General features: G+C 45.5%; 3 protein-coding genes across 3 annotated transcripts in view; all 3 read left to right on the forward strand.

Moving 5' to 3' along the window:
* Nucleotides 1-15,600: 15,600 nt before the first annotated feature.
* Nucleotides 15,601-27,922, forward strand: tunar (TCL1 upstream neural differentiation-associated RNA). Its single transcript, XM_080201929.1, has 2 exons — nt 15,601-15,801; nt 27,733-27,922. The coding sequence occupies exon 2, from the start codon at nt 27,773-27,775 to the stop codon at nt 27,920-27,922; it is 150 nt and encodes a 49-aa protein (XP_080058055.1). The 5' UTR covers nt 15,601-15,801; nt 27,733-27,772.
* Nucleotides 27,923-56,171: 28,249 nt separating this feature from the next.
* On the forward strand, nt 56,172-97,361 carry LOC145352202 (uncharacterized protein C14orf132). The gene is made up of 2 exons (XM_080201933.1): nt 56,172-56,465; nt 94,890-97,361. The coding sequence occupies exons 1-2, from the start codon at nt 56,439-56,441 to the stop codon at nt 95,112-95,114; spliced, it is 252 nt and encodes an 83-aa protein (XP_080058059.1). The 5' UTR covers nt 56,172-56,438; the 3' UTR covers nt 95,115-97,361.
* A 40,754-nt stretch (nt 97,362-138,115) lies between these two features.
* Nucleotides 138,116-144,179, forward strand: part of LOC145352200 (B2 bradykinin receptor-like) — a 6,666-nt gene continuing 602 nt past the window's right edge. Inside the window, exons 1-2 of the mRNA XM_080201930.1 lie at nt 138,116-138,177; nt 143,689-144,179. The exon at nt 143,689-144,179 is cut by the window's right edge and continues 602 nt beyond it. Of these exons, the coding sequence (XP_080058056.1) occupies nt 138,173-138,177; nt 143,689-144,179 (496 nt within the window). The 5' untranslated portion in view covers nt 138,116-138,172. The remainder of the gene's footprint in view (nt 138,178-143,688) is intronic.

Here is a 144,179-nt window from a genome sequence, read left to right on the forward strand (position 1 = left end):
GGATCAAGGAATTGGGGGATTGAGGGTTGGTAAGCGGGAGGGTCGGGGAGGGAAGTGGCAGGCAGGAGGGTCAGTCGGCAGGAGGTTTGGTGGACGGGAGGGTCAGTGGGCAGGAGGTTTGGCAGATGGGAGGGTCCACGGGCAGGAGGGTTGGTGGGTGGCAAGGAAATGGCGAGCAGAAGAGTTGGCGACTGAGTCTCAGGAAAGACAACAGCTGATATAGCTTCAGAGTCTAGAAATGGACATGAGTGAATTTTGAGCTGTTAATTAAATGAGATGGGTTTTGTACTGGACTGTTGTGGGTAGTCTGTCAGTTTATGGGCTGGAAGGTGGCAGTAAACCTCATTTAACCATCAGGATGTGCATGACCCTTGATGGAATGTTGCACAGTGATGGGGGATAGTATAGAATTCTTAGTATGAGAACCTTCATTGTAGTTTTACAATAATAAATAGACTAGGTTAAGGGAATTAGAAAGTGCCTTATATATATAGTGAGAATTCACAATGTGCCTGGAACATAAAAAGCAATGGTATTATAAACTGGATAACCACAAATTGACCAAGAATTGTAAGCTTTTAAACTGTATTTTCAATATATGTATTGTGCACCTTGGTCAGCTTTGTTCTGAATGCAGCATGATGGGAAACAGTGGTAGACAGGCTGAAATCTTTTAAAACAATGGAGTATCAAAAGGCAGCTTCTGTTCTCTGTTTTTGGATATGCGAATGGCAAGTTTAATAGGCCTGTTATTTAAGGGAGTAAATTTGTTCATGGGTAGCAAGGCTGGAGCACTTTCGCAACTGATGGAGGCGGCCCTGGTTCCAGCGAAAGAGTGACTCCTTTCACCAGTTAAAAATCATAGGTATTAACTATGGCCATGGGCACTGCTAATGATGTGGGCTAGGTTTCCGAGGCAAAGGAGAAGCAACCTAAATGGGCAGTAAGCTAATAATCTCTATTCCTGTTGACAGATGGAACTTTATTGGCTGAGGTAATATTGTGATTGGGCCCTCCAGTCTGATTGACAAGACTGGGTGGGATATTGAAATGTTCAGAATAATATAATAATTTTACCTTGCAATATTAGCTCAGAGAGAACAGTCAACCCTCATTGACTGTGTCTCTCTCCTGATGCATATATTAGCAAATAAATTCCTTTTCGTTCTTTAACGATATATTGTCTTTTGCAGTCTATGTATTGGTTGAGTGAGGTTCAAAAAGTACAGAGCCCCCCTGGGGATACCTGAGAAAATTCATTTTACACATGGCCACATCGGCAAAAATTGGATTTTAAAGTGTATCTTAAAGGAGAAATGCATTGTAGTGAGGTGGTGAAGTTTGGTAGAATTTTAAACTTAAGACTTGGAATGGTTCAAATCAGGATTGCTCACGCAGACAGCACTGTAGCAGTGTTGATTCCTTGGCGGGTTGTGGGGCTAGAGCCGATTACAGAGACTGCGAGGGACAAGGCCTGGAAAGGATAAGAATTTTAAAATCAAGGGGCAGGATTTTCCGGCCATTCCTGTCAGTGGGATTCTCTTGCGCAAACTGGAAGGCTGGACAGGACGACATCGGAATAGGGCTGGAATAAACACATGGGAATAACATCAACTCCAGGTTCCCCTCTGCATCATATTGACCGGGAATGGTGCTGCCATTCTCTCATTGTCTCTGTTTCAAAATGTCAGAACTCTCTCCCTAACAGCACGGTGGGAGCACCTTCACCAGGAGGGCTACAGCTCACCACCTCCTGCTGAGCAGCATCGGTAAAATTTGGTTTTGATAGCAGTATCCACATCTCGAGAATGAATCAGACAAAGGAATGCGATGTGTTCTCACTCCCATAATGAGTCGTCCACAAGGCTTTGACAGCCATTCCCCAATGACATGGTCAGATTCTATTTGAGGATCTCATTACATTTGCTGGTGGGTGGATGGAAGTGAGGGGATTGGGGTGGGCAAATTGGGCTGGGCGATCGGGTGGATGATGCGGGGTGGGTGATGGCAGGGGAGATAGGGTGGATGATGGGGTGGATGATGGGGGATTGGGGTGGCATGGAGGGAGGATTCGGGGGATTGGGGGGGGAGCTCAGGGGGAACTGGCCAGTGGTTATCATTTAATTGGTTTTTCTGAAGCATTTGATGAAATGCTGGATGAGGGATTGTTAAAGAAGGGGAAGGATCAGTTGAAAATTGATTGGGTTAATTTCTGGAGTAGGAGGCAGTGGCAAATGGAATAAAAAAGCCACTGTGTAGGATGGAATCAGTGTTGAGTAGAGTTCTGGACAGCCTGCTATTAAAATAAAATTGCTCACAGGAGAATAGTGTAATATTCAGTTTTACTAAATCAGATGGATCAGTGCCAGGAATATGAGAACATCACTTTAATAAGTCATGGCTGGTGAAATAAAGCACTGAGATATTAGTGTACAAGGGCTTAATGTGTTCTCATGCAATACATTTGCCTGATATTTTAGTGGTTGTTTTAAGTGGGTTACCTCTGTTAAAATGATACATGAGGTAATTTCTCTAAGGTATGTAAATATCCATATTCTTTAACATCTCACAGGGGTGGCACAGTGGTTAGCACTGTTGCCTCACAGTGCCAGGGACCCAGGTTCAATTCCAGCCTTGGGTGACAGTCTGCACGTTCTCCCTGTGTCTATAAGGAGACAAAGGTCATCTGAACTGGCTTTGACAAAGGGTCATCTAGACTCGAAACGTCAGCTGTTTTCTCTCCTTACAGATGCTGCCAGACCTGCTAAGATTTTTCGACATTTTCTCTTTCAGTTTCAGATTCTAGCATCTGCAGTAATTTGCTTTTCTCCCTGTGTGTGTGTGGGTTTTCTCGGGGTGCTCCGGTTTCCTCCCACAGTCTGAAAGACGAGCTGGTTAGGTGAATTGGTCATGCTAAATTCTCCCTCAGTGCATCCAAACAGGCACCAGAGTGTAGCCACAGGGAATCTTCCACAGTAACTTCATTGCAGTATTAATGTAAGCCTTCTTATGACACTAATGAATAAACTTTAACTTTAAACTTTATCTGTGTGGCCCAGGACATCATGAGGTTAGTCCAACAACCAAAGTAGTACGCTGTATTCTAAAAAGCCTAACATGGTGAGACAACATATTATAAAAAACATAATTTAAAAAAGTATTGATGAACAGATAACCATTGGCATTCATATACAACATTCCTTAAAACTGGGAGTGAAAAATGATCACTGGAGAAAATGTTCCCATATGTTTTAGAATTTGAATTTGATTTGATTTGATTTAATATTGTCACATGTATTAGCATATTGTGAAAAGTATTGCTTCTTGCACACTATACAGACAAAGCGTACCTTTCATAAAGGAGAGAGTGCAGAATGTAGTGTTACAGTCATAGCTAGGGTGTAGAGAAAGATCAACTTAATCCAAGCTAAGTCCATTCAAAAGTACTGTGTTTGAGTTCTCCAACAGGGTTTCACTATACAGAAACAACTCTTATTAAAGTCAGAAATTAACTCCTATGTGACTCTGACAAAGGTAAACCTCTGCTTTTCCATACAAACATACAAACAAGAAGCAGGAGTAGGCCATTCGGCCCCTCAACCCTGTTCCACCACTTAATAAGATCAGAGCTGATCTGACAATAGCCTCAAATCTGTTTTTTGTCTACCCCTGATGTCCCAGCATCGATCTGCTCACCAAGAATCTATCTGCCTCTGCTTTAAAAATACTCAGAGAATCTGCTTCCACCACATTTTCAGGAAAAGAATTCCAAAGACCCACGACTGTCTGGGAGAAAAATTCTTTTTAAAGATGAGGATTTTAAACAGTGAGCCCTATAAGTTCTAGATTCTCCCACAAGTAGAAACATCCTCTCCACATCCACCCTGTCAGGATCTCATATGTTTCAGTCAAATCACACATTGACCTTCTCAACTCCAGTGGATACAAGGTGTATCCAGCCTGTCCAACCTTTCCTTATTAGACAACCCACCTGTTGCAGGTATTAATCTGATAAACCTTCTCTGAACTGCTTCCAATGCATTTACATCTTTCCTTAAATAAGGTTACTGATACTGTACACTCCAGACGTGATTTCAATAGTGCTCTGTACCTGTAGCATAGCCTCCATACTTTTGTACTCGCCTCTCCATTCAGTGAATTCTATTAGCTTTCCTAATTACTTGCTGTACCTACGTATTCGCCTTTTGTGACTAATACATTAAGCTACCACGATCCCTCAGCACAATCTCTTATTTTTATTTTTCCTGCCAAAATGGACAATTTCACATCTTCCCACATTATACGCCATTTGCCAGATCTTTGCCAACTCACTTAACCCATCTAAATCTTCTTGTAGCCTCCTTACTTATTATATCTTGCCAACCTGAAAAAGAGGCAAATATGCCTATTCTCTGCTTCCTGTTAGCCAGCCAGTCTTCTATCCCACGTCAATACACCCTGTAACATGAACTTTTATGTTTGTTAGGGATCTGGACCAGAATTCCAAATGACTTTAAGAAATCAGACTAGATACTAATTTTTTTTCTATTTTGGCATAACTATGAGGAAAGGATGCTTTATTCCAAGAATAATCCCACTGATAAATCAGGAATCCTTTATTGTAAGACAACTTTATTCACAATTACACAGTTTAAATATAACTCTAACAAATGAAGCAGCTTAACTATTACCTGTTGAACAATCTTAAAATTAAAATATTTAACATTGAAACAAAGCAACTTTACTTTCTAGCTTGTGACAGTTTCAGTTCCAAATAAGCACATTCCTCTTTGAGACATAAACGCTACTTTAAATACAGTTAGTGATCATAATATACTTGCTATAAATTGTATTAACAGTCTTGAAGCTTTCAGAGAGAAACTAAGTTTTAGGGTAGTTCTCGACCTTTGTCTTCAGCAGACACCTAATAAAACTGCAACTCTGAAACTACAAAGGCTCCTTTCTCTCTGCCACGGACCCAGTTTATTACATGATCCTGTCAATCAAATTTAATCAGAAATCCCAGGGGAATCTCTTGTACACAAAAATGTCAAGTAGTTCTATCCAAATAACAAATTCCTAGCTGAAAATGAGTTATTAACTTGTTTTCACACTTTGAACTAAATATTTTCCAGACACACCAGCTGCCACCCGAATAAATCTGCAATTTTAAACATTGCCCTTAAATGAGAAAAAAACATATATATACATAACAGTATCATCCCATTTTCCTTAATAACCTTTGATATGGCATTTTATTAAATGCCATCTGGAATTCTAAATACAGTACATCCACTGGTTCTCCTTTATCCACAGCAACTTCCTCTAAGAACTCCAATAAGTTGGTTAAACATGACTTCCCTTTCACAAAATCATTTTGAATCTGCCTGATTACCTTAAATTTATTCAAGTGTCCACTATACTTGTTAAATAGCTGCTACCATTTTCCCTATGACAGATGTTAAGCTAACTGATAATGCTGTAGTTTCCTGCTTTCCATCTCCCAAACTTGTTTTGAATAATAGAGTTACATTCGCTATCTTCCAATCTAATGGGACCTTCCCCAATCCAGGAAGTTTTGGAAAGTTAAGACCAATGCACCAATTCACGAGACATTGTTAAGATTCAGGCCAAACTCTCTGTAGTGTTTGGTGAAGTTAGCCTTGACCCAAAGTTTTACATTTGAATTTGGCATTGGTGAGCATAAGGTGTTTAACTCCAGGTATGATTCAAGTGACCCATTAGGAAGCTTTTATCAAACAAAGTTTATTTAAGAATACAATTAGAATATAACAAAAAGAATTAGCAGAGCTTTTACCAATTACAAGACTTAAACATGACACATTATAACTCCTAACAGCTAGCTGTTTCTGTTGTTCCGAGTTAAACACCATCCCACAGACATTCTCCCTTCTTCAGAGTTAGTACAAATATAAGTATGCTCACATGATGCTGAATTTTCAGCTTTATAACACTTATGGACAGAAATCCAAGCTGGCAGTTTTCAGAGAAGGAAATACCCTCCAAACAACCAAACTTGGCTGAAAGGTAAGCCTAGTCTCTGGGAGCTTCCTACATAGCAACACGTAAAAAACAAAAGCTCCAACTCCAAACAGAGGGAAAAACCACTGTTGCTTCTCTCAGCTTCAAGCTGCTTCTGAAAACAAAACTAAAACTGGAATGCTGTATGAAAAATAGTTGTCTGCAGTCATATCACTTGACCTGTCAATTATCCCAAATCAAGCTCTACTAAGAATCCCAAAGGACCATTAAACCACAGAACACTGCATTAGCTCAGATTAAATTCACTGTGATATCAATTACACTACTTCAGTAACACTAAAGGACACTGACTACGGACAAAACATCCTGCAGAGAAACATGATTAAAATACATTTCTTAAAGGCACAGTATCATCACAACATTTATTTTCTGAACTTAGAATGAAGTGCTTCTCAATTTTTCTGCACCCTCTGACATAGTTGACCACACCTCTTTCCTCCAATATCTCTCCCCTTCGGGTCTCGTCACTTGCCTCCCCCACCCCTGCTCCTGACCTCTACCTCAAGGGACTGACCTCCCCACTTCTAGATACCCGAGCCTTCCTTAGTTCTTCCATCCCAGCCAACCCCTGCCTTGACTCCTGCCACCTACCTTTCCTTCAGTTTCAGGCTCTTGGCTCCAGGCAGCTAGATGGAATACTTCTTCTGGCCACTGCAGCACTATTCCTGGAATGACTACCGACCAATCTGATTGGCTGTTAGCTCTACAAGGTGGGACTCGCTCCCGGTACAGGTGGAAGTGCCACCTAACCCCGGTCAGAGCTTGAAGTGGCATTGGACCTGCAGAGATGGTGGGGTATGTTCCCTGTCAACTCTCAGGAGCCAACCAGAAAGTTCTGGCCGTGGGGTGGTTGGGATCAAGAACATTCTAATGGTGATTGAAGCTAATTCTATAAATAATTTGAAAGGTGACTTGGACAAGTACTACAGGAAGAGGAACTCACTGCGTTCCAGACAATAGTGGGGATGTGGGACTGAGCACAGAGTGGAGGGAATGGCTATTCTTGTACAGTAAGGTTCTGTGAACCTATCACAGCTTGTTTAACTATTGCATGAAGTTGGCCCAATGGTATTGGTATCGAAGGCGCTCAGCTTCACCTATCACTATCACTGCCAAAATATAATAACTTTGTCTTATATAAACAAAACCAATATGGTTGAATGCCAAAGTCCTCCATAAATCTGATTACAGTAGGGATCACTGGGCAAGTGAACTAATAAACTAAAATGAGATTTGCCCTGTTACATGGGAGAATTGGGCATAATTTTTCTGCTTTCAGCAACAGTTGCATTCATGCATATAATTGATTTTAGAAATTACCAAAATACATGAGCATACTGTTCTGCTGTGTGATTAGAGGATTCAGTTCAGATATTTAATAATCCAATCCCTTTGCCAGCAATTAATCTGGAAGTTCAGAGAAATGTACATTCTGGCTTCAGACAACTGAAGGGGAATATAATTTGTGGAATTCTCTCTTTTTCTCGCACACATTATGGCTGGAAGCGTTCTGTTAAATTGGAATGTCTATGCCTTGGGGGGGCCTTGGTGTGCAGTAAGCTAGATATTGGCCTTTCACTCCTAGGGCTTGGATTCATGTCCAGCTCGACAGCACAGTGTCACAGCTGGCAACCCTAACGCAGTTCATTCTAAACTTACTCAATAATGGGAATTCCCTTACAGCACGTAACCCTTAGCTTGCTGAATACATAGTGCCTCTGTACAGTTATACAATGAGTAACCCAGATTGTGAAGAAACAGTAACACAGTGAGTGATCAAGGCTCTGTTTAACCCTTACCCTGTTGAATAAACAGTGGATGGGATTTACAGCTTACTGACATCTACTGGGTTTAGCATGCCCTGCACCTCCGCCCCCCCCCCCCACCACCACTGGGGAATGTGCCACCACAGCGGGGGGCTGGAAGATCCCACTGGTGGGGTCTTCCAATCCCTTCAGTGAGTGATCAGATCACCAGCACCCTCCTGGGTGCCAATTACAGCAGGGGAATTGGAGAAGATTCAGGCAACCTAGATAAATGTAACTTTGGACTGGGAGTTTAGTCTCCGCATGGTGGGGGGTGGCCGTGGGGGTTGGGGGGGGGGGGGGGGGAACGCAGCGGGGTGGTGGGGGGGGGTGGTGCGGGTGGGGAATGTTCACATGCCCTAGCAGCCATTCTTGGCTGTGAGTTCTGGTGGCTGGTTTGCAGAATTGCTTCCCCTGTCCTCCTTACTGGGCTTGTGGTGATATCACTGCTGAGTGATTGCCCCACCAGAGTGGCAGCTGGAAAGTGGGTGAATCCACATGATGTCAGCATAGGGGAGTGAATTGAGGTCCCATGGTGGGGTCCCGTGAGATGCCAGGCTGCATGGACAGAATGGGGAGTTCTGACAGGGGATGGATCCCAGCCTCTAGAGAGCTGAAGAGCCTGTGGGGATGGGGTGGTTGGGTGTTGGGAGTGGGGGAACGATCAGTGAAGTCAGAATGAACACGAATTCTCAGCCTGAACCTTGAAGCTGGAGGGTATGGGCTGCCTGGAAGTTCAAGGCCGTTGGTTATGGAGACCAGGCTGTCGGGAATTAGTGTCTGGGTAGCTGGTGTTCAAATTAGAAGAATTGTTTAATCCACAGCCCGGAAGAGCTGGGAATGAGGGTGCCATGTGAGGATAAATCTAACTATAAGTTGCAGTTTTCACATGCAGCAGGGATGTCTTGCCTGCCAAAGGGGGATGCCAATGGCCTAATTAGCTCCCTGACCTTCTTTGATGAGTCAATTTAATCAGCATTGCAATCCTGATTAGCACCCAATAGTTAAGTCTTTGGAAGCCTAGCCCCACAAGCATTGAACAGCAAGATTAATATCACATCTCCAGTACAGAGAGGTGATACAAGTATGGCCTGTAATGCAACGCGTTGTGGTGAATGCACTCATCAATCACCCTGCTTAGGGGATGATGGATGGCAGTATCTTATTCTGCCATGAAGTTAGAACATTGATCTATTGGATGCACTCAGTTGCCCTCACTCTTGGGGGCTGTTACACTCTCAAGGATCAAAGCATTTCATTCAGGTGGAATTGAGGGGCAACTGTGGGAATCGGCTATTGTGTGACAGGAGAGGGAGACAGGCTCATTGAAAAGGAGCTGACGGAGAGCGAATTGCCCGGGTGGATGTTCCAGAGGCTGAGGAAGGTGAGTGAGGGCTTTGTCAGGAATCCTTATCATTCCCTTTTATGTTCCCTTCCTTTCAGAGTTTGATCAGGGAGAATGATGGAGCCAGTCACGCTGACAGTTCTACCCATCCTGTGGAGTGACAGTGGTGATATTGACATGTGGCTACAAGCAGTCAGACCAGTACCCTGCAGAGGAGGGTGAGGCAGAGCCTGCTGGTCTCCCAGGAGCTGGGCCAAAGGCAGCAGAGCTTTGGAGGACACATCACCAGCTACAGGTCTGCCGCCATAGAACTTCTTACCTCCAATTGTCCAGTGCCATACATCTGTCCCGGGGAACGGTGGACCACCCGTGCCAGGTGATAGAAGAGTTGGCATCACATAGACTGGGAGGTCACTCATTGCCTGTGGCCCTGAAAGTCATTGCCATTCTGAATATCTATGCCCGCAGTTCATTTCAGGGTTGTACGGGTGACCTATGCAGCATCTCCCAGACTGTCACGGACAAGTACAGACAGGAGGTCACAGCTACCCTATTGTGAAGGCCCAAATGTGCCTCAACTTGGACTGGGACCGGGTGAGCCAGGATGCCAGACTATGGGCATTGCTGGAATGTTGGGATGCCCCTGGTGCAGGATATCATCGACTGCACCCATGTGGCTCTACAGTCTTCATGGCAGCGTGGTGCACTGTGTATAAAATTCAAGGGATCGCACTCTCTCACTGACCAGATCACCTATGCCCTCGCGATGCACATTATGCAGATATGTGCCTGTTTCCCAGTGAGTGCCCATGACAGTTACATCTTGCGGTGCTCCCAGATCCCAGCCATTTTTATGGGAGAACAGTGGCTGGAGGGATGGCTCCATGGGGACAAAGGGTTACCCAGACAGGAGGTGGCTGATGATTCCAGTGCAGAGGCTGCTGAGACACGTGACAGTGAGGCTCATGTGTCAACATGCACACTGGTTGGGCAGATGATTGGCCTGCTCAAGGTGAAGGTCTGGTGTCTGGAGGGGAGGCCTCCAGTTCAGCCCCCAGAGGATACTCCACATCATAATGGTCTGTTGTGCTCTGTAGAGAGAGAGGACAGCAGCTAGACCAGGGAGAGATGAAGGAGCGCCACATCTCCTCAAATATCAAGGAGAGCAGTGAGGAGCAATCTGCTGAGGAGGAGAAGGAGGAAGGACCTCAGGCTTTGACCAGGGCCTACATGGGGCTCACGACTAGCGATGCCCTCAGAATCTCTCAGTTTGATGATGACCTAGACAAGACTGTGAAGAGCTCTCTTACTGACTTAAACCCCTCTTCAAAATCAGTTAGCAAACTATACAGATTTACATGTTTTTACTTGCTATCAGTCTGAGAGCTTTTGAAGATTTTTGGACAGAGAGACACCTGTCTTCTGACACTCATGCAGTAGCCTCCAGAGAGAGAGGCAGAAAGACACCTCTTGCTTTCTTAAAAACTGGGCAGAAACTGCTTGCTTTTCTCTGTAAGAACAAAGAAAATTACAGCATAGGAACAGGTCTTTCGGCCCTCCAAGCCTGCACCGACCATGCTATCTGACTGAACTAAAGCCCCCTACCCTTCCGGGGACCATATCTCTTTATTCCTATCCAATTCATGTATTTCTCAAGACACCCCTTAAAAGTCCCTAAGCTTAGCTCCTCTCATTAGCACATGGCTCTGTTTCTTGTCAGTCAACCTAATCAAACTCTACTCTGAAACACTGGAGAAAAAAATCAAAAATTAATAAAAATACATTAACTCAGATTAAAACAAGATTGATTATTACCCTGTATTCTGAGCATGTGAGCTACCTGGTGCAGACAAATTATAACCATGTAAACAGAGCTGAATTCTAAATGTACCTCTTTCTTAAAGGCACAGTGTCATCACACAATTATCTGGGGGTTCTGAGGAGGAATCTGCAAAAACAGTGTATGTTAATGAGACCATTGTAGGTTCAAATGGACTTTGTCATCCGTGTTAATTTAAAAACCTGTGTATATGGATTATGATAAAGGAAGAATAAAGGAATATTGTATTATAATCCATTTCTCATGTTAAATAAATGTATTTTTTCTTGTTGTTAAAACTAATTAGCGGTCCTGTGACTCTGTTCCTCCATGTTTGATAAAATATATGTTATGTTTGCTTGAGCCCACGTTTCAATCAGGGATTTCCTGTACAGTTTTAATATCATCTAGGATTATACAACACCATTTAAGACATACTAGCATGTGTTACACATGAGTAACACTTACCCGGCTGAATAAACACTTAGGGGCGATCTCCCTATTCGTCCTGCCGGTTGATGTGAAGGGTGAGCAGTAAAATCATGAGATAAGCAAAAAATTTGGTTCGCGCTGGATTTCTCACCTATCACAATCTTACTGGCTCCGATATCCAGGGATGGAGGTGACTGGCAGATCCCTCTGTTCTTTTGCACAGAACAGAGAGATCTGCACATGCACAATTGCACCCTCTATTGTGAACTGCTAGGCAATGCCCCCTCCCCTACTGGCAGGAAACACATTTAGCATTATATTTTGAACAGAGTGGCGTGAGATTTATTTGTGGCCTTGCCAAAAAAAAGGGATCTGAAATTTTCCCATTTTCATGCTTGTTTAGGACTTAGAATCTTTTTGGTAAGATCGCCCACCCCCCCCAACTCTGTACAGTTACACCGTGGCTAATTCTTGCACAGTTGTGCATTCTTTCTTCCTAGTTGGAATAAGGTCATTTTTACAGTCCAGTCATGTGACATTGATGACATCACCAGCCGTTTGCACAGGCAATGGGCAGTCTACCCTAACAGCTTGTAGATTAATCACTTTTCTAATAAAGCTCTTGTTTCTTTGCACGTTGGTGGTCTGCAAGCCTTTCCTTTAAAAACACAAAGAAAACTGGAGACAAGAAGGTCGCAGCCACACTAGCAAATTCCTGTAGAAATAATAAAACAAAGGACAATCGACATCCAAAAAGGATGAAGTAGATAAAACCATTGCCTGACCAAAGCTGGAGATGGAGGCCTTCCAAATATCAGCAACAGCCATTGAAGGAACTGAAATTTAAATAAATATCTTGGAGAAAACAAACAGAAGAAAGCTCATCACACACTCAGCTCAGATTCAGGACAGTACACGGAACATTGTGAGTAAAAAAATACACGGCAACAATAATTTAGAACTAGGGTTTGGCAAAAGGTAAAAGGAAACGAGGTGAATTCAGGATGACCTTGGTTAAACATAAAAGAAGCCCTTCCAATGGTTAAAATAGCGTGAGTCTTTGGCAGCGTGGGACTTGATGAGAACATCAAATGATGAAGCACCTACCCTGAAAGACTCAAATACTTTATCCAAGTGAACAAAATTGCAGCCGGCATTGTATTCCGAACTTTCCTGAGCATCATGGGGGTGAGGGTGGGAGATAGTCAACCTCTTGTAAAGTCCAGTTCAGCCCCAGAAAACCCAGGGCTTGGAAACCTATGATGAGATTGTGGAGATATTACAGGGCCATTTCTCACCTAAACTTTTGGTCATTGTGGAGAGGTTCAGGTTCCATAAATGTAACTGAAAAGAAGGTAAATCAATCAGACAGTTCAAGGCTATTTTAACAAATACTGTGAATTTGGAAATGTCTTAAACAGCACTTGAGACATACTAGTGTGTGGTTTAAGAAGCGAAGGTATCCAGAAAAGGCTGTTAACAGAAGGCAACTTAAACCTACAGAAGGCTTTCGAAATCACAATCTCTATGGGAATTAGCAACTCAAGAAGCCCAACCATTAAGCTGGCACACTGAGGCCTATAAGGTATTGGCTGAGACCTGAACACAGGAACATTATTTTCCATTCACTAGCGGATTTTATTCTCTGCACTTTATGGAGTACTATTTTTTCTGTTGGTTTTCTTTCTCTTCTCTCTATTCACTCACCCACTTTGTCTGTCTGTCCTCCCCTTCAGAATTGGCTTCTCTCAATTATTCTTTACCCTTTCCTTTCTTCCTCCCTCTTCCTTTCCCTACTTGTTTTTACTTTCATTCGCTTCCCTTCTCTTTCCTTCTTTCCTCTTATGAGTTTTTTTGCTATCTCTCTCCCTCCTCCCTTTCTCTGTCATAGACATAGAACATAGAATTCCTACAGTGCAGAAGGAGGCCATCGGTCCATCGAATCTGCATTGACCACCCAGGCCCTAGCCCCATAACCCCATGCATTTACCCTAGCTAGCCACACCACCCTGCCGACACTAAGGGGCAATTTATCATGGCCCATCCACCTAACCCGCATATCTTTGGACTGTGTGAGGAAACTGGAGCACCTGAAGGAAACCCATGCAGACACAGGGGGAACGTGCAGACTCCACACAGTGACCCAAAGTGGGAATCAAACCCAGGTCCCTGGCGCTGTGAGGCAGCAGTGCTAACCACTGTGCCACTGTGCTGCCCACAGGAGGGAGTCATGCTCCCACAGTCCAACTACAGAGGAGCTAAAGGACCCTCCTGTTCACTGGAGACATTATTAAGTAGACAGTTCAGGTGCCCTTCAGACTTACCACATCTCCCACTGGTGCTGCTACAGGCCAGCACTGTGAGAATGTCCTCATCCATCCTGACATCTGTCAGACACTTACTTTCACCAGGCTTCTCCTGCCTTCAGCAACTCACTCGCCAAACAACCTGACTAGGCAGAAATGAGAGTATGGAAGAGAAAGAGATAGGGAGGAGAGAGTGTGAGAGGGAGAGAAGGAAAAATTGAGTCAGAACGAAAGTGAGTCAGGGAGAGGAAGTGAGTCAGAGAGAAATAGAGTCAGAGAGAAATAGAGTCAGAGAGAAGTTGAGTCAGAGAGAGGTGAGTGAGTCAGAGAGAGGTGAGTCAGAGAGAGAGATAGTGAGTCAAAGAGGGAGAGAAATAGAGTCAGAGAGAAAGTGAGTCAAAGAAGCTAAGTCAGAGAGAGGGAAATTGGGTCAGAGAGAAGGAAAGTGGGTCGGACAGGTTAAAAAGTAAAAGGGAGATGGGAGTAAGAGACAAATACAATAAGGCAATATAATAAGGAGGGAGTGAAGGAGAGGGAATGAGAAAGGAAATGAAAGAGAGGGAGGGAGAGAGAAAAGTAGAAAGGGTGAAGAGAGGAGGGTGAAAGAGAGGGGGAAAATGAAAAGGGAGAGAAATTGAGAGGAGAGACAGAAGCAGGGAGAGGTAAAGTGAAAGGGAGGCAGTGAAAGAATGAAAGAGTAAGGGAGGAGAGAGAGTGAGAAAGAGTGAATGCGAGAGCGTGAATTAGAGAAAATGGGCTAGAGGAAAAGTGAAATAGGGAGAGAGAGTGGATGGGAGAGAGAGAGGGATGGCGTGGATTTGAGAGAGGGAGGGTGTGGATGGGAGAGAGAGAGGGATGGTGTGGATTTGAGAGAGGGAGGGTGTGGATGGGAGAGAGGGAGGGATGGTGTGGATGGGAGAGAGAGAGGGATGGTGTGGATTTGAGAGAGGGAGGGTGTGGATGGGAGAGAGAGAGGGATGGCGTGGATTTGAGAGAGGGAGGGATGGTGTGGATGGGAGAGAGAGAGGGATGGTGTGGATTTGAGAGAGGGAGGGTGTGGATGGGAGAGAGGGAGGGATGGTGTGGATGGGAGAGAGAGAGGGATGGTGTGGATTTGAGAGAGGGAGGGTGTGGATGGGAGAGAGGGAGGGAAGGTGTGGATTTGAGAGAGGGAGGGTGTGGATGGGAGAGAGAGAGGGATGGTGTGGATGGAGGGCGGGAGAGGGAGGGAAGTCTCCGGGTGCAGCGGAATTCCGGGAGAAGAATCCGTGCTGAAGTCTCTCTGAAAGGGGCAGGCTCTAACTCCTTATGGCAATGTTCCAGCACTGAGAGATTCAGGGGGGGCTTCCTACAGCAACAGCACATCTCTCTCCTTCCCTTCTCTCTCATTCCCCTCTCTCTCCTCACAGACTCTGCAATGTGTTTGCATTCGGCGGTGTGGAGCTTTCTGGTCCGCGATTGGAGTGGAGACAAATGAAATGTGGAATCGATGAGTTGGCAATAAGGTGAAGGGAGCTGGCAGAGAGACAGACAGTGACAGAGGGACAGACAGAGAGACAGAGACAGAGGGACAGACAGAGAGTGAGGCAGAGACAGAGGGACAGACAGAGAGTGAGACAGAGACAGAGGGACAGACAGAGACAGAGGGATAGAGAGAGAGACAGTCAGGGAGCTGGCAGAGACAGACGCAGCCAGACAGACAGAGATAGACTGACAGAGACAGCAGCTCCACCGGCTCAGGAAGCGCCTATACAATCTGGATACATTACAAACACAACTTTTGTATCCTCAGCCCGCCTCTCCCTAACTTCTCCGCTCTCCAGAAGGCGGGTTTGAGACTGAAGGAGGGAAAATGGAAGCGGAATCTTCACGAAGAGAAAGCTGAACTCCCAGAGAAATGCCTTTCAAAGGATCGCTAACTTCCCGCAGCTGATGAGAGGTGACAGCATCCCCGGAGCATGATGTGAGCACAGTGCAACTCTACAACTCCTGGAGAGAGGCAACTGGAGCAGCAAGGTCTACAACCCTGTGGTAACTGATACTTTCTCAGCATGCATCAATGCACTGTCTTGTTTGAGTTGTAATTTCTCTCTGGCTCTGCCACTGTGTACGCTTCCCAATGCCACTGTGTACACTCCCCAGTGCCACTGTGTACACTCCCCAGTGCCACTGTGTACGCTTCCCAATGTCACTGTGTACGCTTCCCAATGTCACTGTGTACACTCCCCAGTGCCACTCTGTACACTCCCCAGTGCCACTGTGTACACGCTCCCCAGTGCCACTGTATACGCTCCCCAGTGCCACTGTGTACACGCTCCCCAGTGCCACTGTGTACACACTCCCCAGTGCCACTGTGTACACTCCCCAGTGCCACTGCGTACACTCCCCAGTGCCACTGTATACGCTTCCCAGTGCCACTGTATACGCTCCCCAGTGCCACTGTGTACACTTCCCAATGTCACTGTGTACACTCCCCAGTGCCACTGCGTACACTCCCCAGTGCCACTGTATACGCTCCCCAGTGCCACTGTATACGCTCCCCAGTGCCACTGTATACGCTCCCCAGTGCCACTGTATACGCTCCCCAGTGCCACTGTGCTGTTGTGTTCACCAAACCCTTGTCAGACCCTCCTATTGAAGATGACTTCCTGCCCTCCCCCAAACTCAGCCAGATGCCTCCCTCATGGGGATGGGTACTGCCCACTATGAGGACTGGGTCCTGTTGGGTGGGTTGAAGCAAGAAACTGGTTGGCTCCTGGCCCCCATGTTGACTTTACTGGCTCCAGGTTCCTGACACCTCAAAGCAGAGGCAGTGAGGGAGGGAGGATGGGAAGGGGTGGAAGGGAGAGATGGGGAGAGTGGTAATGAGGGAGTTTGGTTGGTAAGGGCAGTGATACCTCTCCCTAGCCTCTCAGTCGCAAAAAGATTTCATTGGTTGGGAGAATGCTGATGTATAGCATAGACACCAACAAGGACAACTGGCGGTTTGAGGCTGAAGGGACGACATGATAGAGGTCTACGAGAGGGCAGCACAGTGGTTAGCACCAGGGACCCAGGTTCAATTCCAGCCTCTGATCACTGTCTCTGTGGATCTTGCGCATTCTTCCTGTGTCTGCGTGTGTTTCCTCCAAATGCTCCAGTTTCCTCCCGCAGTCCAAAGATGTGCGGGTTAGGTGAATTGGCCGTGCTAAATTGTCCCTTGTGTCAGGGATTAGCGGGGTAAATACGTAGGGTAACGAGAATGGGGCCTGGATGGGATTGTGGCCAGTACAAACTCGAGGCCGTATAGCCTCCTTCTGCACTGTGAAGATTATGAGGGGCATGGACAGAGTGGATAGTCAGATGCTCTTTCCTAGGGTAGAAAAGTCAAGTACTGGGACATAGATTTAAGGTGTGTGGGGAAAAGTTTAGAGGAGATGTGTGAGGCAAGTTCTTTTTTTTACACAGAGGGTGATGAATGTCTGGAACGCACTGCCTAGGGAGATGGTGGGAGCAGGTACGATAGCAGCATTTAAGGGGCAGCTAGGATGGGAATGAAAGGATACGGACTCTGTAAGTGCATATGATTTTAGTTTAGGCAGGCATCATGATCGGTGCAGGTCTGGCGGGTTGAAGGACCTGTTCCTGTGCTGTAGTTCTTTGTTCTTTGGGCTGTGCATTCTATATAAACTCACCCCTCAAGAACCCTTTGCCCAGATCACCACCTGATTCTAGTCAAGGTGAGATAATCCTGGGACTCTAACCTGATAACCTGACTCGGAGGTTCTGCTGCACTCGCTCAGCACAGAAAACCTGGTCCCTGCTGCATATCACCCTGGCCACAGCAATGGCAGCAATATCCCTTACTAACCATTTTCACCATCGTCCTGCCAGAGTGAAGGGTTGGAAACGCAGCCCAGTCTCGGCCCATTCCCAGCTCCCATGCCCCACACAATCACTCTAGGACCTTCTCCTCTGCCTCGACCAAACTGATTTAGTACCTGCCATTAGGAGGCGGACAAGAATAGTGGGAAAGGGTGAATTCACTGACTGATCCCAAGCTGGATAGTCAGGATGCCCAAAACCACCGGCAGTCTTCCATAGTCTGTCATCCCCACAGCCTCTCAGCACATCAGTGTCTCAAGAGTTAATACTTGAGTTTAGTCTTCAGAAGTAACACAGACTCTGGAGGGAGCTCTCATCCAAATCACCGACTGTATTAGCATCAAACTCTGTGAGGCACACTTACTTCTCGAGGGACACTGATAATAGATAGAGGGATCCGCGACAGAGGGGTTGGAGACAGAGGGGCCATGACAGAGGGGCTGGTGATAGAGGGGCCATGACAGAGGGGCTGGAGACAGAGGGGCTGGAGACAGGGGGGTCAGCAACAGAAGGGTTAAACATAAAAACATGGAAAATAAGTGGAGTAGGCCATTCGGCCCTTCGATCCTGCACTATCATTCAATGTAGTCATGGCTGATCATGCATTTTCAGCATCCCACTCCCACTTTCTCTCTATACCCCTTGATCTCTTTAGCCATAGGACCATGTCCAGCTCCCTCTTGAACATATCTAACAAACTGAGCCCATCAGATTTCTGTGATAGAGAATTCCACAGGTTCACAACTCTGAGTGAAGAAGTTCTTCTTCATCTCGGTCATGGAAACATAGAAATGTAGAAGATCGGAGCAGGAGGAGGCCATTTGGCCCTTAGAGGCTGCTGCGCCATTCATCACCATCATGGCTGATCATCCACTCATAGCCTAATCCTGCTTTCTCCCCATAACCTTTGATCCCATTCAGCCCAAGTGCTATATCCAGCCACCCCTTGAATGCATTCAATGTTTTGGCATCAACTACTTCCTATGGAAATGAATTCCACAGGCTCACCACTGTTTGGGTGAAGAAATGTCTCCTCATCTCCGTCCCAAATGGTCTACCCTGTATCCTCAGACTATGACCCTAGTTCTGGACACCCCCACCATCGGGAACATCCTTTCTGCGTCTATCCTGTCTAGTCCTGTTAGAATGTTATAAGTCTCTATGAGATCTCCCCTCATTCCTCTGAACTCTAGTGAAAACAATCCTAACCTGGTCAATCTCCCCTCATATATCAGTCCCGCCATCCCTGGAATCAGCCTGGTAAACCTTCTCTACACTCCCTCGAGAGCAAGAACGACCTTCCTCAGGAAAGGAGACCAAATCTGCACACAATACTCTAGGTGCGGCCTCACCAAGGCCCTGTATAGTTGCAACAACACATCCCTGCTCCTGTACTCAAAACCTCTCCCAGTGAAGGCTGACATACCATTTGCCTTCTTTACCGTCTGTTGCACCTGCATGCTTACCTTCAGTGACTGGTGCACAAGGACACCCAGGTCCCGCTGCACACTCCCCTCTCCCAATTTACAGCCATTCAGATAGTAATCTGCCTTGTGTGTTTGCTTCCAAAGTGAATAACCTCACACTTATCCAAATTGTACTGCATCTGCCGTTGATTTACCCACTCACCCAATCTGTCCAGATCATTCTGAAGGATCTCTGTTCACCCTCCCACCCAACTTGGTATTATCTGCAAACTTTGAGTTGTTACATTTTGTTCCCTCACCCAAATCATTAGTATATATTGTGAATAGCTGGGGTCCAGCACCAATCCCTGTGGCACCTCCCCTAGTTAATTCCTGCTAATTTGAAAAGCACCCATTAATTCCTACTCTTTGTTTCCTCTCTGCCAACCAGTTTTCTATCCATCTCAACAACTTCCCCCAATCCCATGCACTTTAATTTTGCACAATAATCTCTTATGCAGGACTTTTGTCAAACGCTTTCTGAAAGTCCAAATATACCACATCTACTGGTTCCCCCTTGTCAAGTCTACAAGTTACATCTTCAAAGAATTCCAACAGATTTGTCAAGCATGATTTCCCCTTCATAAATCCATGGTGACTCTGTCTGATCCTGCCACTGCTTTCTAAATGCTCTGGTATAAAGTCCTAAATAATGGATTCGAGAATTTTCCCCATTACCGATGTTAAACTTACTGGTCTGTAATTCCCTGTTTTCTCTCTAGCTCCCTGTCTGAATATTGCAGTGACATTTGTGACCCTCTAATCTGCAGGGACTGTTCCAGTGTCTATAGAATCCTGTAAGATGGCCACCAATACATCCACTATTTCTCGAGCCACTTCCTGAAATACTCTGGGATGCAGATTATCAGGCCCTGGGGATTTATCCACCTTCAATCCCATCAATTTTCCCAGCACTATTTCTCTACTAATATTGATCTCCCTCAGCTCTTCCCTCTCACTAAATCTTGCATTCTCCAACATTTCTGGCTTCTGATTTGTGTCCTCTTTTGTGAAGACAGAACCAAAGTATGTTTCAGTTGCATGGTCATTTCTTTGTCCCCTATTATACATTCCCCCATTTCTCACAATATACATTCATGATTTGGATGAAGGAATTGAATGCAATATTGCCAAATTTGCGGACGACATTAAGCCAGGTGGCGGTGTGTGCTGAGGGACGATGCCAAGAGGCTGCAGGGTGACTTGGACAAACTGGCTGAATGGGCAAATACTTGGCAAATGCAATATAATGTGGATAAATGAGAGGTTATCCACTTTGGTGGCAAAAACAGGAAAATTATGATCTGAATGGTGGCCATTTGGGAAAAGGGGAAGTGCAACATGACCTGGATGTCACAGTGGAACAGTCACTGAAGGTTGGCATGCAAGTGCAGCAGGCGGTGAGGAAAGGGCACCTACATCTGTCTTCAACGACCTCTTTCTCTTCACATATCTGTAGAAACTCAGCGTCAGGCCTTATTTCCCCTGCAAGCTAACTTTTGTATTGTATTTTCCCCTTCTCAGTTAATCTCTTGGTCCTTCTTTGCTGAATTCTAAACTGCTCCCAATTCTCAGACCTTTTATTTTTCTTGGCCAATCTACATGTTCTTCCTTAGATCAGATAGTATCTAATTTCTAATTACTAATTTCCTTTGTAAGCCATGGATTGGCCCTATTACCCATTTTGCTTTTTGTGCCTGACAGGAGTAAACAGTTGTGCAGTTCCCAAATGCATTCCTTGAATGTTTGCCATTGTCTATCCACTGTCATCCTTCTGTCACTGATGCCTCTATCACTGACTCTTCTATCACTGCCCCTTTTGTCACTGCTCCCTCTGAGTGACTCTCCCCAGTCTATCAAGGCCAACCCATGCCTCATATCCTCATAGTTTCTTTTATTTAGATTCAGCACACCAGTGTCTGAATCAACTACTTCACTCTCCATCTTGATAAAAAACTCTATCATGTTATGGTCACTCATCCCCAAAGGGTCTCACACAACTAGATTTGCAATGATTCCCTTCTCATTACACAGTAAACAGTCTAAGATGGCCTTCTGTCTAGTTGGTTCCTCCACATATTGGCCAAGAAAACCATCCTGTATGCATTCCAGGAATTCCTCCTCATCACAAGCATCACTCATTTTATGTTTAATGCCATTCCCAACATCATCACTGCAGTTTGGGGTCTATATATGACACCCACTAATGTTTTCTGCCCCTAGGTATTTCTCAACTCTACCCATACACACTCCATGTTGTCGGAGCTAATTTCCTTTCTCACTATTATGCAAATTTCCCGTTTAACCAGCAATGCCACTCCGTTACCTTGTCCTTTATGCCCATCCTTCCTAAATATTGAATAACCTGGGACATTCAATTCCCACCCCTGGTCACCCTACAGCCATGTCTCCGTAATCTCAATTACATCGTACTTGCTTATATCTATCTGCGCAATTAGTCAATTTACTTTATTGCAAATGCTTTGCACATTAAGGCACAGAGACTTTAAGTTTATCTTTTTAATATTGTTTGCCTTGCTGCCAGTATTTTTCTCTGTAGCGCTGTTTGAACTTTGTCCTGAATGGCTTACCCCTCATTCTTAGACTGTGACCCCAGCTCTGGACTTCTCCAACATTGGGAACATTCTTCCTGCATCTAGTCTGTCCAGTCCCATCAGGATTTTATATGTTTCTATGAGGTCCCCTCTCATTCTTATAAATTCCAGTGAGTGCAAGCCCAGTCGATCCAGTCTCTCTTCATATGTCAGTCCTGCCATTCCAGGAATCAGTCTGCTGAACCTCCGCTGTACTCCCTCAATAGCAAGAACGTCAGAATAGGAGACCAAAACTGCACACACTTCTCAAGGTGTGGCCTCACCAAGACCCTGTTTAACTGCAGAAAGGCATCTTTATTCCTCTACTCAAATCCTCTTGCTATGAAGGCCAGCATGCCATTCCTCACCGCTTGCTGCACCTGCATGTCAACCTTCAGCGACTGTTCCACCATGACACCCAGGTCATGTTGCACTTCCCCTTTTCCTAAACTTCTACTATTTGGATAATAATTTTCCTGTTTTTGCCACCAACCTCATATTTATCCACATTATTTTGCATTTGCCAAGTATTTGCCCACTCAGCCAGCCTGTCCAAGTCACCCTCTTGGTATCCTCCTCACAGCACACACTGACACCTGGTTTTGTGTCACCTGCAAATTTGGAGATATTGCATTCAATTCCTTCATTGAAATCATGAGTGTATATTGTGAATAGTTGGGGTCCCAGCATGGAACCCTGCGTTCCCCACTAGTCACTGCCTGTCTCTCTGAACAGGATCTGTTTATTCCCACTCTCTGCTTCCTGTCTGCCAACCAGTTCTCTATCCATGTCAGTACATTACCCCCAACACACGAGCTTTGATTTTGCTCTCTAATGATAAAGGATTTTGTGGCAGCGGGAGCAGTGACAGCGGGAGCAGTGACAGCGGGAGCAGTGACAGCGGGAGCAGTGACAGCGGGAGCAGAGGGGCTTTGATTTGACAGATGGGTCAGCGACAGAATGGTCAGCGACAGAGGGGTCAGAATGAAAGAAGTCGTATTGGACAAGAAACATTAACTCTTTGTCTCTCCAGTGGTGCAGCCAGATTTGTTGAGTTCTTCCAGCACATCAGTTTTAAGAAGTTTTTTTAAAGAAGGAAAGTGAGATGGAGAGGCAGACAGGGAGAAAGGGAGAGGAGATAGTCAGAGCGAGAGATAGAGAGGGAAAGATAGAGAGCGAGGGAGAAATATATAGAGAGAAAGAGGGAGAGATAGACCGAGTGAGAGAGAGATAGAACGAGGTAGGGATAGATAGAGTGACGGACAGATAGAGCGAGGGAGAGATAGAGTAGAGTGGGATAGAATAGAGCGAGGGACAGAGAGCAAGGGAAAGATAGAATACAGTGAGGGAGTGAGAGATTGAGCAAGGGGGGAGAGAGCAAGAGAGGAATATAATGTGGGATGGAAAGATAGAGCGAAGGAGTGAAAGATAGAAGCGATATAGAGAGAAGGGGAAGAGGAGTGGGAGAAAGGGAGAGGTGAAGAGAGGAAGGGGATGAAGAGGAAGGGAGGGGAAAATAGAAAGATGGGGAGTGGGAGACAGGGGGAAAGGGTGGGGAGTTGTGGAGATAAACAGGTGATGAGGTACAGGAAGGGTGGCCACTAGTGGTGGAATAAGTAAAAGTGGAGATGTTCAGGAGGCCAGAGCTGAATGGGGATAGACGTCTCGGACGGTTGTGGGGTCAGGGGAAGTTGCAGAGATGGGGAGGCAGTACAACATGGAGGGTTAGAAAATAAAAACGAACATTTTAAAACTCAGTTGTTTCTGGATCAGTAGCTGATGTGGGGCAACCAGCTGCGTGGATGGATGAACTGGACTGGCCGTTGGATAAGACATGAGCCACTGAGGTTTGGATGATCTGAAGTTTATGGGGTGAACTGTGGGTGTGAGCCAGGAGCGTGTATGAATATCAGATCTGGAGTTAATTGAGACACGAGGAGTGCAGCAGCTGAGGTAGGGTTACAGTCAAACAATAATCTGGAGGCAGAAACAGGCATCTTAGTGACGGTGGAAACACGTCTGGGAATTGGATTGACACCAAGTCTGTGCAGTCGAGTTCTGCTTTAGACTGTTGTCATGGAGAAGGATGAACTCAGTTGCTAGGGAAAAGAGTTCGGAGCAGCAACTAAAAGCTTTATGCAAATATACAGACGCACAGACTAGGAGCAGGAGTCAGCCACTCAGCCCCACAAACCTGCTCAGTCATTCAATAAGATCAAGACTAATCTGACTGTAACCTCAACCCCACATTCTCCCTCCACCGATAACCTTTGACTCTCTTGTTAACCAAGAATCTGTTAATCCTGGCTCCACCGCTCTCGGAAAGAGTGCCAAAGATTCACCACCTTCAGGGAGAAAATAATTCTTCTCATCTCCATCTTAATGGGAGAGCTCTTATTTTCAAGTTGTGTCCCTAGTTCTTTATTGGAATTCTACCATCCGGCTCACCATGGGAAATGGAGCGGGCGAGGGGCAGGCAATGGGAAGGTCCATTGATCTTGGGTGGGGATTTCTGGTCTAGGGTTGAGCAATGCCATAAAATCCTGCCCCTAGTCTCTCCCATAAGAGGAAACATCCTCTCAGCATTCACCCTGTCAAGTCCCCTCAGGATCCTATATGTTTCAGTGAGATCACCTCTCAATCTTCTGAACTCCAGTGGATACAGGTCCAGCCTCTCCAACCTTTCCTCATAGGATAACCCCTCACTCCAGAAATCAGAGTGAATCTCCTCTGAACTTCTTCTCACACATTTATATTATTTCTTAAATGTGTGGGTTAGGTGGATTGGCCAGATTAAATTGCCCCTTAGTATGCAAAGATGTATAGTTAGGGGGATTAGTGGGGTGAATATGTGGGGTTACCGAGATAGGGCTTGAGTAAGATGCTCTGTTGGAGAGTTGGTTTTGAGTGGATTTGATTGAGTTAACTAAAATGGTGAAAAGAATCTAGAGAATAGCCACAGAGAAACTACTTCAGACAAGAGGTATGGGCCAGAATTCTCTGGCAGTTCATCCCCCACTCCTCTACTGGGGGAATGGAGAATTTGGCACTCATCCAAAACTCCACTTACTGCAGCAGGACTGGAGAATCCCGGCTCCGGCAGAGGGCGGAGAATCCTAATCCATAATCTGAAAAGTATAACCAAGCCCATTTAGGAGTGAAATCAGGACGTACTTTTTTTACATGGAGGGAAATCCAGAGTATGCTCTCCACAGAAGGTGTGGATGCTGCAGCCATTTGTAGCCTTTATACGGAGATCAATAGATACTTGGTGGGTGAGAGAATTATGGAATATGAGGCAAAGATGATTAAGATGGAATATAAACAGGAAGTGCTGGAAAAAAGTCAGCAGATTTGGCAGCCTCTCTGGAGAGAGAAAAACAAAGCTAATGTTTCAAGCCTGATATGATTCTTCTCCAGAATTGAGGAAGGAGAAATATGATGGATTTTTTCCATTGATAGGAGGGAGGATGAGCAACGACACAAGGAAAGCTCTGGGGCAGGTTAGACTGCAGGAGATATTAAATGCCAAAGATGTCATGGAACAAAAGGCAAAGAGAGTGGGAATGATGTTGTGAAGAGACAAGGATTTGTCCAGAGTCAGTGTGAATGGGAGAATAATAGACAGCGCCAGCTGTCTGAGAGCAAACAGGAGAATCAGCAATCAGATCGGCACATGGCAAAACAAAAATTAAAAAGAGTGAATAGAATGAACTCGGAAAGGTTGGACTTGCTGCTGGGGGCTGTGATTGGACTCGCTGCTGGGGGCCCAGCGCTGTGATTGGACTCGCTGCTGGGGGCCCAGCGCTGTGATTGGACTCGCTGCTGGGGGCCCAGCGCTGTGATTGGACTCGCTGCTGGGGGCCCAGCGCTGTGATTGGACTCGCTGCTGGGGGCCGAGGGCTGTGATTGGACTCGCTGCTGGGGGCCCAGCGCTGTGATTGGACTCGCTGCTGGGGGCCCAGCGCTGTGATTGGACTCGCTGCTGGGGGCCCAGGGCTGCGATTGGACTCGCTGCTGGGGGCTGTAATTGGACTCGCTGCTGGGGGCCCAGCGCTGTGATTGGACTCGCTGCTGGGGGCCGAGGGCTGTGATTGGACTCGCTGCTGGGGGCCGAGGGCTGTGATTGGACTCGCTGCTGGGGGCCCAGCGCTGTGATTGGACTCGCTGCTGGGGGCCCAGCGCTGTGATTGGACTCGCTGCTGAGGGCCGAGGGCTGTGATTGGACTCGCTGCTGGGGGCCCAGGGCTGTGATTGGACTCGCTGCTGGGGGCCCAGGGCTGCGATTGGACTCGCTGCTGGGGGCCCAGCGCTGTGATTGGACTCGCTGCTGGGGGCCGAGGGCTGTGATTGGACTCGCTGCTGGGGGCTGAGGGCTGTGATTGGACTCGCTGCTGGGGGCCCAGGGCTGCGATTGGACTCGCTGCTGGGGGCCGAGGGCTGTGATTGGACTCGCTGCTGGGGGCCCAGCGCTGTGATTGGACTCGCTGCTGGGGGCCGAGGGCTGTGATTGGACTCGCTGCTGGGGGCCGAGGGCTGTGATTGGACTCGCTGCTGGGGGCCCAGGGCTGTGATTGGACTCGCTGCTGGGGGCCGAGGGCTGCGATTGGACTCGCTGCTGGGGGCCGAGGGCTGTGATTGGACTCGCTGCTGGGGGCCGAGGGCTGTGATTGGACTCGCTGCTGGGGGCCGAGGGCTGTGATTGGACTCGCTGCTGGGGGCCAAGGGCTGTGATTGGACTCGCTGCTGGGGGCCCAGCGCTGTGATTGGACTCGCTGCTGGGGGCTGTGATTGGACTCGCTGCTGGGGGCCGAGGGCTGTGATTGGACTCGCTGCCGGGGGCTGTGATTGGACTCGCTGCTGGGGGCCGAGGGCTGTGATTGGACTCGCTGCTGGGGGCTGAGGGCTGTGATTGGACTCGCTGCCGGGGGCTGTGATTGGACTCGCTGCTGGGGGCCGAGGGCTGTGATTGGACTCGCTGCTGGGGGCTGAGGGCTGTGATTGGACTCGCTGCCGGGGGCTGTGATTGGACTCGCTGCTGGGGGCTGAGGGCTGTGATTGGACTCGCTGCCGGGGGCTGTGATTGGACTCGCTGCTGGGGGCCGAGGGCTGTGATTGGACTCGCTGCCGGGGGCTGTGATTGGACTCGCTGCTGGGGGTTGAGGGCTGTGATTGGACTCGCTGCTGGGGGCCGAGGGCTGTGATTGGACTCGCTGCTGGGGGCCGAGGGCTGTGATTGGACTCGCTGCTGGGGGCTGAGGGCTGTGATTGGACTCGCTGCTGGGGGCCGAGGGCTGTGATTGGACTCGCTGCTGGGGGCCGAGGGCTGTGATTGGACTCGCTGCTGGGGGCTGAGGGCTGTGATTGGACTCGCTGCTGGGGGCTGAGGGCTGTGATTGGACTCGCTGCTGGGGGCTGAGGGCTGTGATTGGACTCGCTGCTGGGGGCTGAGGGCTGTGATTGGACTCGCTGCTGGGGGCCGAGGGCTGTGAAGTGCTGAGATCCCCCAGCATTTGAACATTCACCAAGAGCAGAAATTAAAACACTACAGGAAAGTTCCTCATTGGCTGTAAAATTCTTTGGATCATAGCGAGGTTGCGAAAGGCGCTATAGAAATGCAAGTTTGTTTTCCTGTTTGGAGCCGAATCCCGCCCAAATACAGAGTTGGAGGAATTTTCAAATCAGTGCTTTTAAGGAGAAGGGGGAGAGATACTGGAGTGTGAGGGTGATTATTCTCACTGACTGGTGACTGAGATAAGGCGAAAATAAGGTTAATAGTTGACTAAAAACTAACAGTTCTGAACCTTTTCCTATAGAAAGATTTAGAAAGAGACCATTCAGCCCAACGTGCCTGTGCCAGCTCTTTAAAAGAATGATCCAGTTAGTTCTATTCCTCCTGTTCCTTTGCCACATCCCTGCAATTAGTTCCCTTTTGGAAGTTATTATTGAATCTTCTCCCACCATCCTGTCAGACAGATTACAATATATATTCCTCACCTCTGGTTCACCTGTTGATGATTTTTCCTGTTTCCTACTAGGTAGACCCATCTCCCAGCTTCAGAGAAATCCACAACAAAAATGGTCATCACTGCAGCCAATGAAGAGGACAACTCATCGAATCAGGAAAGGGAGAGTAAGGAGGAGACCATTCTGGCCATTCTGGGCATCATCGGCACAATCCTCAACCTCCTAGTCATCATCTTTGTGTATGTTTATACAACATTGTAATCAAGGCTTACCCTCCAGTCAATGGAGACAAACTTTGATTGCAAGAGATGCACAATGATGCTGTTAATGGAACATCCGTGTACCATGGGGAAGACCCGATGTCTGACTAATAAAAGTGACCAAATTGAATAATTATTCTGTATGATACAATCTGAATGCTTGGACTGATGTAGGCAGAGACCCTCCATGCAGGAGACTCCATTCAGTGCCAGCAACAAGGCAGAAGCACAGCCTGGCATCATTCCAAAGGGGCAGAATAACCAGCAGTAGGCTGGTGCTGTAATGAAGGAAGATGGCATCCAGGCATTTGACTCCCCGAAACACAACACAGCTCTGAAAATCTAACCAGATGCACTAGAGTCATAGAGGTTTACAGCATGGAAACAGGCCCTTCGGCCCAACTTGTCCATGTCGCCCTTTTTTTTTAAACCCCTAAGACTAGTGCTGACTTCCTAACATCACCCTGTGGATACATCCTGAGCCAGGAGGGACTGATTCCCATACAACCCTCTGATTGTCTCTTCAAACCTGCATCGATCCTCGGTAAATAACCTTGAAAGTTTTGCATAAAAGAATAACATCAAGGAACGGATTAAGGAAATGGCCAATTTGAATACAAACAGTGTGTCCATCAAACAAGATGGAGTTATTGCCGACCCTGAGCTTCACAGTGAGTGATCCCACTTGATTTCCTGTTCTAGTCCCATTGGATTGATTCACCTCTGAGCACAAACAGTTTCTCTGCTTTCACCCAAAGTGATCTTCAGGAACTCCCATCTTGATTCTCCTAGTTTGGGAACTTTGACCTGGCTGATGGTGCCTTAGCGGATCCACTGGGAATGGACCAGCCTTTCCTTGGCTAACTTTATCAATTGTCTCTGAATTCAGTAAATGTCTGGGATATGCTCGAGGCCCCCGATACTGAACCTTCTCCCCTGGTGAACATTGTAAAAAGCTCTGCCTCCTGTCCCATGACTGGACTTGGTCATGTGACCCCATACAGACCAGTCACATGATTGAATTCCATCATGTGATCTTCCACCGAAACAAAGGAATGGTCACGTGACTCCCATTCGTGACATCAATATGAGATAGAATGGAAGCATCTTTTATAAAGAAGTTGATTTTCCCACTTGTACAGCTTGGATTATACATCAAAACGTATATTTGCATTATGCAAGGATTTTGTAAACTTGAGAAAGGAATACTGTTTAAATTTTGAGCATTCACTTGATAGCTACTGGGATGAGAAGAACCTTTAATATTAAACTATCTTCCTAACATTTTTGGAGGTATTTGATCCTTCTCTGAGAGTGACCTTTACTCTCTCTTCTTCACCTCTGAGGTAAAGGTGATTTAATATTGATTCACCCTGTCCAGGGGAAACATCACTCTCACCTGGCTTTGTAGCTCTGAAATAGGAAAGTAATTACCCAGTGCCTTAATCTTGGTTAAAAAGCCCCAGTGTTCTTCAAGAGGTAGACAAAGATGGGAGGTGACACGCTCAGATAGAGGAGGGGGGTTGGGCGGAGGGTCTCTGATGACCCTTCACAGGTGAGGAGAAATGAAATGAGAGCTAGTGTTAGATGGTAAGCACACACGTTTTCATTTGTCTGTTTAACAGATCGATCAACATCGCACACACCAGAGAGTGAATCCTGGACTAATAACTCCAAACCACATGGGACCATTCACATTTACTTTAGAGGACAGGTAGAAACTCTGTTTAACATCTCACCATGTGGAGATGCCGGCATTGGACTGGGGTATACACAGTAAGAAGTCTCACAGCACCAGGTTAAAGTCCAACCTGGACTTTAACCTGGCGTTGTGAGACTTCTTGCTGTGTTAACATCTCATCAAACAGACAGCATCCCTGACAGTGCAGCACTCAACAGCAGCATTTCACATTTCTATCACACCCATCAGGAGGAATGCGCGTCACAGTATAGGGCTAACGGGAGGACTTTGAATAGTGTGGATGAACAGAGGGATCTAGGTGTATGTGTACATAGATCCCTGAAAGTTGGGAATCAAGTAGATAGGGTTGTTAGGAAGGCATACGGTGTCTTGGCGTTTATTGGTAGGGGGATTGAATTTAGGAGTCGCAGCGTCATGTTGCAACTGTACACAACGCTGGTGCGGCCGCACTTGGAGTACTGTGTGCAGTTCTGGTCCCCACATTACAGGAAGGATGTGGAGGCTTTGGAGAGGGTGCAGAGGAGGTTTACCAGGATGTTGCCTGGTATGGAGGGGAGGTCCTATGAGGAGAGACTGAGGGATTTGGGGTTGTTTTCGCTGGAAAGAAGGCGGCTAAGAGGGGATCTTATTGTAACATATAAGATGATTAGAGGTTTAGATAGGGTGGACAGTGATAGCCTTTTTCCTCGGATGGAGAAAGCTAGCACGAGGGGGCATGGCTTTAAGTTAAGGGGGGGTAGTTATAGGACGGATGTCAGGGGTAGGTTCTTTACCCAGAGGGTGGTGAGGGATTGGAATGCCCTGCCTGCTGCGGTTGTAAATGCGCCTAGTTTGGGGGCGTTTAAGAGATCCGTGGATAGGTTTATGGACGAAAAGGGATTGGTTTAGGTTAGACGGTCATTGTTTTTTTTAACTGGTCGGCGCAACATCGTGGGCCGAAGGGCCTGTTCTGCGCTGTAATGTTCTATGTTCTATGTTCTATGTTCACAGGAATGGAATTAGACAAAAACTAACACTGAGCCAGAGAAACAGATGATCAAAGTAGGAGCCTATAAGGCACATTAAAGGAGACATAGAGAGGAGGGGAGGTTTATGGAGGGAAGTTCAAAGCTCGGGGTCCAGGCAGTTACAGACACTAATGGTGGGGTGAAGGTGCCTCCCTCATCCACATATTCATAAAGCTCTCCAAACCTGAAGATAAATTGAGAAAGCAACTCTTTTGGACAGTTTCCAGAGGGATTTAACCCAGGTTAGTTAAACAGCACACTAAACAAAACAGCACTGCAGATGAGTACTGTTAATATATATCCTGGACCACCATCATTTACATTAGTGATTGTCACTTTACAGACAGCTGGGGTGCTCAGAGACTTTCTAGGAGGTCTGCAGAGTACTGGACAGGGCTGGGAAGCGTAAGCCTTGAAGAGGAAGGAATGTGCAGCCACTACAGGTGAATTGCCCTGGGGGTGGGGGTGGGTCTGACTGTTTTACTCTGGGTGCATGGAAGAGCATTGAGTGTAACACAGAGATCGCTAAAGCTGGGAGTGATTTCCAAGTAAACATCCAAATTATATAGATGATCTGGAGGAGGGAACCGAGTGTAGGGTGTCGAAATTTGCTGATGACACCAAGATTGGGGGAACGGCAAATTGTGCGGAGGGTGTGGAGAGTCTACAGAAGGATCTAGATAGGCTGGGCGAATGGGCCAGGAAATGGCAAATGGAATTTAATGTTGGCAAGTGTGAGGTGGTCCACTTTGGTAGGAAGAATGGTAGGAAGGATTATTACTTACGTGGCGAAAAACTGCAGCAGGCGACGGTGCAGAGGGACCTCGGGGTCCTTGTGCATGAGTCACAAAATCCCAGCTTGCAGGTGCAGCAGGTGGTCAGGAAGGCAAATGGGATGCTGGCCTTCATAGTGAGGGGGATTGAATATAAAAGTAGGGAGGTCTTGCTGCAGCTGTATAGGGCATTGGTGAGGCCGCAGCTGGAGTACTGTGTGCAGTTTTGGTCGCTGTACTTACGCAAGGATATTTTGGCCTTGGAGGGAGTGCAGAGGAGGTTTACTAGGCTGATGCCGGAGTTGAGGGGGTTGAGCTATGAGGAGAGGCTGAATAAATTGGGCTTGTACTCGTTGGAGTTTAGAAGAATGAGGGGAGATCTCATTGAGACGTATAAGATGATGAATGGTATGGATAGGATAGAGGTGGAGAGACTCTTCCCGCTCAGAAAGGATAGTAGGACTAGGGGGCACAGCCTCAAGATAAAGGGGGGGCGGTTTAGAACGGAGTTGAGGAGGAACTTCTTCACTCAAAGGGTGGTGAATCTCTGGAATTCTCTGCCCGTTGAAGTGGTGGAGGCTGCCTCGCTAAATATTTTTAAGACGCGGGTTGATGGGTTTTTGATAAGTGAGGGGATTAAGGGTTATGGGGAGAGGGCGGGAATGTGGAACTGAGCAGCGACAGATCAGCCATGATCTTATTGAATGGCGGGGCAGGCTCGAAGGGCTAGATGGCCTACTCCTGCTCCTATTTCTTATGTTCTCATGTTCTTACCTAAAAACATTATAACACTTGTTACATGCAGTACTTTCTTGCAAAGCTGTCCATGAATTTCAGTGCTGGTACAATGTAGGTGTACGTCCCTGCCTGAAGCATGTTCCTGTGGTTGTTTATCAAAGACAGAGTACAGAGCGTACTCTACCACAGTCACTAAGCACAACACAAAATGCCCAGAGCTCAGGGAGCCTATCGTTCTCCATTGTTTTCTCCATGGCAATGACACAACCAATCAGAGTTGACTCACCAACCAATCAGCATCTGTTTCTCCCAGAATATAAATTGTGATTGTTTGAAATTTGGTATTCTTGTGTTTGTCTTGATGAGTGCAAAATGAAAAACTTCAACAGCATGTCTCTGCCTTCAGTAATACTGATTTCCATCTCAGACTTACACTAGCAGGTGAGGCAATTGAAGAAATGTGGAAAATTTAGGTCACAAGAAATGTAAACAGCACAGCAAAAACTCAGAGTTCAGATGTGTGAAGACACAAACACGGACTGGGACATTACTGAGTGCAAGCTAGAAAAATAAATGCAAATGAAATATAATCTTTCTGAAACATGGACTCTGACTGGTTGACTATTCCTCAGCTGCCTTAGAGGATTTATTGTAACATACACAGTAAGTGATGACTTTGTCCTCCCAACTGCAAATCCAGGGGCCCCCAACAGAGCTGAGACAATTATCAAGCTGACTGCGTTCTCAAATACTGACATAATAATCACCCCATCATTAAACAGGAGCGAGTTTCCAGCAACTTCCTCTGTCAGCTAATTATTACAAACAGCAGGGATCCGGCACTCGAACCAAGTTCGCAACTGATGTTGAAATTGGGAGACAATATTCCTAAAGATCTGGCATTACAATAGCACCTTTCACATCTTTTAAAATTTCTCAAAGTATTTCCCAGCCGAGGGAATGGGCTCCTGACAGCAAAATTCTGCAGATGCAGTGAACCTGAAGTGAAAGGAATGTTCTGGAAATTCTCAGTGGGTCTGGCAGCATCTGTGGAGAGAGAAAAAGTGGACTTCTGTCCAGTCCATTTCACAGCAGGGAAAGTGAGACTGGGTCCACTTCAGCAAGGGAAGGTCACTTGTTGGTTTCCTAGTGGTGGGAAAATCTCCCACGATGAAGTTGGAAGCCAGAAGGAGGCTGGTGTAAGAAACATCTCTGCTCACAGAGCAATGTCATTAATGAGCCAATTAACATAAATTATCCTGGGAATGAAATGGGATTGACACTGTTTTCCCATTGCCCAGAAAACCCTATCAGGTTAGCCTGGATGGAGGTCCCTACCTGTGAGGCACTATGTCCTCGATTCAGGGACCCATCATTGGGAAGAGGGCTGGGGGTTGGGTCAGCTGGAAACAACCCTCCTGCCCCTCTCTGTCCCCCCCCAATCCCCTCCTGCAACACTTTTCTCGCATCCAATCCCTCCCGCATCCCTCTGCCCACCTCCAATCCCTCCCGCATCCCTCTGCCCACCTCCAACCCCCTCCCATGTTCCCCTCCCCACTTCCAACCCCCTCCCGCGTCCCTCTTCCCATCTCCAACCCCCTCCCGCGTCCCTCTTCCCATCTCCAACCCCCCCCGCGTCCCTCTCCCCATCTCCAACCCTCTCCCGCGTCCCTCTCCCCATCTCCAACCCCCTCCCGCGTCCCTCTTCCCATCTCCAACCCCCTCCCGCGTCCCTCTTCCCATCTCCAACCCCCTCCCGCGTCCCTCTGCCCATCTCCAACCCCCTCCCGCGTCCCTCTCCCCATCTCCAACCCCCTCCCACGTCCCTCTCCCCATCTCCAACCCCCTTCCGCGTCCCTCTCCCCATCTCCAACCCCCTCCCGCGTCCCTCTCCCCATCTCCAACCCCCTCCCGCGTCCCTCTTCCCATCTCCAACCCCCTCCCGCGTCCCTCTCCCCATCTCCAACCCCCTCCCGCGTCCCTCTTCCCATCTCCAACCCCCTCCCGCGTCCCTCTTCCCATCTCCAACCCCCTCCCGCGTCCCTCTGCCCATCTCCAACCCCCTCCTGTGTCCCTCTCCCCATCTCCAACCCCCTCCCGCGTCCCTCTTCCCATCTCCAACCCCCTCCCGCGTCCCTCTTCCCATCTCCAACCCCCTCCCACGTCCCTCTCCCCATCTCCAATCCCCTCCCCGCTGTGTTCCCTCATCCCACTCCACCCGCCCCCCCCTCGCTCTCCTGCGACAAGGAATCCAATTGTGATCCTTAATGAATTATTACCAGCAGCAGCCACCAATCCCAGTGCCCGATGAGGAAGCAGGTGGCTTGTGATTGGCTGGCAGCTCTTGGGAGTGGGGGTGGAGGGGGAGGGTGGGGAAGGGGGTGAAACGCCAGGGAGACAAGTAATTTATTCAGGTTTCTCCCAGTGAAACAATGTGGATTTCTCAGTGGGAGGTGTGATCCTGTCACCAGATCCAGCCTCATGTTTTTGCTGGATAATCTTTCACCAGAATATATTATTGAATAGTCCTCAGGAAATTCTGTATTCCTCTAATTCTGCCCACTTGGATATCTCCAACTCCCTTCACGCTCTGATTGGTATCTGGGGGCAATCTTACCAGATCAATCGATCAGTGTGGTGAGCCGGTAAGATTGCAGGAGAAGTGAAAAATCAAGTCCGATCTTTCCGGCCCTGGATTGTCAGCAATCAGTCTCGTGCCCTTCCCGGGCATGAGGCTTGTTTCAATAATTAAATATTCACTTAAATATTACTATTGAGTCCTGGGAGGAATATTCCTTGGGCAATTCCCTCTGGACTCACAAATAATATTTAAATGAATGATATTTGAGCCTAACAGATTGCCTTACGCCATCCACAGGGCGTTGGGCAGTGCCAAGAGGTGGAGCCTCAGGGGAAGGGTGGGGCCATGATGGGGCAGGGCCTAGGGGAGGGGTGGGGCTATAGTGGAGTTGGGTGTAAGGGGAGATGGGTGGGTAACTGCACAATTGGGGATCAGCCAGTGGTGGGGCATGGGAGGATTGATCAGCTGGTAAGGCCAGGTGGAGAGGTATCAGTGCGGCAATTGTTCAGGGATGGGAAGTATTGGGGTGATATCCAGGGCATGGTTGTGTGGGGGACGATCAACCAGGGAGGGCAGTGATTGGAGGCAGTGATGATATCCAGAGGGGTGATAGAGTGACATCTACACTGAAAGATCTGCGCATATGTAATAGCATCCTCTTGTGAGCAGTGAGAATAAACTCTATCCACTCCCCAACTGGCGTGAATCACATTTTGCCTCCTTTTTTGCACTAAGTGGCATAAGATTGTGCCTGAAAGCGCGCTGAAAAATGGGCGTGATTCTCTCCAGTTGACACATTCATTCGGCATTTTGGAATTTTTGGTAAGATCACCCCCTTCTCATCATCCTTAATGTCATAGTCTTCCTCTGGCTCTGCCTCTGGTTTCTCTGGTCTATTGATAATTCCAGTTTTGATAGATTCAAACATTATCACCTCTTTGGCATAGTGTCTCATGGATCTTATCCCACTAAGTCATGTCAGCGTAGATTGATCGCTGACCTATAGGATTGATGTGACTAGACTGGGGCCATTTTAGAATGAGAATGAGGTCTGATTGGATTTATTTATAATGACCATTCAAAACTGTCCTGGTTAACAAGCTACAGATGATCTGCTGTAGACGTGTCAGGTTAGGGCCTGGTTGTGAACTGAGATGCTTGATGCACTGTCAATGTATGGAGCATGGAGGAGTCCAGTTGAGGCATTGTGTGGAGCTTACCCCACTCTGTGGCCTCTGTTCCATGCCACTGTCATCCTGCACACCCAGAGTCACAGTCACTGCTGACCCTGCTTTGTACAAAGTGTGACACAGTGACTAGCGCTGCTGCCTCACAGCGCCAGGGACCCAGGTTCAATTCTGGCCTTGGATCACTGACTGTGTGGCATTTGCATGTTCTCCTGTGTCTGCATGGGTTTCCTCTGGGTGCTCCAGTTTCCTCCCACACTCCAAAGACGTGCAGGTTAGGCGGATTGGCCAAGCTACATTGCCCCTTAGCATCAGAGGGATTAGTAGGGTAAATATGTGGGATTAAGGGGATAGGGCCTGGGTGGGATTGTTGTCGGTGTGGGCTCGATGGGCTGAATGGCCTCCTTCTGTACAGTAGAGATTCTATGGTTCTGTAACATTGCAGCCTTTGTGTGGACAGGTCACTGAATCCTCTGGCCTCCCTCTGAAGATACAGCTGGCAGTTCCAGAAGGTTAGTACTGCTGCTCCAGTGTAATTTCAGACACTTTAAGTAGCAGGAGTCTTTAAGAATGACCTCATTTGTAATGCGGTTGGCTGGTCCTTTAAGAGACGGATTGTTTACAGGGTGGTGGAGCAATGTGTTATCTGTTATCCTCAGGGCTGTTTAATGTCAAGTTGTCCAGCTCCACAACTCCTGACCTTTACTGGGTGTGTCTACAAGCGGGCACACTGACTGACTGTCCCAGTGTGGTACGGTAGCACAGTGGTTAGCGCTGCTGTCGATTTCAGCCTTGGGTCACTGTGTGGAGTTTGCACGTTCTCCCCGTGTCTGCACAGGTTTCCTCCGGGTGCTCTGATTTCCTCCCACACTCTAAAGATGTGCAGGTTAGGTTGATTGGCCATGCTAAGTTGCTGCTTAGTCTCAGGGGGAATTAGCAGGGTAAATATGTGAATAGGGTCTGGGTGGGATTGTGGTCAGTACAGACTTGATTGGCTGAATGGCTTCGTTCTGTAGGATTTCTATGCTTCTAGGTAGCTGGTGCTAAACCTCTGTAACGCCACAGCACAGATGAGTTTCTTAAACAGTTATTCCAAGAGCCAACATTTATATTAAAATGTGAAATGAACAATTTCTCATCAAGTTTATTTGGTCATTCAGATTTGCATTGGATAATACAGCTGAAAGATTTCAGAGGGACCAATTAGAGGCAGAATAAAAGTCCATTATCTTTTAATGGAAACAGAATGAGTCAGGGATCTCCCAAGGTAGATGCTGTCCAAGACTGAAGATCAGCATGTGAACCGTTCTGAATGTACTGATTTTGATTTGATTTGATTTGATTTATTATTGTTACATGTATTATTTTACAGTGAAAAGTATTGTTTCTTGTGCACTTTACAGACAAAGCATACTGTTCACAAAGAAGAAAACAAGAGTGTAGTGTTACAGTCATAGCAAGGCTGTAGAGAAAGATCAACTTAATGTGAGATAAGTCCATTCAAAAGTCTGACAGCAGCAGGGAAGAAGCTGTTCTTGAGTCAGCTAGTATGTGACCCCATCTTTTTCCTGACAGAAGAAGGTGGAAGAGAGAATGTCCAGGGTGCGTGGGGTCCTTAATTATGCTGGCCGCTTTGCCAAGGCAGTGGAAAGTGTAGACAGATTCAATGGGTGGGAGGCTGGTTTGTGTGATGGATTGGGCTACGTTCACAACCTTTTATAGTTCCTTGCAATCTTGGGCAGAGCAGGAGCCATACCAAGCTGTGATACAACCAGAAAGAATGCGTTCTATGGTACATCTGTAAAAGTTGATGAGAGTCGTAGCTAACGCCAGATTTCCTTAGTCTTCTGAAAAAGTAGAAGCATTGGTGGGCTTTCTTAACTACAGTGTTGAATTGTATGAATTGGTAAGATTGAGTGAGAGGCTGGAGAAGGAGTTGAATTGGGTGGGTTGATCCTACAATAGGGGAAAGTGTACATGGGGCACTACAGAGGGAGAGTTATTCTGCATTCATGGGTGACGGGGAGTGATACTAGCTAAATTATTCTTGTGCAGGCTTACTGGGCTGAACAGCCACTGGAACATGTCTTGTGTCTGTGGAACTCTTCTCCATAGAGTGGTAGAAGTGAGTCACTGAATATCTGTACGGTAGAAGTTGATAGATCCTTGACTAACAAGGGAATTGAAAGCATTCGGGGAATTTAAAAGCCATGATCTAATTAAATATCAGAGCAGGTTTGAGGGGCTGAATGGCCGACTCCTGCTCCAACTTATATGTTTGTATGATTGTATTTAACCAATTTTAGATTCTGTTTGCTGATTGCAGAGAAATTGATTTCACCAACGCCAATCCAAAAAACATTCAGAAGAACACTCTCCTGGTTTTGGGGAGTCAGAGAATGATGCCTATTAACAGAGTGATGTGAAATACAAGGCAGTTTGTTGGCTTGTTTTACATGTTGTTTGGTATCGGTGTGGTTTTAGCACTGATTGTCACCTTAGAACCCTCTGCAAAGTGTCACGTGAGTGTACCTGAGGTTTTTTAAAAATCATATAGCTTCAGCGATGTCATGGCGGGGAGGGGAGCTAAGCTGTGGCAGTCAGGGATAGGGTTTTTTTCCCTTAGGCTTTCAGTTTGGTTTTGGGGAGTGTGTAAGAAGCAGTCTCTCCCTCTCTCTGTGTTCTTCTATTGGTTTGGTTCTGAAACAATTTCGTTCGTCCATCGTCATTGATGAGGACCTCGACACCATTAGTCATTTTGAGGCTGGATGCGGTGTGCCCGAAGATGATCTGATCAGGTCAATTCGGGCACGGAAATGTCCTGGCACATATTGGACAGACTTGTGTAGACACTGTAGTTGTTGCGCTGGTGGCTCTGGACTTGCGCAGCTCGTGCTTAAGTGGTGCTTCAGCAATGCACCTTGCTTTGTGAGCTTGACAACCTTTGTGGATGAAGCAGCTCCAGGAAGGGCAGTTTTGTGCCAGCATTTCCCAGGTGGCCGTGTCTATGTCAAGCGACTTCAGGGAGGCTTTGAGTGTGTCTCTGTAATGTTTCTTCTGCCCTCCATGCGAACGTCTTCCAGCAGAGAGTTCCCCAGAAAGGGGCTGCTTGGGTATGCACTCATCTGGCACACGGATGACCTGCCCTGCCCACCAGGTCTGTGCTCTCATCAGCAGTGTGTGGACTGATGGTAGACTTGCTCTAGCGAGAACTTCAGTGGCTGATACTTTGTCTTGCCATTTGATGCATAATATTCTGTGAAGACAAGTCATGTGGAAATGATTGAGCTGTCTTGAATGCCTTCGATACACAGTCCACGTTTCACAGGCAGACAGGAGGTTAGTGAGTACCGCGGTGCTGTAGACCTTCAGTTTTGTTGCTGGGCTGATTCCTCGATGTTCCCAAACAGTGAAGTGCAGTTTACCGAAAGCAGAACTTGCCTTTTCTATTCTGCAGTTAACTTCTGTATCAATAGTCACTGCTTGGGAGAGGATGCTGCCAAGATAAGTGAGCTGATCTACTGCCTGTAGTTTCTGCCCTTTGATTGTGATTATGGGTTCTGTGTACGGTGCATGAGGAGCAGGCTGGTGCATGATTTCGGTCTTTTTAATGTTGATGGTGAGACAAAGTTGTCACAAGCCGTGGAAAATTTGTCCATACTGACTTGCATCTCTGGCTCTGAGCCAGCATGCAGGGCGCAGTCATCGGCAAAGAGGAAGTCTCTCAGAACAGTCTCCTTCACTTTGGTAATAGCTTGAAGTCTCCTCAGGTTGAAGAGCTTCCCATCCACTCTGTACTTGAGGCTGATTCCAGCAACACTGTCCTGGAAGGCATCATTCAGCATGGCAGTAAACATCATGCTGAACAGTGTGGTGTTTGACGCCATTGGTGACTGGGAATGCCTCAGAGGATTCTCCGCCATCCAGTACTCTGGCCATCATGCCATCATGGAACTGGTGTACCATCTGAATGAATTTGGGGGAGCATTCGAACTTTGACATGATCCTCCACAGGCCTTGTCGGCTGATAGCATCAAAGGCTTTTGCGAGGTCAAGATTGTATAGAGCTTCACAAGAATCCTGCTAAATTGTCTGGTCACTCATCTGGAGCTGGGCCTACTTCCAGAGTCACAGTGTGGCTTCCGCAAAGGTCGTGGGACTACTGACATGATTTTTGCTGCGCGCCAACTTCAGGAGAAGTGTCAGGAGCAGAATCACGAACTCTACACAACCTTTGTTGACCTCTCTGAAGCAATTATTAGTTAGCTGAAGGAAAGGCTTATAGCCATCCTGCCTTAAAGAACTGTGTTTTGGGAAACAGATTCGATTACAACTTCTTCTGAGTTTCTTTACAAAGGATTTTCAGCATTCAACCTAGGAGGTGGGATTCCTGTAACAAGTGGCACATCAGTCTTAATCTATGGGGTAATGTGCTTTTTTGGAGGGATTTGTATATTGAATATTGGCTTTGGTTGGAACATATTAGAGTTTTTCCTTAAGAGTTATACATTATCGTGGTTGTTGTGTTTCTTGTTTGTAATTGTTAAAAGCTCTTATTATTTGTCGTAACCCCCCACCCCTGCACCTGCCAACAACGCCCCTGCCCCCAACACACCCCCTGCCCCCCGAACACTCCCCCTGCCCCTAACACTCACCATGCCCCCAACACTCCCCCACTCCAACACTCACCCACCCACAACCCCCAATCTTCAACAATCCCCCCGCCCCCAACACTCCCCCCGCCCCCAACACTCCCCCACCCACAACCCCCCACGTTCAACACTCCCCCTGCCCCCAACACTCACCCACCCACAAACCCCCCACCTACAACACTCCCCCTGCCCCCAACACTCCCCCCGCCCCAACACTCACCTCTCCTCCAATACTCCCTCCACCCCCAACACTCCCTCCATCCCCAACATTCCCCTTGCCCCAACATTCCCCCACCCCCAACACTCACCCACCCACAACCCCCTCACCTCCAACACTGCCCCCGCCCCAACACTCCCCCCTTACAAAATAAAAGGGAAATAGCAAATATACTTTGTCAAATCTATCAGAGTGACAGATTCCGAAGGCAGACGTTTCCAGTGAACTCCACTGCGATTTCCTACTTTACTCAGGGTGATATAATACGATAGGATAAGTCCAAAATAATGTTTAAAAATATCGTTAAAAATGACAAGGGAATTTGACAAAAAAAATGGTCTTTTTACCTTTTACTTTCGAGGATTCTATCTTTGAGATGTTGACAGTCAGAGAATAATAATTAAACAGAAATCAAATCTAATTCCTTCTTTAATGCATTGAGAGTGATTAAAGCCCCTGTGTCCCTATTGTTCTGTGTCATCAGTGGGATTAGATTTGTGTTTAGCTGTCAAGGTGTTTTCAAAGAGTCTACGTTTTAATTTTAGGCTGACAGATTTCCCAGGATGATTGCAATATGTTATTTTGTGGGGTGACCTTGCAGGGTGGAAGTAAGCAACAACTGACAACCTGGATCAGACAGAGCCGACAGGACAGAAGTGAGAGGAGTTCAAGAAATGGTGCCAGCGAGTCGCAACTGCATTGAGGGGAGGTAGAATGGGTCACCCAGGCCCAACAGTGAGGGCTTTCTTGCTGCCATGTTGAACTCTGGGAAGCAGAGTAACTACTCAGTGGGTGTCTAATCTGCAGATAGTGTGGGGTAGATGAGCGAAGAATTAATCAGAGCATTGCTGGAAAAGAGACACATTGTCAAAACTTTTGATTTTGCACTCATCAGGTCAGATTCATCTGGGCTCATCACCAAGAGTACCAAACCTCAAAACAAACAACAATTTATACTGCATGAGGAGAGGGTGCTGATTGGTTGGCAAGTGTACTCTGGTTGGTAGAAAGGTTGCCACGGAGAATATGCCAGCCATCCACAGAGTATCAGTGCTTGTCCCAATAACTTCCCTCCTCCATATTTTCCTACTTGTCTGTTGATGAAAAGCCCTTCCTCAAATCCCCATTAAACCTCCTGCCCGTTACCTTAAATCTGTGCTCCCTGGTTATTGACCTCTGGTTATAGAAGAACAGATATCCGGGAGTGAGTTACAGGCTGGAATCTAATCGAGGGGTTCGGGGTGGTTTATATACAGAATAACAGATACCCGGGAGTGAGTTACAGACTGGAATCTAATCGAGGGGTTCGGGGTGGTTTATATATAGAATAACAGATACCCGGGAGTGAGTTACAGACTGGAATCTAATCGAGGGGTTCGGGGTGGTTTATATATAGAATAACAGATACCCGGGAGTGAGTTACAGACTGGAATCTAATCGAGGGGTTCGGGGTGGTTTATATACAGAATAACAGATACCCGGGAGTGAGTTACAGACTGGTATCTAATCTAAAGACATCCTGTGTATGGACTAAGGTTTCTTCCTCTCTGCATCAGCCTAACAGGCACCACCATCTCGGGGCAGGTTGAGTAATAAATACCAACAATGCCCACATGATGAGAATCAATAAGAAAATCCTTGTGATATACGGCACCCTGCGGATCCACCCAGATCCATTGCAGATCATCACCAGAGAAAATACAATGAAAAGAAAATAATAAAATGGGACTGAGGAGAATTTGTGAAGGCTGGCTTCAGAGCTTTGGAATAAAAGGGAATTTGATGAATCTCAGATGAGTTTAATTATCAGGATTTGTTTCACAATGCAACAATTGGAACCATCATTTTAAAATGTCCAATGTGTGGGAGTTTCCAATAAGGATAGGGATTGTATATATATACTTATTCTGCCTTCGCAACAGGAAGCGGAGTAATTAATGTTATGAGGAGAATGGTAACTGGAATTCAAAGTAGACTGGGAGCCGGAGCAGCTGGGAATGCTCCAACTACAGGACAATATAATCGAATCCTGGCACTGAGCCTCCAAACTAGAAAGGCTGTTAAGAGCGAGAGAAATGGTGTTTCTGTTGCACCTTTCATAATCTCAGGATGTCCTGAAGTGTTTGCAACCGGTGGGAGGTTATTGTAACCACAGACACCATGATATGACGTAGGTGGCAACCACACAGCAAGATCCCACCAATAGAATTGTGATATCGACTAGACAATCTGCTTGGAACTGAGAGTCAGTGAACTTATCAAGTGATAAGGTAGATGTGGATAAATTGTTTTCACTTATAGATAAATTTAGAATAAAGAAGTGTCAACTTTACCAGAATCAGACTGTCCCCTTTATCAGAACCCAGACTGTCCCCTTTACCAGAACCCAGCTTGTCCCCTTTACCAGAACCCAGCTTGTCCCCTTTACCAGAACCCAGCTTGTCCCCTTTACCAGAATCAGACTGTCCCCTTTACCAGAACCCAGACTGTCCCCTTTACCAGAACCCAGCTTGTCCCCTTTACCAGAACCCAGACTGTCCCCTTTATCAGAATCAGACTGTCCCCTTTACCAGAACCCAGCCTGTCCCCTTTACCAGAACCCAGACTGTCCCCTTTATCGGAATCAGTCTAAACTTTTTATAGTTTATTTATTATTGTCACAAGTAGGTTTACATTAACACTGCAATAAGGTTACTGTGAAACACCCCTCATTGCCACACTCCAGCACCTGTTCAGGTACACTGAGGGAGAATTTAGCACAGCCAATGCACCCTAACCCAAACATCTTTGGACTGTGGGAGGAAACTGGAGCACCCGGAGGAAACCCATGCTGACACAAGGAGAATGTGCGAACTCCACACAGACAGCGACCCAAGCCGGGAATCAAATCCATGTTCCTGGCGCTGTGAGAAGTCTCACAACACCAGGTTAAAGTCCAGCCAGTTCATTTGATAGTAATCCCACAAGCTTTCACACACCTTCCACACACCTGACGAAGGAACACTGTTTCCGAAAGCTTGTGGGTTTACTATCAAATAAACTGGTTGGACTTTAACCTGGTGTTGTGAGACTTCTTACTGCGTTTACCCCAGCCCAATGCCGGCATCTCTACATCTTGGCACTATGAGGCAGCAGTGCTAACCACTGCACCACCGTGCCACCTGTCCCTTTACCTTTGCAGACTGAGCACCGAGTTAATCTCAGTGTCAGTCTTTAGTTACTGGCAATCTGTGGGACTTTGAGTCTCTCACAAACATCTCCAAACTTTTGCTTTTGAAGTCTAATTATTGATGTTCATCCAATTGATTCAGTGAATGTCCTTTAGCAACCGTCCTATGGAAGTAAGATGGAGAGGAAAGACAGTGGAAGTTGTGACAGAGTTAATAGCAGGAAACCCTGCTGCCCAATCCAGTGGGAACTTTGTGAATTGTTCTGTTCTGATGGGGAGATGCTAGAATGTGAGTCTTTCTGGTTTGTGGTCAGTGATGTTTCAGCTCCCTCTGCTGAGCACAATAAGTATGAACATTCAGCAATGTTTGAACAGGTTATGATGGAGCCCTCCCTATCTCGACAACCTCCTCCAGCCTAACAAGTCTCCTCTGGCCTCTTGAACAGCACGATTTTAATAACACCAAATCCCACACATTGGACATTTTAAAATGATGGTTCCAATTGTTGCATTGTGAAACAAATCCTGATAATTAAACTCATCCGAGATTCATCAAATTCCCTTTTATTCCAAAGCTCTGAAGCCAGCCTTCACAAATTCTCCTCAGTCCCATTTTATCATTTCCCTTTCATTGTATTTTCTCTGGTGATGATCTGCAATGGATCTGGGTGGATCTGCAGGGTGCCGTATATCACAAGGATCTTCTTATTGATTCTCATCATGTGGGCATTGTTGGTATTTATTACTCAACCTGCCCCGAGATGGTGGTGTTATGTCCCCAGCTGCTGGAATTCATTACTTGAAGCTCTCTGCCTCCTCCCTCACCTTCTGTCTTTAAAACATTTCTTGAAGTCTCTTTATCTTTGAACTTCCTCCTAATATCTGTTTCTGTGCGAGGGATAATTTTTATAGTCTGATAATGTTTCTGTGAGACATCGTGAAATATTTCTGCCATTAAAGGCAATTTATGAATGGAAATTGCTATTGCTATGACTCTATATCGAATGCCTAACCACCTTCACTTTACTGGGATCTTGCTGTGCAAAAATGGGGTCCCATTTTCCTGCAGTAAAACAGAGGCTGCGCTTCAATGAAATTTAGTGACTGTAAAGAGCTTTGGGATATCCTGAAATATACTTATTATAAATTCTTAATTTTCAAATGTGATGAAAGGGTGTTAAATTTTTTTCTAACGCTTACCCGAAGATCAGAGGCCGAATGCCCGTGACCGCTGAAGTGTTCGCCAACAGGAAGGGAATAGTCTTGCCTGGTGATTGTCGAGTGATGTTCATTGTTGTTGTAGCTTCTGCATGGTCTCCCCAATGTACCATGCTTCGGGACATCCTTTCCTGCAGCGTATCACATAGACAATGTTGGCCGAGTTGCAAGAGTATGTACCATGTACCTGGTGGATGGTATTCTCACATGTGATGATGACATCCATGTTGATGATCTGGCATGTCTTGCAGAGGTTGCTGTGGCAGGGTTGTGTGGTATTGTGGTCACTGTTCTCCTGAAGGCTGGGTAGTTTGCTGCGAATAATGGTCTGTTTGAGGTTGATATAGAGTAAATAGTGGTCACGGGCATTCGGCCTCTGATCTTCGGGTAAATGTTCTCCAAGGTGGCCTTCACAACACGTCAGCACAGAGTCGCTGAGCAGAGACTGATAGCCAAGTTCTGCACGCATGAGGATGGTCTCAACAGGGATCTAGGGTTCATGTCACACTATCTGTAACCCCCACGACTTGCCTGGGTTTGCAAAACCTCACTTACTGTCCTGTCTGGAGACAATACACACCTCTTTAACCTATGCCTAATGCTCTCTCCACTCACATTTTCTGCATCTTTAAGACTTGAATAGCAGGTTAGCTGTAAAGACTTGCATTCTAATCAGTATTCTGTAAACTGTGTGTGCTGTTATACGCCCTTCTCTGATCAGAACCTTCCACACACCTGACGAAGGGGCAACCCCGAAAGCTTGTGGGTTTACTATCAAATAAACTGGTTGGACTTTAACCTGGTGTTGTGAGACTTCTTACTGTGTTTACCCCTTCAAACACTCCCAGGACAGGTAAAGCATGGGGTTAGATACAGAGGAGAGTTTGTTTGTATATCCCCATTAAATATTCAGAATAATGAAAAGGAAGTCACTGATTTACTGGTGATGTTAGTTTGGAGCTCAGAATATATCTGTGATCCACACTGTGAGTTCAGTGACTGAACATCTGCAGTTATTCAGCCAGTGCCTTGCTATCCATTGCTCTGTGTCTGATGTGAGAATCAATGAGACCATTTACAAAGAAAGATCAGCAGCTCAGATTCACAAAACGGCCACAGGAAGACAGAAGAGATTGATGCTGATGATATTGATAAAGAACAACGAAGTGTTATGTAAATAGGAATGAGTAAATAGTGTCTTATAGTCACTTACAGCACAGAGGAGGCCATTCAGCCCATTGAGTCCACACAACAATCCATTAGGCCCACTTCTCTGCCCAATCTCCATTACCCCAACAAGCTTTGTCCTTTCATTGCCTTTCGATTGTGAGGAGGATTCTGAGCTGGCTATGGAACGTGTGATATTGTTCCTTGGGGGTTCTTGTGGGCTAGCAGGTATTGAAGTGAAGGAATTTCATCCTTTAGCCGTACTGGGCTGCTCCCTGAATAACGTCCCAACTCCCTGGAGCCCCGCTGTCTGATCTATTCAGTTACGTCCTGTCCTCTGTCACAGTATGGCTGTGATCTTTTCCAATCAGATCAGCTATGATCTTACTGAATGTAGCAGCAGTTTTGAAGGGATGAATGGCCTACTCCTAATCCGAATCCATATATTTGCATCTGGCTGGGAGGATACTGACAAAGGATGAGATGTGGAGCAGTAACGTCCAGAGGGATTTCTTTACCCAGAATGTTGTTGGAGACTACTTACTGCAGGGAATTGTTGATATAAAGATTGTTCCATCTATGGAGGGAAAATTAAATTTACAGAGTTTTTGAGTTTTGTAGGCAGTTTGTAAGCGATTCTATAGCTGAGATTCAGAAATCCAATGAGAATTGGCCAGACCAGCAGCTGATATGGAGAGATTGGAAAGCTGGCATTATTCTCTTTAGAGCACAGATGTGTCCGGGGGGATTAAATTCTGGTGTGAAAGATCAAGGTGAAAGACTTGAGAAACCTGGGCTGCTGAGTTTGCGTCGCAGAGGGGAGCTTAGGGAGGGACCGAAAGTTTATTTCCATTTTATTCAAGCACTCAGTGCAAGCGATCTGAAAATAATCTCTCCCTAACAGCACCATGGGTGTACCTACACCACATGGACTGCGGTGGTTCAAGAAAGCAGCTCACCTCTGCCTTCTCAAGGGGCAATTAGGGATGGACAGTGAAAGTGCTGGCCTAGTGATGCCCACATCCCATCAAAAAATGTTTTAAATCCTCAGAAAAACCATCCTAATTTCTTCCTTGATTCTGACGATGCTAAATGTTCATCTGAGGAAATGAGCTGCTGTCCGAGTGTTATTGTGAGTGAAGTCTCAGATGATTGATGGGTGTAGTGCTGTTAGCTGTGCAGTACTGATCCTACAACATTAAAATTCACAGATTGCTTCAGGCAAAGCATGGGAAAGCTAAGCTGTGGCTCTGGGCTCACTTCCCTGTCCCCTCGTCACAAGTTTGTGGATTCAAATCCCACTCTGCAGACTTGAGATGAAAATACACAGAATGATTCGCCGTGACGTATGAAGGGAATTCAGGCAAAATCCGGAATGAGTTTCATCATCACAAAACCAGAATCCATCGTGGGTTTTGGCAACCACCCCTCGGTGCAGAGTTTAAATTTCTCCCAAATTCCATCACTCCATTTGGGAAGTTTGGGATACAAAAGATTGTTTTAAATAAGGATCACGAGCCTCAGCACATCCCTGGGAATCAACAGATTCCTGTGGACCATCCAACATATTTTATCGCTCACCTGTCTTACATTTGGGTATTCCGTGAATGTCTGTATAAGCTGTGCATGTTTATTGATGCTTTTTTTTCACATCCACAGGAGATTCAGTCCGCCTTGTTGTCCAACAAGGGGCATACACGCGCTGGGTTGTGCGAGGGCTGCTCTTGGATGTTGCTTCGAGAGTTGCCTAGTGTTTCACGTCGTTAGTGTACGTTTAAACTGGACCAACTGATGGGCACCACGACAGCTCAGTGACTATCACTGTTTGCTGTGCAGATACATGGATTTGGGCCAGTGTCTGTGGGAGTTTGCACATTCTCCCCGTGCTTGCGTGGGTTTTCTCCGTGTGCTCTGGTTTCCTCCCACACCCCAAAAACGTGCTCTTAGGCTGATTGGTGTAACAAATTGTCCATAAGTTAGGCGTCCCTCAATCTGGTTATAATTCTCTAAATTTGCACACCTTTATTGTGGAGTCCAATAGGTGTAGACAAAGGTGATAGGTAGAAGAGGGCACTCACAATGTTAAAATGGCAGCGCGGGCTTGTTGGGCTGAAGGCCCTGTTTCCTGTACTGTGTTGTTCTTTGTTTGGTTTCAACAGATTACACTTTGGCATCTCATCAGTGGCAGCAATCTCCCAGCTATCCTAGCAGGACGAGATGGAGCTCCTGTCACATGAATGATGTCCTGATCAATGGATCCACTCAGATGAGAGACGACACTTCAATGTGAGCTGTGCTGCTGTGACACTGAGAGGCAGCAGGACTTACACTCAACAACACAAGTGCACTCTTGGAGTTGATTGTCAAATCCTTGCGCACATTATGGATGTATCCGGTGTCAGCTCTGATCGAAAGAAGACAAGAACATTCCAACAATCTACAGAACCTCAGGAGTTGAGGAGGAACTTCTTCACACAAAGGGTTGTGAATCTGTGGAATTCGCTGCCCAGTAAAGCAGTTGAGGCTTCCTCATTGAATGTTTTTAAGGCAAGGATAGATAGATTTTTGAACAGTAAAGGAATTAAGGGTTATGGTGACGGACGGGTAAATGGAGCTGAGTCCGCAAAAAGATCAGCCATGACCTTATTGAATGGCAGAGCAGGCTGGAGGGGCCAGATGGCCTACTGATGGAGAAGATCCTGAGAGACAGGATTTATGAACATTTGGAGAAGTATAGTATGATCAAAAGTAGTCACCACGGCTTTGTCAAAAGCAGATCGTGCCTTACGAGCCTGGTTGAGTTTTTTGAAGATGTGATGAAACACATTGACGAAGGAAGAACGGTAGATGTGGTTTATATGGACTTCAGCAAGGTGTTTGATAAGGTCCCCCACGCAAGGCTTATAGAGAAAGTGAGGGGGCATGGGATCCAAGGAGCATTGCTTTGTGGATCCAGAACTGGCTTGCCACAGAAGGCAGAGAGTGGTTGTAGATGGGTCTTTTTCTGCATGGAGGCCGGTCACCAGTGGAATGCCCCAGGGATCTATTCTGGAACCCTTGCTGTTTGTGATTTTTATAAGTCACCTGGATGAGGAAGTGGAGGGATAGGTTGGTAAGTTTGCCAATGACACGAAGGTTGAAGGTGTTGTGGATAGTTTGGAGGAATGTCAGCAGTTGCAGCGTGATATAGATAGGATGCAAGACTGGGCGGAGAAGTGGCAGATGGAGTTCAACCCAGATAAGTGTGTGGTGGTTCATTCTGGCAGGTCAAATGGGATGAAGGAGTATAATATTAAGGGTAAGACTCTTAGCAGTGTGGAAGATCAGAAGGATTTTGGGGTCCAGCTTCATAGGACTCTCAAATTGGCTTCACAGGTAGAGGATGTGGTTAAGAAGGCATATGGTGTACTGGCCTTCATCAATCGAGGAATTGAGTTTAGGAGTCAGGAGATAATGCTGCAGCTGTACAAGACCCCGGTCAGACCCCACGTGGAGTACTGTGCTCAGTTCTGGTCACCTCATTACAGGGGAAGCCATTGAAAGGGTGCAGAGGAGATTTACAAGGAGGTTGCCTGGATTGGGTGGCATGCCTAATGAGGATAGATTGAGACAGCTTGGCCTATTCTCCTTGGAGAGATGAAGGATGAGAGGTGACCTGATGGAGGTGTATAAGATGTTGATGAGGTGGATTCTCAGAGGCTATTTCCCAGGGCTGAAACGGCTGCCACAAAAGGACACAGGTTTAGGGTGCTGGGGAGTAGGTACAGAGGAGATGTCAGGGGTAAGTTTTTCACTCAGAGGGTGGTGGGCGAGTGGAATCGGCTGCCGGCGGTGGTGGTAGCGGCGGATTCGATCGGGTCTTTTAAGAGTCTTCTGGATAAGTACGTGGGACTTAGTAGGATTGAGGGTTATAGGTAATCCTAGTAGGTAGAGATATGATCGGCACAACTTGTGGGCTGAAGAGCCTGTTTGTGCTGTAGTTTTTCTATGTTCTTCTCCTGGTTATTTTCTTATGTTAAGGTGACTGAGTTCCAGAGATTCATGAGTGAACTGTTCTACCCTGCCTGGCTGTGGTCAAGGAGCCACTGCCTCAGCTGCTGGTGCTCAGAGCAACCACAACAGAGGACCTTTGAGAAAATCAAAGAGAGGCTGACACCACCTATCTTATGGCTGACTGACCCTGAGTTACCCACTGTCAATGCTGCAGATATATCTTCTACACAACTGGGAGCTGCACTTGTTCACATACAGATGGATGGAAAGTGTAGACCAGTTTACAATGCATTCTCCCCCACTGAGAGACTGAACAGAGATAGGCAACGATAAAGACAGCATTAGCTGCTACGTCAACCTGTGGAAAGTTTGTAGATGATGTTCTTGACCTTTACTTCAAGATAGAGACAGAGTTTGCACCCTCAGTGAGAAACCCTGAGGAGTTCTCTAAAATGCCAATGATTCAGTACGATGAGTCAGCCTAAGAATAGTCTGGTTGAATGTAAACTGAGAGTTAGTTCTGGGAATACAGAGAGTGCTTTGTCTGTAGTAAGGCCTGAAGGCGGAGGTATAGCCCTCGCTGAAGAGGTGGAAATCTCCACATCAAAACAACCACAACTTCGTCACAACTCAAAAACTGAATGAAACCAGAGATGTGGAGGAATCTGATGAAGGTTCCCAGGGTCAGAGAGCACAGTGTCAAAGTACTAGTCACCCAGTTCCATTCTCAGACTGAATCATCAACAGAGGGGACACCGTGGTGTAGTCAATGATTTACTCACCTGTGAAGAGAAATTTGTCACTTCGCACGTTCTGAGTTATGCCACAGTTACTGCATCAATGACATTACAGCATTGAAAACATTGAACCAGAGCATGGCAGCATGGAATCATAGAATCCTACAGTACAGAAAGAGGCCATTCGGCCCTTTGAGTCTGTACCAACCACAATCCCACCCAGCCCTATCCCCATAACCCCATGCTTTCATCCTAGCTAGGGGCAATTTAACACGGCCAATCCACCTAACCCACACATCTTTGGGCTGTGGGAGGAAACTGAAGCACCCGGAGGAAACCCACACAGACACGAGGAGAAAGTGCAAACTCCACACAGACAGTGACCCAAGCTGGGAATTGGCACTGTGAGGCAGCAGTGCTGTAACCACTGTGTCACCGTGCCCTCTGTCTGGTGGATGGATCTCTCAAACTGATGTGAGGAGATGGGGTCAAACTATACTGTCAATGTTGTTCATCATCTGGAAAGAAAAATCACAGAATGGTCGAGGTGGGTGGGACCCCAGTGAGGAGGGGGAGTCCCGGTGAGGAGGGGGAGTCCTGGTGAGGAGGGGGAGTCCCAGTGAGGAGGGGGAGTCCCGGTGAGGAGGGGGAGTCCCGGTGAGGAGGGGGAGTCCCGGTGATAAGGGGCAGTCCCGGTGAGGAGGGGGAGTCCCAGTGAGGAGGGGGAGTCCCAGTGAGGAGGGGGAGTCCCAGTGAGGAGGGGGAGTCCCGGTGAGGAGGGGGAGTCCCAGTGAGGAGGGGGAGTCCCAGTGAGGAGGGGGAGTCCCAGTGAGGAGGGGGAGTCCCAGTGAGGAGGGGGAGTCCCGGTGAGGAGGGGGAGTCCCGGTGATAAGGGGCAGTCCCGGTGAGGAGGGGGTATCCCGGTGAGGAGGGGGAGTCCCGGTGAGGAGGGGGAATCCCGGTGAGGAGGGGGAGTCCCGGTGAGGAGGGGGAATCCCGGTGAGGAGGGGGAGTCCCGGTGAGGAGGGGGAGTCCCGGTGATAAGGGGCAGTTCTGGTGAGGAGGGGGAGTCCCGGTGAGGAGGGGGAGTCCCGGTGAGGAGGGGGAGTCCCGGTGATAAGGGGCAGTCCCGGTGAGGAGGGGGAGTCCCGGTGAGGAGGGGGAGTCCCGGTGAGGAGGGGGAGTCCCGGTGATAAGGGGCAGTCCCGGTGAGGAGGGGGAGTCCCGGTGAGGAGGGGGAGTCCCGGTGATAAGGGGCAGTCCCGGTGAGGAGGGACACTCCTCCAATCTAAAAGGCGCCAGTGGTGGGGGCTGGGGGGGTGGTGCGGATATGGAAGTCGAGGAACGTTGCTGATGAGGACGTTTGCAGCACATGGAATTCCAGGCAGTGAATCCTGCACTCGAAAAAGTTCACAACATTGTGTGAATTTGTCCATCCAAACAGCTCAGCAAGGTTCCCTCAGTCTGAAAGAGGAATGAGCAGAGTAACAGCATTGAACAAAGAACAAAGAAAATTACAGCACAGGAACAGGCCCTTCGGCCCTCCAAGCCTGCACCGACCATGCTGCCCGTCTTAACTAAAACCCCCTACGCTTCCGGGGGCCATTTTCCTCTATTCCCATCTCATTCATGTACTTGTCAAGATGCTCTTTAAAAGTCACTACCATATCCGCTTCCACTACCTCCCCCAGCAACGAGTTCCAGGGACCCACTACTCTCTGTGTAAAAAATCTGCCTTGTACATCTCCTTTAAACCTTGCCCCTCACACCTTAAACCTGTGCCCCCTAGTGATTGACTCTTTCACCCTGGGAAAAAGCTTCTGACTATCCACTCTGTCCATGCCTCTCAATCTTGTAGACTTCGATCAGATCTCCCCGCTACCTCCGTCACTCCAGTGAGAACAAACCAAGTTTCTCCAACCTCTCCTCATAGCTAATGCCCTCCATACCAGGCAACATCCTGGTAAATCTTTTCTGTACCCTCTCCAAAGCCTCCACATCCTTCTGGTAGTGTGGCGACCCAGAATTGAACACTGTATTCTAAGTGCAGCCTAACTAAGGATCTATAAAGCTGCAACATGACTTGCCAATTTTTAAACTCAATCCCTGGCTGATAAGGCAAGCATGCCGTATGCCTTCTTGAACTACCTTCTCCACCTGCATTGCCACTTTTAGTGACCTGTGTACCTGTACACCCAGATCCCTTTGCCTATCAATACTCTTAAGGGTTCTGCCATTTACTGTATTTCCTATCTGTATTAGATCTTCCAAAATGTATTGCCTCACATTTGTCCATATTAAGCTCCATCTGCCATCTCTCTGCCCAAATCTCCAGCTGATCTCATTGCTATCCGCAAATCCACCAACCTTTGTGTCATCCACAAATCAATCGAGTTACATTTTCCTCCAGATCATTTATATATATTACAAACAGCAAAGGTCCCAGCACTGATCCCTGAGGAACGCCGCTTGTCACAGCCCTGCATTCAGAAATGCACCCTTCCACTGTTACCCTCTGTCTTCTTTGACCGAGCCAGTTTTGTATCTTGCCAGCTCACCTCTGATCCGATGCGACTTGACCCTCCGCACCAGTCTGCCATGAGGGATCTTGTCAAAGGCCTTACTTAAGTCCATGTAGACAACATCCACTGCCCTTCCTTCATCTTTGTCACTTCCTTGAAAAATTCGATCAATTTCGCGAGACACGACCTCCCCTTCACAAAACCAAAATTGCTGCTTCTTGGGGGTGGTCTCTTTGCATTTCAGAGCTACTGTTCTCCTGTCCAAAATGAGCTTGTTTCATATGAATTCCTGATGGGAAAAGACTGAGAACTGACCTTGCTGTCTCTCTGACCTGGGAAAAGTGAGCGAGGAAAAGGGTAAATGTCGTTGCTGCCAGATGTGGAAGTGTCACAAACATCACAAAACAAGAAACTTACCAGTGCTCAGACCAGGACAGCTGGTTTGGATCTGGGACCAAGCTTGTTGTGGACAAGCCAGACATCACACCCATGATGCTACCTCACCCAATCAGATAATGGTATAGTGAGACAAACAGGGCGTGATCTTACCAGCCGTTCACGCCACACTCTCGCTGCAGCGAGGGCGGAGAACTTGGCACCCAGACTGGTGAGATGGGAAACTCCCTCGATGTGAAATGTGCTCAGACTCCGGCTGTGGTCGATGAAGTCAGCAACTTGCCCGAGCAGAGCAGAGACGCTGTGTTCCTCGAGAGACCCGAATGACAACCCGACTGGAGAACTGAAACATTTATAAATTCTGCTTCTGCCCAGCTGGTTCTGAGTTATCAGCTGCAGGAATCCAATCCCTGATCTCCCCCAGAGCAGACACAGAGCTGTTTGGGTAAACTTTCAAAAACACCATGGCAGCTGTCTGGAAACAAAATCAAATAGAAATCAGAGAGTCAGATGTCAAATAACAGATTCCTTAAATGTGCCATATGCTAATGAGACACACTGCACAGGAAGGGATGCAATGTCCCAGAGTCTGGCTTCCTCTTGTAGACCATGTGCTGAAGATTTCTTAGTAAAGCCTCTGGATGTTGGCACAACACGCTCAGGAGTATTAGACAGTGAGGCTCTCAGCAAAAACAACTTGCATTTATATGGCATCTTTTCTCTAGTACAGCATCCCACAGAGCATCAGCAGACAAAATCTGACACATGTGGGGATATTAGAAAATAGAGAGGTTGTTTTAAGAAATGTCTTAGAGAAGGAGACAGAGGTACAGAGGTTTGGGGAGGGAATTCCAGAGCTTAGGGTCCAGGCAGCTGAAGCACAGCCACTGACAGTGGGGTGATTAAAACAGGGACTGCTCAGAGGCCACAATTAGAGGGACGCGGAGAGCTCAGGGTTGTGAGGCTGGAGATGGAGCGGGTGGGGTGAGGCCTTGGAGGGATCTGAACACATAGATGTGAAGCTGTCACTTTACTTCATAAACAGTCCAATTGCTGTTTATCCAAACGTCTCACTGAAGGAGAAACGGATGAAGTGATGATGTCAGATGTGCTGCAAATCCATGTTACTCACTGCTGAACTCAGATAAACAGAATGTTTCCAGTTTGAGGAGGGAGTCAAGGAAAATTCCATTGCCTCCACTTCACGTAAAATACAAAAACTCCGGCCTTGCCAACCATTAAGAATTGACTTTATTTTGCGATTGTACAAAAAAGATCTGAGAAACAGCAAAAACTGCTGGAAACAATGATCAAGTCAGGTAGCATCTGTGTGTGAGAGAGAGAGACCGAGTTGATGATCTTTCTTATTCTGAGATATCTAATTCCGGTTGCAGTGTTCCTGATTTCCATCGCTCCATCATTGGTGGCCGTGCTTTTAGCTGCCTGGACCCTAAGCCCCGGAATTCCCTTCCCAAAGCTCTTGGCTTCCCTATCTCTCTCTCCTCCTGAGAACCAACACTTCGAACAAACCATTTGGTCGCCTGTCCCAATATCTCCTCGTATCATTGGCTGGGATTCTCCAGTCTTGCCTGTGGCTGGGATTCTCCAGTCCCGCTGCAGTGAATGGAGTTTTGGCTGAGTGCCAAATTCTCCATTCTCCAGGGATGGGGTTTGAATGCGATCCCAGGTGTTACATTTTGGGGAATAATACTCCTGTGATGTTTTGCTCTGTTAAAGGTGCTATATAGATGCAAAGTGTTGTTATTGAGGACTGAGAAAAGTTGGAACAGTGTAAAATGGACAAATAGAAATGGGTCAGAGAGGACAATAAAGCATGAAGCAACAACACCTGAGATCTGAAACTAACCCACGGAGTATTTACAGTATTTAACTCAGATTTTGTTCAATCTGCAGTGGTTTTTTTTTGTGCCAGGTGTTTATCAGCCTCTGTTCCTCAATGAGCACAAATATCCTCTCCGAAGGCGATCGTCACAGGGCTCCCTTTAAGAAATAAAGACTAGTCTCTGCCCTGGTTTAGGCCCTGTGTTGCTAGGGGAGTGTTGCCCTAGTAACGAAGTGACAAGACACATGAAGGTCTGTGAGGATGAAAACAGCACCACATGACGGTGAGATGTAATGGTCTCTCTCTCTCTCCCCCGAAGGGTTATTTCGATTTCCATATACGTGGAGCAGCTGTTTCCAAAGCCCTGTCCAGCCGCACTGACGAGCTTCCTGACAGAAGAGTCAAAAATCCCCTCTTTGCCTGTCGCTGCGATTGAGGCGAGACCGGAGACTGGGATTTGAGGAGCAACAATTGTGAGAGAGAGAGAGAGAGACAAAGAGATGTGTTTGGTGAAAGGTTTCTGCTGAGAAGCTACTGGAGAAGAAGATTTAACGGGACCCAGAACTGTCAACTTTCAGAGACGAGGAGAGCTCTCCAGACACCCACCATTCCAGCATGGATCTCTCGTTCATGGCCGCACAGGTACAGAAACATTGAAGTTACCTGGCGGAAGAAAAGATTTGAGTGCTATAACTCGGTCGCTTTTATTGTAAAAAATGTAAATCAGTATTAAGCAGCAAAAGAAAAGATTTATTCTCTTGTGAGAAAGATTGAAAGGAAAGGATTTTATAACCCGGCAATGTTAGGATTCAGGGATTGTTGTAATTTTCAGTGAAATACAAAGGGTTTCTCCTACTTGCTGACTGGTAAATATTAAAGACACTTTCTATATCTGGCCAGTGATGCTGGGCACTGTTGAACATGAAAACCCCCTCTATTATTTACTGGCTCAACATTAATGAGTCTGGGCATTTCTGAATTCTTCCATTTGCAATTCCCAAACCTCCCTCTCCCCCACTCTCTGCCTGATTATGTGCTCATGTAGGATTCTTCAATTCCCTCCCTCTCTCCCTCCCACTCTCTCCACTCCCTCCCTCCCTCTCTCCCTCCCTCCCTCTCTTCCTCCCTCCCTCCCTCCCTTCCTCCCTCCCTCCCTCCCTTCCTCCCTCCCTTCCTCTCTCTCTCTCTCCTATCCTCTCCTTCCCTCCCAATCCCTCCCTCCCTCTTTCCTTCCCTCCCTCCCTCCCTCCCTCTCCCTTCCTCCCTCCCACTCTCCCTCCCTCCCACTCCTGCGCCAACATTCAGAGTCTCTGCTGCTGGGTTGACAACCCATTCTCCACTTCCTGTCCCCTCCCCCTGCTATTGAGGGTGTGAAGGATTTTTCAGAAAGAGCGTTCCCTTTGTCACAGCATGGCTGGCATTAGAACTTATGGATAAAGGGGAAAGAATGAGGGAGGAGAATGAGGGAGGAGAGGAATGAGGGTGGGATTGAGGGATGGGAGTGAGAGAGGGAGGAAAGGGAGTGAGGGGGTGAAAGAGGAAGTGAGGGAGAGGAGTGTAGGAGGGGAATGAGGGCAGGGAGTGAGGGATGGAGGAGAGAGAGAGGCCGGAATGTGGCCTGGTGAGGAAGGGGAGTCTCGGTTTGATCTCCTATTTCCTTTGAGTATTTGAATGGTCAAGATGGTGGTTGGCGTTGTGTTTTTTATCATTCGTTCATGGGACATGGGCATCGCTGGCTGGCCAGCATTTATTGCCCATCCCTAGTTGCCCTTGTTCAGAGGATAATTGAGAGTCAACCACATTGCTGTGGCTCTGGAGTCACATGTAGGCCAGACCAGGCAGAAGGCAGATTTCCTTCCCTAAAGGACATTAGTGAACCCAGATGGGTTTTTCCAATAATCGACAATGGTTATCAGATTCTTAATTCCAGATTTTTAAAAATTACTTTTCAATCTGCTGTGGTGGGATTTGAACCCCGGTCACCAGAACATTAGCTGACTTTCTGGATTAATAGCCCAGCGATAATATCATTGGGCCATCGCCTCTCCCTGGTGAGCAGGGTGATTCTCCGAGAATGTGAGTGGAGGCAGCAATATAAATTAGTGACAGCTCCAGCGAGGGGGGATTGTGGCTACAAGAGAGAGTTGGAATGAGGCAGGACTATCAGGAAGAGGGAGACATAACAGCAGAATCCAGAGCTGAGGGGGCTGCTTTGAGCCCTGTATTGACTGGTTATTGATTGGTTACTGTCACTTTGCCCCCTGCTCCTTCTGAGACCAACCTTCTCATTATTCATCCTTTGCCTCAACCAATGTGACACCATTGATATGATCGGTTTGTGATGTGTCGCTCTGTCAATTATTGGAACACTCGAGGGAAAATCAGGATGTGCTGACCTTTCACCTTTCTGGTTTCGGGAACAGGCCCCAGCCTCAGGATCGGTTACCATGGAGACTGAATATAGGTCAGATTGGAAAGATCAGCCATTTCCCCGAGGAGGCTGGGAGCTGACTAACTGCAGATCTCCACTGTTCATATACAGAGCTGTTTGGCTTGTCACAGGGGGTTGGGTGGTGGGGGAGAGGGGTGGGGGTGACCAAGGACCACCTCACTGTTATAACTTGAAAGACGGCTTGTTGTGGCTTCTAGTTATAAAGAGTTTCTTACCATCAGTCGGCCAGACCATCCCCCCTCCACCCCCCCCCACACACCCACCTCGGCTCCAACTGAGCTATCTCCCCAGAGTGTGCGGCCTTGCATCTGATGCTTGATCATGTGACCATCAGGGATCTCCCCCTTAAAGGGGCAATGCCACCACATCAGCCAACTCGTGTGAGCCTTGAGACCAAGGTGGAGGAGACCTGCCTTGGGAGATGGCACAAAATGGGTGCTAGTCCACCCACTCTCCCCCAGACATTCCATTCCATCTGAATCAATAGAAAATAGAGCTGGCGGGTTGCCCAATTTAGTTTCCACCTGCTCTGTGCTATCGTCCAAGCATGCTGTTCCTTTCTGACTGTTTGGAATTAGCTGCCCCTTCCCCACATTCCTCCACCCTGTACCAGTCTTACCAACGCTGGCTGCCGAATCCCTGGAGGATTCATCACATGACCAGCAATTGCCCCATTCCTGATCCTATCCGTGCTGAGGCCACATCCTCCTGATCCACTCTCCCAACGATGATTTCTTATCTGATTGGCTGAATTTTGACTGGCAGCCCGATGTCCTTTGCTGCCACAATGACTCAATGCCATTGGGCAGAATTCCTGTCACTTCCGCCAGTGCTGATTCCCAAGGCAGGTCTCATCCACCTTGGTCTCAAGGCTCACACGAGTTGGCTGATGTGGTGGCATGGCCCCTTTAAGGGGGAGATCCCTGAGGGTCACATGACCGAGCATGTGGGATCCACCGGTGCTGATTCCCTGGATTGGTTCGGGAAGGTCCCTGCAGCCACAGGCTGTTCCAAACGGAAAATTCCTCTTCATCTGGGGGATATGGACGTCACTGGCAAGGCCAGCGATTGTTGCCCATCCTTAATTGCCCTTCAGGAGGCTAACTGGTTCTTCAGGAGATAACTGGTTACGAGGCTTGGGCACTTCACAAGGTAGTGAAGAGCCCTAGACCGGAATTCTCCAGCTGTTTGCACTAATTCTGGACCCCTTCCAGCGTGGAGTGACAGAATTCCCATTGACAGCAGCGGGACCAGAGAATCCCGCCGCTAGCAAACAACATGCCATCTCCCACCATGGAAAACACACGGCTAGGAGGCCGGAGAATCTCACCCCATCACTTTGCTGTGGGTCTGGAGTCACGTGTAGGCCAGACTGGGGAAGGACAACAGATTTCCTTCCCTAAAGGATATGGGTTTTAATGGCGATCTGAAAGGTCACCATTAACAATACTCTGGCTTTCCAGAATGATTACATTTGTGTCTAGATTTGAGTTCATGTTTCCAGCATATTTGGCCAGCCCTCTGAATTATTAGCAGATCATAAACACTGCACTGCTCTATCCTGAAAACTCTGCCAACCTCGAGCACCTAAAATCTCACTGCTTTTGGGACTGTATCCAGATAGCTTCACGCCCAGGACAAATTCCTGTTCCAGATTTACCCCCTTTTCCTGCTGGCATTATCCCAGAAAATGTGGTCTTTCTGAACCATGCTGGTGTTTAAGCTTCACCTGAGTGTCCGCCCACCCTATTTCACCTCACCCTATCAGATTAGCCTTTTCTCATGTCCCCTGGAGTGAGTGGTTGGAACATTGGCACCTCTGGCATCTGCTGGTATCACGACCCCACAGCCATTGCTGAATCTCTGCCACCAAAGAACCATCAACAAACTGAGAAATAAAGTTTATTCGTGTCACAAATAGGCTTACATTAACACTGCAATGAAGTTACTGTGAAAATTCCTTAGTTGCCATACTCCAGCGCCTGCTCGGGTACACTGAAGGAGAATTTAGCTTGGCCAATGCACCCAACCAGCGCATCTTTCAGACTGTGGGAGGAAACCGGAGTACTTGGAGGAAACCCAGATACACATGGGGAGAATGTCTGTACGGAGTCTGCACAATGACCCAATCCAGGAATCAAATCTGTGTCCCTGGAGCTGTGAGACAGCAGTGCCAACCACTGTGCCACCATGCTGTCCAATGGAACCATTTTCTCACCAATCTACCATGTCATTGACTGTGAGAGAGGTGGGAAGGGATAGGGTGGTTATTTGTCTTTACATTTTAGGCAATATCGCTTAGATTGGGACTGCTTGGTTTTTCTGGGAATTTAATGTATCATTCAAACTTGCAAAGAGTCAATGGACAATTGGAACTGTCCACCCGCCTGCCAAGGATGTGCATTTAACAGTCATAAACTACCCAACCATTCTCACTGCTGATGGGATCTTCTGTCCTGCCAATGGTGAACCCCCACAGTGGGTACCCCAGGGGTGAGGGGTGCATTCAACAGGAAATCCCATTGACAATGGTGGGACCAGAGCATCCCACAGCCAGCCAATGCCAGGCCACCCCTGCAAAACACAGGATTGATTGCACGGAAGATCTTGCTCTTGATCTCGATGGAAACGGCGTCTATCAAACGCTGTCTAGGTCGTAAAGACCTCTATCAGGTCATCCCCTCAATATCTCTCCTCGAGAGAGAAGCACCCTGCCCTGCTTCATTTTCTTCTTAAAGATCGAAACCTCTCAGTTCTACCTTCGATATTGTAAGTATTTCTTCCATTTTTTTTGGTGTCTCTCCTTTTTTAAGAAATGGCAGCCAGAACTGTGCCAGTGTAGCGACAGACAGAGGCGGTGGGGAGGCGGGAAGGGGGGTGTTCGGTGTGGGGGCGATGGGTAAATGGGAATTACAGTTGAGGATATGGGCAGCACCGTTTTCAGCTGAGCTCACACTTGCTGCAGGGTGGGAGATGGGAGGCCAATCAGAAATGTGTTGGAACATTTGAGTCCTGAGCCTGGGATAAGAATTTCGGGAGGAGCGCAGAGGGGCAGGGCAGTCACCTTGGGATATCTGTCTACAAGAAGTGATCATTGTTATTTACATCACTGTCAGCCCATGTCCTGCAAGAGTGAAGCAAACACTAATAACCCAGCAATAAATTTACTTAAACATGGGTGACAAATTTATCTCTGAACTATTTATTGTTCAACAAAACACTGAAAACTTAATCTATAATTAATGCAATAAGATATTCTGTAAACATTTCCTCTTAATCTGTTTCATTCTAAATGGGGATTTCCTGAGTTGTCTTTTCACGCTCTTATTTACACTCTCTCAGTCATCACGATAGCATCATTTCGGGGATATGTTTACATCGGAGTTTCCCTGGTAAAGACAGAGTTATGATGTGTACGTTGTCAGCAGGCATTTGTAGGCTGTAATCTCAAACTGCTGCAGTCCATTTGGTGTAGATACACCCACAGTGCTGTTAGGGAAGGAGTTCCAGGATTTTACGCCAGAGGCAGTGAAGGAATGGCTGATATATTTCCAAGAGTTTGGAGGGGAACTTCCAGGTAGTGGGATTCCCAGGTAACTGCTGCCCTTCTGGATAGTAGCAGTTGTGGGTTTGGAAGGTGCTGTCTAAGGAGCCTTGGTGAGTTCCTGCAGAGCTCCTTGTAGATGATACACACTGCTGCCAGTGTATCTCAGTGATGGAGGGAATGGATGTTTGTAGATATTGTGCCAATCAAACTGCTTTGTCCTGGATGGTGTTGTTGGAGCTGCACCCATCCAGGCAAGTGGGGAGTATTCCATCACACTCCTGACTTGTGTCTTGTTGATATTGGACAGGCTTTGGGGTTCAGGAGGTGAGTTACTCACCTCAGGAGTCCCAGCCTCTGACCTGCTCTTGTGCCCTCCGTATTTATATGGCTGGCTCTAATTCAGTTTGTACGACAGGAAGTGTAGCAAGATGGATACAGAATTGGTCAATGGGAAGGAAACAAGGAATGAAAGGAAATGAATGACACTAAGTTTGGAAGTGGTGACTGCAGGAATACACAGATCTCGCTAACAATGTACAGATTGGGTGCATAGATTGAGGGAAACTGCTACTGAGATCTAGAGAGCAGATAGCGATGTTGCAGATTGTCACTTCTGGTTATGAGCTCACTGATGTTTGTAACAGCTCCCTGGTTGCTGTTAAATGGTGAGTGGACTTTGAAGGAAAAATGCTTCATTCGCATTGATGTTCTTTGGAACGTGGTGTTTTGACAATGTTGATGGAGTGATTAAAGTTGGAGAGGAGAAGTTGGAGAATTCTGTTCTTTTCCTTTGAAGAATGTCCTTGGATCTTTTCTGAACACTCGGAAGGCCAGAGTTTTCCTTAATAGCTGCAGGAAAGAGTCTGATTAGATTGTAGGCTCCATCTTGCAGGTTTTTAACAACCGTCTGACCTTGTGGCGAGAGTGAAATGCATTGTCATCAAACACGTCAGACAACAAATGAATGATGTTGCAGTGACCTGGACTGTGCTGTCAGGAGAGGGAAGGGATGCTGCTCTATTTTAAATTCACTCACAGGATGTGGTGTCACTGGCTGGCCAGCATTTACTGCTCATCCCTAAATGCCCTCGAGAAGGTGGGGGTGAGCTGCCTTTTTGAACCAGTTGCAGTCTGTTTAGTGTAGGTACACCCACAGTGCTGTTAGTGAGGGAGTTCCAAGACTTTGACTCAATGACAGTGAAGGAACAATGATATATTTCCAAGTCAGGATGGTGAGTGGTTTGGAGGGGAACTTGCAGGTGGTGGTGTTCCAGTGTATCTGCTGCCCTTGTCCTTCTAGATGGTAACAGTCATGGTGTTTGGGAGGTGCTGTCGAAGGAACCTGAGTGAGTTGCTGCAGTGCAGCTTGTAGACTGTGCACACTGCTGGACTGTTTGAGGAAGCAATTGGTGCAGGATGTCACGTGTAGTCCATGGCAAGTATGGATGGCAGGTTTAGTGACCAGGTGGGCTTTTGACAACAGTCAAGAATGGTTTCATTATCATCTTGAATTATTGCCCATTTTTGCTTCATCCAGAAGATCACATGACTGCAGGAGTGGATGGTGAGGGGGGTCGGGGGGAGGGAGGGGTGAATGGCGTGTGATGAGGTGATTAGGCAGAGTCTAATCCCGCAAATAGTTGCCATGCTGCAGGGAAGGGTATAATTCAGCAAATAATGAGAACATGTAAAATGAATAGAGCAATAATTTTGGTCATGTTGATTGGATTAATCAAGTTGGAAATAGCTATGACAACAAATTCACGGAGTACATTAGGGATTGTCTCCGAGAGCAATGAGTCTTGGAACCAAGCAGGGGACAGACTAAAGGCAGAATACTGCAGATGCTGGAATCTAAAACAGAAAACGCTGGAAAATCTCAGCAGATCTGACGGCATCTGTGGAGAGTGAATAGAGCCAACATTTTGAGTCTGTATGACCCTTTGTAAGAGGTGAAGACAAAGAAAATAGAGCAAGATTTAAACTGTAAGGGTGGCTTGGGGGAGGGGGGGGTGAGTTTGGGGGGGGGGGGCGGGGAGGTGGTGTGTAATTGACCAAGATGTCATAGACACAATAACAAAAATATTAATGGTGATGACAAAGGCTGAGAATGGTGCTAATAGCGTCTGTTAAGAGATCAGAATGCATTGATGGCAGGGCAAACAAGCAGAGTGATAAGGATAAACTGAGGCATGTGGCAGATTGCCCTGGGATGGGGAGGGGGGGCGGAGGGAGGGGATGGAAAGCAAATTTTGAAGGAAGTCCCAACCAGAGTGGATAGAGGGGAACCAGTCGATATTTAGACTTCCAGAAGGCATTCAGCAAGATACCTCACAAAAGATTAAGTCATAGGATAAGAGCCCATGGTGTTGGAGATAGTACACTGGCAGGGATAGAGAGTTGGTGAATAGGCAGGAAACAGCGATTGGGAATAAGGGGTTCTTTATCGGAGTGATGAACAATGGGGTTCCACAGGGATCAGCGCTGGGTCCACAAGCGTTTATAAAATATATTAGTGACTCGGAGGAAGGTAGCCAAATTTGCAGATAACATAAAAATAGGTGGAAAGGCAAGTTACGAGAAGGATACAAACAGTTTACAAAAAGATATTGAGCGGTTAGGTAAGTGAGAAAAATGCTGGCAAATGGAGGATAATGTGGGAAAATGTGAAGCTGCTCATTTTGGAAGGGAGAACAAAAGAGTATTGTTTAAATGGAGAGAAACAGCAGCAAGCTGCAACACAAAGGGACTTGGGGGGAACTTGTGCATGGAACACAGAAAGCTAGCACACAGGTACAGCAGATAATTAGTAAGATACTGAAGGAACTTCATTGGAAATGTTTGCACTTATTGTCTAAATGCTCCCAAGATATGGAAAGTTGTCCAAAGCCTCATTGTGGATCTTGCTACCCAGGAGTGTTGCTGTGTGGTGGGAGAGGATGTTCAGTGTAAGGCCCATGCTCTCACATGTTTCTGTTAAGGTATTGACAAAAGCTTGGAGCTCAGCCTCCGAGAGCGTACCGACATAAACATCGCCTGCATACAACAGAGGAAGCCCTACAACATGGGTTTTCAGTCCACAGGCCTCTGGGATGGAGACCTCATTTGATTCTGGACTCTAAAACCCACATTAACCAAGATACATTTCCCATGGTCTCTGCAATGTAAATCCTTTCTTTCTCTATCCCTCTCTTTACTGTCTGATTGTGGAGACGATGTTGCGAACCCTCCTCTCCCAATTTGAATGTGTGCAAATAAACTAACCCTTCGAGTTCATGCTATCTCAGGTTTGCTGTGGGGTTTTTCAAAGAAAATTGGATCACAGCAAAGTGGAGACATTAGGAAATACGTCACTGCTTATAAAGAGAGAAACAGATCAAAAACTGTCTTTTTACGGATGAATGGTGAGAGGAGAAATTAATGCTAGTTAATTTAACCCCCTTCCAGTCTGTAACAACTTGATTTCTTAATGACTATAGCTTTTCATGGCATTTTGTTATGGAAACCCTACTGTGCACAAGGCCATTGAGCCCACCGAGTCTGCATCAACCGCAATCCCATCCAGGCCCTAGCCCCATAACCTCATGCAATTACCCTAGCTAGTCCCCCGACACTAAGGGGCAATTTAGTATGGCCAATCCATCTAATCAGCACATCTTTGGACTGTGGGAGGAAACTGGAGCATCTGGAGGAAACCCACATAGACATGGGGAGAATGTGCAGAATCCACACAGACTGTGTGGATTTGTCCTTAAATTAGCTAGAGAAATTATGCTTCAATAAAATTCTCAAATAGAATCTCTACAGTGCCAAAGGAGGCCATTCAGCCCATCCAGTCTGCACTGACAACAATCCCATCTAGGCGCTATTCCCATCACCCCATTTAATTACCCTGTTAGTCCCCCTGACACTAAGGAGCAATTTAGCACGGCCAGTCAAACTAACCCGCACACCTTTCAACTGTGGGAGATAACCGGAACACCCGGAGGAAACCCACACAGACATGGGTAGAACATGCAAACTTCACACAGAGTGACCCAAGCTGGGAATCTAACCCAGGTGCCTGGCACTGTGAGGCAGCAGTGTTAACCACTGTACCACTGTGCCGCCCTCCTATGTTCTTCCATAGGAGAGGAAATATTTACTGTGTGACTTCTGTGCGAAAGGCATCAAAACCTTTCGTAATTTTATAGACGTCCATTAGAACCCACTTAGTCTTCTCTTTTCAAGATAATAGGGGTCCACCTGTCCAAACTCTCCAGTGCCTCGATAGCCTTTCTATAACATGGGGACAGAAGTGTATGCAGCAAGATCTAACACGTTTAACAACTTCTCCACTTCTCAACTTTATGCCTCGAGAAATAAACTCTCTTTTTTTTATGGCCTTAGTAACTTTAAGGTCATTAAAAAACAAACAAATCCATGTGTTCACCAGCTGGAAACCATGGGTGAACAGGGATATCCACTGCTTGCTGAAGTTCAGGTCTGAAGCATTCAAGTCAGGCGATCCTGACCTATACAAGAAATCCAGATATGATCTAATGAGATCTATCAAAGATGCCAAAAGACAGAACCAGACCAAGCTAGAGTCCCAGGCTCGCCACACTGACCCCTGCCGACTATGGCAAGATCTGCAAGACAGAACAGGCTACAAGATGAAGGCATGTAAAATCGTCAGCTCCAACGCACCCCTCCCTGATGAGCTCATTACATTCTATGCCTGTTTTGAGCAAGAGGTCAGCAAGAGCATGCCCTCCCACCCTGGAAGCCCTGGATGAACCTGTATCTGAGGTCACCACTGCAGATATCAGAGCAGCTTTCTCAAAGGTCAACCCATGGAAAGTGACTGGCCCGGATGGGGTACCTGGACGTGTACTCAGATCCTGCTCGGATCAGCTGGCGGGAGTATTCACAGACATCTTCAACCTCTCGTTACAACAATCTGAGATCCCTATCTGCTTCAAAAAGACGACCGTCATCCCAGTACCTAAGAAAAACTAGGCAGCGTGCCTTAATGACTACTGGTCGGTGGCTCTGAAATCCATCATTATGAAGTGCTTTGGAAGGTTAGTCATGGCACGAATCAATTCCAGCTTCCCAGACTGCCTGGATCCACTACAGCTTGCCTACTGCCACAACAGGGATCCACAGAAGCCATCTCCCTGGCCCTGCATTCGACCCTGGAACACCTAGATAATAAGGGGACTGTGCCAGACTCCTATTTATTGACTGCAGCTCAGCCTTCAACACCATTATTCCTACAAGACTCATCTCCAAACTCCGCGTCTGGGCCTCGGCACCTCCCTCTGTGACTGCATCCTGAATTTCCTAACTCACGCACCACAATCAGTAAGGATAGGCAACAACATCTCCTCCACGATCATCCTCAACACCAGTGTCCCACAAGGCTGTGTTCTCAGCCCCTTACTATACTCCTTATACGCCTATAACTGCACGGCCAGATTTCCCTTCTACTCAATTTCAAGTTTGCTGATGACACCACTATAGTGAGTCAGATCTCAAACAATGACGAGACAGAATACAGGAACGAGATAGAGAATCTGGTGAACTGGTGCGGCAACAATAACCTCTCCCTCAATGTCAACAAAACAAAGGAGATTGTCATCGACTTCAGGAAGCGTAAAGGAGAATATGACCCTGCCTACATCAACAAAGTAGAAATGGTCAAAAACTTCAAGTATTTAATTGTCCAGATCACCAATAACTTGTCCTGATCCCCCTATGCCGACGCTATAGTTAAGAAAGCCCACCAATGCCTCCACTTTCTCAGAAGGCTAAGGAAATTTGGTATGTCAGCTACGAATCTCACCTACTTCTACACATGCACCGTAGAAAGCATTCTTTCTAGTTGTATCATAATGGCTCCTGCTCTGCCCAAGACCACAAGAAACTACAAAGGGTTGGGAATGATGCACAGCCTCCCATCCATTGACTCTGTCTACACTTCTCATTGCCTCGGCAAAGCAGCCAGCATAACTCAGGACCCCACGCACCCCGGACATTCTCTCTTCTAACTTGTTCCATCGGGAAAAAGATACTGGAGTCTGAGGTCACGTACCAACCGACTCAAGAACAACTTCTTCCCTGCTGCTGTCAGACTTTTGAATGGACTTACCTTGCATTAGGTTGATCTTTCTCTGCACCCTAGCTATGACTGTAACACTACATTCTGCACTGTTCTTTCCTTCTCTATGAACGGTATACTTTGTTTATATAGCACGCAAGAAACAATACTTTTCACTGTACACTAATACATGTGACAATAATAAATCAAATCAAATCAGAATCGCTGCTTTGAGTGGTTCCTGTGTTTGGACTCTTACTGCATCCCATTTAGTGACAAGCGGGGGTACCACAGGGATCAGTTCTGGGACCTCAACTATTCACTCTTTAGATTAATGATTTAGATGAGGGAACTAAAAATGTATTATTCCCAAATTTGCAGACGGCACAAAATTTGGTGGGAGGGTGAGGAGGATGCAGAGTGGGGAAATGCAGGCTAGATGCAGTATAATGTGGATAAATGTGAGGTTATTATCTAAATGCCTATAGATTGAGAGATGGTAATGTACAACGAGGCCTGGGTGTCCTCGTAAACCAGTTTCTGAAGATAAGCATGCAGGCACAGCAGGCAGGGTAGAAGGCAAACAGTATATTGGTCTGATTCAAGTATAGGAGCAGGGTCTTGCTGCAATTATACAGGGCCTTGGAGAGGCCACACCCGGAATACTGTGTGCCGTTTTGGTCAGTTTCTCTGAGGAAGGATGCTCTTTCTCTGGACAGAGTGCAAAGGAGGTTTACCAGACTGATTACCAGAATGACAAGACTGACATATGAGGAGAGATTGACTTGGTTAAGATTGCATTCGCTGGAGTTCAGAAGAATGAGAGAGGGTCTCTTGGAAACCTGTAAAATTTTAATGGGATCAGACAGAGTAAATGCAGGAAGGATGCTCCTGATGGTGGGAGAATCCAGGACCAGGAATCACAATCTGAGGATACATTCAGGGCTGAGATGAGGAGAGACTTCTTCATCCAGGGAGTGATGAATGACTCTGTGGAATTCCTGACCACAGGAAGCAGTCGAGGTTTTTAAGAAAGAGTTAGATTTGGCTCTTATGGTGAAAGGGAACAAAGGATATGTGGTTAAAGCAAGAACAGGATGCTGAATTGGACCATCAGCCATTATCATATTGAGTGGTGGAACAGGCTTGATGGACCAAATGGCCTATCTCTGCTCCTATTTTCTATGTTTCTACGACATTCCCAGTGTTGTGATGAGGGTGTGCTGCATTGTTGGTGGTGCCGAATTTGGATCTTGCTGTGCTTAAACCGGCTCCTGTGTTGGCCGTGAGAGCAGCGGCTACGCTTCATTAGCTGTGAATCGCTTCAGGTGCTGTAAAGGCGCTATATTAATGCAGCTTCTTCCTTCCCCTTCCAGAATAGGATTAAATGAGGAAAACCCCCCAAGTAAAGTCGGACAGACAGTCAGACGGACAAACAGATAGTTAGGCAGACAGACGGTCAGACAGACACAGACAGGCAGTGATGCTGCTTTCTGCTAATTATGAATTGCTTTGATGACATTGCTCAGGGGAAATGAGTTTTATCTTTGCAGACACATTTATCAGTTTGCCTCATGCTGTGATTTGAAAATATTTAACATCCTCGGGAACATTGTTTTTTTCCCTCTCTGACGAAGTTAGCTGTTTTTCTGTTCTCTGTGCTGTTGCTATGGTAACCAGTCACTGTTCGAGCTGTCTGACTGGTGTCTCGCTGAAGGAGGATCTGTGGCAGGGAGAGAAGGACCTGTATCTCCATGGGAACAGCTCTCTCCAGCCTCAATCATTGCCTTCATTGTCTTATTGATAAAGGCCTGATTCATCAGCAGCCGCCATCTTATTGATTAGAGGGGGGAGGAGGTTTAAACAGTGCTGAACTCAATTTGTCTGTCTTCAGAAAGACTTTGCATTTCTATAGCGCCTTTTACTACCTCAGGACACCACAGTGAATTATTATTCCGGCAATTGCAGTTTATACGCAGCAAAATTCTGCTGGGAAAGATCGAGATAAATGACCAAATGTCTGTTGATTGAGGAATAAATGTTGGAACAGAAAATCAGGAAAAATTCTATTTCCAAATACAGCTGTGCAAAATTTCACTTTTAATGTAGAGAGTTTAATATTTCACTGTGGCACAGTGGTTAGCACTGCTGCCTCACAGTGCCAGGGTTCCGGGTTTGATTCCCGGCTCGGGTCACTGTCTGTGTGGAGTCTGCATGTTCTCCCCGTGTCTGCATGGGTTTCCTCCGGGTGCTCCGGTTTCCCCCCACAATGTGAAGATGTGCTGGTTAGCCATGCTAAATTGACCCTGGTTTCGGGGGGAATTAGCAGGGTAAGTATGTGGGGTTACAGGCGCAGGACCAATGGGCCAAATAGCTTCTTCTGTAGTGGAAGAACTCCATGATTTACAAAGGGCACCTTGGACACTGTAGCACTCCCTCAGTACTTCCTCACAAACCTTCCCGTTCATTGTATAGAAGAAGCCATCTCACCAAGTTCCAGCAACCTTCAACAGCTAACATAGAGTCTTAGAGTACATAATGAGGCCATTTAATCCATCACGCCTGTGAAACTTCACCCAAATGTTCCTCTGGTTTTCCCTGGTGCTAAGAGGGTTAATGGTTAATAGATCAATCCATCTGTTGTTTGGGTTTGGCACATGCTACAATGCATCACTGATGCGTCTGCTTGCTGCCCAGGGGTCATGCCTAATGGAAGTACTGGAGTGTTGCCACATCGTGTTAGTGTGGAGCTCACAAAGTGTTACCTGGGCTACAGCAGCTAGGGATTGCAACGCTCATATTTCATATTCATCGTTGTGACTATTCACTAATGAAGGGATGATTTTTGATCCAAATTCAATCTCTGCCTGGCTAGTTATAGCATTGTGTCATCTAATGGGAGACAAATATTGCCTCAGCTCCTCAAGGATACATGGACACAGGATTAAAGGACAGGTTAGCTTCTCTCTCTGTCCTTCATCACGTCCCCCCATTCACAATCACATTCTCGGGTTCCTATCTGCTGTGAAAGAAATTCCCAACCCTTCCATCTCGTAACACTTTCAGCTGTGCCATTCACAGCCAGGATTCCAACTTCCCTTTATCATATTCTGGGGCTCACGTGCAATCCAGGGCTTGCGCGCACTCTGTGGCTTGCGTGCAATCCAGGGCTCTCGCGCACTCCCTGGCTTGCACGCAATCCAGGGCTCGTGTGCACTCTGGGGCTCGCGCGCACTCTGGGGCTCACACACACTCTGGGGCTCACACACACTCCAGGGCTCACACACACTCTGGGGCTCGCGCGCACTCTGGGGCTCACACACACTCTGGGGCTCGCGCGCACTCTGGGGCTCACACACACTCTGGGGCTCGCGCGCACTCTGGGGCTCACACACACTCTGGGGCTCGCGCGCACTCTGGGGCTCACACACACTCTGGGGCTCACACACACTCTGGGGCTCGCGCACACTCCAGGGCTCACACACACTCTGGGGCTCACACACACTCCAGGGCTCACACACACTCTGGGGCTCGCGCACACTCCAGGGCTCACACGCACTCTGGGGCTCACACGCACTCCAGGGCTCGCGCACACTCCAGGGCTCGTGCACACTCAAGGGCTCACGCACACTCCAGGGCTCGTGCACACTCAAGGGCTCACGCACACTCCAGGGCTCGCGCGCACCCCGGGGCTTGTGAGTCAGCCCCAGGACTCGTGTGCACTCTGGGGCTCGCGCGCACTCCAGATTATCATTTGTCATTTACCAGGTGTCACACTCAGTTTTGACACTGAGACATTATGGGCCCAATTTTCCCAAAAAAGTTCTAAGTGCTGAATTTGGGGGAAAACTGGTGTAAATCACAACTGTTTTTTCAGTGGGAGCTCAGACTCGAACCTCCTGCATTCTGTGCAATGCAGAGTCATAATCATGAATATCATTAAAAGCTCGGCGGGGGGGGCCGGGCTTATTCACCCCAGAGTCTGATATTTCTGGAGCTCTGTGCATGTGCAGAGGCTTCGATCTGTCAGCCTGCAGTTTGTTGGACAGCTCGATCGCTGGCCAGCCGGGGACCCCCTCAGTGCTGCCTCCCAGCCCCTTCCCACAGCCTGATCACATCCAGCCCCGACCCACATCCCCGAGCACCCCGATCACCAGCTCCCCCTCCCTAGCAGTGATGATCCCTCACTCCCCTCACCCTGCAGCCCACGCCTCCCACACAGGAGGCAGATCCACCCAGCAGTTCACCCACCCCCCCCAGTCCGCCCCAATCGCTGGCTTCCCTCCAGTCCCCACCGATCCCCATGCAGAGTGGCAGTGGGACCCATCATGGATCACCTCTAGGCCCACCCCCAACAGGCCCTGTGCCCTAGGCCCCGCACTTTGGTACTGCCCAACGCCTGATGGGCAGTGCTAAGAAGCCCCTGGGCATGGACACTTTGCCCCTTTGGGCAGTGCCAGGAGGCACAGGCTGGCATTGCCAGGGCGCCTGTGCCCAGGGGCACCACTCCCGTCATCCGACCTCCTGGGGGGGTCCCCATTGCCCCCCCTTCACTCCAGTGGGGTCTCCCGCCAGTTCCCCAAAAGTGGAGAGCTAGTCTGAACCCCGCCAGAGTGAAATTGCACTGAGGGGGTGGGAGATGCTGACAGGCCCAGAGAATTCAGCCCCAGCCTGACAATAACATCGAAATACGTTTAAAAATAGATTTAAATGACTCACCTGGCACCTGGCACCTGGTATGTGATTGTCTAAATATAAAAATGTAATTCTGCCTTCTGAATTCTGATAAAGGAGATGTGATCCGGAGTGAGATCGGGAGTGAAGCTGGGTTGTGGTGAGTGAATTGTGTTATAGTGATTATTTAGAGTGAAGTTGGCCATCAGGATGAGTTGGGGGGTTGGGGGGGGTGCGTTGGGGAGAGGTGGGAGGGAAAACTCAGGAATCTCCACGATGTGGGCCACTCTCAGACACTGCGGTTAGCATCACTGGAAACTGGAAAGGTGGAATTTCACAGGCTCCTTAATTAAACACAAACTGATTTATTCATGGTGGGAATTAGCTCCCGGCTCCATTCCTGCCTCAGAGATCCCCTGCTCCTGGGGTGATTCCTCATGCTGAGTCCCCATTGGACCCGAGACATGTGCCCCCTTTCTGCTGTGTTACCCCTAAGGGGTTAATCACCAGAGCAATGGACAGGGGTCTGCGTTGGAGAGAACAGCAAGGAGCAGAAAGACAGCATTCTAGATGATTCCACAATCCGGGCGACAGAACGTTACTGTGAGTCCGGACATTGACCCCCTGGTTTCAGGGTAAAGTTATCACGTTGGGGTCTCAGACTGTTATAACCCTGAAATAATGAATAGTTTAAGCAGGTGAGGGTGAGATCTCATAATGCTTTACGTGGGTTGATGTCCAGTCTACCCATTCTAGTCTGTGACCCTTGGACTTAACAGAGTGGAAACTAGGGGAGAGTGAGAGAGAGTAATGGCATTGATAGAGGAACTGCAGCAAATCAGCTGGAGAACAGGGTGAGATTGTGGAAGGAATCCTAACTCTAACACTGGGATGAATTGTTATACTGAGACCTGCCTGTTCTTTCTTAGAAACATAGAAACTAGGAGCAAGAGGAGGCCATTTGGCCCTTCAAGCCTGCGCCAACATTCATCATCCGACTCAATACGCTGATCCCGCATTCGCCTCATAGCCTTTCATTCCCTTTGCCCCAAGTGCTATATCCAGCTGCATCTTGAAAACATGCAATATTTTGGCTTCAACTACTTCCTGTGGGAGTGAATTCCACAGGCTGACCACTCTCTGGGTGAAGAAAGTTCTCATCTCTGTCCTAAAGAGTCTTCCCCATATCCACATACTGTGATCACTGGTTCTGGACTCTCCCACCATCAGGAACTTCCTGCATCTATCCTGTTTAGTCCTGTTAGGATTTTATAGGTTTCAATGAAATCCCCCCTCATTCTTCTGAACTCCAGCAAATACATCCCAACCGACTCAATCTCTCCTCATCCCTCAGTCCCGCCATCCCCAGTATCAATCTGGTAACGCTTCTTTGCACTCCCTCTCGAGGAAGAACATCCTTCCTCAGATAAGGAGACTAAAACGGTATATAGTACTCCAGGTGTGGCCTCATCAAGGCCCTGTATAATTGGAACAAGACACCCCTGTTCCTGTACTCGAAATCTCTCCCAGTGAAGGCCAACATACCATTTGCCTTCTTTATTGCCTGCTGCACCTGCACGCTTACCTTCAGTGACTGGTGCACAAGAACACCCAGGTCCCTCTGCACACTCCCCTCTCCTAATTTATGGCCATTCAGGTAATAATCTCTCTTCCTGTTTTCACTACCAAAGTGGATAACCTTACATTTATCCGTTCAATACTGCATTTGCCCATTTTTTCAGCCTGTCCAAATCACACTAAGGGATCTCTGCATCCTCCTCACAGCACACCCTCCCACCCAGCTTTGTGTCATCTGCAACTTTGGAAATATTAAGTTTAGTTTCCTCATCTAAGTCACTAATATATATTGTGAACAGCGGGTTCCAGCACTGATCCCTGCAGTATCCCACTAGTCACTGCCTGCCATTTGGAAAAAGACCTTTTATTCCTAATCTTTGTTTCCTGTCTGCCAACCAGTTTCCTATCCATCTCAATACACTATCCGCAGTCCCACAACCTTTAATTTTACACGCTAATCTTTCATGTGGAACTTTGTCAAAAGCTTTCCGAGAGTCCAAATAAATCACATTCGCTGACTCCATCTCATTAACTTTACTAGTTACAGTCTCAAAGAATTCCAGTAGATTTATCAAGCATGATTTCCCTTCCATAAATCCATGTTCGATTCTACCACTGTTTACCAAGTGCTCTGCTATAAAATCTTTGATAATGAATTCTAAAATTTTCCTCACTACTAATGTCAGGCTGTCTAGTCTATAATTCTGTTTTCTCTTTACTTATTTTAAATAGTGGGGTTATATTCGCTGCCCTCCAGTCTGTAAGAACTGTTCCAGAATCTATAGAATCTGGAAAAATGACCACCAATGCACCCACTATTTCTCAGGCCACTTCTTTAAGTACTCTGGGATGTAGATTATCAGGTCCTGGGGATTTATCAGCCTTCAATCCCATCAATTTCCCCATCACCATTTCTCTACCAGTACTGATTTCCTTCAGTTCCTTCCTCTCACAAAAACCAGTGTTCCCCAACATTTCTGATATGTTATTTGTATTCTCCTTTGTAAAGACAGAATCCAAGTATAAATTTGGTTAGTCAGCCATTTGTGTGTTCCCCATTACATGTTCTCCTCTTTCTGACTGTAAGGGACCTATATTTCTCTTCACCAATCTTTTACTCTTCACATATCCATAGAAGCTTTCACAATCAGTTTTCATGTTCCTCACAAGATTACTTTCATACTCTATTTTCCCCTTCTTAATCTATCCCTTTATCCTCCTTTGCTGAATTCTAAACTGCTCCCAGATCTCAGGCCTGTTGTTTTTCTGGTCAATGTGTAAGCCTCTTCCTCGGATCTAATTCTATCTCTAATTTCCCTTGTAAACCACGGTTTGGCCATTTTTCCCATTTTGTTTTTGTGCCAGACAGGAATAAACAATTGTTGCAGTTTACCCGCGCACTCTCTGAATGTTTGCCATTGCCGGTCCACTATCATCCCTTTAATTAACGTTTCCCAGTCCATTATAGACAACTTGCACCTCACACCATTTAGATTCAGGACCCTAATCTCAGAATGAACGATGTCACTCTCCACCTTGACGATGAATTCGATTATGTTATGGTCACTCATCCCCAAGGGATCTCACACAACTAGGTTGCCAATTATTCCTTTCACATTACACAATACCCAGTCTAGAATGGCCTGCTTTCTAGTTGGTTCCTCAAAGTATCAGTCCAAAAAACTATCCTGTTTAACCTCCAGGAATTCCTCCTTGTCAGTATTGTGACTAATTTGATTTACGCAGTCTATATCAGATTAAAATCACCCGTAATTACAGATAATCCTGTATTGCATGTTTCTCTAATTTTCTGTTTAATGCCATTCCCAACATCACCACTACAGTTTGGGGTCTGTATACAACTCCCATTAATATTTTTTTGTCCCTTGGGGTTCCTTAATTTTACCCATATAGGGGCTAATTTTCCCGTCCCGCCTGCCTTGGGAATCATAGTAGGTGAGGGGTGGACCATGGAACTGTCAGTTGGGTGGGAATTTCCGGTTTCAGGGCGAGCACAGTTGGAAAATCCTGCCCATGGGTTCTAATTTGTCAGAGCTAATTTCCTTCCTTGGTTTGGTGTTAATTTCCTCTTTAACCAGTAATGCAACTCCACTGCTTTTACCTTTTCTGTCTGTCCTTCCTAAATACTAAATACACCTGGATGTTCAGTTCCCATCCCTGGTCACCCTGCAGCAATGTCTCCATAATCCTGACTATATCAAACCCAAATACACCTTCTTGCGCAATTAATTCTTCCACTTTATTGTGAATGCTGTGTGCACTAAGGCACAAACCCATGTCTTTTTAACATTCCTTGCCCCATTCTTATTATTTTTCACTGTGGTCCTGTTTGATTCTGGCCCTTGATTTTTCTGCCTATCACTTTTCTTATTTCCCTTTCTGTCTTTTGTTCTTGTCCTTGTTTCCCCCTTTTCTGACTCATTTCATAGGTTCCCATCCTGCTGCCATTTTCCCATGCTCCTCGCCAACCCCTCTGGCGAATACTCCCCCGAGGACATCAGTCTTGGTCCTGCCCAGGTGCAATCCATCCAGTTTGTACTTGCCCTAGCTTCCACAGACCAGTCCCAATGCCTCAGGAACCTGAAGCCTTTCCTGTTGAACCATCTCTTCAGTCGCATATTCATCTGATATATCCTGCAATTCTGCTCGAACTGGCATGTGGCACTGCTATTAACCTGCGTGGGTTTCCTCCGGGTGCTCCAGTTTTCTCCCATAGTCCAAAAGACATGCTGGTTATGTGCATTGGCCATGCTAAATTCATCCTCAGTGTACCCATACAGGCGCCAGAGTGTGGCGACACGGGGATTTTCACAGTAATTTCATTGCAGTGTTATGTAAGCTTACTTGTGACAATAATAAATAAACTTAAACTTAAAACTTAAAAAAGAAACCTGGGCTTCCAGGAGCTGCAGCTGGAGACACTTCCCGCAGAGGTGCAGGCCCTGGGCGTTGGAAATGTTCCAGGCTTCCCACATAGAGCTGGAGGAGCACACTATGGCTTTGTGTTCTTCTACCATGATTTACTCTTTAAAATTAAATCTTTTCAGAAGATATTAATGAATATGAATTATTCCAGGTCCCTTCTTTACTACAGAATATATTAGAAACTCCTCGTTACTACAGAATATAGCCCTTAGAAACTGTAAACCACAAAAAGTACCTATAAGCAAAAAGAGTATAAATACTTCCCCAACCTCACCCACTACACACCAGTTAGCTCTGTCCATTGTAGCCTCTACTTCTACAGTAGGGCAAGACCACCCTCTGAAGATTAAAAAGATAGAAAACCAAAAAGCAAAAAGCACCTCTTCCCCTCTGCCCCGTATCCCACTGTGCTGCAAATTCCCAGATAACCACACTCACTCTGTGTCTCACTCAGGATATGCTCTCTTCTACTGTCTGTGCATGAATATTCCACAAGAATACTTCAAGGAAGCACAGGGAAATTCTCCCCAGTGTCTTGGCAAATATTTATCCCTCAATCAACATCATTAAAAACCAATGACGAGGTCATTATCGCATAACTGTCTGTGGGATCTTGCTGTGCGTCCCTGCATTCCAAGTGGCCACGCTTCAGTAAGTCCATCATGAGCTGTTAAGTGCTTTTGGACATCCTAACATGAACGAAAGGCATTATAGAGACATTAATCATTTCTGTCAGGCTGAATAAAACGCTTTGAATAACCCAAGCAAATTTCAGGCAAGATTCCTTCTCCATTTCTCTGCATTAAAAGTTATGAAGTTTTACAGATTCAATAAAACTGAATTTATGAAAATTATTAGAATCTTTGCAATCAAATATTTATTACAGACATATTAAGCTAATCACTCACGTTAGTAAAGACTCAATGTTCAAGAAAGGCCCAAGACCCAATGTTAATATCAACCCATCTGTGCCTTTCCATCAAATGTTATGGGGCTGAATAAAATGTGAAGTTAATGATTTTGAATCAATCCGACAGAACATTCCACAAATTACAACATAACAATATTAAATAATTTCCTGTTCCTGGGCCTGAGGGAGTGTCAATACTGAGGGAGTGCTACACCGTCAGAGGGTCAATACAGAGGGAGTGCCGCACTGTCAGAGGGTCAATACTGAGGGAGTGCCGCACTGTCAGAGGGTCAGTACTGAGGGAGTGCTACACCGTCAGAGGGTCAATACTGAGGGAGTGCTGCACCGTCAGAGGGTCAATACAGAGGGAGTGCCGCACTGTCAGAGGGTCAGTGCTGAGGGAGCGCCGCACTGTCAGAGGGTCAGTGCTGAGGGAGCGCCGCACTGTCAGAGGGTCAGTGCTGAGGGAGCGCCGCACTGTCAGAGGGTCAGTGCTGAGGGAGTGCCGCACTGTCAGAGGGTCAGTGCTGAGGGAGCGCCGCACTGTCAGAGGGTCAGTGCTGAGGGAGTGCCGCACTGTCAGAGGGTCAGTGCTGAGGGAGTGCCGCACTGTCAGAGGGTCAATACAGAGGGAGTGCCTCACTGTCAGAGGGTCAGTGCTGAGGGAGTGCCGCACTGTCAGAGGGTCAGTGCTGAGGGAGCGCCGCACTGTCAGAGGGTCAGTGCTGAGGGAGTGCCGCACTGTCAGAGGGTCAGTGCTGAGGGAGCGCCGCACTGTCAGAGGGTCAGTGCTGAGGGAGTGCCGCACTGTCAGAGGGTCAGTGCTGAGGGAGTGCCGCACTGTCAGAGGGTCAATACAGAGGGAGTGCCTCACTGTCAGAGGGTCAGTGCTGAGGGAGTGCCGCACTGTCAGAGGGTCAGTGCTGAGGGAGCGCCGCACTGTCAGAGGGTCAGTGCTGAGGGAGTGCCGCACTGTCAGAGGGTCAGTACTGAGGGAGTGCCGCACTGTCAGAGGGTCAGTGCTGAGGGAGTGCCGCACTGTCAGAGGGTCAGTACTGAGGGAGTGCCGCACTGTCAGAGGGTCAATACAGAGGGAGTGCCGCACTGTCAGAGGGTCAGTGCTGAGGGAGCGCCGCACTGTCAGAGGGTCAGTGCTGAGGGAGTGCCGCACTGTCAGAGGGTCAGTGCTGAGGGAGTGCCGCACTGTCAGAGGGTCAATACAGAGGGAGTGCCGCACTGTCAGAGGGTCAGTGCTGAGGGAGCGCCGCACTGTCAGAGGGTCAGTGCTGAGGGAGTGCCGCACTGTCAGAGGGTCAGTGCTGAGGGAGTGCCGCACTGTCAGAGGGTCAGTGCTGAGGGAGTGCCGCACTGTCAGAGGGTCAGTGCTGAGGGAGTGCCGCACTGTCAGAGGGTCAGTGCTGAGGGAGTGCCGCACTGTCAGAGGGTCAGTGCTGAGGGAGTGCCGCACTGTCAGAGGGTCAGTGCTGAGGGAGTGCCGCACTGTCAGAGGGTCAGTGCTGAGGGAGTGCCGCGCTGTCAGAGGGTCAGTGCTGAGGGAGTGCCGCACTGTCAGAGGGTCAGTGCTGAGGGAGTGCCGCACTGTCAGAGGGTCAGTGCTGAGGGAGTGCCGCACTGTCAGAGGGTCAGTACTGAGGGAGTGCCGCACTGTCAGAGGGTCAGTACTGAGGGAGTGCCGCACTGTCAGAGGGCCAGTGCTGAGGGAGTGCCGCACTGTCAGAGGGTCAGTGCTGAGGGAGTGCCGCACTGTCAGAGGGTCAGTGCTGAGGGAGTGCTGCACTCTCAGAGGGTCAGTGCTGAGGGAGCGCCGCACTGTCAGAGGGTCAGTGCTGAGGGAGTGCTGCACTCTCAGAGGGTCAGTGCTGAGGGAGCGCCGCACTGTCAGAGGGTCAGTACTGAGGGAGTGCCGCACTGTCAGAGGGTCAGTACTGAGGGAGTGCCGCACTGTCAGAGGGTCAGTACTGAGGGAGTGCTGCACTCTCAGAGGGTCAGTACTAAGGGAGTGCTCTATTCTTAGAGGGTCAGTACCATCAGAGTGTCAGTACTGAGCAAGTTCTGAAGTGTCAGAGGGTCACACTTGCTTACACTGTCATGTTTGCTGCCATTGTAACTTGGTAACACTGACTGACACTATCATACTGCCAAGAAAATTATTTAAATTTACATTATTCCTTTACCTTGGCAATATCTTTACAGACACATAAACCAGTGAAGATTTACCATTACTTGACACACTTGCTTCTTGCTTGAGACGAGCACAGTTGAACATGGTTCCCTTCCAAAGAATTCCTGAGCATTGACTTACTGCTTCTCAGACAACTCGTATCTCTCCTTGAGACCCTGCACTTTAAACTTCACTGTTTCTTCAACTACAGAGCAAACAGTATTCCAAGAACACCACATCTAAACTGAGTGCTATGGCTGATTAGTGAGTTCACTACTGTCCCTATAGTCTGGTACCTTCGCTTCTCAGAGACTCTGAACTCTTTGTGTCTCCTCTCCCATATTTTTCTGTTTCTGTCTCCCTGGATCACCATCGCTAGGCAACAGCAATGCCTTTTCTACAATTTTTTGCTTTGCAAACCACTGATCTTCCGGTCTCTTTTAACCAATCCCTTTCACTTCGGGGGGGGGTTGTAAAACCTCAATAAAATGCATAAACACAAACAAATCCAAAATACCTGAAATCTTTTAGTGATAAGTCTATCCAGACACCAGGCACCAAGGTTCATAAACAAAACCTAAATACATAACAATGCAGAAAATAGGAGTAAGAGTAGGCCATCCCCCCACCCCCCCCCCCCCCCCCCCCCACCCCCCTGCCTGCCCGAGCCTGCTTTACCATTCAGTATGGACGTGGCTGATGCTCTGTGTCACTGCCACATTCACACTGTTCTCCCCATACTCCTTGACAGCTTTAGAATTTGTATCTCCTTCTTAAATATATTCAGTGACTTGGCTTCCACAGCCTCCTGTGGCAGAGGTTCACCACCCCCTGGTGCCTTCTCATCTCAATCCTAAATTATAGCAATAAATAAAAGCTGGCCAGCCAGTGACACCCATGTCCCAAGAATGAATATAAAAGATGCCGGCTCCGTACCCTGAGACTTTGATCCCTTATTCTAAACCCTCCAGCTAGAGGAAACAGCATTCCTCCACCCAGGGTTTGCTGCGATTGTGTCGGGCGTTGGTGAGGCCACACCTGGAGTACTGTGTGCAATTCTGGTCCCCTTACCTGAGGAGGGGTGTTCTTGCTGTAGAGGGAGCGCAGCAAAGGTTTACCAGGCTCATTCCTGGTCTGTCATATGAGGAGAGACTAAGTCGGTTGCGACTACATTTACTGGTGTTTAAAAGAGTGAGAGGGGATCTCGGAGAAATTTATAAAATTCAAACAGGGTTAGGCAGGGTAGGTTAGACTATCTCTGTTGCTGTGCGGACACATGGATTTGGGCCTGTGTCTGTGGGAGTTTGCACGTTCTCCCCGTGGTTGCGTGGGTTTCCTCCGGGTGCTCCGGTTTCCTCCCACATCCCAAAGATGTGCTTTTAGGCTGATTGATTGGGTACTAAATTGTCCCTAAATTGGACTTCCCTGATCCTCGCACATTAGGCCTAGACTAAAATCATGAATAGGTCACTGGGACAGTGGGACGGCGGCGCGGGCTCGTTGGGCCGAAGGGCCTGTTTCCTGTGCTGTGTTGTTCTTTGTTCTTTGTTCAGAAAGAATGTTCCCGATGGTGGGGGGAGCCCAGAACCAGGGGGTTATAGTTTGAGGATAAGGATTAGAACTGAGGTGAGAAGAAATTTCTCCAGAGGGTGGTGAATGTGTGGAATTCACTACCACAGAAAGTAGTTGAGGCCAAAATTGTCTGATTTCAAGAAGAAATTAGGTATCGCTCTCGGGGCTAAAGGGATGAAAGGGAATGGAGATCAGGATAGTGAATTCGATGATCAGCCATGATCAAGGTGAATAGCAGAGCAGACTCAAAGGGCTGAATGGCCCATGCTTGCTTCTCGTTTCTATGTTTCTGTGTTCTGTTCAGTCTGTCCCTGTGACCTTGGAACCTCCTCCATCCCGATGAGCAGCGGGAACATACCCAGGCTCCCTAGGGAACCATCCTTCCAAACTCACAACCTCCGCCATCCAGAACGTCAAGGGCAGCCAACACCTGGGAACACCAGCACCTGAAAATTCCCCCCTGAGCTACCCACCATCCTGACCTGGAAACCCACCGACTGCTTCTCCACAGTCACTGGGCTGGAATCCCCAAACACCCCTTCTCAGCAGCACTGAAACTATTGTATACTTCTCTTAACACACAAATAAACATTTAAATTCAGTGTGAAATTACACATTGTTCATAATGCTCTGAAGTCTGTTATTTAGTGAAAATAAGTCTGTTATTTAGTTTTTGTGGAGTTGCTGGTGTTGGACGGGGTAAATGCAGTAAATGCCAGGAACAGTGAAGAGCTGAAATAACTAACAAGTTCAGAGTTCTTTGATAGCCTCCAGGCAGATGAGAAACTCTCTCAACGTTCCCATGAGTCCAGATTAAATTCACAAACTCCCAGCACAAAAATAAGACCATTCAGCCCATCATCTTATTTCTGGTAATTTGAACAAAGAACAAAGAAAATTACAGCACAGGAACAGGCCCTTCGGCCCTCCAAGCCTGCACCGACCATGCTGCCTGACTGAACTAAGACCCCCCACCCTTCTGAGGATCATATCTCTCTATTCCCGTCCTATTCATGTACTTGTCAAGACACCCCTTAAAAGTCACTACCGCATCTGCTTCCACTACCTCCCCCCCAGCAATGAGTTCCAGGCACCCACTACTCTCTGTGTAAAAAACCTGCCTCGTACATCTCCTTTAAACCTTGCCGCTCACACCATAAACCTGTGCCCCCCTAGTAATTGACTCTTCCACCCTGGGGAAAAAACTTTTGACTATCCACTCTGTCCTTGCCCTTCATAATCTTGTAGACTTCTATCAGGTCACCCTTCAACCTCTGTCGCTCCAGCGAGAACAAACCAAGTTTCTCCAACCTCTCCTTATAGCTAATGCCCTCCATACCAGGCAACATCCTGGTAAATCTTTTCTGTACCCTCTCCAAAGCCTCCACATCCTTCTGGTAGTGTGGCGACCTAGAATTGAACACTATATTCCAAGTGCAGCCTAACTAAGGTTCTATAAAGCTGCAACATGACTTGCCCATTTTTAAACTCAATACCCTGGCTGATGAAAGCCTTCTTGAACTACCTTCTCCACCTGCATTGCCATTTTCAGTGACCTGTGTACCTGTACACCCAGATCCCTTTGCCTATCAATACTCTTAAGGGTTCTGCCATTTACTGTATATTTCCTATCTGTATTAGACCTTCCAAAATGCATTACTTCACATTTGTCCGGATTAAACTCCATCTGCCATCTCTCTGCCCAAGTCTCCAGCTGATCTATATCCTGCTGTATCCTCTGATGGTCCTCATCGCTATCCGCAAATCCACCAACTTTTGTGTCATCCACAAACTTACTAATCAATCCAGTTACATTTTCCTCCAAATCATTTATATATATTACAAACAGCAAAGGTCCCAGCACTGATCCCTGAGGAACACCACTTGTCACAGCCCTCCAGCCAGAAACACACCCTTCCACTGCTACCCTCTGTCTTCTTTGACCGAGCCAGTTTTGTATCCACCTTGCCAGCTCACTTCTGATCCGATGCGACTTCACCTTCTGCACCAGTCTGCCATGGGGGACCTTGTCAAAGGCCTTACTGAAGTCCATGTAGACAACATCCACTGCCCTACCCTCATCCATCATCTTTGTCACTTCCTCGAAAAACTTGATCAAATTTGGGAGACACTACCTTTCCTTCACACAACCGTGTTGCCTCTCTGTAATATGTCTACTTATTTCCAACTGGGAATAAATCCTGTCTCAAAGAAACCACTCCAATAATTTTCCTACCACCGATGTAAGTTTCACTGGGCTGTAATTACCTGGATTATTCTTGCAACCCTTCTTAAACAAAGAAACAGCATTGATTATTCTCCAATCCTCTGGGACCTCCCTTGTATCCAGTGAGGATACAAAGATTTCTCTCAAGTCCCCAGCAATTTCCTCCCTTGCCTCTCTCAGTATTCTGGGGTATATCCCATCAAGCCCTGGGGACTTGTCTACCTTAATATTTCTCAAGAACCCCAATATCTCCTCCTTTTTGATCTCAACATGATTCAAACTATTTACACACCCTTTCCCAGACTCATCATCCATCAAGTCCTTCTCTTTGGTGAATACTGACACAAAGTACTCATTTAATACCTCGCCCATTTCCTCTGGCTGCACGCATAGATTTCCTTCCTTGTCTTTGAGTGGGCCAACCCTGGTTACCCTCTTGCTCTTTATATATAAAAAGTTTCACTCCATCCCACTTTCCCTGTAGCCCTGTGACTTGGTTTTGCCTTTAGTTGTTCATTCAGTTACCTTTTGGAAGTAACTATTGATTCTGTTTCCTTCTGCCCTTTCAGGTGATGTAACTCACTGTGTAAAACAAAAGGTCTTTTATCTCCCTCTGGTCAATTTGCCAATTCCTTCCAGGCTGTTGCAGAATTTGAATATATTGTTTCACTCACTTAACGTTCACCTGGCTTCTTCCGATCAAAAGCTCAAGTGATGTGTTGGCTTGATGTCATTAATATTCTTGTCATTTTTGTGTCTAAGGGATGATTTGTGGCATTGTACGGAGTTGTACAATTGATACAGAATCCCAAAGTGTTGAATACATCCCCAAGATATTGTCAATGTTATGATGGATTGCAAAGTCTGTCTGGAAATCTCACCATCAGAATCTGGGTAAATTGCAGGGATTGGTACCAAAGTGTTTGAAACTAACATTGTAAATGTGTTGTAATTGACTCTAATTGACACTGTAAAGTAGACGTTAAGTCGACTTTATTCACTCCCTGGTTGAACATTACAGTATTGTACATTACAGTATTATTACAATACAGTATTGTACAATAAGGATGTTGATACTTTTTGGGGCTTGATTATAGGTTTGTGCAAGAAGGGCTAACATAGAAACTAGAAGCAGAAATAGGCCATTCGGCCCTTTGAACCTGCTCCACCAGTCATCTTGATCATGGCTGATCATCAAATTTAATATCCTAATCCCCCCCCCCGCCAACATATCCCTTGATCCCTTTAGGTTCAAGAGCTATATCTAGGTTTGGCCTCAACTACTTTCTGTGGTGGTGAATTCCACACATTCACCACTCTCTGGGTGAAGAAATTTCTCCTCACCTCAGTTCTAAAAGGTTTACCCCTTATCCTCAAACTATGACCCCTAGTTGTGGACTCCCCCACCATTGGGAACATTCTTTCTGAATGTACTCTGTTTAACCCTCTTAGAATTTTATAAGTTTCTATCAGATCCCCTCTCACTCTTCTAAACTCCAGTGAATATAATCCTAAACGACTTAGTCTCTTCTCATTTGACAGACCTGCCATCCCAGGAATCAGCCTGGTAAACCTTCGCTGTACCCCCTCTATAGCAAGGACATCCTTCCTCAGATAATGTCACGAAAGCTGCACACAGTACTCCAGGTATGGCCTCACCAACACCCTGTACAATTGCAGCAAAAATATCCTTATCCTTAAATCCTCTTGCCATGGACAGCTCATTTAATGAAACATCCAAATCTCCCCTCACTGAGTTTAACAAGCTGGGAAGTAAGAATATATTCATAAAACCATCAACAACTTTTATGCTCCAATAACAAGCTTTATGTCACACCTTTAACAGAGCGAAATCCCAAATGTTTGACAGGAGCAAATCTCAAAACCTTTTGTCAACAAACCTGTCAGGTGATATTCAGGCTGTTAACCAGAAACTTGATCAAAGATGACAGCTTAAAAGGATGTCTTAAGGATTGAGAAGTGGAGAGTTTGGGGGGATGGGGGAGAGTATTTCAGAACAAGACACAGAAAGCCCATCTCACAGCTGGGTTGAATGATTGGAATCAGGATGCTGAAGAGGCCAGAAATGAAAACGAGGCAGGTATCTTGGAGAGTTTTGCGGTCTGGAGGAGATGACAGAGATAGGGAGGGGGTGAGAAAATGGAGAGTTTTGAAAGCACAGAATAAAAGTTCAAGAGTTGCTCAATCTGGAGCCAAGTGTGGCGACAGGGAGAGGACTAGCTGCGGGTTTGGACATGAGGAGCTTTGGATGAGCTCAGCCTATGCCTAGGCCAAGGAATTCTTATAAAAGGTCATAAACTCCTCAAATGTTTTCATGACATTTTGAGTATTTGTTCAATCTGTTAGTGTTGGCTATCACTGCTTTCTTGTCAGTCACTTCAATCTGGAAATCTGTTTTTCCCTTTGGAATACTAAGTCCTCTAAGATTATATAGACTTTTCAGTGAATAAACAAATTACTTGCTCTAACCTGTCAGTTTTATATCTCACAAACACTATGCCCTCCTATGGGACGCTGAGCAATGAGAAAGATTTAAATCCAAAAAATGGATGACTAGAAAAAGTGTCACTGTTCATCTCCTAGTGTAGACCTCTACAAGGCGAGAAGTTAGTCAGACAACACCTTCCAGATGTTTGTGAGATTTGAAATGAAAGTATGAAGAGAGAAGATGCTTTGATAAAAAACCAAAACATGTTGATGTTTTGAATATAGAGGATAAAACTGATGATTATAACTTTAACTTAGAAACCTCAATGTAAATAAAAATCTTCACAGTTACAGACATCAACATTTAGGGTGGCACGGTGGCACAGTGGTTAGCACTGTGGTTTCACAGCTCCAGTGACCTGGGTTCGATTCCAGCTTTGGGTCGCTGTCTGTGTGGAGTTTGCACATTCTCCCTGTGTCTATGTGAGTTTTCTCTGGGTATCCTGGTTTCCTCCCACAGTCCAAAGTCTGTTGTTTGGTTTGATTGGCCATGCTAAATTGCTCCTTAATGTTAGGGGGACTGACAAGGTAATTACATGGGGTGATGGGGATAGGGCCTGGGTGGGGCTGTTGTCAGTGCAGACTCAGTGGGCCGAATGGCCAACTTTGGCACTGTAGAGATTCTATTTGATAATTTTGGCATTTTATTGAAGAATATTTTCTGTTGTTACTTTTAGGACAAATCCAACAAACATCTGGAAGCTATTGTCTGACTAAGCTCTCTCGGTGTAGAAGTGTACATTGGGAGATGGACAGTAATACTATCTCTAGCTATTCCCATCATCACCCAATTACCATGCATCATATTTAAGATTCATTTATAATTAATTTATCTCTTGAAGCTATGCTTTTGTCCATAGATGTAAAACACTGTTTAAAATGATGAAAGGGTTTTCTGGGATACACACAGAGAGTTGTTTTCATCTGTAGGAGATTCAAAACAATAGGAGAACCATTCTTCAAATTCATTTATGGAATGTGGCTGTCACTAGTTAGCACAGCATTTACTGCCCACCTCAAAGCCCTTGAGAAGGTAGTGGTGAACTACTTACTTGAACCGCTGCAGTCCCTATGGTGCAGATACACCCACAGTGCTGTTAGGGAGGAGTTCCAGGATTTTGACCCAGTGACAGTGAAGGAGCGGTGATATATTTCCAAGCCAGGATGGTGAGGTCATGTCTCGCAAATTTGGTTGAGTTTTTTGAGGAGGTGACAAAAACGATTGACAAGGGAAGGGCCGTGGATGTCGTCTATATGGATTTTAGTAAAGCGTTTGACAAGGTCCCTTATGGCAGGCTGGTGCAAAAGGTTAAATCTCACGGGATAAAAGGTGAGCTAGTTAGATGGGTGGAGAACTGGCTTGGCCATAGAAGACAGAGGGTAGCAGTGGAGGAATCTTTCTGGTTGGAGGTTTGTGACTAGTGGTGTCCCACAGGGCTCTGTACTGGGACCTCTGCTGTTTGTGATATATATAAATGATTTAGAAGAAGATGTAGCTGGTGTGATCGGTAAGTTTGCGGGCAACACAAAGATTGCTGGACTTGCAGATAGTGATGAACATTGTCAGATAATACAGCAGGGTATAGGTAGGCTGGAAAATTGGGCAGAGAAATGGCAGATGGAATTTAGAACATAGAAAAACTACAGCATAAACAGGCCCTTCGGCCCACAAGTTGCGTCGAACATATCTCTAACTACTAGGCTTACCCACAATCCTCAATCTTACTAAGTCCCATATACTCATCCAGAAGTCTCATAAAAGACCCAATTGAATCCGTCTCCACCACCACCGCCAGCAGCCGATTCCACTCACCCACCACCCTCTGAGTGAAAAACTTACCCCTGACATCTCCTCTGTACCTACTCCCCAGCTCCCTAAACCTGTATCCTTTTGTGGCAGCCATTTCAGCCCTGGGAAAAAGCCTCTGAGAATCCACCCAATCAATTCTTCTCAATATCTTATACACCTCTATCAGGTCACCTCTCATCCTTCATCTCTCCAAGGAGGAAAGACCGAGCTGTCTCAATCTATCCTCAGAAGGCATGCCACCCAATCCAGGCAACATCCTTGTAAATCTCCTCTGCACCCTTTCAATGGCTTCCACATCCTTCCTGTAATGAGGCAACCAGAACTGAGCACAGTACTCCAAGTGGGGTCTGACCAGGGTCTTATACAGCTGCAGCATTATGTCCTGACTCCTAAACTCAATTCCTTGATTGATGAAGACTAGTACACCATACGCCTTCAGATAAGACGAAGTGATGCATTTTGGTAGATCTAATGCAGGGGGGAGATTTACAATAAGTGGCAGAATCATTGGGCAGACACACAGAGGGACCTGGGTGTGCAAGTCCACAGATCCTTAAAGGTGGCAGCGCAGGTGGAAAAGGTGGTGAAGAAGGCATATGGCATGCTTGCCTTTATTGGACAGGGCATAGAGTATAAAAGTTGGCATATGATGTTGCAGCTGTATAGAACGTTGGTTAGGCCACATTTGGAATACTGCGTCCAGTTCTGGTCGCCACACTACCAGAAGGACGTGGAGGCTTTGGAGAGAGTACAGAAAAGGTTACCAGGATGTTGCCTGATATGGAGGGTATTAGCTATGAGGTGAGATTGAGTAAACTAGGATTGTTCTCCCTGGAAAGACGGAAGTTGAGGGGCGACCTAATAGAAGTTTATAAAATTATGAAGGAAATAGATAGGGTGAACAGTTGGAAGCTTTTTCCCAGACACAAGGGGTCACAAGTTCAAGGTAAGGGGGCAAGGTTCAATATGGATGTGCAGGGGACGTATTTTACATAGAGGGTGGTGGGGGCCTGGAATGCACTGCCAAGTAAGGTGGTTGAGGCAGACACGCTAGGATCATTTAAGACTTATCTAGATAGCCACATGAACAGACTGGGAATAGAGGGATACAAACGGATGGTCTAGTTAGGAAGATATGGTCGGTGCAGGCTTGGAGGGCCGAAGGGCCTGTTCCTGTGCTGTATTGTTCTTTGTGAGTGACTTGGAGGGTAACCTCCAGGTAGTGGTGTTCCCAGGTATCTGCTGTCTTTCTCCTTCTAGATGGTAGCAGTTGTGATTTTGGAAGGTGTCATTTGAAGGAACCTTGGTGAATTCCTATAGTGTGTCTTGTAGATGGTACACACTGCTGCCACTCTGCGTTAGTCGTAAAGGAAATGAATAATTAAGGTAATGCATGGGGTATGGATCAAGTGGGCTGCTTTGCCCTGGATAGTGTTGAGTTTTTGAGTGTTGTTGGAACTGCACTCACCCAGGCAAGTAGAGAGTATTCCGTCATACCTTACCTTGATGATGGGACAGACTTTGGGGAAATCAAGAGTGAGTTATCTGACCTGATGTTGTAACCAAAGTATTTATATGGCTGGTCCAGTTCAGTTAATGGTAACTGCCCGAATGTTGATAGTGGGGGATTTGGAGATGGTAATACCATTGAATGAGACTTCCAAGATGGCGCCGGAGTGAGGCTACTTCTTGTGAGCTGTGCCCAGCGTACCTTCTGATTCAATCTTTTACTCTCATTCTATTCTTCTAAAACTTCATTCTAGCTCTTTAAACTCTTTAACAATGCTCTACATCCTACACATTCTGCACTCTCTCCTTTGCTTCTCTATCAATGGTATGTTTTGTCTGCATAGCGCACAAGAAATAATACTTTTCACTGTATACTAATACATGTGGTAATAATAAATCAAATCAAATGTCAACACAGTACAACTACAACACAGCTCAGCTCCAACACAGTACAGCTCCACATATCATAGCGCGACACAGTACAGCTACAACACAGTATAGCTACACACGGTACAGCTACACGGCAGTTACAACCCAGTACAACTCCGACAGAGTACAGCTCCAACCCAGTAGTACAGGTACCACACAGTATAGCTACACACAGTACTGCTACACACACTCCAGCTGCAACTCAGTACAGCTACACACAGTACAACTCCATGCAGTGTACTGCAACACTGCATTTACCCAGCAATGTGGATAAATGCCCAGATATGTCTTGTATACAAAAGAAGGACAGATCCATCCCAGCTAATTACCTCCCCATCAGGCTCCTCTCGGTCATCAGTAGAGTATGGAAGGAGTTGGTTAGATTCTTTCTTATTGAAGATGGTCACTGCCTGGCACTTGTATGGAGCAAAGGTTACTCACCACTTATCAGTCCAAGCCTGAATGTTGTCCAGGTCTTACTGCAAACGGACATGAACTGCTTCAGTATCTGAGCAGTTGTGAATAGTGCTGAGCATTGTGCAGAATCGCCTGATTCCCGTTGACTCCAGTTTTGCTCGGGCTCCTTGATGCCACGCTCGGTCGAATGCAGCCTTGATGTCAAGAACTGTCATTCTCACCTCACCCTGGAATTGAGCCTTTTGTCCATGTTTGAATCAAGCCTTTAATGAGGTCAGGAGCTGAGTGACCCTGGCGAAACCCAAACTGGGCGTCACTGAGCAGGTTATTGCTGAGCAGGTGCTGCTTGATAGCAGTTTTGACAACTCCTTCCATACTCTACTGATGACCGAGAGGAGCCTGATGGGGAGGTAATTAGCTGGGATGGATCTGTCCTTCTTTTGTATACAAGACATATCTGGGCACTTATCCACATTGCTGGGTAGATGCAGTGTTGTAGTATACTGCGTGTAGTTGTACTGTGTGTAGCTGTACTGGGTTGCAGCTGGAGTGTGTGTAGCTGTACTGGTGAAGCTATACTGTGTGGTACCTGTACTACTGGGTTGGAGCTGTACTCTGTTGGAGTTGTACTGGGTTGTAACTGCTGTGCAGCTGTACTGCTGTGTAGCTGTACCGTGTGTAGCTCTGCCGTGTGTAACTATACTGTATTGTAGCTGTACTGTGTTGTGCTGTGATGTGTGGAGTTGTGCCGTGTTGAGTTGTACTGTGTTGTAGCTGTACTGTGTTGAGTTGTACCGTGAGGAGATGTACTGTGTTGTAGCTGTACTATGCTGAGCTGTACAGTTTTGCAGCTGTGCTGTGTTGTAGCTATATTGTGTTGAGCTGTGCTGTGTTGAACTGTGCTGTGTTGAACTGTACTGCTGTAGTTTGGCTCACAGTGTGGCTGTTGCTGGAGAACAACTCTTTAATATCAAAGCTGTCATGGCCCTTGTCTGCAGCATCCGGTACTTTCAGCTGTTTTGATATCACATGGAATGAATCAGATTGGCTGAAAACTGGCACCTCTGGTGGGAGGGAGCTCAGGAAGGGGCTGAGATGGATTATCCACTCGGTATGTCTGGTTGAAAATGATGTTGAATGTTCCAGCCGTGCAGTTCCCCTGCCTGATCGACCCCCATTGCCCCCAGAAGCTTAAATCCAATGATAATCTGTGCTTGTTGAACCTGGTAATGTGAACCCCAAGTATCAGCTCCTTCCTTCAATGACTCCCATTATCTCCAACCAATTATTTTGAACTAACATAAAAATAAATCAGTACAGACAGCAAGCAGCTGGAATCAGTCTTCACAGGAATAATTTGGCTGTAACTCTTTCCTTATCGCTTGAATGAATAGAGACATCCATCAAATATCAGCTTGTGAAGTAAATCTACAATTAGAGAAATGAACTGTTAACTTTGCAAAGAATCTCGTGTAGTGACAATCTCAAAAATCTGAAAGCAAACCTATTTTATTCTGGAAACTGACGAGGACAAAACTTTAACATTGTTTCTGCCTCAAAGCTCTTTCACAATTTACAGAGTGCGGGAATGAGGCATGTCTCATGCACATTAGGAACATGTTCTGGGGCAACTTACGCACTGTTACAAAACGTCAACACAGATTCAAGAAGCATTTTGCAAAGTCAGAATTGTTTAGGATGAAGGTTCACTGAGGCATCACATTAAAGAGGTGCTGCCCTCCTGGGGAAGGACATACCGGCAGTTTCTTCATCTGTTAGGTTAGGTTCATTGGCTTCAGGATAATTATTATATAAGAAAAGGAACTGGTTACAGCATAGCCTGTCTGGAACTCAGCATCCGGAGGTGATCCCAGGCCTCGGGTGGGTATGAGACTGGTGATTTGTTCAATGGAGCTATCAGCCTCGGATAGACCAGTAGCTCTAAGTGGGCAAGACCCACCCCCCCTACTCCCCCTCACTCCCTCTCCCCAAACCCCCCTGCACTCACTCCCCACCCGCTGGGATCCCTGATCCTGAGGACAGGTCTGCTGCTGGTCTATCAGATGTGTGATTGGAACAAGTTGAAGAAGGGTGACGAAGGGGTTTCTCTGTCTCCCCCTGCATCCGCGGAGACCCACATCACCTCCAGTGGGTTCTGCCCTGGGTTTGCGGGCACACACCTTACTGGCTTGGAAGGAGTGGAGTGCAGGTTCACCAGAATGTTACCAAGGCTCCAAAAATCTGATGAGGAGAGATGATGTTAAGTAAGTTTGTGACAAGGAAAGTTAAAGGGTGGTTTAACTGATGTTTCCAGAATTTGATTGAAAGGAAGCGTTAGGTAAATAGAGAGAAGTAGGTCTAGGACATGGGGACATAATATTACAATCAGGTGCAGACAACAGACAAAAAGTTTGGAAATATTTCAGCATCCAATGGGTATTGGAAATCTAGAACTTTCTCTCCGGGAAAGCGAGAGACACTAGCTCAATTACTAATTTTAAATCTGAGGTCAGTGGTTTCTTGTTGGTCTTGTCTATAAAAGGATATGGAGCAGGCAGAATATAGTGAGGCTTTCATCCCCATAACTGGATGGAAACTTAAAGTTTATGTATTAGTCACAAGTAAGCTTACATTAACACTGCAATGAAGTTACTGTGAAAATCCCCTAGTCGCCACACTCTAGCGCCTGTTTGGATACACTGAGGGAGAATTTGGCATAGCCAATGCACCTAACCAGGATGTGGGACGAAACCAGAGCGCCCGGAGGAAACCCACACAGACATGGGGAGAATGTACAGACTCCACACAAACAGTGACCCAAGCCAGGAATCGAACCCGGGTCCCTGGTATTGTGAGGCAGCAGTTCTAACCACCATGCCACCATGTTACCCAGATTAATTCATTAATACATGAACTTGGTTTGCATTCCCTTCAATATGAATGAGATCGAGGACTGAAAGTGCAGAAGGATAATCAGATTGAGGTAATTAAAATGTTAAATGGATTCAATAGCATCAATAGTGAGAAATTACCGCTTCTCTTCGGGGGACCTGGAACACATCCGAAACTCTTTTCTCGCTAGAATTGTATAAAACGCTGGCGAGGCTACAGCAGGAGATTTGTGTGTACCATTTTACAGGAAAGGCAGAATTGCTTTGGCGAGAGCACGGAGATTTACCAGAACGGTGCCAAGGCTTGAAAATTGCAGCTCTGAGGAGAGATTGGACAGGCTAGGAGTTGTTTTCCTGAGAACAGAGGAGGCTAAAAGTTGACTTGATTGTGGCATCTTTGGGTCAGAATGGGAAGCCCCATTTTTCTGAGCAAAGGGGTCCTTTACCAGAGGATACAGATTGATGGTGATTGGTAGAAGGTTGGAGAGACATAAGGAAAATCTTTTTCACCCAGTGGTGTTTAGAACTTGCTGCCTGGGAAGGTGGTCAAGACAGAAATTGTCAACTCGTTGAAAGGTAGTTGGATCTACACCTGGCTACTGGAGGCTGCAAAGCTCAGCACCAGGTGCTGGAAGGTGGGATCAGAGTGGACAGCTAGCTTTTATTTTTTCATTTTTTGGCTGGCACACACACGGTGGGCTGAATGGCCTCTTTCTGAGTGGTAACCTTTCTCTAAATTGTGGATGTTGAAGTTCAATTGACATTTTGATTCGGGGATGGATTTTTTTTATTCGTTCGTGGGACATAGGGGACTAGGGGTGGGCAATAAATACTGGCCAACCAGTGACACCTGAGGGCAATTGAGAGTCAACCATATTGCTGTGGCTTTAGAGTAGGCCAGACAAGGTAAGAATGACAGATTTCCTTAAGGGACATTAGTGAACCAGATGGGTTTTTCCAACAATTGACAATGGTTTCATGGTCACCAATAGATTCTTAATTCCAATTTTTATTGAATTCAAATTCCACCCTCTGCTGTGCTGGGATTCAAACCCAGATCCCCAGAACATTAAATGGGTCTCTGGATTAATAGACCAGCGCTAATACCACTAGGCCATCGCCTCCCCTCAATGTTTTGTTGCACTGGCGTATCCAGGGAATGGATTAGCTGGAAATGAGGCTGAGGGGCAGCTCAATAATCAGGTGACTGAATGGTGTGGGCAGAGTGGAGGGGCTGAATGGCCTTCTTCTGTTCTTATGTTCCAATGATCACTATGAACTCTTGCGAAAGTAGCACTGACTATCTTTGTATTCTGCTCCCTCTCTCAGATCCCTGTGATGACAGGCGCGTTCATGGACTCCCCCATTGATGAATGCAACACTGAGTTCTCACTCTTCAATTCATCAACCAATGTGAACGAGGGCCCCTCAGCTGCAAACCAGCCCGAGGAGCCAGGCCGGACCTCCAATGATGCCATCTGGTTATGGATTGCGATAATAGCAACCATCGGGAACATAGTGGTGGTTGGTGTTGTGTATGCGTTCACATTTTAGGATGTTCAAGAGGTCAGACACATGAACAAACTGTCCTTCCAATAGCCTTCCCGCAGGATGGAGGACCGTATATGGCATCCAACTCTATTACTTATGAGCCTGCATGTTCCACGTGTGTGCTCAATCTTGGCCACAAGACAACAAATAGTTTCTTCAACTTTGTACCTGCAGGGAGCGGCTATTCTCTCTCAGAGGAGCTACATTCTGCTGTGTTTTAATGACCAGAACCTTGTATAAAGTAACTATATATTCATCTGATATTCACCATGGGAATTTGTAATGCAATTTTCAAATTCCCCAAATATTCAGCACATTCCAATAGGTCAATGCAGTTTTTGGCAGTGTCATGTTTTGCTTTAAGAACTAAATACAAACTTTGTCAGGGTTATTTTTGAAAGATAGCATTTTTTAAATCTAGGTAAACTCGACTTGGTGAAAACAGTGAGATTGAAACCTGGATAGAGAATGCCAATCGGGTTTTTACTGAGATTGACTTGAGATTTTGTTGTGAGATGATTCTTCTCAGCTGCAGGTGGGAGATAAGAAGCAATGAATAAGGTTTGATGAGCCAAAGAAAGGTGGGGCTTGTAGGGTTTGGGACACACTATGCGTGTGGTATGAGCGACTTTGTAAATGACAGGGATTTTGGGTGCTCCATTTCTTTGCTTCTTTGTTCAGGGTGCTGTCCTGATATGTACATGAGGACTGCAGGTGGGTCATTCTTGAGCACGGGATGTGCATTGAGCTGGTAAAACACTGAAGCTGTGCTGGAGTTCTCCCAATGTCCAAAACTTTAGTGGAATATTTGTGGAAAATTCCAGTGTCATGACGTTGCCAGCAAATATGAATAAACAATTAGGATAAGTATGAAACTTCAAATAACGTCAATTGTAGAATCTATCTTTTACTGCTGTAAGTATAAATGCTTTAATGATAATTTATTGAATTACTTTATTTACACTATAGCCCAGAGGACAGAATGGATTAGAAAGGCAGTATTCATCAATGCGGAATCAACAGTCTGTCTGCTGAAAATAATTGACAGCAATTATTAGCGTAAATATATAACAAAATATTTACAACACAGAAAAGGCCATTCATTTCATATACTCCAAACCTGTCTCCTCTCATTCCTCTTCATTTCATCTTGTAAAGCCTATCCCTCTATTCCTTTCTCATTTGTGTTTATCCAGCTTCATTTTACTCTAACTATTCTATTCCCTGTGGAAGTGAGTCACACATTCTAACCACTCTCTGGGTAAAGGACTGGATAAAGGGTGGCACGGTAGCACAGTGGTTAGCATTGCTGCTTCACAGTTCCAATGACCCGGTTTCGATTCCCTGCTTGGGTCACTGTCTGTGTGGAGTTTGCACATTCTCCCTGTGTCTGCGTGGGTTTCCTCCGGATGCTCCAGTTTCCTCCCATAGTCCAGAGATGTGCAGGTTAGGTTGATTGGCTATGCTGAAATTGCCCCTTAGTGTCCTCAGATGCATAGGTTAGAGGGATTAGCAGGTAAATATGTCAGGATATGGGGGTAGGATAGGGGTATGGGATTGTGTTCGGTGCAGACTCAATGGGCCGAATGGCCTCTTTCTGCACTGTAGTGTTTCTATGATTTCTATGACTTCCTCCTGAATTCCCAACAGGATTTATTTGTGAAAATATCACATTTAAGACATCGAGTTTCTGTTCCTGCCTGCAAGTGAAAACACCTTCTCTTCATCCGCACCCTCAAAGCTTTTCATAATATTGAAGACTTCTTTGCTCAAGAAAAGAACTCCAACCTGTTATATTTTTCTCCTGTTCAGTGTAACCTCTCAGTGTCTGAGTAAACCATTCTGGGCCTAAAAATGTCATTTCTTGATCTTAATGTGGAAGCCAGACAATTGCACAGTTCTCCCAAAGTGCGATTAACCAATTTCTGTGCAACTTTCATTCCGACTTTTCAATCTGATCCCTCCAAAGACAAATCTCAATGTTTTCATTGCTTTTATAAGTGAACTTTTAACCTGTTTTGCTACTTTTAATGATTTCCGTATCTGCAATTTCGGATCCATCTGTTCCTCAAACTCACTTAGACACAAACCTGCTGAGAAAATGCGGCCTCTTTGTTCTTCCTATTAGAATATACTCGCTCAGAGATTGTGAGGAGTGGCCATCACGGTCTACTTGCCACCCGCTGCTTTTGACTGGAGCTACACATTTCTCACGGAATCAAAGTTAGCCTTCTGGAAAATGTGCAGAATAACAGCTGTATCCTTTACTGTGGGCTTTCGAGTGGCGGAGGGGGGGTGTAGTCAGGGAGGGACTGATCAGGAGAGTATTTGGGGCATTGTGATTGTGATCTGGGGTCCAGTTGTTATTGAGAGGGTCACTAGGAGTTAGAAGTAGTTTTAATCCTTCTAACCTTTCCTGGGTGACTGTTCTGCAAAGAGATTTAGAATCAGAGTCTGCAGTTTTAAGTTAGAGCTTTGGATGGTTCTCTGTACAGGGTAGTTAGCCACTAGAAGTTTGAACGTTCCAGGTAATTGCTGTCCATTCATTTTGTGAGGACCTTCAGGGATAGCAATCCCTGTGTGCATCTTCTGGGATACATCCAGGGTATAGCCTCTAGGAGATCAGAGGTTCAGGGCCAATACCTCAGATGTATGTATATATATCAGAGCCCATTTACACACTCATCCTTGTACAATAATGTTTTCCTGTATTTTTTCACAGTTCTCCTCTGCACTAACTATACTCTGCAATTTAGTGTCACTGTTGAATATTTTATATATCTCAGAGATATGCAGCGCTGAATCCAGTTTCTAAATGTACAACAGATTTACTTACCAGAGTTTTAAAATATCTTTGCAATCACAGAACGTATGCACTCACTTACAGCTTAGCTTCTAGTAGTTTCTGTGGTTTCTGCTTCACTCTGAATCCATTTCCAGGGCTTACCCAATCAAGTACATTGAGCGTAATTACTAAACCCACATAATCAAACACAGAACAGTGAACACCACTGTTACGTACTTTTTTGCTAAATTGTGAGCAGTAATGATACCAGTACCAATCTTTGGACAAAACCGCTTCCCACCTTTAGTCAGTCTGAATAACTATCATTAATCCTAACTCTCCGTTTTGGAACCAGCCTGGTATCCATTCTGCTAATTGACTCCACATTTTCCACCATAATTCTCAAGAAGTGTCAACTTGAAGGGCTATCTCTGTTTCTCTTTCCACAGATACTGAACATTTTCAGCTATTTCTAGTTTCATTTCAGATTTCAAGCTTGGAGGCAGAAGTCCTTTCACCAAAATCCCTTTAGTTACAAGTTAGCCGTGTACACTAAGAGTTCCAGAAGAACTGGCACTCCTGGTTAAGTACAAAGCAAGAGGCTCCCTGACTGGCTTATCAATTTGACCCTTCATCAGGGAGTTCATATTCTAACCGGCCCACCTCAATTGCCTGATCAAAGTCATTACAGGCAGTATTTAGCTTTTAGCCGCATTTTCTGATTTTAGTCAGAATTTCCCAATTACTAGTTTAATGCAACCCCTGCCCTAATATCAATTTTCTGCCCTTGTGATTCTCTGGGCCCCTCCATCTACCAGTTCACTGTCTCTGAGGAGCTGGTCCTCTCTGTGCTTTACTTTCCCTAGTGTTAATAAGGAGAATGATTAACTGAGATTAATGGGGGGGTGAAATTTGATTTGGTTTGGAGCATGAGATAGTGACTAGCATCTTACGCCCACTCTGCCAACTGTCCATTTGCATTGGCTAGGAGGGGTTTAAATCTAATTAATTGTTGTTTTATTTAACTTTCTCTCTCTCCAAGTACTGAAAAGAACTTCTGTGACCATGAACTTCCATTGGATTTATTTTGATCCAGAATTATCCTTGGCAAGGTGCTGCAGTGGTTGCCGTTGCCGCCTGCAAGCTCTCCCATCTTCCCAGCTGCCACTGGCATACCAAAAGGATTTACAGACTGATAATCAAACTGTTTGGTTACATTATGATTCCGTGGCCATCAAATCCTGGGGCGGATTTCCAGCTGCACTCGCCCCAGAGCTGGAAAATCCTGCCCGAGGTCAATGGACCTTTGCATGGTCTGGGTCCTGCCTGTTACAATTCCCATGGCACATCGGGAAAAGCTCCCCCACCACCGCCCTCTCCCCCCTCTCCCCATTCCCCCTCCCCCCCCACTTCCCGCCAAGTGGGACTTGAACCCGGAACCTCTGGCTCAGAGGCAAGGACACCAGCCACTGAGACACAAGACCTCTGCTACATCACTACACCAGGCAAACCTCATCCCCTCAAGGCCCTGAAATTTCTCAGGGTAAAAATGAAGATGAAAATGTTAGCTTAATAGGATCCTTTGAGAATCCTTTTCCCTGTTGGATTTGCACCTGTTCCTCAGTCTGCTATTTTAAAAGAAAGAAACCTCACTCTTGGAAGAGCGCTGCATCAAAGTGTCCATTCTTTGTATATGACTCAGCACTGAATACAGGGTGACTATTCAACCGTACAAGACTTCACAAACAACCAGGAACTCCCACTTCCTAAAGTCTAAATGCAGCAAGGTTTTATTTTTCTAAATTTGAGATTTTGATACAGAGCTCCATGCAATGGGAGGTTGTGTTAGAGAGTTTAAACCTTCATAATTTCCTGTCAATTTGACCTCCAAAAATCCTTTTAATTCATGAATTTCTGTGCTATAGTAGGCAGGAAGTGAAGGGGATTTGGTGTGATTTACAACATAGGAAAAGACAAATCAGAAGAAGTGGGAAGGACACAATCCACGTGGAATCATGCCCATAGCTGCATTTGGTTGCTGTTAAGTTGCTGTTGTCAATTCCTCCATTTTCAAACAGATTCAAGGAAATATTAAATACAAATCTGGCTGAACTGTTGGAGATTATGAATTGGAAATGTGTTCTGAGAAGCAGGTTTTATGAGCCAGATGTTTTGAATAGAGCTTGTTTCTCCCCGTGGTGATTTCCATTCGGATGTCACATCCATGAAATGATTTTAAATAATGTTGTGATCAATGTAACACACCAGCCAGACAGTTATGAACCATCACCCAGGTTTCTCCAGAGAATGGCAGACACATCTGAGCTGCTCTGCAGTGACAGTACCCGATGATGTTGAGCACAGAGCAGAAAAGCTAGCAATTACTGGAAGGCATTGCAGTTAGTCAGCGGAGGCTTTTTTGCTCCACTTAAAAGTTTGATGCAGAAGATTCTGGAACTAGTCGGCTAGTACTGGTTTGTCTGATTTCTAGTTTGTGAACAGTTGGATGAATAAGTTAGTGAAGCTATTAATCCATTTACTCTTTGTATCTTGCCTAATTCTGTATCACTCCTGCAGTATGTCTCACTCCTGATACCCTGTGTAACATCAGAAACAGAATGAAGAGGAGACATTTCGGCACCTCAAGTCTGCTCCACAATTCAATAATATCATGGCCGATATGATCTTGGCTTCAACTCCATTTTCATGCGTCCCTTAATTCTTGGCGCCTCTATAGTTCAAAAATCTATCTCAGCCTTGAATATAATCAATGACTCAACGTCCACCATTTCAATCGTGGTCTTCGAGAAGAGAGTTGAATAATAATCTGAAGAGAAAAATATCTGAAGGGTTATAGGGAAAAGACGGAGGTTTGGGATGGGTGTGTTGCTCCTGTAACAAGCTTGGTCTGAATGGTCTTCGTCTGTGCTTTAATCATTCTAAATTCTGTGATTCTAGAAATATCTCTCCTCCTAGAAAAAGGCCTAAACTGGACACAGTACTCTTGATGTTGTCTCACTAACACCCTGAACAGCTGTAGATAAACCTCCCCATTTTTATACCCCATCTCCCTTGTAACTGAGGCCAACATTCCATCTGCCTTCTTATTTATTTACTGTACCTGCATTCTAACCGTTTATATTGCATTTATTTCACTCTGTATAATTCACCTCACTCCATGTCATTCCTCCTCCTGCAGGAATATTGTTGTTTTGATCAAGCACAGGAGATTTCCTGCAGTGTTCTGGAGCCGATCGCTCAGCAAATAACAGTGTTGGGCCTGTTCATGATTACCTTGTGGTTTGAGGGAGTTTGCTGTTCACAAATTGACAACTCAGGTTCTTACATTGCAGCGGTGACTACACTTCAAAAGTTGCTGCTGCTGCTGTGAAATATTCTGAGGCATTGTGAGTTTAACAGGGTGGGATTTCCCAACCTGAGCACAGGAGAACCTCCGTGGCAGATGTGGCAAACCAACCAATAATCCATTGACTTTGGCGGGACTGGAAGATCCTCCCAGCAGCAGGAACTGGAAAATACTACCCTTTGCATCAAATGTGGCCATCGGATCTGACACACAAGAGTTAAGAGCAGGAATAAGCCATTCAGCCTCTTGGGCCTGCTCTGTCATTCATATCCATCCGGTCAGTCCCAGTCCGCCACCAAAACCACGAGTTCCTTGTCAAATCATTGACTGTCTCTGTTTCCCTTCATGGCAGCAAGTTCCAGGCCGTTACTAATCACTGCATAAAAACTTTTTCCTCACGGTCCCTGCCTGCGCCACCCCCGCCCCCCCCACCCCCACCCCCCTCCGCCCCCCCCGCCCCCCCACCCCCCCCCCGCCCCCCACAACCCCCCTCCACCCCTGCCCCCCCCACCCCCCTCCACCCCCGCACCACCCCCCCCCCCCCACCCCCACCCCCACCCCCCACTCAATGCACAAAACTTTGAATATTTGTCCCCCTAGTCCCTTAGCTCATTGGTTAATAGGAAAAGTTTTTTGTTCTCTATCTTATCGAATCTAGTCATAATCTTGTAGAACTCAATCAAATCTCCCCTCAATCTCCAAGGAGAATAACCCCAACTTCTCCAATCTAAACCTGTAGCTAACCTTCCCATCTCTGGAATCATTCTGGTAAATCTCTCTCCGCACCCTCTCAAGGACCCTCACTCACATCCTTCAGAACTGGACACAGTACCCTGGCTGTGGCCTAACTAGAACTTTACAGCCGGCCAGCAGAGCTTCCCTGTAGTAAAAAGGGCGATAGTTAGTCTATGTTGTAGTGCTGTAGTAGCTCTTTCTGATACCTGGTATGGAAGTGCTGGGTTCTCAATGACTGGTGACCAAGGACTTGTAATGATACTTCATTCACTCGAGTAGCTGCTCAATGCTGTACACTAGCCACGCGCCCACGGAGAACTTCAGGGAGAGAACTCCCGGGAGAACTCACCCGCCTCAGTCATATCATCACATGGCCACACAGTCCACACTTAGTTAGATATTTTGTTGCAGAACAGCTTCTTGTTCATTACAAGCCCTCAATTCTTCACTGTTTCCTTTGGTTACCCAGTGTACAAAGGTCAGCATGGAATGGATTGGGCCTACGTTCTCTTCGAAAAACAAGAGGTGATTTTATCGAAACATTATCCAATAAAAACGGGGAGATAAGAACACTGGTCAGAGCTATTTTGTTCCTATTGGGAAGGTTCTAGAAGGTTCTGTAGGGTAGATGCTGAGGGGATGTTTTTCCAGGTGAGAGAATCATCATGAGGGTAAGAGATGGTTTGAAGAATTGGTTGGATTGAGAAAAGAACCTTCTTCACACAAACTGTTTGGAATCTTTGGAATTCTCTCACGCTGAGAGATCCTGATTCAGGGCTGTTGTTCCGAAATAGGAAATTGCTGCTTTTGGGGTTTTTTTTTGTATCTGCGGTGTTTGAATTGTACAGGGTGGGGGAGAAACGATTCATAACTCAGAAATTAATGGGTGAGGGGAGGTTTACTGGAAAAGGAGGAGAGAAACAGTCTTTTATCAAAAGAGAAAATATTGCTTTGAGAATCTGATGTCTTCTTTACTGCCTGTATTAAGGATTTAGTGTCAGCATCACCTTTTGAATAAAGAATGCTTGTACAGTCACTGTTATATACTGACAATCTCCTCTGGTTTTGATGTATTTGTATAATGTGGCTATTTGATAATTCTCACTGCTATAACTAAATATTTTCTCCCTGTACATGTTTAAATGCTGTAGTTTTTTTAACAATAAAGTTTTCAAAATTCTGTGAAGGTAATGATTTGATTAGCTGAGCAGTTGATTTGAAATGATACAGTAAGTTTTGATAAGATGCTCAGTTCCAGCAGAGATTATAGTTTATTTTTAATGAAAACCTGCTCTGAAAAAGGTTCCAAAACTCCTCCTCTGCTTCAGAATGGAATTTTAGAATCCTGTCTGGTTGATTATTAAATCCTGGAATTTCCCCTCTGGTTTGGATTGAATTTGATGATCACCTGTTGGATTTGGGACTAAATTCTAGAATCCTTTCCAGTTCAGGACTGAGCGCTAGGATCTTATCTGAGGCTCAGGCAACATTCCACAAAGAGGGCACCTGAATTTGCACCCAGTTTTATTAGATCGTAGACGATCAGAGAACCCCTACAGTGCAGAAGGAGGTCATTCGGCCCATCGGGTCTGCACTGACCTCAATCCCACGCAGGCCCTTTTTCCATAACCCATGCATTTACCTTAGCTAGTCCCCCTAACATCAAGGGGCAATTTAGCATGGCAAATCCACCTAACCCACACATCTTTGGACTGTTGGAGGAAACAGGATCACGCAAAAGAAACCCAAACAGACATGGGGAGAATGTGCAGACTCCACACAGACAGACAGTCACCCAAGCCAGGAATTGAACCCGGGTCCCTGGCACTGTGAGGCAGCAGTACTAATCGTGTGCCAGCCTATGGTTACCTGTTATGCTGCCACCAAGGTGAAAAGGATAGACCAAATCTTTTGGTGTTTCGTCCATTTTAAGGTAAGATAAAACCCCTGGGTTGCTGCTAGTTTTAGATCAGGGTTTGTGCAAGAGCTTTAATGCCCAGGTGTCAGATTGTGCCACAGTAATGCCATCTGGCTGGACCAGCAGCTACAAGAATGCCAGTCACAATGGAGGCTTATCGCAATGTTCCCTGCACTCGGTCTGAGATGCTGGACACATTGGAGGCCCATTGCAATGTCTCCTGTCAAAGAAAAGTGAAACTTTCCTCCCCGTGGAGAATGTTTTGCAGACAGAGTGGTGGATGCCTGGAAGTGGTGAAAGCAAGCACATTAGCAATGTTCAAAGTGTATCTTGATAGACACATGAACAGGAGGTGAGCAGAGAGATAGAAACCATGCATCGGCACAGGCTTGGTGGGCTGAATGGCCCGTTCCTGTGCTGTATTTTTTTTTGTGTCACCTTGTTTTGACTCCAAACACAGGGCAAGTGAGCTGCCATCACTCAGAGAGGAGTCAGATGTCCACAGAAGTTCTGTGAGGATCTCTGCACTGTCCCCACTACAAGGTTCACCATGGAAAGCTTCTGCAGAAAATGCAGATGTATGGGATTGAGGGTGATTTAGTTAATTGGATCAGGAATTGGCTAGCAGATAGGAGACAGAGGGTGGTGGTTGATGGTAAGTATTCGTCATGGAGTTCGGTTACAAGTGGTGTGCCTCAGGGATCTGTTTTGGGGCCACTGCTGTTTGTAATTTTTATAAATGATCTGGATGAGGGTATAGTTGGGTGGATTAGTAAATTTGCTGATGACACCGAAGTCGGAGGAGTGGTAGATAGTGAGGAGGGGTGTCATAGTTTACAGGGAGACTTGGACAAGTTGCAGAGCTGGGCCGAGAGGTGGCGGATGGAGTTTAATGCAGAAAAGTGTGAGGTAATTCACTTTGGTAGGAATAACAGATGTGTAGAGTATAGGGCTAACAGTAGGACTCTGAATAGTGTTGATGAACAGAGGGATCTAGGTGTATGTGTACATAGATCCCTGAAAGTTGGGAATCAAGTAGATAGGGTTGTTAGGAAGGCATACGGTGTCTTGGCGTTTATTGGTAGGGGGATTGAATTTAGGAGCCGCAACATCATATTGCAACTGTACAAAACTCTGGTGCGGCCGCACTTGGAGTACTGTGTGCAGTTCTGGTCCCCACATTATAGGAAGGATGTGGAGGCATTGGAGAGGGTGCAGAGGAGGTTTACCAGGATGTTGCCTGGTATGGAGGGAAGGTCCTATGAGGAGAGACTGAGGGATTTGAGGTTGTTTTCGTTAGAAAGAAGGCGGCTAAGAGGGGACCTTATTGAAACATATAAGATGATTAGAGGTTTAGATAGGGTGGACAGTGATAGCCTTTTTCCTCAGACTCCTCAGCCTCATCCCCTTTAACGTCCTCCTCACCTGTCGCTCCTCCATTTCTTCCTCAGGCAGTTCCTTCCACTGTTACAGGTTAAGGCTCAGGCTCTGCAGGGTGCAGTAAGTGACTTTGGTGCATGACACTATCTACAGATTGTATTGCAGAACTCCACCTGACCAGTCCCAGCACTGGAACCTCATCCTCAGCACTCCTATGGTCTGCTCCACGAACCTCATTGTGACGTGTCTCAGCTGCTCACTGTGGCCTCTGCACAGGCATCATCAGCCTCCTCCTCGATGGGTCGCCCTTGTCCCTGAAGAGCAATCCTGCAGCCTCTGTGAACCATTAAACATGTCAGGAATCTGAGAGCGGTTCAGAATGTAGGAACTTGGAACCTCACTAGGAATTGACCACACACTTGCAAGATACATTTGGTGTGGTCACATTTAGCAAGTGGAAGCTCTTACAGTTCACATGGTTGACAGCTTGATGCTTATGGAGCTCCAAGTACTACGTGAGTGCAGCCCTGTGCCATGGAAAACCAGAGATTAGTGCACATCCTATTACTCTTGCATCCTGGCCTGCCAGATTCCAGTTGAAATGGACAAAGTTGTGTGCCCTTGTCCAAGATGGTGCCAGTCATCTCCTGGATGGTCTCATGTGCAGAGGTTATCTGTGGAGCCACTGCTGTAAAAACTGAGTGCCACAGTCACTATCGGTGACACTGCCTGCAGATACCCTCCAGGTGCCTGTGGTACCAAATCAACAGCCGGTGGCAGATGTGGCAGAATGCAAGCAGGCTTTTTCCACTGAGGCTAGGGGAGAAAAAAACTAGAGGACATGGGTTAAGGGTGAAGGGGGAAAGTTTAAAGGGAATATTAGGGGGGGCTTTTTCACACAGAGAGTGGTGGGAGTGTGGAATGAGCTGCCAGATGAAGTGGTAAATGCAGACTCACTTTTAACATTAAGAAAAGCTTGAATGGGTACATGGATGAGAGGGGAGGGGAGTGGAGGGATATGGTCCGGGTGCAGGCCAGTGGGACTAGGCAGAAAAATTGTTTGGCACAGATAAGAAGGACCAAAAAGCCTGTTTCCGTGCTGTAATGTTCTATGGTTCTATGTGCCCAACCAGTTCCCCGGGTATGTGTAGTCTTTGATGACACTGCTTCTTGGATATGTGGGGGTATATCAGGCAGCGTTTGTAGACTCTGAGTCTAGTAACGTACCTCCGAGTGACGGCTGTGCAACCCACACATGGTGCCTGTAAAATGTTGACGGGGGTGTGTAGCCGGTGGGCCAGCAGTGAGCACATTGCTGGTGGCACAATGCCATGGTGTAGGAGTCCATGCGTTAGTCCTGTCTGCAGGTGGCTGTATAATTCAGCCATAAGTATCTCCATGAGATGGGAAGTTGCACAATTGTGAGATCATTGGTCAAGAATGAGTTTGAGTAGGTGGTAAATATCAATTTCAACAATAGCAAAGAGGAAATAGTTTGTGGAGCGCAGAGGTGGTTTAAAGTTAGCCAAAATATTTCTCAACAGTTTACATGTGGTGCCACTGAATAAATAACCTGATCATGTCACTAACTTAAACAATTAATTCTTTTATTAACACAAATGTCTCTTCATGTGCATGATTCAGAAAACCAGTTTGTTCCATCTCTGCCTGACTCTTCTCAGTCCCAAATCTCCCAAAAAGGCATGTCCAATTGTCCCCTCAGAGGGGAGAGGAGGTGGGGGGGGGCACGCACTAAATCTTTACTGCACTAATTAACAGCCCCCCTTGTGACGTGTTGAGAGATTCTCATTGGGTCAGATTTCTGTATTTGCAGTTTTCTGTGTTACAATATTTCATACAGAACACAGATTAAGCTGCATCTCTTAAAAGGGGCCATTGATGTGGCTGTTGGCAATGTTGCAACGATTCTGGTCATTATCCTGTGGAAGAATCACTGTGGCAGAATGAGTGCAAAGAAGAGGCTGAATGTAAAGCCAGTGGTGGTGGCACAGCCTGGTACCTATGAGCAGCCCATCACAGGTGTTAGCAGATGCCCTCAGTGACCAGTGGGTAATTAACTGATTGTCAGCGAGGCTCCGTCCCTTTAAGTGTGAAGAATCTACTGGAGAATTTGCAGCACTTCAGACCCAACACTGCCACTGGGACCTGTGGTCATTGTTGGTACTGCAGCGGACCAGACCCAGCAAAGATGGAGCAGGTTCTAGAACCAAAGTGATGTTGGGCTCTTGTCAGAGCTAGTCAGGCAGGCACTGGCGGGCTGAGGGGTGGGAGGCAGTGGGGCCAGTGTTCCAGCAGTGCAGCCCATGGGCCACAGGGTGTCCAATCAGAAGGGACATCCTCCATAAGCAGGTAGATAGCTTTTACAGGTTGGCCTCTCTGCATGATGGAGCACCCCCCATGCCCCCCATCCACTGCTGACATTCTAAAAGTGTTGGCGGGAAGATTCTCCTCAGCATTGTTGGGAGGTAGGAAGGTGATGGCCACTCCACCAGTTTTCCCACTTGGTTCTACATCACTGCAGCGCTGCTTCCCAGTCTGCTCGGATGAAACTCAGTCCAGGTCCTTTTAGGAGAGATGGAAAGGAGAGAGGATGTTTATTCTCAGATGCAGGACTGGGTCTGGCATGGATATCTGGCAGACACTCTTCAGACACATGCACACCAGGCAAAGACAATGGCAGAGATCAGTGGCAGGAGTGTCGTCCCGAGGATACTGGATAGGAAACTTGCGCTTACTTCCTACTATTCAACCATGGCCCAATATACAGTTCAACATTCATTGACAAACTTCCTTCTTTCCTCCAGAAGGTGGTGCACAACTGGAGGCAGCAGGAAGTAATTTGAGTGGGAGAAGATAAGAGGCAATATGGTAGCACGGTGGCTAGCACTGCTGCTTCACAATGCCAGGGACCTGGGTTCAGTTCCCGGCTGGGTCACTGTCAGCGTGGAGTTTGCATGTTCTCTCCATGTCTGTGTGGGTTTCCCCTGGGTGCTCCAGTTTCGTCCCACAGTCTGAAAGATGTGCTGGTTAGGTGCAGTGACCTGAATAGGTGCTGGACTGTGGCGACTAGGGGAATTTCACAGTAATTTCATTGCAGTGTTAATGTAAGCCTTACTTATGACTAATAAACTTTAATTTTATATTTCTATAGATTCAAACTCCCAGAGGCGAGAGTGCTGAACATTATTGGAATGGTTCATGCTGAGGGTGTGACAGACCCAATGCCATAGAATCCCTACAGTGCAGGGGACCATTCAGCCCATTGAGTCTGCACCAACTCTTTGAAACAGCATCCCACCCAGGCTCTATCCCCCTAACCCCACATATTTACCCCATGAATTCCCCTAACTTACAAATCTTGGGACACTAAGGGGCAATTTAGCAAGGCCAATCTGCTAAACCTGCACATCTTTGGAATTTGGGTGGAAGCCAGAGCACCTGGAGGAAACCCATTCAGACACAGAGAGAAAGTGTAAACTCCACACAGACAGTGACCCAAGGCCAGAATCAAACCCAGGTCCCTGGTGCTGTGAAGCAGCAGTGCTAACCACTATACCATTGTGCCAATTAGAGATTACAGTATTCACATATTTAATCATTTTCATCTCCTCATCCCACCTCTCCCTCATTCCTCTATCTATCCTGATCTACAGACTGCAGATGTCACAAGCATCACTCCTTATGCTCTCTTCTGTCCTGGCCAAAGGACAATCCTTTTCTCATTCTTATTCCTGACAGTCAAGAACCAAAAGCTGTCCAGGCAGGGGGAGAATAGCAAGAAGACAGTGAAGGTGAAAGATCACCATCCCTCAGTTTGGTAATTGCAGCCACTAACTCAAATAGTGATACCGGGTGTAGTTTACAAGACGACAGAGAGGCAGGAGTGACCATAGTGAGGCACTGGGCATAAGTACACTGACACCATAGTAAAGGGGTAAGGTTAGTTCAGGCTGAAGTGCCTGCTCCCTCTTCCAGTAGCTTGTCCTGCTCTGTGTTGCCTCCGTTCATTCTCCCAGTCATATTCCATGCAAAGATAAAGCCTTCATTTGTGCACAAGCCTTTAGGTCAACTAAACATTACTTCGGCACCAGCCCACTCCCGGAAGGCCATCAAAACTTTAAACATGAAAAGAAAAGTCTCCAAAATACTCCCAGTTACAGCAACAAACAGCAATAATCCAGCAATGAACTTGAAAATAGTTCAACACTTTTTTAAAGAGTCGGATGCGGAATGTTGAATTTGTGTTAAGCTTTGCCAGATTGTGAGAGGCTGGAGTCTGAAATTATAAAGTGACATTGCTGCTGATATTTCACATTGACCAATGATCCTTCAGCTCTGCAAGATGCCCAGAGACAAAGCTCTTCACAAACATAAGGTCACTTCCTATTGGAGGTTATGTTCAGGGTCCAAACAAAGAAAAATCTATCCAATTTCACTCCACTTTACCAGGATAAAAGTTTGAGATTGTTTGAAATTTGCAAAACAGAAGTGTTCATCGCCATGTCTCTCTCTTCAGCTACGTTTCATCTTACAATGGGTTTTTTCCAATGAGAAATATCCTAACTATACTTTTCACATTTGATAGAACATCTGATTCGCTTAACGTTTCCACTTCAAGTCTTGCTTCTCAGGGATGCTGCTGTCACGTTCAGTGAGGAGTCACTGTAACATTTCATTTATTGTGCTCAAGCTGTGGAGTGAGACTTGAACCCATAATCTTCGAGTACAGAGGTGTAAGTGCCACAAACTGAGACATGGTCGACAGTTTCAGCATATTGTCCTCAATTTTCCCTTTTCCAAAGTAAGGTGACTCTTTCTATCCAAATTCTCTTGCACCAGTTCCTTTTTCAATCCCAAAAAGTTCCACTGTATCCATCCTGACCTGAACTCCCTCATCAGCAGAATGAGAACTGAGACACCCATAATATCACATTGTCTAAATCTTGAATAACTGGATTTATATCATCCGACCATTTGTATTCAAAACTCCCATTGAGCGAAACACAATGTGGTAGACTTGCTCTGTGGCCTGATCAGGCTCCTGTGCCCAAGGGCCAGGCCTAGTCTGTCTGAATGTTTCGTCCCTGAAGCCAGCTTTTCAGGCAGCCAGGAAATCAATTTTGTTCAACTGCTCCCAGCCCTGAGCAGAACGGAATGAAGAACACATGAAATTGTATCACAAAAGCAAAACACTGCGGATACTGGAAATCCGATATACAGACAGAAAATGTTGGAAATCACTCAGGTAACCTCTGCCAAGAGAGAAATGGGGTTAACTTTGAGTTGACTTCTCATCAGAACCAGGCCCATCTTTTTGACTTGACCCATCACCTTTTGCCTACAGCACCATTCCTTTTCTCTTTCACTCACTCCTGTCACTCATAATGAAATCTGTCAGTATAAACCTGCCATGCTGTCATCATACTGTCCCAGACTGGGCATGTCAATTTTACATGAGCAGCTCCCGTTATAGTTGCTGACATGTGTATTTGATAAATGCAAAAGTTGACAGGAGGTGTGTGAAAATGTTGAATGTTTAATGATATGACGATAGTTTTGTTTTAGCCTATACCAATGCCCCTACCATGCTGGATCTGTTGTTGTTGTTACACTTTCCTGAGGAGATAGCCCAGTATTTAAACATTAATCTGCCTGCAATCCCTCATTCCCAACTTCTTGGTGAATCGCATTGTGTTGTGCATTTTGAGGCCCTTGAGGTTTTATTAAAATCACTACAGCAACTTCAAAAAAATCAAAAACATTTCTTACAATTCTGTTTCGTGTCTCCATTCTGTTGCAGTAAACAGAGTCTTCTAAACATTTAATGACATCAATGTTGATATTCCAGTTCCAACCCCTAAGCACGCCACATCTGTGTTTGAAGTCTCCATAATGGTTTGTTTAGTGTTTAAGGTCAGATATATATCTGTGATTCTGTGCTCTCCCACACAGGAATATTGAGGTGTGGGAACCAAACTATTTCTGTTACAGACATTAAGGACAGTTTCAGCACACATTAGTCACAAATATCACCTTTAAACATTCCTAAAGCAGGTAGTTCTCACCTTCACTTATTAAAGATCCATCTAAACTGTCATTTAAATTATTTTGGGTGACACTAAGTAAAGCTCCCTCTCCACTGTCCCATCAGAAACTCCCAAGACAGATTAAATACTCAGCAAAACTCCTGCCATACTGGCCTGTCAATCAGATGCAAGACCATTATAGCACAGGTTTGGTACAAAGTATCGATGAAAGACAGAAAACTAGTGGTGAACAATTTTTCTGACTGAAGGAAAGTATTGAGTGGTGATTGCCAAGGTTCAATGTCAGGATCATGGTTCTATATAAATATCAAAACAATCTAGATATAAATGAGCTGGACTTGGGTATGGAGGAAAAGCAGTAAATAGAATCCCTACAGTAAAGAAAGAGGCCATTCAGCCCATTGAATGAAACCGGAAAGTGTAGTAAACAATGAGGGGACAGTAACAGACATCAGGAGGGCTTTGGGAATGAGCCATCATGTGCCAGCAAGAATGTGGAGAGTAAGTGAAACAACAGTGTTAAAAGAGGGTTCAGAGGCAGACAGATCTGGAGTGGGACATACACAGATAGCTGAAGATGAAAATTCAAGTTGACAAGGCATTTAACATCCTTGGTTTTATTAACAATGGAACAGAGTATAAAAGCAAAAAGTTATTCTTTGCATTTATAAACAAGGAACAGAAGAAAATTACAGCACAGGAACAAGCTCTTTGGCCCTCAAAACCTGCACTGACCATACTGCCCGATTGAACCCTTTATCCCTATCCTATTCATGTATTTGTCAAGACGCCTCTTAAAAGTCACTATTGTATCCGCTTCCACTACCTCCCCTGACAGTGAGTTCCAGGCATCCACTACCCTCTAAAAAATCTGCCTCGAACATCTCCTTTAAATCTTGCCCCTCGCACCTTAAACTTGTGCCCCCTACTAATTGACTCTTCCACCCTGGGAAAAAAACTTCTGACTATCCAATCTGTCCATGCCTCTCATTATCTTGTAGACTTCTATCAGGTCTCCCTTCAACCTCCATCATTCTAGTGAGAACAAACCAAGTTTCTCCAACCTCTCCTGATAGCTAATGCCCTCCATATCAGGCAACATCCTGGGTAATCTTTTCTGTACCTTCTCCAAAGTCTCCACACCCTTCTGGTAGTGTGGCGACCAGAATTGAACACTATATTCTCAGTGCAGCCTAACTAAGGTTCTATAAAGCTGCAACGTGACTCGCCAATTTTTAAACCCAATACCCCGGCCGATGAAGGCAAGCATGCCGTATGCCTTCTTGACTACCTTCTCCACCTGCATTGTCTCTTTCAGTGACCTGTGTACCTGTACACCCAGATCCCTTTGCCTATCAATACTCTTAAGGGTTCTGCCATTTACTGTATATTTCCTATCTGTATTAGATCTTCCAAAATGCATTACCTCAGATTTGTCCAGATTAAACTCCATCTGCCATCTCTCTGCCCAACTGATCTATATCCGGCTGTATCCTCTGATAGTCCTCATCGCTAACTGCTAATCCATCAATCTTTGTGTCATCTGCAAACTTACTAGTCAAACCAGTTACAATTTCCTCCAACACATATATATTACAAACAGCAAAGGTCTGAGCACTGATCCCTGAGGAACGCCATTTGTCACAGCCCTCCATTCAGAAACACACCCTTCCACTGTTACCCACTATCTTCTTTGACTGAGCCAGTTTTGTATCCACCTTGCCACCTCTGATCCCATGCGACTTCAACTTCTGCACCAGTCTGCCATGAGGGACCTTGTCAAAGGCCTTACTGAAGTCCATAGAGTTGAAAAGCACTAGTTCAGCCTCATTGTGGCCAGTTCTGGGTGCTGTACTTTTGGAAAGATAGCAGGATCTATGAGAGATTGCCGGGGAGATTAACAAGATCGGTACCAGAGATAGAAGACTACAGTTACCTGTCTGGGAGTGGAGAGAGGGATAATCACAGGTTAAAGAGGTGTGAATTGTTTCAAGCTAGGACAGTTAGTAAGATCTTGCAAGCCCAGGCCAAATGGAAGGGGGGGGGGGGGTGGGTATGGTGGTGGGGGGGTGGGTGTTGTGTATAGTGTGACATGAACCCAAGATTCCAGTTGACACCATCTTCATGTGTGTGGAACTTGGCTATCAGTTTCTGCTCGGCGACCCTCGTGTGTCTTGAAGGCCGCCTTGGAGGACGCTTACCCAGAAAATCGGAGGCTGAATGCTCTTGAAGGCTGAAGTGTTCCCCGATCGGAAGGGAACACTCCTGTCTGGTGATTTCCGTGGGGTCTCCAAGGTAGCCTTCAAGACGCGCAACAATGCAGAGTCGCTGAGAAGAAACTAACAGTCAAGTTCCACTCACAAGGACGGCCTCAACCGGGATCTTGGGTTCATATCACACTATCTGTAACCCCAACCATGTGGCCTGGGCTTGCAAAATCTCACTAACTGTCCTGGCTTGAGACAATTCATACCTCTTTAACCTGTGATTATCCCTTTCTCCACTTGCATTGTCTGTACCTGGAAAGACTTGATTACCTGTAAACACTCACATTCCAACAACCATCTTGCAATTGTGTGTTTTATCTATAAGCCATCTTTGTGAAACCTACCTCTCCACTCACCTGATGAAGGAGCAGTGCTTCAAAAGCTCATGATTCCAAATAAACCTGTTGGACTTTAACCTGGTGTTATGAGACTTCTTAAAGTATTTCAGAGCAATGAAGCTGCCATACCCCTGATCTGCTCTCTGACTCCAGTCCACATCATGTGATAATGATATCACAATAAACCATTCAGTTATAAAGCAATCACCATATAGAATGCAGATCACCATATTCTCAGGGCAGCTAGGAACATACAAAATCAAACCCTTGTTGTCTTTTGGCAACAGTAGAAGCTTGAAAAGCATGATGGGAGATTATGCTAACTTCACGAAAACCAACAGAACAATTCCTGTTAAAGGAAGAAGGAAAACCAGACAGGCAGCCTTGGTGACCTTGGTAGCTACAATCATCATAAAATAAGACTGATAAGAACAAAAATGGAATCAGGCATCTCCTGATTACACGGCCCTGGACAAATTAGCTCTGAATCAGAAAGGTCTTAAACAAGGAATGCATCAAACAGCTTTTAAGGTTGGAGAAAGAATATAAGTAAAGGAAGATTGGAAACATCAGCGTAAAGACTCGAGGCCCACCAATGCAAAGAGAGGACTCTTGAGTTTGGAACTCAGAGAAGACCCCGCACTCACTGGAGTGAACCTGGACAGTTCGTCACACGTGGATAATGTTTAGGTTCTAGTCATAAGGTTAAGGTGTAATGGAAACCATATTAATATGTAAGTTGTGTTCTTATCAAAGAATTGAAGATTGCAAATAAAGAATAAGTTGTATTTGAATTTTGTTTGAGTATCAGTCCTTTGTAAAGCAAGAGGGTCAACTCATCCTAAGTTCCAAGACCCTCTCCCCATCTGTCCCACTCTACTCCATTGATCCCCTCCCCCATTCACCACTTTTCTCTAAACTTACCATCTGCCAATCCCACCCTCACTCTAACATCCAATATGCTCTCCCCACTACACACTTTCACCGCCCCCCCATAATCCTCCATCAGTGTCTTATCCTTCCATCATCTCTGCTGTTCCCCAATTCCCAAACTCCTGCCCACTCTTTGCTTCTCCCTCTCTCCCCAGCCTCCCTCAACATCTCTAATTCCTGCTCTACTCTCTCCTGTTCTCCCCAACTTCTCTCCATGCTCTAACCCAACTCTTGCACACCATCTTACCTCTTCCCATCCCATCTTCTCTCTCACATCCACCACTATTCTGTTGTGCTGATTTAAATAAAGCTCTCTAAAAGCAGCTAGGATCAGCATGGAGCCATCAATGAGGTCAGTTCCATTGTTTCCAAGGAAACAGTTGCGTCGTCCCTGCTCTAGGTCTCTTATCTCTGTGTTTGAATCTTCAAAATTGCAGAGGTGAGAGATTGGTGTTGCTCTCAGTGTCGGTAGATCTCCCAAGTCCTGGTGCCTGTTGGTTCTTGCATAGTCCAGCCAGAGTGGGGAGCAGCACAGCTGTCAACAATCCAAGACTGTCTTCTAAGACTTAAAGATTCACCTCCAGAACATTGTGATGGGTAAAATCCATGACAAAAACCACACAGGATCATTAAAAAATATTGGGGTTGGGGTAGGGTGATGAGTTATTCAGTCACTGATCAAGAATCATCCAAGTAGGTAATGAAATGTCTTATTGGCTTTCCAATTGATGTGGGAAGGTGGTGAGGCATGAGAATGGAAGCACTGGATGACCAATGGCATGAGTTTAAATGTCACATGACAATGCCACTTCCAATATGTCCAGCTTGACCCCAAACTCCAGGGAGAGACATCAAACACATCAGTGCTCCCAATCCATACCTTACCCATCACCTGGGTAAACCTCCCCGGACACTCATGAACATCAGTTAGGTCAATAGCTCAGTAGGCGACGATATTTTCCCCAAAACTAGTTCACCAAATATTTAGCTTAATTTAGCTAGATCCAAAGAATGAATTTCAGTGGATTCCAAGAGTGCTAGCAGATTTTGTAAACAAACCAGGAATGACATTGTATATTTGTAATAATTCTGTCCTAACTGTGAGATTGTGGGATGAATATTTACACTTTGAAACATCCTCTTAAAAAGTGACCTTTGAGAAAATAAAATCATTCCCATTTGCATTGAGGGGAATAGCATCATAAAATCTGGATAATATTTCACACAAATGATGGTTTATGTCTAGTGGAAGATAAAAATTATTTTTGTGTAATGAACTATCCACTGCCCAAAAGCCCTGATTTCCTCAGAATTGCAAACAATTCAAACAATAATAATAATGCTGACAGATCGGTACAAATAGCAGGTTGTCCCTGATTGTGAAACAAGTGATATGGAGACTCAACCAACACCACCCATTATGGAAGAGAAACTCCAACATGTGGCTTAGGATCCTAGAAACATAGAAACTAAGAGCAGGAATAGGCCACTCGGCCCTTAAAGTCTGCTCCGTCATTCAGTATGATCATCCAAATCAACAACCTGCTCCCACTCTGCAGTCTCACTGATGTCTACAGGGTTTTGGGTGCTCTGTCCTCTCTTCCACCTGGGAACATGCCACACGGACCAGCTTGGAGTAATTAGAATTCCCAATGGCTTTATATGATTCATTTTCAGTTTCAAAAATAAAATTGAACAATGCTGTTGAAAAGAACCAGATATTTTACTGTAAAATGCTCTTTTCTCATGACTTAAGTTTTATTTGTTGATGTGCTCCTTCGTTGCTGTGGTCTGTCAAAAGATACTTTTTCTTGAAATGGAAATTCAGCTACTAGAATTGTGAGCCTGTAATCTTGGGACCTAACCTCTTTCCTGAACTGGAATGTTGATCTCTAATATGTACCGGCTGGTTTTAGATAGCAATCTAGGTTATTGTTGAGCTGTTTAATTAAATGTTTTCCTGTGTGGTGTTACCCTGGCAGCACTGTAGTCACCAGTTCTTAGTATGGGAATTGCTGCTTCAGTTGGCATTTTTTTGTACGTGTGCACTACAATTAAAATAGTAAATTCTTAGTATTGTTCTTGAGTGGTTAAGGTAAAATATTTCACCACCTGGAATGATTTGGCTTTTCTCTTGTTGCCCTCCCTGGCAATATTAATTCTCAGGGCTGCAGTGCCAATGTAGCTTAGCCATATAAGAACATAAGAACTATAAGCAGGAGTCGGCCATCTGGCCCCTCGAGTCTGCTCCGCCATTCAGTAAGAACATGGCTGATCTTTTTGTGCATAACCCTTAATTCCTTTACTGTTCAAAAAATTATCTGTCCTTGCCTTAAAAACATTCAATAAGGTAGCCTCAGTTGCTTCACTGGGCAGGGAATTCCACAGATTCACAAACCTTTTGTGTGAAGAAGTTCCCCTCAGTTCTAAATCTGCTTCCCCTTATTTTGAGGCTCTGCCCCCTAGTTCTAGTTTCACCCTCCAGTGGAAACAATTTCCCTGCTTCTATCTTATCTATTCCCTTCATAATCTTATATGTTTCTATAAGATCTCCCCTCTTTCTTCTGAATTCCAATGAACATAATTCCACTCTATTCAGTCTCTCCTCATAAGCCAACGCTCTGAACTCAGGAATCGACCTAGTGAATCTCCTCTGCACCTCCTCCAGTGCCAGTATATCCCTTCTCAAGTAAGGGGACCAAAGCTGTACGCAGTACTCCAGGCGTGGCCTCACTAGCACCTTATACAGGTGCAACGTAACCTCACTGTTTTTAAACTCTATCCTTCTAGCAATGAAGGACAAAATTCCATTTGCCTTCTTAATTAACCTGTAACAGCAAACCCATTCCTTGAGATTCCTGCATAAGGACATCCAGGTCCCTCTGCACAGCAGCATGATGCAATTTTTTAACCTTTTAAATAATCATTCAGTTTGCTGTTATTCCAAGCAAAATGGCTGACTTCACATTTACCAACATTGTACTGCATCTGCCAGACCCTCGCCCACTCACTTAAACTATCTATATCCCTTTGCAGACTTTCAGCATCCTCTGCACGCTTTGCTCTGCCACTCATCTTAGTGTCCTCTGTGAATTTTGATACACTACACTTGGTCCCCAACACCAAATCATCTATGTAAATCGTAAACAACTGCAGCCCCAAACTGATCCTTGAGGCACATCACTAGTCACTGATCGCCAACCAGAAAAACATCCATTTACCCCTATTCTTTGCTTTTTGTTACTTAACTAATCCTCTATCCATGCTAGTATGTTAACTGTAACACCATGCATCTTTATCTTATGTAGCAGTCTTTGGTGTGGCACCTTGTCAAATGTCTTCTGGAAATCCAGATACATCACATCTACAGTTTCCCCATTGTCCATATTCTGGGATGAAATGGATGAGGGAGAGAATTTATATAGTGCTGTGATTGGGTTTAGGAAAGACAGGTGATCAGACAGGACACCCTCAGACAGTTGCTCAAGAAATACTCCACCATTGCGAAAATTGGAGTTTGAATTAAAATACTATGAAGTGAAATGAGTGGTGGAATGTGACATTTGAGGTATATAATTTTTTCCCTATATTGTAGCCTGTTCTGGTTTTCTTTAAAAAACTCCTGCTGAGGAAACAGGCACTTGCTAGCGCAGCATCACTATACATGTACAGAAGATATAGAAGTACACTCCTTCAGTGTATACTACAGCTTCCTAGATGGTTGAAAATAATCTCAATGGCCTTAGGGGTGGCTAGACTGAAAGTAACTTTCTATAAATTATTGGTCTGCTTTAATGCCTGTTACTGTTAAATGTGATTTTTTTTTAAGGAAAGTATATATATTTCAGCTGAATTAAATCACCCACTTTTGTCATCTGCTTTTGGCTGAATTGATGGGGGGTAGAGGACCTGAAAATTCCTATTGGATTGTCAAGTTCTCCCTATTATCCTAACTATACATTGTAATATTTTTCATCTCTCTGCATCCCTAATACTTTCGCCATTCAAATAAATTATTCCAAGCATTTGAAAGTTCTATGGGCAATTCTTCCTAATGTATTTTTAAAACACATTGAAGTTAACTAATGAAAATAAGTTGAATTTAACGAGGCATGACAATGCAATCTGTCTAGCGACAGCAGTACCCGAATTTCAAAAGATGTAACTTTCCCCAAAAACAAGATTAGCAGGCATCTAGACACAACCAGGTTTAAATTGCCCTATTAGGAAACAGCTTACCTAGATGAGTGAGCTATCAGTGAAGGTATACGTATGCCAATTTCTAGAGTCAAGAAATTTGATACAAGCAGCCAAATACAGAATGAAGTGTCAGAGGAAAAATGGTATTATTGACAGTACCCTCGAAAGCAGAGAGGACAGGCCCACATCTTGCAGCTGATGAGAGCAGGCCCACATCAGGTCTTTGGCGCCAAGGCAGTGTTGAAACCTTTGTAAAGGCAGTTTAAATATCTTTGCTGTACCAGGGGAAAAAAAATTCCCAGATTTGGTCGTCAGCCTTGTAATTTGTGTTTACTATAAACTGAACTTGATTTGTAGGTTTATTTAATTTGGATGTTGTTTGGGAAGGAGGAAGTCTTAAGGAGTTCAGGGTTGTAGAAATATTTTGGAACAAGAAGTAATAGCCACACAAACTGGGTGAGTTTAGTGATTCCTATACTTGTCTTAACCCTTTTTATGCGTATTGGTTCTCAATGGTCTTTATACCACAACTGGGTTAGTTGTTCTCACTGAGGTTTCACACAACTCCACCTTAAAATAAAATTTTACACTAACACGAACCACCTTCACCGATAACATCTTTTGTGACAACAGGTACTTGTATTCTTGGCAATAAACTAATTTGCTATTTTTCTGCTAGTCTTCATAGTACATACCTAAATCGTTCTTTGAGTAATTCTTGCCTTTCCTTTCTGTTTTATTGACTTTCTTCAGTATGTAATTGATCTAATTATATATAGAATAGTATTTGGGTCAGATGTTGACTTGAGTCTTAAAGTTTACTGTACATGAATATAAAACCAGATTGCAATATCAAACGGTCATGTCCAGTTTGTCTGAACCAGCTCTAGAAAAATGTAGGTAGTCCTACTTCACTGCTGTTTCCTTGTTGTCCTGTATGAATCCTATCTTCTACAATTTCCTTTTGAAAGCTACAATTCATTCGCTTGTGCAGCACACTCCAGATCCTAACCACTTGCTCTGTTTTCTTTAAAAGATTTCCCTCATGGTTCTGGTTCTTTTGCCATTCACCCTAAATTGATGTTCTCTAGTTCGTGATGTTCTCTAGCAAGTGTGAGGTGGTCCACTTTGGTAGGAAGGACTATTACTTACGTGGCGAAAAACTGCAGTGGGCGATGGTGCAGAGGGACCTCGGGGTCCTTGTGCATGAGTCGCAAAAACCCAGCTTGCAGGTGCAGCAGGTGGTCAGGAAGCCGAATGGGATGCTGGCCTTCATAGCGAGGGGGATTGAATATAAAAGTAGGGAGGTCTTGCTGCAGCTGTACAGGGCACTGGTGAGGCCACAGCTGGAGTACTGTGTGCAGCTTTGGTCGCTGTACTTACGCAAGGATATTTTGGCCTTGGAGGGAGTGCAGAGGAGGTTTACTAGGCTGATACCGGAGTTGAGGGGGTTGAGCTATGAGGAGAGGCTGAATAAACTAGACTTGTACTCGTTTAGAGTTTAGAAGAATGAGGGGAGATCTCATTGAGACATATAAAATGATGAATGGGATGGATAGGACAGAGGTGGAGAGACTCTTCCCGCTCAGAAAGGACAGTAGGACTGGGGGCACAGCCTCAAGATAAAGGGGGGGCGGTTTAGAACGGAGTTGAGGAGGAACTTCTTCACTCAAAGGGTGGTGAATCTCTGGAATTCTCCGCCCATTGAGGTGGTGGAGGCTGCCTCGCTAAATATTTTTAAGACGCGGGTTGATGGGTTTTTGATAAGTGAGGGGATTAAGGGTTATGGGGAGAGGGCGGGAAAGTGGAACTGAGCCACGACAGATCAGCCATGATCTTATTGAATGGCGGGGCAGGCTCGAAGGGCTAGATGGCCTACTCCTGCTCCTATTTCTTATGTTCTTATGTTAACACTCAAGATCCATCAGGCTACTGACATCACATGAATAAGGATATAGAATCTTATATTACAGAGGGAGGCCATCGAGTCTCCCAAGTCTCTGAAAGAGTTACCATTTAATCCCAGTCCCTTGCTCTTTTCCTTACACACCTATAATTTATTTTTCCCTTTTTAGCTATTTATCCAATTCCCTTTTGGAAGAAACCCTGAACCCTTTCAGATAGTTACATTGCAAGCCATGTTTCTGTTAAGGATCTGTACTTGACGGGTCAGAGGCTGTAAGGTGCCAGACAGTAGGCACAACATGAGTTGAAAATGGGATGACAAGTTTGTAGCATCAAATGTTAATACTGGTGTTATTGTCACTTTGACTAATGCATGTTCCGATAATGCTGCAAGGGAGCTAGTAAATGGGAGTCTCCGATGGGTTGTAAGTATAAGGTACACCCAGAAATAACAATCAACCATTTGGAATGTACTCCAACAGGATGACTTTATTATGAAGCACGCCTCACTCTCTCGATATTGAGAGTTCAGGTCTGAAGCATGAGGGGGCAGAATGCATTGTTTCTCCATATGCTTCATCAATCCTCCAGTGCTTAGATCCCAAATAAAGAAATATCAAAGCAAAGGCTCTTTCGAATTAGAATTAATCAACATACAGATTTATGGACTCATGTCTGGCTGCAGCAAGAAGGGGCCTGTGTAGTTTGGAATGTTCCAGTAGTTCCAGAGAGTTCAAGTGTGATTTCAACAAATTATTTTGAAATAGGGGAGATTTTTCCATCTGTTTGTGTTAATAGAGCCAATTGAATTTTTCTCTCTTTCTATTCCAGGAATAGAAATCTAAAAGGATCCTTTTCCCACAAATCCAGGCAATGATCTGTGATTTCCTGTCCTGTGTCATTAACTTTGAATTGTCCATGGGGAGGGTTGAGTTTAGTTCACAGCATTCAGGTTTCACGGTGTATCACAGATACCTTGCCAGATTGCAATGTGTCAGGAGCAGTGTCAGAGGGTGGAAAAGCAGGAACAGGAAAAACATTCAGGCAATCAGATAGGAGTGAGGCAGTGATAGGGAACATGTTGGTGATGGTATAGGGGTGGAATATGGCTGTGCAGTAGTGGAGGGATTGCAATGGGAGACAATTGGTGGGGGTGGGAATGGGTGAAGAAGTTGGACAAGAGTACGGTTAGTGAGTACAATTAGGAACGATTCAGAGGATGGGATTGGTGTGGAAGTCAACCTGTGGATTGCACTGAGAGAAGGATAGAAAATCTGCAGTGGGTTAATGGTTGGACAAACTAAACTGAGAACTAAAGCAAATAGGAAACAAAGTAAGAGTTGGTGACCCTGACCTAATTAAGAAGCAGCCATCAAAGCCAAGAGAAAAACAAGGACAATAAAAAGATGGTAATAATGAAGAAATCTCTTCAGACCAGTTAGAAATACAACAAAATTCAGCAGCAAGCAGTGAAGAAACTGGAGTTGGAGCATGAAGATGTGAATAGAAGGTTAAAGGGATTGAGTGGAAAAGCACAAAACTCAGTAACAAATGTCATACCAAGGAACTCGAGAGAAGCCAAGGAAATCCCAGCTCCTGGTGTTAGGCGAGAGAACTGCTCTTCTCAGAGCGAAGCACATCAAGGATTTAATCCACAGCCTCATGTAGGACATCCTGTATCAATTACTGAAATTATTGTGTTGTTGAAGCAGAAATTATAGCAAAGCTACCATTCACCAGAGACATGTTGGGAATCCTTTAGAGATCCGACCAAATGATCAAACTATCAGTCATGTAAAATATACAACTGAATTTGAGAAATTGGTATTCTGCAGAGAGGCAGAAATTGGCTGGTGTTTGAGGGCACTGAAGAGGACATGACAATGGACAAAGCCAAAGAGAGATCAGTAAGCGATTTAGGAGAATTATCTAATAAATATAAAAAGAACAGCTTCATCAGGCCAGAGTGAGAATTGGGAAGGCAACAATTGGTAAATAAACCTGAGGTAGAACACATTCAGAAACAGGTTGAAGATGTGATTACTGCAGGGAACAAAGAGGCCACTTAAAATTGTCAGTTTGTCTAAGAACACCTCAGAAAGATATCAAAAATGAAAGGAAAAGAATTAAAAAATACCCAGTGCGGGGGATGGAGCTGGAATGGGCTCAGACCAAACTACAACTGGTAGAGACAGTGTGAAAAAAAAAACTTAGGAGCAGGTACTGGAATAAGGAACAATTTGGGTCTAAATAAAAGATTGGTTGATGCAGTAGATGATAGGAAGAGATTGGTCAATGAAGCCACTCAGCTGAAGGAGATGTGCGAGAGAGAACCAGACAATAATACAGGCAGAGAAGGAAACTGAGATCACATACTAGAATAAAGCATCCAAAGAATTGTGAAATTGGAAAGGTGGAGGATAGAAGACAGTAGAGTGGATTTACCCACCTTCTTTCTGCTCTAGTCTGATGCACACTAAGTTCAAATTACAGGTGGTGGAAAGGGTGTGGAAGAGGGGGAGCCTTTCTTTAAAAATAAGTTACATTCACAAAGGCTTTGTTGCTATTTTGACTGAAACCTGAGGTGAGCAGGGGAGAGGAATGCAAGTATTTTTCTCTCCCGTTCCTCTAGTACGGTTGTCAATTTAGTTTGGATGCCTTCCTGGGACTTCCATATCTTAGCCTCGCACCTCAAACCACCCCACCCAGACAGTTTTTATTCAATTCAAAGACAGTGTTCAAAGATAATGTGGAAAACAAGGCGTTTTGTTTAAATGATCTTTTTTCTCCCAAGTTTGAACTTTCAGCAATGACGTGGAAGTAATTCCTAGGGGTCCCATGGCAACCTAGAAGGTTGGGAAATCTATCCTCCGAGCCACTAACACCAGGATCCAGAACCAAGGTATGTGTGAAGTTTCAGTTTTTTAGTGGTCAGGAGAAGCAGGAGCAAGTTAGATAGAATGGGCTAAATCTTCAATGACCCTGCTCCTGGAGTAAAACACTCCAAAAATCAAAGATTAATCTCCAAAATACTGCTGAGTAAAACCCTGGGAGAGAATAAGCAAAGATAAATAATTCTGTTTGATTTTTAATCATTTTCTTTGAACATTGTATTTTTTTTTAGTTAATTTAGTTGGGCAGGAAGTTAAAGATATTTGATAAATGACTCAAGAATGATTTGCCTGCGCAATCAAGAATCAATTTCATGATTAGTCATGGGAAAGTGAGATGCCAAATGAAGTTGGATGTTTCGGGTGGTCTGGAGTATAACCAATCAGAATTGACAAACTCTAAGCTGGTGGAAAGTCTGCGTGCAGCCAAGTAGAGCAAAATCTAAACAAATCAGGCACATATTCCTCCTATTCAAATATTCCTCAAGATCTCCCCCAGTTTATACTGAGAGGAAGAATACAAACAAAGAGAAATAAGTGTCAAAACCACAATAAATAAGAAGGTTCATTTTAGCCAAGACTGAAGTAGGGTTTACAAACAGTGTTATGCATATGTCAACATAGACCCCCTCAAACAGTCTCATCAAGAGCAGTGGAAATCTGTTTGGTTGAGAATTTTGTAGTTTGCAAGACAGGGCTTGGACAGTCATAGAAATTTACAGCATGGAAACGGGCTCTTTGGCCCAATTTGTCAATGCCACCCTTTGCCGCATTTGGCCCATATCCCTCTGTACCCATGTAACTATCTAAATACTTTTTAAAAGACAAAATTGTACCCGCCTCTACTATTACCTCTGGCAGCTTGTTCCAGACACTCACCACCCTTTGTGAGAAAAAATTGCCCCTCTGAACACTTTTGTATCTCTCCCCTCTCACCTTAAACCTATGCCTTCTAGTTTTTGACTCCCCTACCTTTGGGAAAAGATATTGACTATCTAGCTGATCTGTGCCCCTCATTTAATAGACCAGTATAAGATCACCCCTCAGTCTCCTACCCTCCAGAGCAAAAAGTCCCAGTCTATTCAGCCTCTCCTTATAACTCAATCCATCAAATCCCGGTAGCATCCTAGTAAATCTTTTCTGCACAATTTCTAGTTTAATAATATCCTTTCTATAATCGGGCGACCAGAATTGCACACGGTATTCCAAGTGTGGCCTTACCAATGTCTTGTACAACTTCAATAAAACGTCCCAACTCCTGTATTCAATGTTCTGACTAATGAAACCAAGCATGCCGAATGCCTTCTTCACAAGTCACCTGTGTGGACACGGAGCTATGAGCACGTAGCCCTAGATCTCTTTGTTCTCCCCAACACCCTACTAACTGAGTAAGTCCTGCCCTGGTTCAAATCTACCAAAATGCATCACCTCGCATTTATCTAAATTAAACTCCATCTGCAATTTGTCAGCCCACTGGCCCAATTGATCAAGATCCCGCTGCAATTGGAGATAACCTTCCTCACTGTCCACCATGCCACCAATCTTGGTGCCATCTGCAAACTTACTAACCATGTCCCCTATATTCTCATCCAAATCATTAATATAAATGACAAATAACAGTAGACCCAGCACTGATCCCTGAGGCACACTGCTGGTCACATGCCTCCAGTTTGAAAACAACCCTCTACAACCACCCTCTGGCTTCTGTTAAGAAGCTAATTTTGTATCCATTTAGATCCCTCACCCTGGATCCCCTGAGATTTAACTTTATACAACAACCTATCATGCGGTACCTTGTCAAAGTGACAGGAATGTTTTACTGGGTTGCTTGGTCCTCCTGTAACCGATTTGCTCTGAGGCATTTCTGACACAGGCCTATCTGCTTCACTGAATGTCAGCTTCTCTTGGTTGTTGACCTGAGCTATCAATTCAATATTAAAGCAAGGACATAAAACTGCTCTCCTGCGTACTATAATCCATTTCCCCCCACCACCACCCCACCTCCTCCCCACTCACTATGAGGGGAGGCGATGGCTTAGTCGTATTATTGCTAGACTACTAATCCAGAAACTGGATTAATGTTTTGGGGTTCTAGGTTCGAATCCCACCATGGCCGATGGTGGAATTTGAATTCAATAAAAAATATTTTGAATTAAGAATCTACTGATGACCATAAAACCATTATCGATGTTGGAAAAACCCATCTGGTTCACAGATGTCCTTCAGGGCAGGAAATCTGCCATCCTTACCTGGTCTGGTCTACATGTGACTCCTGAGCCACAGCAAGGTGGTTGGCTCTCAACTGCCCTCAAACTAGGCATGGGCAATAATTACTGGCCAATCAGCAACGCCCATGCCCCATGAATGAATAAAAAAACTAAATTCTAGGGCTTGTACACAGGTTGGGAGAGTGTTGCAATGTTGCAAGTGCTGCCTTTTGAATGTACTTCAATCCAAGGCACAATCTCTCCTCTGTGTGAATGTCAAAGATTCTACAGCTGTGTTCTAAAGACAAGCAGGCGAGTTCTCCCTGGTGTCCTGACCAATATTTATCCCTCAATCAACATCACTAAAAAGAGATTATCCTGTCATTATCAGATTGCTATTTGTGGGAACTTGTTGGGTGAAAAATGTCTGTCACATTTCCTGCATTATGAGAAGTAAAATGAATAAAATAAATAGGATATAAATGAATTACTCTGGTGAATGAATCGGAAAAAGACAGTGAAGTATTTCATTGTCTGTAAAGCATTTCAGGATGTCATGAAAATTGCTATAGAAATGTCAGTTCCGTCAAAAGATCGTAAGAAGTAGGAGCAGGAGATACAACCCATCGAGCTTTAACTTGTGATTGTGGCTTTAACTCCACTTTGCTGTCTACCCCTTATGACCCTTGATTTCCAAGAATCTAACTAACTCAGCCTTGGATATATTCAGTAATTGAGTCCCCTCTGCTCCCTGAGGAAGTGAGTTGCAATATCTAATGATCCTCTGAGAGAAATGAAAATAACCCCTATGTCCTGAACTGTGCTCCTGTAGTTCCAGACTTCCCCACAAGGGGAGACATCCTCTTAGCATCCACCCTGTCAAGACCTCTCAGAATCTTAGGTTTCAACGACATCATCTCTCAATCTTCGAAACTCCAATTACAATCAGCCAACATACTCAACCTTTCCTCATAAAACAACCTCTTCATCTCTGGAATCAATGGAGTGAACCTTCTCTGAGCCTGAATATGACTGAAAAGAGAGACCTGCTGCTGAAGCTTTTCATGTTGCACTCAACAGGTCAAACACAAGACTGCCAAATTTCAAACACTCACAATAAGGGTGCTGATGGATGGAGAGTCAACTGACTGGCCATGGTGTTGCCATGAAGAGAGCTATGGGGAAAACAATAGATTCCCCAAGTTCCCAGATAATTCTGAAAGGTGCAAGAACTGAACAGATCCCTTTTGAAAACAGGTGCTTGTGTACGAATGCTTTTCACTTCCAGTAAGCTTAAATAAGCCAAACTACAAACTCAACGGATTATCTTAAACTTTTGTTAATGTAGCTGCTGACAAACTCACAACTGTTTATTAAATCTTGCCCAATCACAGAATTACATCTAACGCTTTGTTTTGGATTTTTTGAGCACCGATTGGTTGAGTTTGGTCTATATCGTGCCGAAACAACATGCTGTTTGATTTAATCAGCTAATTGCTGGGACATTGGGTCTACATACTTGGCATTGTACCAGCTCTGAAATTCACGCACAATGTCGTGTTGTAGGAAAAATGGGACTAATGCAGCATCTTATTGGTAGAAAATACCACTGCATAGTCGTGACGTGAAACAGCTGCTTAAACTATTGTTCAAATTTAACGTAGACTGGTCAGTTTTCAGATTGAAAAGTGGCATCTTTTGTCCAATTGTGAGTTTGCATGACATCCAGAAAACAATGACCTGAACTGGATAATCATTGTCCTGCAGGATACCCTTGCTCTATTAAGGGTATTGAGGATTGAGGGGGGTGGTGTGGTGCATGGACAACCATGTCAGGATGGCAGAGGCTCCATGGCCCAAGGACAAGTCATCAGTGGTAGGGGTCTCCCCTCTGCTGGAGGAGTTTCCAATCGCTGAGGCCTGCCCACTTGGCCTCAGCAAAATTGTTCAATTCTCTTAAACTATATACAACTCTCCGCCATCCCTGCTGAGGCTGAAGAGCTGCCAACCCTCGAATTGGGCCTGGAAAGTCACCTGTCTTTTTTAATTGGCCAAATCCCCTGGCTGTTGGCTCTTTACTGGCAATATCATTGGAGGTTCCCTCATCCCCCAGGATGCTGACCATCCAGGAATCTCCCCCACCAAGACTGATTCCACCCAATAAATGGCTCAGTAAAGAATGAAAGAATTGAGGTGCAACATAATTCTTAACATGAATGCACACAAGATAGGACTGGATGGTTCAGGAACACAGTGATTTCAGGTATACAAGTCTATGTTGGTGGAAGGACAAGTTAAGAAAGTTGTTAAAAAAGACATGAGATGCTTTGCTTTATTAATAGATAAATACAAGTTAAAATCAAAGAAATACCCCATAAAAAACTGCTAGGCAGATAGAGTAGGGTACTGTGTTCCATTCTGGTCACTGCATCTTGGGAAGGATAACACCACATTGGGAAGGGTGTACCAGAGGTTTAGCAGAATGATACCAGTATCATAATACTGGTACTTCAGACATGCAGGGAAATTACAGAGTTGGCATTATTTTCCTCAGAGCAAAGAAGATTAAAGAGAAATGAATTAGAGGTATTTAAAACTACTAGTAGCTTTGATAGGGGAAATGAGGAGAAACTGTCTGTACAGTCTTTGGGGAAGGGGTAATGGTGCAATAACCAGCGAACACAGGCTGAAGATGTTCTGCCTGAGAACCAGAGGGAAGATATGTTTTCCACAGCGATCGGTTGTAATATGAAATGCATGACCTGAAAGGTTTGGTTTGATTTGATTTATTATTGTCACATGTATTAGCATACAGTGAAAAGTATTGTTTCTTGCGCACTGTACAGACAAAGCATATCATACATGGAGAAAAGGGGAGGGTACAGATTGTAGTGTTACAATCATAGCCAGGGTGTAGAGAAAGACCAATTTAATACAAGGTAGATCCATTCAAAAGTCTGACGGCAGCAGGGAAGAAGCTGTTCTTGAATCAGTTGGTACGTGTCCTCAGACTTTTGCATCTTTTTCCCAATGGAAGAAGGTGGAAGACAGAATGTCCAGGGTGTGTGGGTCCTCTTTGAGGCAGTGGAAAGTGTAGTTAGTGTCAGTGGATGGGAGACTGGTTCATGTGATGGACTAGGCTTTGTTCACAATCCGTTTAAGTTTTTTGCAGTCTTGGACAGAGCAAGAGCCATGCCAAGCTGTGATACAACCACAAAGAATGCTTTCTATGGTGCATCTGTAAAGTTGGAAAGAGTTGTAGCCAACACACCAAATTACCTTAGCCTCCTGAGAAAGTAGAGGCATTGGTGGGCTTTCTTAAATATAGTGTCGGCACAGGGGGACCAGGATAGGTTATTGCTGATCTGGCTACCTAGAAACTTGAAGCTTTCGACCATTTCTACTTCATCTCCATTGATGTAGACAGGGGGATGTCCTCCTCGACACTTCCTGAAGTTGGTGACTATCTCCTTCATTTTGTTGACATTGAAGGAGAGATTAAAAGATTATTGTCATCACACCAGTTCACCAGATTCTCTATCTCTTTCCTGTACTCTGTCTTGTTGTTTGAGATCCAACCCACTACGGTGGTATCATCAACAGACTTGAAAGTCAAGTTGGAGGGGAACTTGGCCACACAGTCATTGAGTATATGGATTATATTAAGGGGCTGAGGGCACAGCCTTGTGGGGCACCAGTGTTGAGGATGATCATGAAAGAGGTGTTGTTGCTTATCCTTACTGATTGCGATCTGTCGATTAGGAAGTCTAGGAAGGAGCTGGGGATTGGGACCAATTGACAGCCTCAATATGCTGTATAATTTGAGGATTACATGATTGGCCACTGCTCAAGTCATGCTTAATGTATTCAACACTTCAGCTGTTTGGCTTTATGCCTTACTTTTTTTTAAACTAAAAATACACTTTCATATTGAGCCTTCATTGCCCATATTTGGAAGGATTTGGTGTTGAGGATTTTTAAAATTAATCTTTGGACGAAGTCAGTTGTGTTTGAAAAAAAATGTCAACTAATTGTACCACAAAGAGAAAGGTCAGTTCTGCAAAATCTTTGAGTATGTATTGCAGGAGAATGGGAGAGGAATCAGTTCAGATTAAAGTGTAGGGTTTTCATGCTCTATTTTAACTTGGGCAATGACAGGTTGGGGGGGTGGGGGCGGGGAGGAGATAGATCTGTTTGGTCCTTTCAGAACATGAGGCATTTTTAACATCTGGACTTTGTTTACTCTCATTCTGATATGTTTTGAGAAATATTAGTGGGAATGTGACTCCAAGATAGGATGGGGAGGGGGTGTGGTTGTGAGTGTTGGGTGGAAGGTGGGTCAGAGCAGTCACAGGACAGTCCCTAAAAAGTTCAATGAAAAACTGACTGGAAAGCCTGTGATCAGGGTGGGGTCAGGAGAATTAAGAGTGTTCCTCTGGCCAGTAGACTAGCCATGTCGTCCAAAGAGAACAGAGGGGAATTTGGCTTAACATCTCAACCAGAAGGCGGAACGTCCAGTCAGTACTGTCAGGCTACTGTCCTGGGAACAAATGTGCTCAAATGTCTGGACAGGGGCTTTAAATCTTTAACCTCAGTAGAGAGAGTTCTATCGAGTAAACCACAACACAGAAGCATTGCTCTAACTCTCCAGGATATCCTTTTTGAGCAAATGGCTCAGGATCACAGTTCTAGACACAAATTAAAAATAGTTTGAGTTTTGCTATCCAGCCTGTTTTATTTCAAACTTTACATTCCATTTTCATCGCAATGTGACTGCACTGGAGAACTTACTTCACTAACATTAGAATGCAACAAACACAAGACAACCTACCTGGGTTCTAACAAATCCCCTCAAAATCCAACTAAATCACACTATTACTCAAAAGGACATACAACTGGCGCATTTCCTGGAATTTGAGCCTTCATCATGACAGAAGTTGTGTAACAGTTTCCTGCAGATTACTTGCATCACTTCCAGAATGTTGATTTATTCTTTCACAGGATGTAGGCATTGTTGGCTGGCCAGCATTTATTGCCCATTCCGAATAGCCCTTGAGAAGGTGGTGGCGAGCTGTCTTCTCAAACTGCTGCAGTCCATATGGTGTAAGTACATCCATAGTGATGTTAGGGAGGGAGTTGCAGGATTTTGACCAAGGGCCAGTGAAAGACTGGTGATATATTTCCAAGTCCAAGGGCAGCACAGTGGCACAGTGATTAGCACTGCTGCTCCAGGGGCCTGGGTTTGATTCCAGGCTCAGGTCACTGTCTGTGTGGAGTTTGCACATTCTCCTCGTGTGTGCATGGGTTTCCTCTCAGTCCAAAGATGTGTGGGTTAGGTTTATTGACCATGCTAAAATTGTTCCTTAGTGTCCTGAGCTGCGTAGGTTAGAAGGATTAGTAGGCAAATATGTAGGGATATGGGGGTAGAGCATGGGTGGGATTGTGGTCGGTGCAGACTCGATGGGCCAAATGGCTTCTTTCTGCACTGTAGGTTTCTATGGTTCTAAATCAGGATGGTGAGTGGCTTGAAGGGCAACTTGCAGGTGGCGGTGTCCCCATGTGTCTGCTGTCCTTGTCCTTCTCGATGGTAATGTTGTGGGTCTGAAGGTGCTATCCAAGGAACCTTAGGCAGGATTTTCTGGCCAAATACACCCCGAGCCAGAGAACCCCTCCCAATAGACCTTTTGATGGTCTGTGTCCTGCCCACCACAAATTCCTGTGGCAGACGGGATGGGAAATTTCACCTGCTGTCCTTTTTCTTAGATGTGATGGAATTCACAGGTTTGAAAAGTACTGTTGAAACAGTCTTGGTGAGTTGCTGCAGGGCATCTTGTAGATGGTACACACAGCTGCTGTAAGCTGTATCCATGATGGAAGGAGGGAATATTTAAGGTATAAGTGGGTGCCAAACAAGCAGGGCTGACTTTTTTTCCAGATGGCGTCAAGCTTCTTGAGCATTGCTGGAACTGCATTCATCCAGGCAAATGGAAAGTATTTCATTACACTCCTAACTTGTGCCTTGTAGATGATGGACAGGCTTTGGAGTGTAAGGAGGCGAGTTACCTGCCGTAGCTTGTCCAGTCTACAGCCTGGTCAATGGTAAACTGATTGCCAAATTATAAAGGGAACAAGTTATATTGCATGAGAAAAGTGGTAATTGGTTGGAAAATGGATTCAGATTGGTAGAGATGTTGCCATGGAGAATGCGCCAGTTAACAGATAACTGACCATTAACTGCCAAGTTGTTTAAATTCAAACAGGTAGGATAACTATGTTTGGACAAGGCATTTCCCTGGGGAATAAACTCTTATGTAGAATAAATTGTAGCTGCCTTTATATTTGTCATTCTTAAGGATTAACCTGATGAGTGCATGATGAAAGATTTTGACTGCACGTGTCCTTTTTCAGAAATACCAAAGCATTATTAGTCAGTTGATAATAACTCCACTCAGATTCCAGCCTGAGGAAGATTTAAACAACAAGGTCTACTGATGGAGCTTTTTTCAGAGACCAAGTGTTAAGCTGGCTTTCACATGAGGGACTTCCCTTCTTAAATTATGGCTTAGCTAATACAAAGACTTGCAGAGATGGTATTCTGGTTAAAAGATGTTTCTTTATTTCCCAGGCCTGGTTCAAACATACGAAGGTGTGTAGCAATCCAAAAATCACTAAAAGTACGTCACTTTCAGTTATTACAATTATACTATTTTCAAAAATTACTTGCCCACCCTCTCTGCTCACCCCAGCAGAGTGTGAGCCAATTAGTAGCATGGGTTATTTACCATGGCCAATAACATTTACTCTGACAGCATGGAAATACATGAGTTTGTGGACTTTGGAAGTTTTTCCTTCACAGCCTCCTAACATTTAGACTTTCCCTTATCTTGTGTAATGTATGGTCTATTCATTTAGTCTTTGAGAACTCTAGTGGTCCTTGGAAGACCACCTAGAGACGCTGATAAGAATTGCCTTTTTCCCTTCACTCAGTAGCTGTATTGTTCCAAAGAATGTTAGGGAGGGAGTTGTAGGATTTTGACCAAGTCCCAGTGAGAGAATGGCGATATATTTCCAAGTCAGGATGGTGAGTGATTGGAGGGCAACTTGTAAGTGGTGGTGTACCCATGTGTCTGCTGCCCTTGTCCTTTGATGGTAGTGGTTGTGGGTTTGAAGGTGCTGTCCAAGGAACCTTAGGCAGAATTTTCCAGCCACATTCACCACTGCTTTTTATTTGACTAAGTCCCATCATGCCTTTGATCATTGTGCCATTGACCAAGGTGTACGCTTTTAATATAGAATATTCAGAAATACACGTCTAAATTTTCTCAGTGGTTATATCTGAGGTCACTGTTGCAGATGTCAGAGCAGTTTTCGAAGGTCAACTCTGAAAGTGACTGGCCTGGATGGGATACCCAGATGAGACTCAGATTCTGCACGGATCAGCTGGCAGGGATACTTGCAGACATCTTCAACCTCTTTTTACAACAACCTGAGGTCCGTATCTGCTTCAAGAAGATGAAAACCATTCGGGTACCAAAGCAAAACCAAGCAATGTGCCTTAATGACTATCACCTGGTGCTTCTGACATCCGTCATTATGACATGCTTCAAATAGCTAGTAATGGTACAAATCAATTCCAGCCTCCCAGACTACCTGGATCCACTACAGTTCACTGACTACCACAACAGGTCCACAGCAGACACAGCTCCTTGGCCCTGCACTCAATCCTGGAACACCTGGATAACAAAGACACCTAGGTCAGACTCTTCTTATTTATTGACCACAGCTCAGCCTTCAACACCATAATTCCTAGAAAACTCACCTCCAAACTCTGCGGCTGGGCCTTGGCTCCTTCCTCTGTGACTGGATCTGGAAATTCCTAACCCACAGACCACAAACAGTAAGGATAAGCAATAAGACCTCCTTCACGACCAATGCCCCACAAGGCTCCAAATCGATTTTCAAGTTTGCTGACAACACCACCGTATTGGGGTTGGACCTCAAACAATGTTGAGTGTATAGGAATGATAGAATCTGATGAACTGGTGCGGCAACAATAATCTCTCCCCCAGTGTCAACAAAATGAAGGAGATTGTCATCGACTTCAGGAAGTGTAGTGGAGAACATGCCCCTGTCTACATCAATGGGGACAAAGTTGAAATGGTCGAAAATTTCAGATTTTTAGGTCCAGAATGCCAACATCCTGTCCTGGATCCCCATGCCAACACTATAGTTAAGAAAGCCCACCAACGTCTCTACTTTCTCAGAATACTGAGGAAATTTGAAGTTAGGTTGAGGGAGCTGGGACTCTTTTCCCTGGAGAGACGAAGGTTGAGAGGCGACCTGATAGAAGTTTATAAAATGTTGAGAGGAATAGATAGGGTGGACTCTCAGAGGCTATTTCCCCGGGTTGAAATGGTTGCTACGAGAGGATACAGATTTAAGGTGCGGGGAGGGAGGTTCAGAAGTGATGTTAGGGGTAAGTTTTTCACTCAGAGGGTGGTGAGTGAATGGAATCGGCTGCCGTCAGTGGTGGTGGAGGCGAACTCGCTGGGGTCTTTTAAAAGACTTCTGGATGAGTATATGGGGTTTAATGAGATTGAGGGTTATAGATAGGTCTGTAGGTTGGTAGGTGATGTGATCGGCGCAACTTGTGGGCCGAAGGGCCTGTTTGTGCTGTAGTGTTCTATGTTCTATGTTCTATGTCCGCTACAATTGTCACCAACTTTTACAGATGCACCATAGAAAGCATTCTTTCTGGTTGTATCACAGCTTGGTATGGGCTCCTGCTCTGCCCAAGACTGCAAGGAACTACAAAAGGTCATGAATGTAGCCCAATCCATCACACAAACCAGCCTCCCATCCATTAACTCTGTTTACACTTCCCGCTACCTCAAAGCAGCCAGCATAATTAAGGATTCCACGCACCCTGGACATTCTCTCTTCCACCATCTTCCATCAGGAAAAAGATACAAAAGTCTGAGGTCAGATACCAACCGACTCAAGAGCAGCATCTTCCCTGCTGCCATTAGACTTTTGAATTAGACCTTGCATTAAGCTGATCTTTCTCTACACCCTAGCTATGACTGTAACACTACATTCTGCACTCTCTAGTTTCCTTCTTTGTGAATAGTATGCTTTGTCTGTATAGCAAGAAATGATATTTTTCGCTGTATACTAATACATGTGACAATAATAAATCAAATACATGTGTTGCTATGCAAATAGGTATCTTTGTAAGATATATTTCAGGCACATTGTGACTTCACTCTAAACTAATCTACTCTGATTTATTAGTATTTCAGTCCCAGGTTATTCTGAACCCTCTTACATCTACACAGTGATTCATAACAATGCATAGGTTTTATGTAGAAGTTCTACAGGAATGTCAAAATGACATGCAAATCATAAAACCTGTTACTCAGGCCTGCAAAGACCACTTTCTATGCTATGGACTGAATGTGTGGCTGTAGGCTTCCAACTATTTGAGAACACTCAAACCTCCAAAGGAAAAGCACAGTGACCAGCTCTCCAGGTCCATGCATGGCTTCTGACAACTCCAGGAAAGCCTGTACATGGAGAGGGAGAGAGAATGGACAAGACGGAAATCAATGCTGGAGATTTCTCAGAATGCTTGACTGGTAGTGACCATTTGTGAAGCTGTTCACTTCGATGATTATGTTTAATGTTGGTGAAATCTCTCAAAATTGTGTGAATGTTGCATTCACAATTCAACCTCTACTCCACCATCTTTACATCTGTGTCGACTTTCTCTCTAGTGAAAGAGTTGCTGATGGATAATTATGTCTCTCCTCCTTTGTTTCTGCCGCACCATTGGAGAATCTTTGGAATTCTTTACCCCAGCAAACTGCTGAGGCCTTGAATATTTTCAGGGCCGAGATCGATAGGTTTTTAATCAGTTGGGGAATTAAGGATTATGGAGAGAAGGCAGGAAAGTGGACTTAGTGTTAGATCAGCCACAATTTCATTAAATGACAGAGCAGGCTCGCAGGATTAATGGCCTCCTCCTGCTCCTATTTTTGTGGTCTCATGGTCTTGTCTTAACACTGATTCACCCTCGAGAAGGAAGAAGTCCTGCAAGAAGAATGGTGTTAATGTACCAGTCACTATCTTTCCGCTCTTCAATCAGCTCACATCCTATTAACTTCATCCTCTGTGCCCAAACAAGTCCTTGTGCATTTTATAATATATACCCTGAAAACAAAACAATGCATCAGACATCCTTAAATGAAGCCTCAATGTTGGGAATAGCCAGTGGGAACTCAGTGACAGCCATTGAGGAAATCAGGATGGGGCCAGGTTTGAAGAAAGAAAGATCAGGTCATCAGAAAGTAGGTGTAGATTAATTGGCCCCTTGAGCTATTCCACCATTCAGTAAGATCACGGGTGATCCAATTGTGGCCTTAACCCCACATTCCTGCCTGTCACCACATAACCCCCAACTCCCAATCTAACACATTCTTGAATGCATTTAATAAACATTTTGTACAATCCTTTCTGGGGATGAGAATGCAAAGGCTAATGGCACTCAGAAATTCCTCTTCATTTCCATCTTAAATGGAAGCCCCCTTATTTTTAACGTGTCTCAAGTTTGTGAATTCACCCACGAGGGGAAAGTTCTCTCAATGTCTACTGTCCTAGAAGACACATTATAGATATGAAATGCCTGGTACTGATCCAGTCTTGTATTCCTTAAAACTGGAATCTAGCTCAGTCATTTCTAGCTTTTACTATTTTTCTTTCTAGGTTAGCCCTCATAGAATCTTGTATGTTTTGAGAAGATTACCTCTCATTCTTCTAATGAGAATGAGTAGAAGCTCAACCTTCTAAATCTGCTCAAGTTTCCTCATAAGATAAACCCTCCACCTTGGAAAGCAGCCTACTGAACCTTCTCTGAACTACCTCCAATGCAAGTATATCCCTTCTTAAGTAAGGAAACCAAAACTGTACCCAGGACAGTCTCACCAATGGCTCTTAGTGTTGTAATAAAACTTCCCTATTTTTATACACCCACAGTGTTGACTCTAAAACACATGGTCATTCCAACATTGTCACTGAGTCAAAATCCCACAATTCCCTTCTTGAAGGCACTGCAGGAACAACCTTAATCACAGCCCGAAGATGTGCGGGTTAGGTAGATTGACAATGCTATATTGACCCTTAATGTCAGGGGATTCACAGACTAAATGTGTGGGGTTACTGGTATAGGGTCTGGGTGGGATTGTTTTCAGTGCAGGCTTAATGGGTCCAATAACTTCCTTCTGCACTGTAGGGATTCAGAAAAGTGTCACGTCATCATTTTCTCATGAGTAATAATAAGATGAGAAATAAGTGTTGGCCTTGCCAGCAATGACGATATTCCATGAATAAATAGATTAAAATGGATGCATCTCTGCTATTTGCTTGTGGTAACTAATATGGTAACTAATTCCACATTGCCATCACTTTCTTAAGCCACTTAATCACTTCGCAAGCGTTCCAACTTTCACCATTTCCATAACAATCGCTCCATAAGCTTCCAAATACCAGGACAGCTTTGAGCAGATACATGGAAAAAGAATGTATTTACAATTGGGATCAAACATTTGTTTAAAATTCCATTAACGCCACCAAGGTGTTTGCTGATATACTTTAACCTGATGTTAATTCAGACAGCAAAAAAATTAGCGATTTCCCACAGAGTTAAACAGCCCAAATCCCAGAGAATGCACTTGTCAGTCGTAACAGAAATGTCAACCCGTCAATTTACTTAACACACAGTCTAATTGATGTTTATCTAATCAATCGCCTTAAAAGATAAATGAAGACGAATCGATGTATTTCAGGCATGATAAATCCAATCTATTGAATGAACGGAATGTTTCCGCTTTGATAATAGGAAAGCGGCTGTGAGGTTGAGCCATTTCCTCTGTTAAATATTTACGACATGAAGCATCACTTTGCTTGTGTAAGTACTTAGACCGCGGAGGATAAAGACACCCCGCTCCTGTTCGCATTTAGTTATTTCCAGGCATAGCAACTGGAGCAAAGTCGAATTGTGGCGTTCTACATGGGGTAAGAGTTGGTGATCCGTTTTCACATTTATATTTGTCACGTTGTCTTTAGACAAGAGTTTGTGGTGATCAGTAACAGTTATTGAGGTACATGAGGCTCCTGGATTGAAGTACTCATCAGAAGTTCAGGGGATCTGATTGATCAGACTGTTACACTTTGCCCACTGCAAGGCAGGTAGATACCCCAGGGGTACAGGATACAAAAGTTCAAGTGTCTGACAGAATTCTCCCTGCCAGGCTTGGGTAAATGAGTAAAGAGAGATAGAAGTGAAAAAGCGCTGGGAATGCAAACAGTCAGTGTCTGAGAAAAGAAAAGTCAGAACAGGTTAACAAGTTTGAGTTGTGGCGAAGGAATCTTATCCGAAGCATGAAGCAGCTTCCTCTCAGTGAGGGATCGCCAGACCTCACTGTGTGAGAGTAATCTGGACTCTGTGTCAAAGCGTATCCTGAGAGATTGTGAATGGACAGCTCAGCTTTTATATTCGTGGACCTCGTGTTCAATATCGACACTCTGTCTATCTAACAGCTTTCACTGAAAAGGTAAATTGAGACATTTTGATATTTCACCCATATCTGTGCCTTTATTCCAAAATCTTATCACCTTTAAAGTTTAATTTTTTTCTTTAGTTTTTCTAAAATGAGTTTTAAATGCTTGATTTAAATTATCCATTACATACTTGATTTATCCAGGAGCAGAATTTGATTATTTGATTTATTATTGTCACATGTATCAGCATACAGTGAAAAGTATTGTTTCTTGTGCACTATACAGACAAAGCATACAGTTTATACAGAAGGAAATGAGAGAGTGCAGAATGTAGTGTTACAGTCATAGCTAGGGTGTGGAGAAAGATCAACTTAATGTGAGGTAAGTCCATTCAAAAGTCTGACAGCAGCAGGGAAGAAACGGTTTTTGAGTCGGTTGGTACACAACCTCAGACTTTTGTATCTTTTTCCTGACAGAAGAAGGTGGAAGAGAGAACTTCCCGGGTGCATGGAATCCTTAATTATGCTGGCTGCTTTGCCAAGGCAGCAGGTAGCGTAGACAGAGTCAATAGATGAGAGGCTGGTTTGCGTGATGGATTCGGCTACATTTACAATCTTTTGTAGTTCCTTGCAGTCTTGGGCAGAGCAGGAGCCCATACAAAGATGTGATACAACCAGAAAGAATGCTTTCTATGATGCCAAATTTCCTTAGTTTTCTGAGAACATAGAGGTATTGGTGGGCTTTCTTAATTGTAGTGTCAGCACGACTTGCATTTTTAATATACTTTTCATAGCCTCATGACAGACTGAAGTACTTTTGAGCCAGTGATGCACTTTTTCAATGTGGGCACTACAGCAGTCACTTTGAGGATCTCCAATGTTGTAGGTAAAGATACCTCTGAGACCAATTGTGAGTCAAAGTACAGCAAGTTTATTCAAAAGCTTTTGGGAGATACACCTGGTACCTAATAGCGGTTCCCCAGGGTCTCCTCAAACATAACTTAAGAGCATATATTTATACCCCCCAGTTACGTATGCATCTTCTCATTCTCAGCAGTTTCCCAGGCTGTGAGTTGTCCTCCATCATGGAAACATGGCTGCCTCAGCGTTTCTTCATGGTTATCTCAAGGCCGCAATTGTCGTGTGTGCTTAGCCTTAGCTAACATACAGGCCGGCAAAACAAATTAAAATTAAAGGGACCGGTGTAACAATTTATGTTCATAAGCTATATAGCATATAATATTTTGGTACATGACACATAAGCAGTACATAACAAATATATATGAATATATACTTAGAGCATGCAAGCTTCACCATGTTAGGCAAAAGTCCACGCAATTAAAGACACAAACGTAGATACGAGCTGGGTCAGCTACGATTCTGAACAGACGATCATAAACTTGTGTACAACAGCAAGGACAGCTGCAGTCTCTTTGTCTGGGCACACGAAAACAAATCTTGTATCTATCTGAGATACATGAAAACAAGCTACGTACAAGTTGTACAATACTTTTTTTCATTCTCCAAGTATTACAAAGTTCATTAACCCATTCCCTACTGCAGCAACGAACAATGATGTTCCTCTTTAGTGATGTTGTTTGAAGGACAGTTATTGGTTGGGGCACCAGTGAGAAGTCCCTGCTTTAGAGTCATTGAATGGTTACAGCACAGGAAAACATCTGGTCTGCTGAACCCATGGCAGCTCTCTGCAAGAACAACCTAACTACTCCCACTCCCCTAGCTGTCCCCATATATCTGCATTCAGTTTTCATTCAGGTGTTTAACCAATCTCCTTTTGAAAGCCACAATTGAACCTATTTCCACGACACTCAGGCAGTGCATTCCAGATCCTCATGGCACCATCATTGGCCAGTGATGGTGTTCTCTGGTTTTTGATCCTTCAGCCAAAAAATAAAGATTGAGGTGGTTTTTTCATGACCACTGGGTGTCTCAGAAGTATTGCAACAAATTAAGTACTTTTGAAACATAGTTACTATTCTTTTTTAGGGCACAGCCTCAAAATAAGGAGTCAATTTAGAACAGAGTTGAGGAGGAACTTCTTCTCTCAGAGTAGTGAATCTTTGGAATTCTGCCCATTGAAGCAGTGAAGGCTACCTTGTTAAATGTATTTAAGTCACAGGTAGATAGATTTCTGATCAATAAGGGAATTAAGGGTTATGGGGAACAGGCAGGAAAGTGGAACTGAACCACTATCAGATCAGCCATGATCTTACTGAATGGCGGGGCAGGCTCAAGGGGTTAGATGGCCTACTCCTGCTCCTATTTCTTATGTTCTTATGTGCTTATGTAACACAGCAGCCAATTTGCATACAGTAAACTGGGAATAGTTTCTCTCCTATCTAACCTGTTGAGACCCCTCATAACTTTGAACAATTCTATCAAATCTCCTCTCAAGGAGAACAACCGGAGCTTCTCCAATCTGCCTATGTAACCCTTGACCCTCATCCTGGAAACCAACTGCATAAATCTTTTCTGCACCCTCTCTAAACCTTCACAACCCTCTTAAAGTGCGCTGGCCAGAACTAAATGCAACCATCCAGCTGAGGTGACTAGTGTTTTATAAAGGTGTACTCTATGTGTCCAACCATCCGACTAGCCTATCTGTGTTGAAATTTATCACTATCCACATTATAATTCACAATACTTCTCAGTTTTGTGTCATCTGCAAATTTTGAGATTGTGCTTTTAAAACAATATCATTACATTCAAATAGCTCACTTTCTTGGGGCATAGGAACATATTTGGTGAGGTTCACTCAGCCTATACAATATCACAAGAACATAGAGTATTACACATCCAGAGCAGAATAGGCAGGGAAATATGCATATTTTCTTCTTGGTTTTCTATCAGTATATTGAAAGCGTGAAACAAAGTCTTTGAACAATTTAGATAGAGATGGGGACTAAGTATGGGCGGAGGTATAGAAAGTCTGAAAGCGAGGGAATGTTTGACAATAACAGACAGGAAGACAGATACTGACAGCAAGCAAGGCTTCTTTGTACAGTTGTTTCTGTTGCGTGCAGATGTTCCCTGTTGTGCATGTATTTAGCTGAGGTCTAAGATGTTGCTATTGTGGAATGACATTAGTTGTTGTTCTCTATGGATGGTCTGGATTGTGTAAAGGTGTGTTAATTATCCAGTAAGGAAGTTATGCTGAACTCATAGAAGACACTAGTTAGTCCTCAGCTGGAATACTGTGCAAAGTTCTGGGTGCCACACTATAGGAAGGATGTGAACACATTGGAGAGACTGTAGAAGAGGTTTACAAGAATGGATCCAGGGATGAGAAACTTCAGTGATGAGGATAAATTGGAGAGGCTGGCACTGTTCCCCTTGGAGAGAAGAAGGCTAAGAGGAGATTAGATAGAGATGTTCAAATTCATGAGGAGATTGGACAGAATAGGTAGGGACAAATTGTTTACCTCATAAAAGGATCATGAACGAGAGGGCACGGATTTAAAGAAGCAAAGTTGATGTGAGAATAAGTTTTTTCACCCAGCAAGTGATTGGGGTCTGGAATGCACTGCCTGGAATTGTGGTGGAAACAGGTTAAATCAAGACATTCAACAAGGCATTGGATGATTACTTGAAGAGAAACAATATGCAGGGTTACAGGGAATCATACTAAGTCATGATGCTCATTAGGAGAGCCAGTGCACAGATGATGGGCCAAATGGCGTCTGTCTGCACCGTATGAATTCTGTGATCCAAAGATGTTCTCAGATGGCAAACATGTTCTCTGCTGTTGTGTAAAGGTGATTCCCTTGTGAAAAGTTATTCCATGCTTTGGTTTAAAATAGTTCTTTATTGCTATTCCTCACTGTGACTATTGTGATTTTATTGTGGCCAATAGCAAAACCATTATTGTTCAAATAATGACATGGGATCTTTTACCTGAGAGAGCAGGGTAGATCCCAATTTAACATCTCATCAAAAAGACAACCCTTCTGACAGTGTGATATTCTCTTCGTATTGCACTGAAGATTATAAAGCTGGGTTATGGTACTTGGGTCTCCAGAGTGGGATTTTAACTCGTACCTTTCTGACATAGAGGTGAGAGGGGTTATGGGATATGGGGGGAAAATAGGATCAAGTTACTGAGTTGGATGATCAGCCATAATCACAATGATTGATGGAGCAGGCTTGAAGGGCCAGATGGCCTACTCCTACTTTCTAGATTTCTATGTTTGAATACTTTCTATCTGCTTGCATGTTATTGCAACACCAAGAATAATCCAGAAGCTCAACAGCACCTAGGACAAAGCTGACACTCCATCCACCAGATTAAACATTCAAGCCCTGCACACCACTGCTGCACAGATGTACCGTATGCAAAATGTACTGCAGAAACTCACCAAGGCTCCTTTAGCTGTGTGTTCCAAGCCAGTGTCCTCTATCACCTGGAGGGACAAGGGGAAGGAAACACCATCAGCTTCAAATTCCCCTCCAAGTCACACACCATCCTAACTTCACTTATTGCTGGGTCAAAAACATGGAACTCCCTCTCTAACAATAGTTTAAAAAGTTTATTTATTAGTGTTACAAGTAGTCTTACATTAACGCCGCAATGAAATTACTGTGAAAATCCAAAACTTTGGATATATCTACACCAATAGTTAGAAAAAGTGGCATTCCATTCTACATTCTTCAGGGTAATTGGAGATGTATAATGTAGGCTGGCCTTGCCAGCAACTCCCACGTCCCATGAATGAATATGAATATTAAATATAAAGTGTAGAACTTTCTCATTGTTACACTGCAGCCTAGAATTTGTGCTCAAGTATCTAATGGGATTTGAACATGTCGCCTACCACTACTTTGGAACTACTCTCCAAAGCAGTTTGTTTTCTACATATGGTTCAACAATCCTATATTGCTGTGTACCTCTGCAGCTGTGTTTTTCTGTATGTGATCTCCTATGTACCAAAGCTTCTGTGTTGTGGTCACAATGATATATCCTTGGTGGAAAAACTAACTGTTATGCCCTCTCTTTTCTTACTGACAGTGCCGCGATGATAGTCAACACAACACTGAATCAGTTTCTGGCAGGAACTTCAAATCTTAGCACTGCTGGCAGCCTCAATGATTCAGACTCTTGTCCTGAAGGTGACTTCTGGGAGTGGCTTTTTATCTTCCAACCAATTTACATAATGCTGGTGTGCATCATCGGTCTTGTGGGAAACAGCTTTGTCCTGATCGTCATGTGTTTACACAAAGGCTGTTGCACAGTGCCGGAGATCTACTTGGGAAACCTAGCTGGTGCTGACCTGCTCTTCATGGCATGCCTCCCATTCTGGGCTGTTAACATTGCCCGCCGTTACAGTTGGCCTTTTGGAGAGTTCCTCTGCCGTTATGTCAACTCAGTTATTTACATGAACCTTTACAGTAGCGTCTACCTCCTGGTGATGGTCAGCATCGATCGCTACCTAGCTCTGGTGAAAGTCCTGGGTCATGGCAGGATACGGACAGTCTCATGTGCCAAGGTCATCTGCTTCT

This window comes from Carcharhinus amblyrhynchos, chromosome 14, assembly GCF_965287045.1.
Source record: "Carcharhinus amblyrhynchos chromosome 14, sCarAmb.v2.hapA, whole genome shotgun sequence".
Taxonomy (NCBI): Eukaryota; Metazoa; Chordata; class Chondrichthyes; order Carcharhiniformes; family Carcharhinidae; genus Carcharhinus; species Carcharhinus amblyrhynchos.

Excerpts from the sequence above, each read along its gene's own strand:
- LOC145352202 (XM_080201933.1), top strand. The coding sequence starts at position 56,439 with ATGGATCTCTCGTTCATGGCCGCACAG. Across the intron at positions 56,466-94,889 it reads TCTCGTTCATGGCCGCACAG|ATCCCTGTGATGACAGGCGC; the intron begins GTACAGAAACAT and ends TCCCTCTCTCAG.
- tunar (XM_080201929.1), top strand. The coding sequence starts at position 27,773 with ATGGTCATCACTGCAGCCAATGAAGAGGACAACTCATCGAATCAGGAA.